This window comes from Pseudorca crassidens, chromosome X (assembly GCF_039906515.1).
Source record: "Pseudorca crassidens isolate mPseCra1 chromosome X, mPseCra1.hap1, whole genome shotgun sequence".
Lineage (NCBI taxonomy): Eukaryota > Metazoa > Chordata > Mammalia > Artiodactyla > Delphinidae > Pseudorca > Pseudorca crassidens.
In genome coordinates this window covers 52119014-52263192 of record NC_090317.1, presented here as the reverse complement: position 1 = coordinate 52263192, position 144179 = coordinate 52119014, and the positions used below count along the sequence as shown (strand labels likewise).

Sequence of the window (144179 nt, the reverse complement as noted above, 5' to 3'; positions counted from 1 at the left end):
GCATCCGACCAAAGCCGGAGCCTCAGCTCCCAGCCCCAGCCCATCCCGGCAGGTGAGCAGACAAGCCTCTCGGGCTGGTGAGTGCCAGTCGGCACCAATCCTCTGTGCGGAAATCTCTCCGCTTTGCCCTCCGCACCCCTGTGGCTGCACTCTCCTCCGTGGCTCTGAAGCTTCCCCCCTCCGCCACCCGCAGTCTCTGCCCACGAAAGGGCTTCCTAGTGTGTGGAAACCTTTCCTCCTTCATAGCTCCCTCCCTCTGGTGCAAGTCCTGTCCCTATTCTTTTGTCTCTGTTTTTTTTTTTTTTGCCCTACCCAGGTACGTGGGGAGTTTCTTGCCTTTTGGGAGGTCTGAGGTCTTCTGCCAGCGTTTGGTGGGTGTTCTATAGGAGCAGTTCCACGTGTAGATGTATTTCTGATGTATCTGTGGGGAGGAAGATGATCTCTGAGTCTTACTCTTCCACCATCTTCTCAAATCTTCCTCTTTCTTGAATATAGTCCCATTCTACTGAATCCTTAAAAGTATGCACTGTTATACCTTCATAAAGGCAGGCACTCTCAAAAAGTATATTAACAGTAACTGACATAGGTCACATGGACATCTACAGATATAGCCAAGTTTAGACTCTCTATATAAGTTTAAGCATAACAAACTTTCTAACAAAGTGATGTCACCCTTCCCATCCCTTTTTTAGATGTGTGTAAATGTGGCAGGATCCTCTATGATGGACCCCAATGTTCTCCACCTCCTGGTATTCTGGCCCTTATGTCACCATCTTCCCTTGAGTGTGATCTGGACCTAGTGATTTGCTTCCGAGGAACAGAAGTGATGGGATATCACTTATGACAAGATTAGGTTGTATACAAATCACTGATTTCCATCTTGGGTTCAATCCCAATGTATGTGTGTGTGTGAGAGAGAATTAAGAAGCTATGCTGTGAGCAGCCCTATGGAACTGATATCTTCAGCCAACAGCCAATGAGGCCCTGAGGTCTGCCAATAGCCACATGACTGAACTTGGAAGTAGATCATCTCCCAGTGAAGCCTTGAGGTAATTGCAGCTGCAGCAGCTTTCTGAGAGCCCTTGTGCCAGAACCACTCAGCTAAACTGCACCCAAATTCCTGATCTATAAAAGCTGTTAAATAAAAATATTTGTTGCTGTTTTCAGCCTTAGTTTGGGGGTAATTTGTTACTCAGTGGTATAACTAATATGGCAGGTGTGAAGCCTGAGAACCAACTTTCACAATCTGTTGGGGTGGCGGTTTAAAAAGAGGAGAAGACAGAAGAGTAAAAACGGTTGCCATATGATCCAGCAAGGTCACTCTTGGGCATATATCTGGACAAAACTATAATTCCAAAAGATACATGCACCTCTGTTCACAGCAGCACTATTCACAATAGCCAAGACATGGAAACAACCTAAATGTCCATTAACAGATGAATGGATAAAGAAGATGTGGTACGTATATACAGTGGAATATTACTCAGCCACAAAAAAGAATGAAATAATGTCATTTGCAGCAACATGGATGGAGCTAGAGATTATCATACTAAGTGAAGTAAGTCAGAAAGAGAAAGACAAATACCACATGATATCACTTATATGTGGAATCTAAAATATGACACAAATGAACATATCTACGAAACAGAAACAGACTCACAGACAGATAACAGACTTGTGGTTGCCAAGGGGATGGGGTAGGGGAGGGATTGATTGGGAGGTTGGGGTTAGCAGATACAAACTATTATATATAGAATGGATAAACAACAAGGTCCTACTGTATAGCATAGGGAACTATATTCAATATCCTGTGATAAACCATAATGGAAAAAAATATGAAAAATAATATATATATGTATAACTGAATCGCTTTGCTGTACAGCAGAAATTAACACAACATTGTAAATCAACTATACGTCAATAAAATTTTTTTTTAAAAAAAAGGGAGAGAGAAGAGAAGAAATAGAGTGGAGTAGGCATGAAGGAAATTAGGTAGGGCACTTTGCAAGCACCAGGTAAGCCCCTTTGCTTTTGAATTTTTCTAAAAGAGTAATTTATTTTATGACAGTTTCTAAATTCTACCAATTAGAAGTTAATTCACTTCTCTTTTAAAAGACGAAGTTGCTCTGAGAGAGCTCTCAGCCACTTAACCTCTTGTGAGAGAGTAATCTGATTAGATACTGAGATCAGCTCCAATATGTGGCTGGACAATGAGTAGGGACAGAGAGGAAAGAGTGGATTTTGAAGTATAAAAAGATTTAGTTTGGAGAATACCACAACTGAAAACTTTGAGCAACAAAAAGGGGATCAGGTAAATGGAGGCTAAAAGGAGATTAGCCAAGTGATGGGAGAAACTTTTTTCACTATACCCAAGCAGCCTGAACATTGTTTTGACATGTCTTATTCTCTGATTTTTCCAGAATAAGTTTTCTATTCACTTCTGTTATGAGCAACATAAGGAAGTAAGCTATTTTATGCATGCATGGCATTGGTATCCATAAGAGGCAGTTTTTAAAATTAAAGGAAAATAAAGGATTCTTGTTACACAGCCAAAAGAATTCCTAGAAGTGTCTAGGATTTCCTCCATTAAAGTTATCTTCCCTTGTGTTGGTGGAAATCCTAAATATAGCAGAACTTAAAATCTCACCCCTAGGATAAAAAAATCAGATGGGATCAAATTTTGCCTCATTTTAAAATCATATATCCAAGGTTATTCTTGGCATCATTCAAAAATATATATACAGGTTTTTTAAGGTATAGAATAAAAACATTTTCATAAGGAAATAAGCATCTTTATGATTTTTTTCAAAAGGGGATATCTTGTGCCACATCTCTATGAGTGAAAATGCTAAATAAAATTTACACTTGGATTTCCAACAAGCAACAAAAACTTTGACATTATCTGTGTTAAAATTCCTTCAAAGAAATGTTGAAATAACTTCCATTAGGAAGAATATGCTCACACCTTGTGAAGGGCTAAATATTTTGAAGCTGATCATCCAATGTATTGACAGGGGACAAACATAGTTCTGTGATGGACACATTCTTATTGACCTTGTGATGTGACTGTCACTAAGCTCCCAAATGTAAATCTGCTCTTCCTTACTCTTTTTTGCTATACAGATAGAAACTCATTTGTCAGCATGCCAGCTTTAACTAGCCGAGATGAAGCTAAGCTAATTTAATAGGAACTGTTCAATAGCTTCGACCGACCTGACACTTTCAGTTAAAGAGGTTCTATGCCCCACTGTCTTTCATTATTCCCAATTCTTTCTTCAGAATGGTTGAACATCAAGTCAAATAATATGCTTAGTAGTCAACAGGCCTGACTTTTTTCTCAAGGACATTCTTTTGGTGCCAGAAACTGTCAAGTGGAAAAACATGTACTGTGAAGGTGAGAGGACACTAATTAAATATACATAGCTCTAGCCAAAGAAGCATGAGGCACAGCTTGCTGAATGAAAACTCTACTGCCTGCTTGACTGAGGTCACAGCTGTTGACTTGCCTAAGTTCCTAAGTTGCAGTTTCTCTTTGATATGATTTAACATCCCTGTATTTACAGTAGGCACGGGCCATTCTCAAGGAATGCTGAACAGTTTCAAGTGCAAATATTTTGGTTCAATTAGGCATGCTTCATCCTTAGGTCACTGAACTTCTTTACCTCTTTAGCTACATGTACTGTTTTTAAAGTATTAAGTTACTCTGACCTGTGCTGGACATATAATGTGAGCAAGAAATAAACCTGGGTTGAGTAAACCAGAAAAAATAGTTCTTCTTTGGTGTACAATGTAATGATGCTCTGGAGCCAAACTTCTTTTGAAACCCTTAATAATATTTTAACCATGAGGCATCTCTGTGCTTCAATTTCCTCATCTTTAACACACTAATGGTAATAATTTTCCTTACCTCTCAGGCTTATTATGAGGACTAACAGAGAAAATATATGTAAAGCTTTTACACAATACTTGGAACTTAGTATATGCTCCAAAAGCTATAGCTAGTAGCATAGGTTTGAATTTAAGAAACAACACTTTGAAACAGGACATTCTAGATGGTTCTTCTTTCTTAATTAAATCTACCTTTCACCTCTAATGTAAACACTCCACCTTTGGTATAACTGATTTAAGAACTGTCACCTTGATAATCTTTAAAGCATCACAAAGTCAAATTCAAATGAACAATCTTTTGGTCTGTTGTTTTTCAAAAACTACTAATAATTGCCAACTTCTTGGATTGTCAAAGTGGTATAACTTAGGTATCTTGTTTGGCACAGAGAAAGCTGAAGAAATAGGAAAAAAAAGGACTTATGTGTTTTGTGTTAATAATACCATAAGTGAAAAAGATTCCCATGTACACTGTGCATTGAAATTCAAGTGCCATTGTTATATTTGCCTCCAAAAGATTGCAGTATACATATATTATTAATCATCACTTTCAATTTCATTAACAATTCTCCTTATTTTACTGTAGCTGAAGTACAATGACCTATTTATTGCTTCTCACACTTGATAGCTTAAGGATGGAGAGACAAGGGGAGGAAGGATTTCTATCAGATTTCAAGAAAATGCCTAAAAATCATGAGCTTAATCCTTGTATTCAATTTTTTAAACCCCACTATAAATAGACCCTCTTTTTGCTAGATGAAGTTTGATAGCCTCTACCCATTACCAGAACTTAGTAGGTGTCAGATGTAGCATGTCACTGTGATCTATGAACATCAAAAACAGGATTCAGACATAGAAATGCTAAAAAAAAAAAAAAAAACTCTTGGTAATATCTACCTTCAAAAAGACAGGAGGTATAAAATACTATAAAGAAGAAATGAAACATGATCACAATTAAAGAAGATATTAGAAAGTTATTAAAAGGTTGCCAAACATCTTATGTCAGTAAACTTGAAAAGTTAGATGAAATGGACAATTTCATGGAAATATATAAATTGCCAAACTGATTCAAGAAGAAATAAAAAGTATAAAGGTTCCAATAGTATAGAAATTAAAGAAGTAGTTTTAAAAGTAAACACCATACCCAGAGAGTTTTACAAGAAAAATCTAACAAACTTTCAAGGAAAAGATTTTTCCAATACTATGAGAATTCTTCCAAAGAATTAGAATCGGAGGAAATATTACACAGCTTAGCAGCCATAATAAATCCAAACAAAGATAGTAAGAGAAAAGACAACTATGGGTGATTTCAAATGTTACTAGAGATGCTATAGTCCTAAACAAAAAGCTAACTAAATCCTAGAGTGTGAAAAAGGAAATATACCATGACCAAGCTAGGATTATCCCAAGAATTTGAGGATGGTTTATATTAGAAAATATATACATGTCATTTACCACTTTAAAGGAGAAAAAAGTATGATCATTTCATGGTAGGAAAAGCATTTGGTAGAAATCAACACCCATTAATGAATGAAAAACAAGAGAAAAGTTTCTTAATAAACTAGAAATAAGAAGACATCTTGCTTAAATGTATTAAGAATATCTACAAGAATCTACCACATCTTCATCCTAAATGGGAAAAATTAAAAGTACTTCCTTTATAATTAAGCAAAAGACATGGATATCTAATATTACCAGATCAATTCAATATTGCACTGTAGGTCCTAAACAGTCTAATGAAATAAAGAACACAAATAGTTAAAGACATGAGGATTTGGAAAGAAGAAAATAAAGTCCACTACTTCTAGATGATATAATTTTCCACATGAATAAGCCATAAGAATCTACCAACTATTAGAAATAAGAGCTTAGAAAACTGACTGGTTACATAGATCAATTTACAACTAAAGACCAATATCACTCATGAACATACATGCAAAAATTCTCAGCAAAATATTAGTAAACTGAATGAAGCAATGTGTAAAAATGATAATACATCATGATGAGTGGGATTTATCCACGGAATTCAAAGCTAGTTTTACATCCAAAAATGAAACAATGACTAAAGAAAAAACATATGATCATCTCAATAGGTTCAGAAAAAGCATTTGTCCAAATTCTATGCTCATCCATGATAAAAAAATAAAAATAAAAATTTTAAACTCAGCAAACTGGGAATACAAGGGAATCCCAACAACCTGATAAAGGGTATCTACAAAAAACCTAGTGTTAACTTCATACTTAACAGTGAAAGATTGAATGCTTTCTCCAGATCAGGAACAAAGAAAGGATGTCAGCTCTCCACACTCTTATTTAATATTGTGCCAAAAGTCCTATCCAGTGCAATAAGAAAAGAAAATGCATATAGACTAGAAAGGAAGAAACAAAACTGTCTCTATTCAAACACACTTGTCAATTTAAAAAGTCCCAAAAATGTACAAAAAAGCGATGAGAACAAACAGGTGAATTTAGCAAGATCTCAGGATAAAAGATCAATATGAAAAAATCAATTATATTTCTATACACTATTAGTGAACTAATGGAAATTGAAATAATACATATTATGGCTTACAATAGCACCAAAACCATTAGATACTTAGGTATAAATCTAAGAAAATATATGTATGAGCTGTGTGCTGAAAACAGTGAAACACTAATGAAAGAAATCAAAAGACCTAAAATAAAGGAAAGATATAGGCATATCTCATTTTATTGCACTTCACAGAAAATGCAGGTTTTTTACAAACTGAATTTCTGTGTCAACCAAGTCTATGGGCACCATTTTTCCAACAGCATTTGCTCACTACATGCTTCTGTGTCACATTTTGGTAATTCTTGGAATATTTAAGTTTTTTCATTATTATTACATTTGCTATGGTGATCTGTGATTAGTGATTTCTGATGTTACTATTGCAAAAAGATTATGACTCACTAAAAGTGGTTAGCATTTTTTGTATCAATAAGGCATTTTAAATTAACGTATGTACATTGTTTTTAAGACATAATGTTACTGCACACAATAGACTACAGTATAGTGTAAACATAACTTTTATATGCACTAGGAAATCAAAAAAAATCACATGATTTGCTGTATTGCGATATTAACTTTATTGTGGTGGTCTGGAACCAAACCCACAATATCTCTGAGGTATACTTGTATACTGTGTTCATGGATTGTAACACTCAATATTGATAAGACGTAAAAGTGATCTATGATTTGAATGGAATTTCAATAAAAATTCCAGGAGAAATTTTTATAGAAACTGATTCTAAAATTGATATTGAAAAGCAAAGCAACTATAGGAGGAAAAACAATTTTGAAATGGACAAAGTTGGAAAACTTAAATTATCCATTTTCAAGACTTTCTACAAAGCTACAGTAATCAAGACAGTGTTGTGGGGAATTCCCTGGTGGACCAGTGGTTAAGACCTGGCACTCTGCCATGTGGCATGGCCAGAAAAAAAAAAAAGACAGTGTTGTGGACAAAGAACATTGCCTGCCATATCAGTAAACAAAGGATGTTGCAGCCATCACGCCATCAGCCACTGTGGCTATCCCGGATTGTGAACTGTGAGGGAATTCAGGATGGAGAAAAACAATACTGGCCCTAGATAGCTGAGGTGCATATCAAAGGAATGATTTCAATGAGCCCAGACCCCAGACTCTTGCATCTTCCCATACACAGAAAAGTGCTAAATTCATTAACTTTAGAAGTCTGTTTTTTTTTAATTAACAGTAATCTTTTGATGTTCCTACTACTTGGTTGGGGGCGGGGGTGTTGTTGCAAAAACTCCTATATATCCTGGCTCCTCCCTTACCTCTTCAGAACAATCCCTCAGAGCTATCTGAGAGCCTGTCTCTTTGGCTTAAGTCCCCAGTATGTCTGCAGAATAACACATAATTCTCAACTTTTAGGTTGTGCAATTTTTTTTCAGTCAACAGTGTGGTATTGGTGAAAGGATAAATACATAAACCAATGGAATAGAACAGAGATTCCAAAATTAGATCCACACATATGTGTCCAGTTGATTTTCGACCAAAGTGCAACAATTGGACAGTCATATTCGAAAACATGAACTGACTCATACATAACACCACATACAAAATTGAAGTCTAAATGGATGAAAGACCTAAATGCGAAACCTGAAACTATAAAACTCTTCAAGGAAAACATAGGAGAAAACCTTTGTGACCTTGGACTAGGCAAAGATTCCTTAGATATGACAAAAAAAGCAAAATCCATTAAAAAAGAGATACATTGTATTTCATCAAAACTCAAAACTTCTCTTTTAACGAGAATGAAAAGACAACACACAGATTAGGAGAACACATTTGAAGAGCACATATATGATCAATGACTGGTATTGAGAATATATAAAAGAAAAAACTTAATAATTAAAAAATACACAACCCATGGGCAGAAGACCTAAAAAGAAATGTCTTCAAAGAAGACATACAGGTGACCAACAGGCTCATGAAAAGATGCTCAACATCACTAATTATTGGAGAAATGCAAGTCAAAACTACATTGAGGTATCACCCCACACCAGTCAGAATGGCCATCAACAAAAAGTCTACAAATAATAAATGCTGGAGAGGGTGTGGAGAAAAGGGAGCCCTCCTACACTGTTGGTGGGAATGTAAACTGGTGCAGCCACTATGGAAAACAGTATGTTGGTTCCTTAGAAAACTAAAACTAGAGTTACCATATGATCTAGTAATTCTACTCCTGGGCATATATCCAAAAAAGATGAAAACTCTAATTCAAAAAGATACATGCAACCCAACCTTCCAAGCAACACTATGTACAGTAGCCAAGACATGCAAGCAAGCTAAGTGTCCATCAACAGATGAATGGATAAAGAAGATGTGGTGTATATATATATATATATATATATATACACACACACACACACACACACAGTGGAATATTACTCAGCCATAAAAAAGAATGAAAATTTTGCCATTTGCAAAAACATGTATGGGCCTGAAGGGTATTATGCTTAGCTAAATAAGTTAGGAAAGACAAATACTGTGTTTTCACTTATATGTGAAATCTATAAAATAAAACGAATGAATATAACAAAACAGGAACAGACACACAGATACGGAGAACAAACTAGTGGTTACCAGTGGGGAGAGGGACTGGAGGAGGAACAACATAGGGGAAGGGGATTAAGAGGTACAAACTACTAGAAGTAAATAAGATACAAGGATGTAATGTACAGCACAGGGAGTATAGCCAATATTTTATAATAACTTTATATGGAGTATAATCTATAAAAATATTGAATCACTCTGTTGTACCCCTAATAATGTAAGTCAACTATACTTCAATAAAAAACTCACACCTGCAATTTATTATTTGTAAACAACTTACTGGATAAAATACCAGCCTAAATTCTGAGTTTGAACTTGTGGGAATTTGGACATATCTGCACCTCAGCTTTCTCACTTCGAAGATGGGAACAATAATAGTATATACTTCATGAGGTTGTTGTGAGGATTAAATGAGTTTTTACATGCAAAATGCTTGGAACGGTGCGTGGGAATAATAAGCTACATATTAATGTTACCTACTGTTATTATTATCTCATTATTTTGATATATGAAAGGAAAATGATAAAAAATAAACCAGTTAAATTTGTAAGAGCAATATATAAGAATTTCATACATAATTTAAAAAATCAGTTACATATCATGCTTTTTCTTACATAATTAAGTAAATAGTGAGAAACAGAAGTACTGCATACTTAATATGATTAAAAATTATTTTAAAATATTTTTTCTTTTTCTTTTTTTTTTTGTGGTATGCGGGCTTCTCACTGTTGTGGCCTCTTCTGTTGCGAAGCACAGGCGCCAGACACACAGGCTCAGAGGCCATGGCCCATGGGCCCAGCCGCTCCGCAGCATGTGGGATCTTCCTGGACTGGGGCACGAACCCGTGTCCCCTGCATCGGCAGGCGGACTCTCAACCACTGCGCCACCAGGGAAGCCCTAAATGTATTTTATATAATAAATCTTTCCTAATTGACTCATCTAAAATAAAACATTTTAATTGAAAATCACTTTCCTACCATATATCATAGGAAAAATGACAAAATGTTTTATTCCCTAGGCAGGTTCAAGAAATTATAGATTGATAATTCACCATTTAGCAAATATTGGGTGCCTATTATGCCAGACATTCTAGGTGCTGGAGATTTGACATTGAAAAAAAAATACAAAGTCCATTTTATGGAGCTTATATTCAAGTGAGGATGAAGAATACACGATGAGAAGTGTTGAGATGAAACATAAAGCAGGCTAAAGGCATAAATTAGAGAATGACACATAGGATGGTCAGGCAAATCTTCCATATTGAGATGACACTTGAGCAGAGATCTAAATAAAGTGAGGGGACAAGCATGTGGCTACCTGGGGGTGTGATGTTCCAGGCAGAGGGAACGATCAGCACAAAGGCTCTAAGGCAAGAGCACAGTTCATGTATTAAAAGAACAGGAAGGTGGTTACAATGGTTTTAGACCAAAAAGGTTAGGAAAAAGTCTATTAGAGTTATCTAACAAATATAAACGCTTATAATTGAAAAGAACAGGAGAATGGAGACTTTGGTATCCAAAGAACAGGCACTGCTTCCTAGATGATCCTTCATGGAATGCCTCTGTCACCTACAAGCTATAATTTTCTCTAAGACAGGAATCATGTCTTACTAATTCTCCTCAGTACTTGTCAGATACCAAACACTTCATCTATATTTGATGGATTGAATCACATGAATAGCATATCTAATTGTTTCCTCTGGCCTTTTAACTTCTACAGCATAGCTGATACTAAATTCAAAAATCATGAACTTGAATTTTGAATATGGATATCAATATTAGTAGCTTAGGGTCACTGACATAGATAAATAGGATGATTTGGGCCCCACAAAAAGATAATGGACTCCAAAATCTAGGGTCAAGATAAGTGGGCCTTTCTCTGTGACACACAATATAAATGTGATAAATGTACTATGGTGACTGTCGCAAATGAAAATTATCTTTTGTCTGATTGCATATGTTACTAGATATTAAGGTTAATCTGTAGATGTGTTATGAGTTTAAAGAAACTGAAATCTAATTAAGCCACCAGAGAGAAAGTTATCTTTGAACTCCATTGATGGGGAGGAATGTTTGAGTTAAGTTAAATTTTTGGAGCCAGTGAAACTTACCTGAGATTCAGAGCATGTTCTCAGATCACTGAGAAGGTATATTCCATATTAGAAATATTTAAATGGACATTTTGGATGTGTCAGATTCATGTGAGTTTGGTTAGCAATAATTCACTAGAACCTAATCACCTCTGAATAAAAAATGATACACTCAAGTCTCTATAATTACAAAACTCTGGATAACTGTTGGAAGCACTCAACAATGAGGTTTTTAAACTGTTCTGTATAGTATCAATACATTAACAGAATTGGAGGTGGGATGCGGAGAGCAGAGGAGTGAGAAAAAGTGAAGGAGCTAGAAAAAGACAGAGAGGGCCAGACAATAATGATGAAAGGTCAAGACCTGAACTGAGACAAATGGCCAAGGGGCTTCTCAAAAACTATGGAAATATGATATTCGATTTCAAATTATATATTTAGTATAGTATAACTCCTCTCAATAATAGCCCTGAATCTTTAATAAAAGTCCACAACACAGAATCATTTCATGTGAGTGTCATTTGGGGAGCCAATACCATATAAAATTAAAGTAAGACATAAAATAGAGAGTAAGAATTCAGCAGAAGTTGGAAATCAGAGTCAGAGTTGGCTGGGAGAAATATAAGCCACCAGGAATTTACAGAAATCTTTGCAAGAGCATTAGACTTTCCACAAGACGAGCAAAGGAGATTTGAGATTATCTTACCTAGGTTTAATGGGCAGAGTGATCCCAGCTGGTATCTGGGTTACAAAAATCCAAAAGAGTAGATTTAAGTGCAACTAATAGTTATTGCATGCAAGTCCCTGTGCTGGAGCCTTCAAGTCACAAAGATGACCCTGTGCTGAGGGAACATAAAATGTTGTAGTAGTATATACTATTTTTTTTAATTATTGCACTATGGTGTGATGGGACTTGGCACAGGTAGCATTGAGAGGCTGCTAGAGGCCATAAGAAGAAAACATGTCTTGTTTGAAATCTGAGAGCCAGAATCAAAGGCAGCCAGTATTAGTCTAAAAACCAACCTTTCTTTCAATATAAACTATCCAAGTATAAACATCTCAGTCATTTACCACCTTAATCCTACTAGTTATCACTCACTTTCAAACACAAGTTACAATAAGCCTTCCCTTCTATTTGCCTAATATTTGAGCTTCTCTACATAGAACAAAGTATAATTGTATATTATTTTTTAAAGGAACTATAGTAAACTCAGTTATCTGGGATACTTAAGAAATCCAGTCTTGTGGTTTATCAAATAATCCAAAGAAAATGAAGCTAGATTTAGGGACATTTAGCAGATGGGGTTGGATATTTGCATGTAAGATTCAAAATGCAAGTTCATCTCTTTTATTGCTCCAAGTTTTTTAAAGTGCCAGAAAAAGATTTTTTAAAAAGAATAAATCCCTGAGACCACTGGAAACAAGAGAGGGGACTACAAGGTGCTAGAAACAGAACTTTCTAAAAGTTAAGAGCTTATGGCATGGCATTTTTACTGAGAAACAGGAGAAGAACAATATCAACAGCTTAAAACATGATGAGGAAAGAGCATTTTGAAGGCAAGAGAAACTCCAAATGTAGTGAGAACACACAAAGTCAAGAAGGCAGTACCCTAGGAGAATTAGAGACAATTAATAATGGCAGATATGGAGAAGTTTAAGGAGTAAATATATATATATATTTCTATACCAATTAATTTAAAATTTTAGATTAAATCAATTGTTTTCCAGGGAAATTTAAATTAGGTCATTCACGAAGAAGTAGGCAATCTGAATATTGTAATAACTATAACAGAAGTGATCAAAGTATGAACTATCTACCTGTCAAAGCAACAGCAGACTCACATGAAACACAGGAAAAGATGGGAAGCTACCTAACTCATTTTATGAGGCTTGTGCACCCTAATGGCAAATTGGTCAGCAGAACACAAAAAGAACAGAAGGGAGGAGGGTGGAAGTAAAGAAAATAATAGTTGAACCTCATTTAGAAACACAGATGACAAAACTGAAAATATATAATGAGTAACACATTATGATTAAATCAGTTTATCATAGAATGTCAAGTGTGGTACAACATTAAGAAAATGAATTTTTTTTTCTAGCATTTTGGGAGTTTTATTTTGGAAGTGAACTTTTAACTATCAATACAAATGCCAAGATACTACACAAAACATCCACAGGAACTTTTTTCATCTTTTTTTGAATTGTTCACAAACATTTCCTACATAATCCAACACACAACAGAGAAATGGTACATCTTTTTCTTTCAATTTGCATACAATGGAAAAACAAGAATATATATATATATATATTTTACAAAGTTTAACTAATAGACGCTACCAAGCTGACAATTTAAGTCTATAGGTGAGAAATTATCTAATAAAAAATAATCAGAATTTATTTAGCATCAGTCACTTCCATAACCAAGTATTATTCTGATTAATAAAACTTTCTGCCATTAGGCTTTTGGTATATACTTATACCAACTACTCCATCTGTTGTATTGCTCCCCACCTTGGTTCTTCACAATTACAAACAGAAAATCGTTGCAAAGTAGGGGCAAGCATTTGCAAAAACAAACAAAAATCCCCAGCTTATTATAAGCATGAATGTGTGGTGGAATTTCCTCCCAAGCAATGGACTTTCAAATCACTTAAGAAATCACCAGAACTGAATGTGTCAAGATACTTTGCCTAAGTCCGAGATGCATTTATTTATATCCAACAGAGGACTGAAAATTAAACTTAGTGTTTAGTTTGGGGGCAGGTTGGGGGGAATTCAGCCATTTGAAAAATGACCGTCTTAAAAAAAATGACCACCAAAAATAGGTTCACTAAATTTATTTAAAAAATCATAAAACGTTTCTTACAAAAGAGCATTACATTCTGCACACTGCTCTGAATAGATGCCAGGGACATATGGACTATTGTTACTTTCCCTCCCTGTCCCACCCGCCCCCCAAATGTTACAGTGATCACAAAGTAAAGTGTTCACAATAATTACATGGGGGGATTTTTTTTAAACCACCAACAATGAACAAAAATTAAAATTTACTCACTCTGCTGCTGTTTCAAAATTTCAATGTTAGTTTTTGCACACCCTCCCCCACCCCCACCCCTGTTTGTAAGGAACTAAAACATTCCATCTGGTGAACAGCAAAGATTTCACTACACCTCAAATGCAGAACACCTATGAAGCAGAGGAATGTTGGCTTTTTAAACAGAAGCAAATAAAAAAAAAATGATGCAGGACTCCTTCAGTTCTTCACTAGTCTTAGAAAAACTTTCCAGAATACTGCTTCACACTATAAAAAAGAAAAAATATCTTGCATTAGAATCCTTCAACATCTGCATACTGCTTCACACTGTTCTGCAGCAAGTACTGTGCATTTTGTATCTGGTCCTGTGTTCCTATAATGGTAATGATCTGGTCTTCGGACCCTTCTAAAGGCTCATCAATTTTGATCGACGCTCCTGACTCATGAGGGATTTGTTTAATCCGCTGACCACCTTTGCCAATAATAGATCCAGCCAGATCTTTGGGAATAGTTACTTGTGTAGTAATAATAGGTCCACCAAGATCACCATATGAGCCACGACCCCCTGAATAGGAATAATCATATCCAGAGCCACCCTGTGGTTCATAACCCATCTGCCACCCTGATGGGCTCCATGTATCTATTGCAGAGTCCCAGGTTTCATCAGCACTGAAACCAACCATGCCATCATAATGGTCTCCAGGTCTTCCTCTTCTGTCATAGGCCATTAGATCTCCCCCTCTAGGTGGTGGTGGAGGAAGAGGAAGATTCCGAGCTCTGCTACCACTCCGGCCACCTCGTCCGGGAGGAGGTGGAGGAGGTCCTCGACGAGGGCTCATATCATCATAATCTCTTCTGGATGGAGGCATGGGACGCCCACCCCGACCAGGAGGCATTCTGTCAAAACCACCTCTTCCCCGCATGGGAAATCCCACAGGACGTCCATGGCGGTCATCAAACATCATTGTAAAACCACCATAATCATAGGTTTCATCGTAAAAATTGGGATCATAAGGTTGAGCACGTCCTTTAATGGGAGACTCTGATATAAGATCAAGGATGATCTTTATGCACTCTACAACCCTATCAGGTTTTCCTCCAATAAGAACGACTCTGTCAGTGGATTGAGGACAACATTCCTGGAAAAGCTTGATTGTTGTCTGAGTGTTCTCTCGAAGTTCTTTGATTTTAGCACCTTTGACCCCAATAATTCCTCCTGCCAGACTCTGATGAATCAACAGTCTCAACTCGCAGTCAAAGTCGCTTCCTTTATAGTGTTGGTAATTTAAGCATTCCACAGCATCAGATTTGAGCCGGAGCTGGCTGGTTGCAGTGGGTGATGGCAACTGCAGGCCCTCTTCCAAGGTAGGGATGATTTTCTTCAGAATTTCTCCAATTGTTTCAATATCAGCACTGATACTCAATATGTGCTCGGGGCCACTGCTGTCTGGGACTGAAACACTGGCATTGTAGTCTGTACGGAGAGCCTTAATATTCTTGCCGCCTTTTCCAATCACTGCCCCAGCATTCTTGCTCTGAAGCAGAATGTGTAATTCAACCATCTCATCTGTGTTTCTAGATCTTTTAAAAGCTTGTTCCTCTTCCATATCTTCAGCAGGGCATTTACCAAATTTGCCATTGGTTTCGGTGTTGGGAAAGGTTTCCTCTGGCTGTTCAGTTTCCATTTTCTTGTATTAAAGGGACACACCAATCGGGCAAGGCTACCGTCCCTATGCCGCCGCGCCGCCTCAGCCAGTCACAGCTAGACAGAGAACTAAGAAAATGAATTTGAAGGTTAAAGCAAAACACTCGCATGAACATATCAATTGGTGCCACAATATTTAATAAAATACAACACTAATTCCTGATTTTAAAGAACCACATGAAAGAGAACAAGCAAACAACCAACAAAATATGAGTGAAAAATAAATGAACTTCCTAATGTGATTAAAGGAATCGAAAACAATACTACAGCAATGATCATATGATCATATATTAAAAGCATTCCCAGTAATATCACAAACAATACAATGATGTTTCTTGTGCTCAGTATATTCAGCATTGTAAAGGAGGTCATGGCTAATTCAATCAAACAGAAAAAGGAAGTAATACTGTATAAACATTGGAAAGTAAGACACAAAACTATGATTATTTGCAGACAGTATGATAATCTTCCAGGAAAATCCATGAAAATCAGTTGAAAAACTGAGCAGGAATTAAAACTATATAAAATTTTAAAAATATAATAAGTCAATAGCTTTCCTATATGCCAACAATAACCAAGTTGATAATATCAGGAAAACAGACTCTATTCTCAAAACCAACAAATCTAAATATAACTAGTAAAATAATCTTAAGAATAAGTATTCAATTAAAAAAATAAGTGTGTAAGATGTATAAGAAAAAAACAATAGAACTTTTCTAACAAGTAAAAATAACTCCAGAGAAGTGGAGGGATATTGCACATTCCTGAATGGGAAGATTTAGTACTATAAAGAAGTCAAGAGATATAGGGACATATGTATATTTATAACTGATTCACTTTGTTATAAAGCAGAAACTAACACACCATTGTAAAGCAATTATACTCCAATAAAGACATTAAAAAAAAGATACTAATTGGGGGTCACAGTGGGGAAAAATTCTAAGAGGAGCAATATAAGAGAGGGGAGAAAGAAATGAATTAGGAGAATCACTGTATTCATCACTAAAATCCTGAATTCTGAAAAAAAAAAGAAAAAGAAGTCAAATCTCCAAAATTATTCTATAAATTAAACCCCATTACAACCAAATGTCAATGTGAATCTTTTAACTTCACAGATTTATTCTAAAATTTATCTAGGAGAAAAAAATTAACAAAAAATACACAAGGAATTTTTTTAAAAATAAGAGGGCACTTTTGTCCTTTGTAGTGGGTTGAATGGTAGCCTCCCAAAAGATATGTCCACAGGCTAATCCCCAGAACCAGTGAAAGTTACCTTATTTGAAAAAAAAAAAGGGGGGGGCTTTGCAGATATAATTAAGTTAAGGACTGTGAGACAAGATTATTCTGGATTAACTGGGTAGGCCCAAAGACAAGTGTACTTATAAGAGTGAAGCAGAGAGGGATTACGGAGATAGAAGAGGAGAAGGTCATTTGAAGATGGAAGTAGAGATTGGAGTGATGCAGATGGAAGATTCAGGCAACAAAATGTTCCATGTGGCTCTGCCAACACCTTGATTTTGGACTTCTGGTCTCCAGAACTGAGAGAATAAATTTCTGTTTTGAAGCCACCCATTTTGTTGGAATATGTTACAATAGCCACATGAAACTAATAAACCCTTCCAAAGATCAAAACATAATAAAGGTATTAGTAATTAAGGTACTATGATTCTGGCACAAAATAGACAAAAATAGTTCAATAGAAAATAGATCCATTTTTATATAGGAATTTAGTGGTTGATAAAAGTGGTTTATTCATATAAGCAGGGAAATTAGGGTATATTTGATAAACTGTTTTGGGACAGTTGGACAACTATTTTTTAAAAATCAACCCTGAACTTAAACCAAACACAAAATAATTTCCTGATGGGGTTAAAGGCTTAAACATAAAAAACAAAAAGTATTAGAAGAAAATGAAGATATGTTTATAAACTTGATATAGGAAAGGACTTCTTATGAAGAAGCTGTAAAGGAAAAGAATGAGAGATTTTGTGGCACTTGACATGCTAAATCCAGAAAATATGTGGAAAAGCAAAGAATCAGGAAGAGTCAAGACAGTTCAGAAGAAGAATAAGTTGGAATCATGTACCCTACCAGATATCAACACTTATTTGAAAAAGTACAATTAGGCATTACATAGTAAGTTGGTTCTATGCATACCTTATAACTCAGCATTTTCCCTTGGAGGTATACCTTAAAAACTCTTTTACATATACATCAAGAGGCATGTAAAAAATGTCTATAGCTTTGCTCAAATAATAAATACATAAGACAACCTAAATGTTCATCAACAGTGAAATTTATAAATTGTGACATATTCAAAAAATTGAATTCAATAGGAAAATAAACTACCTCTACATGTGTTAATGTGGATGCATTGCAAATACATAATAATAGACAAAAAAGCAAGCCACATAGGAATAAATAGATGTGACAGTTAATTTTATGTGTCAATTTGGCTGGGCCAAAGGGTGCCAAAATATGTGGCAGTAGTAAAAAAAATGTGAGGTAGATCTGTTTATTTGTATTAACACAGAAAAAATTGTTAAGCTGAAAAACTAAGTTGCAGAACACTTATGCACACAATGTTCCCATTTGTGGAAGAGACACACATACAGATATTTGTATGTGTTCATATGTGTGCATGTGAAAGAGAGAGAGAGAGAAAGGGATAAAGGGTAGGTAGGTGGGTGAGTGGGTGGGAAAACAGACAGATAGATGTTTGATTTGCACATATATGTTTGTGTATGTATATAGGGAACGATTTGGAAGGATACACACCAAACTTAACAATGGCTACCTCTTAGAAGAAAGAGGTATTTGGGAAAGAGGGTCAGGTAGAGAAAGAAATAAGGAAAGACCTTCCTACATTACTCTATAGACTTCGGAATATTTCACACTGAGGATAAGTTACATGAATAACTTGGTAATTTAGAAAAAATTGCTCTAAAAATTATGTTTATGAAGATGTATTAAACGATGATATAATAGTAAAAGAAAGAAGCAAGACAGTAGTGTAACAAGTTGGAGGCTTTTTTTTCACAATACACAATTTATTATATTATTTGTTTACACTGTCATGAATATTCTTCACGTTTGACATATTTTACGTTATATTATCATTTTTTAAACATTTCTTTACTACAAACTTTTGCTATGCTAATATGTGTTGTGAATGATCATAAGATACATTTAGCACACAGCGTTTCCCATACTTAGTACTTGTCTAACAAATTTTTAAATGAAAATAATAAAGAGGACATGGCTTTTTTAGAATTAGACATGGAATCAAAGTGCAACAAATGCCATGGGGCTTTAATAGTGTGAAATGGCTGTCAATGAAAGCACTTTAGATGTGATTTAAAATTAAATCCGAATGATCAATCATGCCTTCTCCTATAAGCAATGAAAGCAACAAGATTACATTTTTAAAAGTGAGTTCTACTTTCCTGTCATGATTCTCTAATTTGACAGTCATCTCCTTTTCAGCCAACACAATCATTAATGGCCAGACCAATACTCTTATCAATGAAACCAATTCATCTTACCTCACACAGCATGACTGCCTTTAAAATATTCATCCTGCATTTGGAACAAAGATTCACTGCTTTCTTTGTCTCTTCAACATGAAATCATCCTCTTATTAATTTCTTGTCTCAGCGTCCAATTCAGTTTAATAACAGACAAATGAAGTCACATAACATTAATTTTATTACCCCCAATTTTTATGTGAATCATAAATTCATAGCAAACCTTACTTAAGCAAATCTCAAAAGTAAATAAGTAAAAAAAAAAAAGTAAATAAGTTTCTCTTCCTTTTTGATTTTCTGTTCCTACTCTCTGCCAGGACCTGAGTTGCTGCTAGAGATACAAAGAGGAGTAAGATATGGTCCTTAAATATTCTGCTGGGTGAGGGATATAAGGCTTTTTAAAATATATTTTCCCTATTAAAAAAGTAAAACATGATGATTGTCTAAATTTTGGAAATGGGTAAAAGATTATAAAGAAAAATAAAATTACTCAATATCAAAATTACTCAAAATTACTGAACTATCCAGACATAATCTCCTGTAACATTCTAATGTATTTTGTCTGGTCTTCTTTATACAGTTAGTGTATTATTGATACAATTCTGTATACAGCTTTTGTTGTTATTTAGCATTATAGTATAAGCAATTCTCATGTTATTATAATACTTAACAATCATAACTTTTAATAATTGCATAGTGTTCCACTATAAATATGGCAAGCAACCTGCAATAGGGGAAGGCTTTCTGGGGATGCTAGTATTTCTCCTGAATCCTAATGGAATATGTTCATGGGGTGGGATGGGTGATAGGATTCAAGAAAAGGGAAAGGCATCTGAAAAGTATTCCAGAACTATTGGAGGCAAGACAAACATAGCAGTTTCTCAGAAATCCAAAGTAGTTCAGAATTACTGGAAAACAGAGTTCAGGTGGGAGTGACAGAAAATAATACCAGAGTAATGGACAGGGGCCAGGTCATGAAGGGGAAAGGTAGCCTGTACTATGCAACTATGTGCTAAGCACTACGCACAATTTTGTATTATGTTGTGAAGGGCTTTATACTCTGTGCTGAAAGTTTGAAATTTACCATTGAGGCTATGAGTGGTGGGGATGGAGTGGAAATGAGAGATTTTAAGGTGAGAAGTTACATGAATAACTTCGTAATTTAGAAAAATTACTCCAAAAATTATGTTTATAAAGATGTATTAAACTATGATAAAATAGTAAAAGAAAGAAGGATGACAGTGTTGTAACAAGTTGGAGGCTTTTTTATTTCACAGTATACAATTTATTATATTATTTGTGTTTACATTATCATAAATATTCTTCATGTTTGACATATTTTACATGTTACATTATTACCATTATTTCAAACATTTCTTTACTACAAACGTTTACTATGCTAATATGTGTTGAAAATGATCATAAGATACATTTAACATATAGCGTTTCCCATACTTAGTTTTCCCCAGGGCTCTTCCTTTGGGAAGCATCTCCTGGAAGTACGGTTGTTCACAACACACTTTTGGAAAAGCAAAATTAATCTCGCTGTCAGGGCAGGTGTTTCAATTGATTGTTTTTACACAATGAAGGCTGCAGATTTTCCCCTGATGAGGCTACTTTGTTAGCCTTTACCAGCCTGCCATAATGATTTTTTTTTCTAAGTATATATGCCAATCCCAATCTCCCCATTCATCCCACCACCACCACCTGCCCCCACTTTCCCCCTTGGTGTCCATACGTTTGTTCTCTACATCTGTGTCTCTATTTCTGCCCTGCAAACCGGCTCATCTGTACCATTTTTCTAGATTCCACATATATGCATTAATATATTTGTTTTTCTCCTTCTGACTTACTTCACTCTGTATGACAGTCTCTAGGTCCATTGAAATCTCTACAAATGACCCAATCTCATTCCTTGTTATGGCCGAGTAACATTCCATTGTATATATGTACCACATCTTCTTTATCCATTTGTCTATCGATGGGCATTTAGGTTGCTTCCATAACCTGGCTATTGTAAATAGTGCTGCAATAAACATTGGTGTGCGTGTGTCTTTTTGAATTATGGTTCTCTCTGGGTATAGGCCCAGGAGTGGGATTGCTGGGTCATAGGGTAATTCTATTTTTAGTTTTTTAACAAACCTCTATACTGTTCTCTATAGTGGCTGTTATCAATTTATATTCCCCTCAACAGTGTAAGAGGGTTCCCTTTTCTCCACACCCTCGCCAGCATTTATTGTTTGTAGATTTTCTCTTGATGCCCATTCTAGCTGGTGTGAGGTGATACCTCATTGTAGTTTTGATTTGCATTTCTCAAATAATTAGTGATGTTGAGCAGCTTTTCAGGTGCCTCTTGGCCATCTGAATGTCTTCTTGGGAGAGATGTCTATTTAGATCTTCTGCCCATTTTCTCATTGGGTTGTTTTTTTAATATTGAGCTGCATGAGCTGTTTATATATCTTGGAGATTAATCCTTTGTCCGATGACTTATTTGCAAATATTTTCTCCCATTCAGGGTGTTGTCTTTTCGTCTTGTTTATGGTTCCCTTTGCTGTGCAAAAGTTTTTAAGTTTCATTAGGTCCCATTTGTTTATGCTTGTTTTTATTTCCATTTCTCTAGGAGGTGGGTCAAAAAGGATCTTGCTGTGATTTATATCATAGAGTGTTCTGCCTATGTTTTCCTCTAAGAGTATTATACTGCCTGGCCTTACATTTAGGTCTTTAATCCATTTTGAGTTTATTTTTGTGTATGGTGTCAGGGAGTGTTCTAATTTCATTCTTTAATATGTAGCTGTCCAGTTTTCCCAGCAGCATTTATTGAAGAGGCTGTCTTTTCTCCATTGTATATCCTTGCCTCCTTTGTCATAGATTAGTTGAGCATAGGTGTGTGGGTTTATCTCTGGGCTTTCTATATTATTCCATTGATCTATATTTCTGTTTTTGTGCCAGTACTATATTGTCTTGATTACTGTAGCTTTGTAGTATAGTCTGAAGTCAGGGAGTCTGATTCCTCCAGTTCTGTTTCTTTTTTACCTCAAGATTGCTTTGGTTATTCAGGGTCTTTTGTGTCTCCATACAAATTTTAAGATTTTTTATTCTAGTTCTGTAAAAAATGCCATTGGTTATTTGATACGGATTGCATTGAATCTGTAGATTGCTTTGGATAGTATAGTCATTTTCACAATATTGGTTCTTCCAATCCAAGAACACGGTATATCTCTCCATCTGTTTGTGTCATCTTTGATTCCTTTCATCAGTGTCTTATAGTTTTCTGAGTACAGGTCTTTTACCTCCTTAGGTAGGTTTATTCCTTGGTATTTTATTCTTTTTTTGCAATAGTGAATGGGATTGTTTCCTTAATTTCTCCTTCTCATCTTTCTTTGTTAGTGTATAGGAGTGCAATAGGTTTCTGTGCATTAATTTTGTATCCTGCAACTTTACCAAATTCATTGATTAGCTCTAGTAGTTTTCTGGTAGCATCTTTAGGATTATCTATATATTGTATCATGTCATCTGCAAACAGTGACAGCTTTATTTCTTCTTTTACAATTTATATTCTTTTTATTTATTTTTCTTCTCTGATTGTCATGGCTAGGACTTCCAAAACTATGTTGAATAATAGTGGTGAAAGTGGACATCCTTCTCTTGTTCCTGATCTTAGAGGAAATACTTTCAGTTTTTCACCATTGAGAATGAAGTTTGCTGTGGATTTGTCATATATGACCTTTATTATTTGGAGGTAGGTTCCCTCTATGCCCACATTATGGGAAGTTTTTATCATAAATGGGTGTTGAAGTTTGTCAAAAGCTTTTTCTGCATCTATTGAGATGATCATATGGTTTTTATTCTTCAATTTGTTAATATGGTGTATCACATTGATTGACTTGCGTATATTGAAGAATCCTTGCATTCCTGGGATAAATCCCACTTGATCATGGTGTATGATCCTTTTAACGTGTTGTTAGATTCTGTTTGCTAGTATTTTATTGAGGATTTTTGCATCTATATTCATGATTGATATTGGTCTTTAATTTTCTTTTCTTGTAGTATCTTTGTCTGGTTTTGGTATCAGGGTGATGGTGGCCTTGTAGAATGTGTTTGAGAGTGTTCCTTTCTCTGCAATTCTTTGGAAGAGTTTGGGAAGGATGGGTGTTAGCTCTTCTCTAAATGTTTGATAGAATTCACCTGTGAAGTCATGTGGTCCTGGACTTTTGTTTGTTGGAAGATTTTTAATTACAGTTTCAATTTCATTACTTGTGATTGGTCTGTTCATATTTTCTATTTCTTCCTGGTTCAGTCTTGGAAGGTTATACCTTTCTAAGAATTTGTCCATTTCTTCCCAGTTGTCCATTTTATTGGCATAGAGTTGGCTGTAGCAGGCTCTTAGGATGCTTTGTATTTCTGTGGTGTCCATTGTAACTTCTCCTTTTTCATTTCTAATTTTACGCATTTGAGCCCTCTCCCTCTTTTTCTTGTTGAGTCTGGCTAAGGGTTATCAATTTTGTTTATCTTCTCAAAGTATCAACTTTTAGTTTTATTGATCTTTGATATTGTTTTATTTGTTTCTATTTCATTTATTTTTGCTCTGATCTTTACGACTTCTTTCCTTCTCCTAACTTTGTTTTCCTTGTTTTTTTTCTTCTTTCTCTAGTTCCTTTAGGTGTAAGGTTAGATTGTTTTTTGAGATTTTTTTGGTTTCTTGAGGTAGGATTGTATTGCTATATACTTCCCTCTTAGAATTGCTTTTGCTGCATCACATAGGTTTTGGATTGCCATGTTTTCTCTGTCATTTGTCTCTAGGTATTTTTTGATTTCCTTGTTGATTTCTTCAGTGATCTCATGGTTATCTAGTAACGTATTGTTTAGCCTCCATGTGTTTGGGTTTTTTACATTTTTTCCCCTATAATTTATTTCTAATCTCATAGCGTTGTTCTCAGAAAAAAAATGCTTGATATGTTTTCAATCTTCTTAAACTTACCGAGGCTTGATTTGTGACCCAAGATACGGTCTATCCTAGAGAATATTCTGTGTGCATTTGAGAAGAAAGTGCATTCTGCTGCTTTCAGATGTAATGTCCTATAAATATCAATTAAGTACATCTGGTCTAATGTGTCATTTAAAGCTTGTGTTTCCTTATTGATTTTCATTTTAGATGATCTGTCCATTGGTGAAAGTGGGGTGTTAAAGTACCCTACTATGATTATGTTACTGTTGATTTCCCCTTTCATGGCTGTTAGTATTTGCCTTATGTATTGAGGTGCTCCTATGTTGGGTGCATAAATATTTACAATTGTTATATCTTCTTCTTGGATTGATCCCTTGATCACTATGTAGTGTCCTCTTTTGTCTCTTGTAAGAGTCTTTATTTTAAAGTCTATTTTGTCTGATATGAGAATTGCTACTCCAGCTTTCTTTTGATTTCCATTTGCATGGAATCTTTTTCCATTCCTTCACTTTCAGTCTGTATGTGCCCCTAGGTCTGAAGTGAGTCTCTTGTAGACAGCTTATATATGGGTCTTGTTTTTGTATCCATTCAGTAAGCCTGTATCTTTTGGTTGGAGCATTTAATCCATTCACATTCAAGGTGATTATTGATATGTATGATCCTATCACCATTTTCTTAATTGTTTTAGATTTGATTTTGTAGGTCCTTTTCTTTTCTTGTGTTTCCTGCCTAGAGAAGTTCCTTTAGCATTTGCTGTAAAGGTGGTCTGGTGGTACTGAATTCTCTTAGCTTTTGCTTGTCTGTAAAGCTTTTGATTTCTCCATCTTATCTGAATGAGATCCTTGCCGGGAAGAGTAATCTTAGTTGTAGGTTCTTCCCTTTCATCATTTTAAATATATCATGCCACTCCATTCTGGCTTGTAGAGTTTCTGCTGAGAAATCAGCTGTTAATTTTATGAGAGTTTCCTTGTATGTTATTTGTCATTTTTCCCTTGTTGCTTTTTATAATTTTTCTTTGTCTTTAATTTTTGTCAATTTGATTACTATGTGTCTCTGCTAAGTTTCTCCTTGGGTTTATCCTGGCTGGGACTCTCTGTGCTTCCTGGACTTGGGTGGCTATTTCCTTTCCATTGTTAGGGAATTTTTCGACTATATCTCTTCAAATATTTTCTAGGGTCCTTTCTCTCTTTCTTCTCCTTCTGGGACCCCTATAATGTGAATACTGTTGTGTTAAATGTTGTCCCAGAAGTCTCTTAAGCTGTCTTCATTTCTTTTCATTTTTTTTTTTCTTTATTCTGTTCTGTGGCAGTGAATTCCACCACTCTGTATTCCAGGTCCCTTATCCGTTCTTCTACCTCTGCTATTCTGCTATTGGTTCCTTCTAGTGTATTTTTGATTTCAGTTATCGTATTGTTCATCTCTGTTTATTTGTTCTTTAATTGTTCTAAATGCTTGTTCTTTAATTCTTCTAGGTCTTTGTTAAACATTTCTTGCTTCTTCTCGATCTTTGCCTCCTTTAATTTTCCGAGGTCCTGCATCCTCTTCACTATCATTATTATAAATTCCTTTTCTGGAAGGTTGCCTATCTCCACTTTGTTTAATTATTTTTCTGGAGTTTCATCTTGTTCTTTCATCTGGTACATAGTCCTCTGCCTTTTCATCTTGTCTGTCTTTCTGTGAATGTGGTTTTTGTTCCACAGGCTGCAGAACTGTAGTTCTTCTTGCTTCTGCCATCCTCCCTCTGGTGGATGAGGCTATCTAAAGGCTTGTGGAAGCTTCCTGATGGGAGGGACTGGTGGTGGGTAGAGCTAGGTGTGCTCTGGTGGGCAGAGCTCAGTAAAACTTTAATCCCCTTGTCTGCTGATGAGTCAGGCTGTGTTCCCTCCCTGTTGGTTGTTTGGCCTGAGGCAACCCAGCACTGGAGCCTACCTGGCTCTTTGGTGGGGCTAATGATGGACTACGGGAGGGCTCAAGCCAAGGAGTACTTCCCAGAACTTCTGTTGCTACTGTCCTTGTCCCCACAGTGAGCCACAGCCACCCCCCACCTCTGCAGGAGACCCTCTAACATTAGCAGCTACGTCTGGTTCAGTCTCCTATGGGGTCACTGCTCCTTCCCCTGGTACTGATGTGCACAGTACTTTGCGTGTGCTCTCCACGAATGGAGTCTCTGTTTCCCCCAGTCCTGTCGAAGTCCTGCAATCAAATCCCGCTAGCCTTCAAAGTCTGATTCTCTGGGAATTCCTCCTCCCATTGCTGGACACCCAGGTTGGGAAGCCTGACGGGGGCTCAGAACCTTCATTCCAGTGGGTGGCCTTCTGTGGTATAATTGTTCTCCAGTTTGTGAGTCACCCATGCAGCAGTTATGGGATTTGATTTTATTGTGATTGCGCCCCTCCTACCATCTCATTGCAGCTTCTCCTTTGTCTTTGGATGTGCAGTATCTCCCTGTCTCCCTGTCAATGATTGCTCAGCAGGCAGTTGTGATTCCGGCGCTCTCACAAGAGGGAGTGAGCATACATCCTTCTACTCCACTATCTTGAACCAATCTCAAGTTGGAGGATTTTATTTCCAAAACTTGGGTGGCATGATGAGAGAATTACTTATTTCTCAAGAAAACAGAAAAACATTCCAGGAGTGAGTACTGTTTTGAGAGCCTTTGGACAAAGGGCCACTTGTGAGCTGCTTGGTTCCAAAGAGGAAGAAGGGAAGGGAGAACAGTGGAGGGCACTGAGAAGAGCTCTAAAGAGGAATTTCAGAAGTTGTGCTGTGGATTGGACTGTAACACTCTTGTGACACTCCTTGAAGAAAACCTACAAATACCTAATTTTAGAGTTGGATTATGTTCATGAATGTAACCCTGTACCAGAACTTCAAGGCAAATGCAAGCTAGCCAGCTTTATACTGATTAAAACAATATGTAAACAGTATGATTTAAAACTATGTAAAAACATAGTGACAATTTTAAAAATAAAACACCAAAAAGTAACAGTGGTTATCTCTGATTGATGGGAGTATTCTATTTTTTCTCCTTTCTCTATTTCTGTATTTTCCAGATTTTTACAATGAACAAATATTTTTATAACCCTCATGAATACATAAATCTTTGAAGAAGTGTCTAGACTTGGAATCCTTAGCATTTAAGTTGCAGATTAAGGTAGATATATAGATGAGCTAGCCCAGAGAGTATATTAGATGCAAAGTGGCCTAATAACAATCTTGAGAAATAGTAATATTTAGGAGCAAAGGTGGAAAGAAAGCAAACCACAAAAAAAATTCTGATAACAAGCAGCCAGAGAGGTAGAATAAGTAGGAGTAATTCATTTTATCTAAACAAGGGAAGACATTTCAAGAAAGGAAGGATTAAGGGTTTCAATTTCCACAGACCAGCAGTCAACTAAAATAAACACAGGATATTGCCTAGGGGATTTGGTGCTTCTAGGGTTCTTGGGGACATTTCCAAGAGTAGATTTAGCAGACTAATGTTGGAAAAGGCCAGGCTGTCATGGATTGAAGAATCAATAGGAAGTAAGGTTAAAATAGTAGAAGGTTCCTTTTTCAGGAAATGTGCCTGTGTTTCCACTAGAGAGAATTTGTCACTTAACAGCTACCTCCATGGAAAACTATCAGTATAAATTTCCTTCCTTCTACTTTAAATATACAATTAATTTTTAGAATGAAATAAATTTTTGTTCAGCATGGAGATTATTAAAAGGATTACAACAATGAATCAAATAAAATATGAAAGGGCCTCACACAGGGCCTGGTACATAGGAGAGACCTAACCAGTATTAGTTTTCAGAAAGAACTAAATAAAAAAATAACAGTGGTCATGGTAGAGAAATGATAGGAAGGTGTGATTCTTTTCTGTAGCATCTAATTTTTCTAAAATATAATTTGTTAATTTTATATTTTGATGTTTCCATTCCTAAGAAGCGTTGCCATGAAAAATCACCACAGTGAAATCTCAGTTTCCAGTGTGAAATCAGTGTCTGTGAAATCCAAACACAATATAACTCAGTAAGCATTGGAAACGGATAGCCTATATTCAAGTTACAAACACAAATACAACAGATTTCTGCATTGGAATACATACAAAAATAAATCTAGTATATAATACCTTGCCAGATACATAAAAAGTGATTAATACCTAAATGAACAAGTGAAGGGACTTCCCTGGTGGCGCAGTGGTTAAGAATCTGCCTGCCAATGCAGGGGACACAAGTTTGAGTCCTGGTCCAGGAAGATCCCACATGCCACGGAGCAGCTAAGCCCGTGTGCCACAACTACTGAAGCCTGTGAACCTAGAGCCCGTGCTCCACAACAACAGAAGCCACCCCAATGAGAAGCCTGCAAACCGCAACAAAGAGCAGCCCCCACTCACCACAACTAGAGAAAGCCCATGCACAGCAACGAAGACCCAATGCAGCCAAAATAAATAAACAAATAAATAAATTTATTTTTTTAAGTGAAAATCTGTGGTGAATGAGTGAGTGAGACAGTGGGACACTGAAGGAATTACATAATTCATGAATTTGCATAAAAATATTACCCAGGATTCTGTTCCAACCCTGCCACTGAAAACATCATTCAATCTCTTTCACCTTCCAATACCTCATTTGTGAAATGGAAAAAAATAATAAATATCTTACATACCTCTCAGGGTGGTTTTAAGAATAAACTATTTAAGAAGCACCTACTCCATGCCTGGGGTAGACCCTGTGACTTGAACCCTGCCAGTGATCTGGAGTGGAGGAGTGCACAATTAAGTCAAGACCCATCAGAAAGAGCTGGAAAGGAACCCTTATTCCCAATGCCTTGTGGGTCCATAGGTGGCAGGAGGGAAACATAGAAAGCACACTCTTCACTCCCTTACTAACTCAGCCCAGAAGATGTGCAGCAACTCCCCTGATTGGTGAGTTAAAGATAAGGAACTGAGCATGCTTGGTGTTTTTCTGTGAAGGTGAGCATTGGTACACATTGTGAATACCCTCAACTGTCCCTCTGTGCTAGTGCACGGGTCAGTTAAGTTTATATTCCTCAAGAGAAAAATATTAAGAATTCCATTATGACTGCATATTTAAGCCATGGCTTGTCTTTCAGTGTTTGTTCTTAATAGACACTTAGCTCTCCACGTCTCTCACTTGTTCCTGAACTCAGGTGCAGAAGACAGGAAGACATTTCTTCCCTCTAAAATCCCCAAAAGATTCATTCCCAGTCATCCCACACAAAGACAGTCATTTGGGGAAATGTAGCAGTGTAATAAGAACTTCTTTCACTTTTTTACCTATCGGAGAATGCACTCAAACCACCTCCCAAGACTCAGAGGAATAAAAGGGAGCCAGGCTTAACTACATAAGAGAACTAGTCTTTTATTTTTTTAACCTTCTCCACTTCTAGCTCATCTCCTGTGCTCATTAAGTTCTGGTCACCAAATGTCCTACCTCAGTTTAATATTAACTTCATTTTTCCTTATTGCCATCTCATGGATAACTAGCAGGGTCTCCAAGATACGGTGGGTCAAGTCTGGGTAATAAATCTTCTTAAAACATTCAGTTGAACCCTCTTTAATTGGATATTACTATCTATGTCTACTATTGACTATTTATTCTAGGTTTAACCCCAGTTCCCTGTATCCTCCCTTCACTACTTATACATTTTGCAGGTAGACATAAATACTTATTTTTACTTTATAGTTAGATATACACTTAATAGAATAATAGAATACCAGGCCAGTACTAAGTGAATTATTTAATTAGATGCTTGATCTCATTATCATTATTTTATAAATAAGGAAGTGGAGCTTCAAGGAAATCAACTCACTTCCTCAGTCATTCAGCTTGAAAGTGACAGACCAAGAATTGAATTCAGGTCTGGCTGACTCTTGAGCTCGTGTATTTAACCACTGCTTATGGTTTTTGGTTGTGAAATGGCTTTGGAGAATTTTATTTTGTTTTTAAGCTCTATTTTAGAAGCATTTTTCTTCGATGTTTTAACAGAAATTATCAAACATAAAGAAAAGTTTAATTTTCTAGTGAATACCAACACAGCCCCCACCTAGGTTCTACAATTAACATTTTACCATACTTACTTTAACTTATATCTGTCCACCAACCTATCCTTCTATAGATCCATCATTCCATCTTATTGTTATGTATTTTAAAGTTGCAGATATCAGTACACTTTCCCCAAATACTCCAACATGTAGATCATTAACTAGAGTTCAATATTTGTTTATAGTTTTTTTCTTTTGAGTTAAAATTTACATACAGTGAAATGCACAAATCCTACGTGTACTATTCCATAATTCCCTCTGCTAAAAAATACACAAGAGAGAGAAAAAAATCCTTGAGGGGTAAGAAAGCTGGGACAGTGGTCTTCAAATCCAGTTAAGCTGTCATATGAAGAAAAGTGAATCAAGTTGATGTGCTGATTCAGTGCTCAGTCTCTGCTGTCCTACAATCTAATTGTAAAAACTTACCTTCTCTAAATATCAATTTTCTCATCTGTCAAACTGAGGTAATATTACTTTCCTTCCAGGATTGTTGTGAGCATCAAATGAGATAATGCATGTAATATGCTTCACCATTATTGTTATCATTTTCATTAAATTAGTCATTTTTACTTTAAAAGATACAGGAGAGGGACTTCCATAATGTTATGTTAGTGAACTAGCTTGATCTGGGATTGGTTATAAACTCCAAATTCCAGAGAACTTATATACAGTTATTAAGGAACTGCTTCGTGATTAAGTTCTGAGCTTTCTTAGTTTATCTAAAGTTCACTTTCATTTGTGACCACCACCTACATTCCAGGCTCTATTGTAGGATCTGGGAATGTTACAATGAGTAAAAAAAGACACCACCTCAGCCCTCATGAACTTATGGGAATGATAGGGAACAAATACTTATAAATGGGCGGAGGTAATAAAAGTTGTATAGAGGGTACTTTAGAAAGCATGTATCTGGGTGACCTAATGCTCAAGTCTCTCATAAGCATATTTTTGTTTAGAATAGCACCCCAAGGAGAACAAAAGGCTTTAATTATCTATAAAATATATTTCTTCCCATCTTCATTCCATCCCTCTTCTCTTAGCCATCCTTTCCCCATAATAATCTATTAGAGAAGTGTTAATATTTTGAATGGTTAGTAAAAGCATCTGAAAGCATGTGAATGACAAAGGATAGGACTCCTCATCATCTAACGATCCATTTATTAACAGCAGTTTACTCTTCTTTCTCTCCCTTCCCTCACTTTCAACAGCCAGAACTCAAGATATATGTTACAATAGGAAATAATAATAAATATGATTATATCTCAATTCACCTCAATGTTTAACAGTTCTTTGTCAAAGTAAATTGACTTTAACAACTAATAGTAACTTTTTTTTTTTTTACCATTTAAGCCATCAATCAGCACATTAACATACTTAACATTAGTGTTTCTAATGACAAGATTACTGTCTTTGAAATAAACTGCCAGCAAGGTACTTAGTAGTAACTGACCTCACCACTCTGGTATTCTCTTCATATGGGAATATTGCTTTAGTAAGATTTGGTTTCGATTTAGAATGTGCAGTTGAGCTAACGTGTCTTACTGGCATGCCTCTAAGCATATGGCTTCTTTGAATATGCATTAAGAAACATGTATATTCAAAGAAGGGATGAAACATAATCTTACATATAACTCTCAGAAAAGAAAATAATCCCTGGCCTGTTTTTTTGTTTTCATTACTCAGAGAGGCAAGTGCCACCCCTGCCTCCACCCCATCTCTAACCCTTAGCCTTTTTACACAACTGCACAAGTACATCTTTCTTTAATGATTTAATATTTATAGCCTCTTTCTAGCCTTTGTAAAAACATACCAGAAAGATGTACACTATATCCATTCCTCGCTTATTGATTTTATTACAGATATTCATAATCTAGTCATATTACCCTGTTAACAACTACATATTTTGTTTCAAGCATGTTAATGGAGGATAATTTCTAGCAGCCTGGTCAATCTATTAGAATTCTTCTTAAAGACCAGAGGAGCTTTGGGGACTTCCCTGGCGGTCCAGTGGTTAAGACTTCGCCTTCCAATGCAGGGGGTGTGGGTTCGATCCCTGGTGGGGGAGCTAAGATCCCACATGCCTCACAGGCAAAAAAACAAAACATAAAACAGAAGCAATATTGTAACAAATTCAATAATGACTTTAAAAATGGTCCATATCAAAAACAAAAAAAAGCCAGAGGAGTTTCAAACTTGAAAATTTTATCATCAACCACGTGGGCCTGGATCAATCAGAAGGCAAATCAAACACTGAGGTAAGAAGATCAAGTAAGGGGGCTTCCCTGGTGGCACAGTGGTTGAGAATCTGCCTGCTAATGCAGGGGACACGGGTTCCAGCCCTGGTCTGGGAAGATCCCACATGCCGTGGAGCAACTAGGGCTGTGAGTCACAACTACTGAGCCTGCGAGTCTGGAGCCTGTGCTCCGCAACAAGAGAGGCCACCGTAGTGAGAGGCCCGCAGACCGTGATGAAGAGTGGCCCCCACTTGCCACAACTAGAGAAAGCACTTGCACAGAAAAAAAGACCCAACACAGCCAAAAATAAAAATAAATTAATTAAAAAAAAAGAAGATCAAGTAATTTGTACCATCTTAAAAGCACTAATTTAAAGTAGTGTAAAAAAGGATCAGGGCCTTTAACTTATTTTCAATAGTACTTCCAGCTTGTTAGAGTCCTTCAAAGTCTTTGGTAAAATCAGACATGGTCTATTTTGTGGTCTCCAATCTTTTGAGGTGAGGTTACTTTATATTTCTTGGAATAGCTACCATTCTCTGAATACCACCTTTAACAGGCCTTTCATGTGTATGCATTATCTCATATCCTTACAACATCCCTATGAAAGAGGAATTTTTTAAATCTACAATTTAAAGATGAGGATTCAGAGAGGTAAGATAACTTGCCCCAAGTCATACAGCCAGTAAATGGTGGAGATGGGAATTTGAACTTGAACCTTATCTGATTCTGGGGCCTGAGCATCTGGCTACTATATTATACTGAACAAATGAGATTCCTGGGTTCCTCTGAAGTTTGGCCATACACATACAAACCTAGGGGGAAGAAAACCTCAATGTCTAGAGGAGGAGAGAGAAAGATGCCTGAGGTACCCTGAGTTCTGCTTCCTATCAGCACTGTCAAAGAGGTAACACATCCTAGAGAGGAATGGTAACAAGTCCTGGAGAGGAATGGCTGTGGGGTGTGTGAGACCCTTGGCACAGAAAAATCAACCTTCAGCAAAGATTCCTGTGTCCAAACAAAATCAGCTGTTTGCCTCCATACCTGACAGTCACTGAGGCTAGGATAATGGGCATCTCAGTGGTATCTGTATGATCAAATATCTGAAGACCAGAGTCTCTCAGCTAAAATATTGGTACAGTTTAAGACCCTAAAAGTATGACATAAACTCTACAGGATATAGAACCTTAAACATAAGAGTTTACATTTCCACTATCTCTATGGAATGGGGACTAAGAAGCAGAGATCATGTTATTATAGAAAATGAAGTCATACTTCTGGCACCCTGAGTCCATCCATGCCTTGTATACTTATTTCCGCCTGTAGTGTCACAATATATCCCATTTAACTAACACAGCATGTGAAGTACTAAGCGGTGAAGTGCTAAGCACTTAGCACAGAACTTGGCACATAGGAAGTGCTCCATTGTTAGATGAGCACATATTAGACAATAATAAATACCTTTTGAGTAGAACTAAATGTATGGGTCATACTAGGTATTCATTATATCTCTCATATAATTCAGTTATTTCAGTATAATATTAAAATCTTATATACATTTTTTAAGACAAAACTTTAAAGCAATGAATCTTTAAATCTGATTTCAAAGTAAGTTTTTCTTTTCTAAATTCACAAATTGATGTCACATCTAGTCTAAATATATTACTTCCTGTTATAAATAAGTTTATTAATATCTTACTCTCTTAGCAGTGGAATTTGGGCATGTGTGTGTGTGTGTAGTTTAAACATGCTAAATTCAACTTGGTCAACCTAAAATGCATATATATCTCAGGAAAATGTAAAGAAATCAAACAGTTTAATGTCATATAGTATTTAACAGGCTTGTGTTCTAGCGATATAAAAAGAATTATGGGCAACGATGTATGTGTGTGCTGTTAAGATGAGTCCAAATTATTTCAGCCCCATTCATGGTATTGGAGAAGTACTCTGCAAATGTTTTCCATATAAATAGCGAATAAAGCTCACTGCCTCTTTGGAAATGTACTTATACTCTGTGCTAAAAAATGGAATTTAACCATAAACTATATTTTATATGCCATATTTTAATACTAAATTTGATGATTTTACAGGAATTTCATTAAATATCAATAATAACAAACAGTACAGAAACAGTAATAACAATGTACGACAAAGCGTATCAACAGTAAACCCCTCCTTTCCTCACTTAAGTAATTACCACTAACAGTTTCTTATGTATCCTTCAGACATTTTTGTATTGCTATTTAACTTTTCATGCATATAGGATTTGTTTCCTGCCTCCCTAATTAGAGGCTGAACTCATTAAATACAGGGACTGCAGCATACACTTCTTCCATATTCCACATAATGTCTAACTGTACTGGACACCTTGAAAGTATGCAATAAAAATAACTACAGCTGTGATGGTTCTGTTGACTCTGTTAAAAAAGAGAAAAAAATGCAAGCCACGTAGAATATTATACCAAATCAGGGTAACATTTAAGGCCAAGTAGTAAAAAATCCTTGTTCATTAATCCCCAGGTCATGGTACTAAATTAAGATGGTTCATTTTTTAAAATTTGGATAGAGAGGCACTCATTCATTGAATAAATTTGTGCAGAGTCAACACCTGGCTATATTCTGTGGGATATACAGAAGTGTGAGCATCTCATGAAGCAAGCATCATTATTAACTCCATTTTATAGACAAAGAAACTGAGATATAGAAAGGTTAATTATTTACCCAAGGTTATGCAATTAGTAAATGCCCAAGTTGGAATTCAAATTCAGGCAGTCAGCTTCTAAAGTCTATGTGCCTTGAAGGAAAGGAATAGACTTGAGAGTTGGTATAAAGGAAATATTAGAATGTGTTTAGCAATTCATTCATTGGTTTGGGGGGGGTGGTTGTGAAAGAGAAGCAGGCAAAATGATTGTGAGGTTTCAAGCCTGGATTTCTCAGGAAATAATTTGAGACAACTTCCAGATGAGTATTCAGAAACACACATCAGTATTATATGTCCTCCCATGCAAATATGAAATCAACTGTTGTTAGTGATGACTTAAAGTTATAAAATATAATGATCACTCACTAAATAATATCACTTTATTTTCCCTGTATCATTCTACTAACTCATACAAATATACTGGGATTTTCACATCAATAATAATGTAGATAACTAGGATATTCTAGACGAAATTTCACCTTCTTAGCAGACTCATGTGAAGCAGATTAATAAAGGATGATTCTCTGTGCTCAGAGGTTAAAATCTTGCCAAGCTAACATAATCATGGCAGGATCAAGTGTCTGCCAGTCAAGTACTCTTTCCTGTAGATTCTAGGCATTCAATTCCATGTTAACTGCTAGAGTAGATAAAAACAGCAGAAAACCTCAGCAGGAGTATGGAGAACAATTTTCTTGTACCAGTATACATTATGGATCAGAGTAGGTACTCTCTATTTCCTCTTGATATTTAGGGAACCTTTATGTCTTATTAAACATTATCCAGTGTTCTTAAAAAAATTGCATGTGCAGATCCAAGGGTCAACAAGATTGAAAGAAATGTTTACAACAGAGAAATTATAAGAATACTATGACTTCCAGAGACATTGACAGATATAGAACACCATGCCAGAATGCCTGTGTATGTTCTCATAAATGTACTTGGTGACCCCTGCCATGTGAAAGAAGCCAGAACTTACTCAATTGGATAATAATTACTGCCTTGAAAGCCCTTTCCCTCCTCACTAAGTATCTCCATGAATGTTTCTCTCTAAATATCAAACTTTTCCCTTTACAAAATGCTTGTCACTTGCAGAGAGCTGGTTAAAGGGGGAAAAAAAGGCAAAGTGATATTTGACAGGACTTGTTTTTTCTGACATGCTTCTAATCTGGAAATCTGCAACTTGAACACAAATTTCTGTGCAGATTTGTACTTCAGAGACTTTTTAAAAGATCCTAAGTCCCAGCTTCTAGGAGAAGATTCGTTTCCTGCAGTATATTCCATAAAATGTAACGCTTCCATGAAATATGCTCATCATGGAAGTATTAAAGGATTTAGAGAAGACATGTTGTTGTTAATATTATTAAGCTACATCTGCACAGAGATGCACACTGGATAGTAAGACAGGAATAATATATTCAGCCATCTTGATTTGCAATGGTAGAGCCCAAACCTGAGGATGGCAAGAATCCACAGATAAAAACCACAGTGCCACCACCCTCTTAGTGAGTCACAGAAAATAAGACCTGCTGGCCACATTCTTTAGTCAGAGTTGATAGTAGATGGTAGAAAATATATTTTGACACAGAACATATCTCTCATGAAATATTCATGAAAACGTTTTGTTCAACAGGTATGTTACTTGCCTGCAGAAGATCTCCTATAACAACATTTCTGTATTTTCACGTGGGTGGCCTAAATCCTTGTTTGGGGCGGTTGTGGTCAAACTGATTTTTTTTTCAAATAACAACTGGAAATACATTTGAACCCAAAAGTCTAGAAATATTTGAGCTACTAATTCCTCATGAATACTCTAGTCTTTTTGCCAAAATGTAAATTCTCTGCCTCCAAACAAGTGCCCCACAATAGTTTCAATTTAATGATCTAAGTTATTTTCCTCTATGTATACATGTACAGTTTCACTGCAAAAGTGAATAAATAGTATAAAGAATATGGACAGAGACATGATCCATAATTCTATATATCCCCTAATTTTAAAAGTGATTCCCTTGCCCAAGGTAAAATAACTAATAACTGGAGAAGCAGTACATAATTGAATCCCAGGTCTGGGTCAATCTGGAGTGAAGAATGTAAAAAAGGTATTAACATTTTGCAAAGAGTATACATCTGTGTATGCAAAGAAAAAAAATTAAAGCTTATCCATGCATGAATTTTGACTTTTGTAAAAATACAAGCAGTGATCTACTTGAGCAACTGGAATGTAAATATCATTAATAAGTTTCTCTTTGCTTAGAAGCTCCTCAAGGACAGGGGGCTGTTTTATAACAGGTAATGATAAAGCTGTCTACTTTGGAAAAGTGCATTCACAGTTCCCTCATTATTTGATCAGAATTTTCATGTAGAAAGTCTTTTAGGCATTTACTTTGGAATAATCAATATCATTGCTTCTTCTAACACCATAAATAATTCTTTTTTTTTTTAACCTAGATTCACCACAGGTTCTAAAAGATTAACTTCATTTACTGAAACCATCCCAAACCTTGCCAATCTGTGTGCGTGTTCTCTGTAGAGGGAAACAAAATGAGCTAGTTTTCCGGAGAATCACTTCATATACAGGACTAAGAAAATATATCTTAGAGACTAGGCAGCAGCTGGAAAGAATAGGGGTAGAATTTCATTGATCTCCTTTTCCTACTGGATAGTAATACCATTAGTACTAATTATAGTTACAATTATAGTTACAATCCCCACACACATTGCCTCACACATCTTGGCCTTGAATTTACGACTACTGAACTCCAAAACCAGTCTTCTCACATATAGGTGTAGCAGAGGCACTACCAGAGAAGAAAACATGGCAATGATGAAACTTGTGGTTTATTTATCCTTTTTCAGCAAGAAAAGCTGCCAGCTAAGTTAGAGTTGACTTTCAACTGTGGTGCCAGGAGATACAAGAGGGGGCCAGAAATTGTTAAAGAGATTGGAATTGTCTGGAAAACACAAAATAAACAGTAAGTGCAGGGCTACTCCCTATGTAGTGGTACAAAGACTGGAGCCTTTATATATATATATATATATATATATATATATATATATATATATATATATATATATATATACACATATATATATATATATATATATTTAGTAAAGCCTTCCTTAGAAGGGTGTGGAATGTGGGCCCTCCAAGACTCACTGAGATTAGCCTCTATCAGAAGGGTGGTTAAAAGTTGCATAAGAGTTATAAGAGAGGGGAAAAAAAGTTCCCAAGGTGGAGGTAAGGAGAGTTACTGTGACGAAAAGTGAGGATACTACTTGTACTGGTCAGGGTTCTCCAGAGAAACAGAACCAATAGAAAGTTGTGTGTGTGTATGTGTGTGTGTGTGTGTGTGTGTGTGTGTTTACAGTTGACCCTTTAACAATGTGGGAGTTCAGGGTGCCAACCCTCCATGCCATCAAAACTCTACATATAACTTGTAGTTGGCCCTCTGTATCGGAGATTTTGCATCTGCAGATTCAGCCAACATCGGATCGTGTAGTATTGTAGTATTTACTACTGAAAAAAATCCACATATAAGTAGACCCCCACACAGGTCAAATCTGTATTGTTCAAGGTCAACTATATATACACAGAGAGAGAGAGAGAGAGAGAGAGATTGAGATTGAGTATAAGAAATTGACTTAATTTAGAGGCTGACAAGTCTCAAGATCTGTAGTCAGCAAGCTAGAGACCCAGAAAAGCCAGTGGTGTAGTTTCCGTCCAAGTCCAAAGGCCTGAGAACTGGAGAGCTGATGGTGCATTTCCAGCCCAAAGGCTAGCAGGCTTGACATCCAGGTAGAGCCAATGTTTTAGTTCTAGTTCAAAGGCAGGAAAAAACTGATGTCCCAGCTCCAAGGCAGTGAGGCAGGAGTTCCCTCTTACTTGCAGGATGGTCAGCCTTTTTGTTCTATTCAGGCCTTCAACTGATTGGATGAGGCCCACACACTTTAAGAGAGGATAGTCTGCTCTACTCAGTCTATAGATTCAAATGTGAATCTCATCCCCAAACATCTTTACTGACACAGCCAGAATAATCTTTGACCAAGATTATCTGGGCATCTCTTGACTTAGTCAAGTTGACATACAAAATTAATTTTGTATGTCAATTTGACTGGGCTGACTAGGTTAACTTAATGGTTATAAGTCATTAGAGTGGTGATTGCTAGAACTAATCCTCCTAACACAACACTTCTAGGGCAGTCAGGAAATGGTTGTTTAGAGAAATTGAGGGACTTCCCTGGCGGTCCAATGGTTAAGACTCCACACTTCCACTGCAGGGGGCACAAGTTCGATCCCTGGTTGGGGAGCTAAGATCCCACGTGCCATGCAGTGCAGCCAAAAAAAAAATTTTTTTTAAATAGAAAAATTGAAACAGTGGACTGATAGAACAGTAACATAATGGCTCAGGACATTAAGGCCCTGACATTAAATATTTCCCCACAAAGAACTGCTGCAACAGAGCTCCTTATAATAATCACCTGAGCAGCAGACCCAGTAGCGTTGCATGGGTAAATACTCCTTAAATATTGTTTCCAAGAATGAGTCTTCCCAATCCCACTCCTGGGCACATACCCAGAGAAAAACATGGTCCGAAAAAATACATACACCGTAATATTCATTGCAGTGCTGTTTACAGTAGCCAAGACATGGAAGTAATCTATATGCCCAATGACAGAAGAATGGATAAAGAAGATGCAGTACATATATACAATGGAATATTACTCAGCCATAGAAAGGAATGAAATTGGGTCATTTGCAGCAACATGGATGGCCCTAGAGATTGTCACACTGACTGAAGTAACTCAGACAGAGAAAGAGAAATATCATATGCAGAATCCATAAAAAAATGATACAAATGAACTTATTTACAAAACAGAAACAGACTCATAAACTTAGAGAATGAACTTATGGTTACCAGGATGGGCGGGGTAGAGGGATAGTTAGGGAGTTTGGGACTGACATGTACACACTGCTATATTTAAAATGGATAACCAACAAGGACCTAATATATAGCACAGGGAACTCTGCTCAATATTCTGTAACAACCTAATTGGGGAAAGAATTTGAAAAAGAATGGAAATGATTCTCCCCTAGACCCTCCAGAAAGGAACCCAGCACTACTGACACGTTGATTTTAGCCTAATGCAACCCATACTGGACTTCTGACCTACAGAACTATAAGATAATAATTTTGTGTTATTTTAAGCTGCTATATTTGTAGTAATTTGTTATGGCAGCAAGAAAAACCTGATGCACACAATTGGAGTATAAAAAGTAGAGGAAAAAAGGAGGGACATGTCATTCAGCTCCCTTCTGTCTAAGGAGATTTCCAAGCAGTAGATCCTTCAACTTAAGGAAAAATGCAAATGGTGTTCAGGAAAAGAAAATGAATGTTATTTGATTTGTCCTGAGTAAAGACTCTTATTTATGCCCAACTTTTAATTAGCTACATAAATAGTACTGAGGCAGGGATTTTAAAAATGCAGTGCAGATATATACAAACCATCTATATTTGGCTATGGAACCGATGTTTATTATCATTAAAAGGAAGCAGATCTTTTACTCTTTCCTCTTCTTCACTCTTAAAAGTCAATTAATAATCAAGAATTATGTCTTCTTTTAGATCTGGCTCAACATCGTTAGTCATCAAGGATATTCAAATCAAAACCATATTAGACGGCTTCCCTGGTGGCGCAGTGTTTGGCAGTCCACCTGCCGATGCAGGGGACGCGGGTTCGTGCCCCGGTCTGGGAGGATCCCACATGCCGCGGAGCGGCTGGGCCCGTGGACCATGGCCACTGAGCCTGTGCGTCCGGAGCCTGTGCTCCGCAACGGGAGAGGCCACAACAGTGAGAGGCCTGCGTATAGCAAAAAAAAACCATATTAGAGTCACAGATGTAGAAAACAAATTTATGGTTACCGGGGGGGGAAAGGGAGGGGGAATAAATTAGGAGATTGGGATTGACATATACACACTACTATATATAAAATTGATAACTAATAAGGACCTACTGTATAGCACAGGGAACTCTACTCAATACTCTGTAATGGCCTATATGGGAAAATAAACTAAAAAAGAGTAGATATATGTATAACTGATTCACTTGGTTGTACACCTGAAACTAACACAACATTGTAAATCAACTATACTCCAATAAAAAATTAAAAAACTTTACACTCTCTAGAATGGCTGGAATCAAGAAGAGAGATAATAACAATTGTTGGTAAAGATATAGAGAAATGGATCCCTCATATATTGCTGGTAGGAATGTAAAATGATGCATTCATTTTTGAAAACAGTCTGGCAACTCCTCAAAAGGTTAAACAGAGTTATCACGTGATCCAGCAGTTCCACTTCTAGATATATACCCAAGAGAAATGAAAACATATGTCCACATAAATGTTAATAATAGCATTATTCATAATAGCCAAAAGTGGAAACACCCAAATGTCATCTCATTATACAACAAAATGTGATATACCTATACAATGGAATATTATTTGGCCATTAAAAGGAGTGAAATATTGACACATGATACAATATGGATGAACCTTGAAAACATTATGGTATGGTGAAAGAAGCCAGTCACAAAAGGCCACATTTTACATTATTCCATTTAAATGAAATATTCAGAATAGGTAAATTCATAAAAACAGAAAGAAGAACAGAATAGGAAAACCTATAGAGACAGGTAGTAGATTAGTGGTTGCCTAGGGCTGGAGGAAGGGAGAACTGGGGGAAATAAGAAGTGACCACTGGTAGGTACAGGATTTCTTTACGTGGTGATGAAAAATGTTGATTATGGTGATAGTTACACAACTCTGTAAATATATCAAAAACCACTAAATTGTATATCGTAAAAGTAAATTGTAATGTTTGCGAATTATCTCTCAATAAAGTTATTATTTTCAAAAGAATAGAAGAGAAAATAGTAACTTCTGAGGGTTAGAGGAGGGAAAGACATTCTTGATTTTTCCTCTGTGATCTTGTATAGTGGAATAAGGGAGAGTAGAGAGGAAAAAAAGCTGGGTTCCTTTTACTTTAGTATAATTTAAAATAAAAGTCATAGACTTGTTTCACTTATTTAGCAACTATAGACAACATACCCTATCAATTACTAACAAGAGAACTTGAAGTCTTAAAGTAAAGAATGTAAAAGAAGGTATGAACTATGTTCAACATCAAAATATACTCTATTTTGATTTCTATACTGGGGATGTTTGAATTTTTTCAGGCATTGTCTGCCACTGAGGGTTCAACTGTTAGTTTATTTTGTATCTTTATGAGGACAGTTGATATCTGTTGGATAGTCACCTCCTCATCTGAGATTTCTAGAACCAGATTAATTAGTAAATTTATCATACCCAATTTAGAAGTAAAAAGAATCCCCCATCTGAGACTTCCAATTCATCTTTACAGATTATAGTATTCAATACATTAACCATAAAAAATGGGATAGAAAAGGAGCAGCCAAGCCAAAATTGACTGAATCATCTGTCTAGGAAGCCAAAAGCAAGAGAACATGTGAAAAGAGAAGAGAAGGAGGAGTGAAGATAGACGAAGTTATGGAGAAAGTAGAACACTAGAAAAAGTGAGAGACAAACTGAAATAGACAGAGAGGAAAAGAAGCAGCTGAAAAGATGGTTTAGGCCCTGCAATTAAAACTCCTTTGTTGGGTCACAGAAGGAAATTCACATACTCCACATACACATAAAGAATCCAGACTGAGAAATGTGCTATTAAAATTATTTTATCTGGAACATGGTGGCTAGACCAGTTGTGGCAAGGATGGAGTTTCTGCTGAGGGAAATGAGTTTTTCAACTTTCCCATTGGGAAAACAATAGTCCTTTGACTGGGAGAGAGGAAGATACTCCTTTTTTCTCAAATCTCCAAGAACAATGGGAACACTAGTCACCTGTAAAGAAGGAGGGGGTCAAGAGGCCCCAGTGTGGGAAAAAAGTTGGCGCTTGCAACATGTATGGTGTCAGGGAGGACTGTAATTCAGGAACCCTTGTGCAAAGGCACAGACAGTGGATCTCTGATGGCTGGTTTTAAAATTTCCTTTTTCTGTCTGATAATTTTCTTCTGCTAGTCCCAAACCGTCACTAAAGTTTTGTTAAGCATAAGAGTGAGATATGAACTGTGTTTTAAGGATTTACTTTTTACTGTGATGTCTTAATTCTTAGTGTAGTGTGGATTGGGGTAAGAGGCAGCAGCATGGAGAAGCAGTTGTAAGACAGCACAATCTGACCAGTGGAAAAGTCTGAAGCACTTGCCCTAAGAAAGAATTGATAAGTGACCAGCAGACATACTTTTGGAACATACAACCAAGCATTCTCTAGCGTTTCTTAGAAATACTTGGGAAAGGAAACTGGGCAGAGACTAGGTTACTTGGTTAGGTTAGTTAGGTGACATGAGAGAAGGAAGGCTGAGGCTAGGTTATTTGGGTATTTAAAGGGAAAAGCAGCCATTGAAGGTCAGAGAGTTTGGAAAAACTTGGTTTTATAGTAATAGTTAATTATCCAAAAAATGGAAAGGGAAAGCATCATGGTTTTGTGAACCTCCCATTACCTAGCTGTTGTGTGACCTTAGATAGTATTTAGATGCAATGAGCCCAAGATTTCTCACCTATGAAATGAGGAAGTCGATCATCTTTAACATTCTGTTAGTGTCAGCATAATTGGAATAAGTGTTTGCTCTTAAGGTGACCACTGTGAAGGAAACAACCCTTGTGCATATGCTTTTAATATATTATTTTAAAAGTTAGTTTCCAGTATTGCATAGCACAAATATGTGCCTATATAGCACCTTCACAATTCCTTATTTGTTTTCTGACTCTACAGCTCCACATAATTGTCTAAAATTCTAAAATGTTCCTGTTTCTCCTGCTCTATCTTTTCTGATCACAACAGTAAATTCTGATCATTATATAAAATTTAGAATACTAAAAATTATGAATACAAATTACCTAAAACTCCATTACATATAGATAACCAGTATCAATATTTTTGTGTACTACACATAATTTACATATATATGCATACATTTCCATAGTTTTGAGACATTTTTCATTAAACAATTTATCTTAGCTATGTTTCAATGTCAGCATAGATCTACATTATTACTTTAAATGCCTTTACATTATTCAGCTGTATGAATAAACAATAGCTTATAAATTGAATCCCCTCTTTCTGGACATTTAAATTGTTTCAAACATTTCAGTAGTATTGTAAGCAACACCGAAATGAACACTCTTACAAATGTTTTTGTTCACTATTATTTCCTTAAGATAAATTCCTTGAAGATTTGCTAGGTCAAAGAGTATGCACATTTTAAAGGCTTTTATTAAGTACTGCCAAATCACACTCCTGAAAAATGTGTACCATTATACCTTTCCACTTGCAGTACATGGTTGGGCCTTTTCTTCACATTATGAGAACAATGATGGGAATTTTTAAATTTTACTTTTGACAACAAAACAGGTAAATAGCAGTATCTTGTTATTTTAATTTTCATCTTTTTTATTAGTAGCGTAGGCGAGCATTTTTCATATATATTAGCCAAAATACTAATATACATATAAAAGTATTTTTCTGAATTGCTTATTCATTTCCTTTACAAATAGTTTTCTCCTAAGTTTGTCACTCCTTTTATACGTTGTCTTATAAATGGTGTTAGTATGGTTTTAAATAGGAACTATCAAGACAGATCCTAAAACTGGATGACAAATGTCACCTAATATTCTCTCTCTTACCTTTCCTTAGGTACAAGGTACCCTTAGGAAAATTATCACAAATCAGGTTGCTGGATAAAGAAGAGAGGCCAAGAAAGGATCTTAAACATCAACAAATTCTAGTATTTCTTTAAATCACTTAATACTTTTTTGGTGGGTGAAAATTTGCTAATCTGCCCTGAGTAACAAAACTTTGACTCAACTGCACTTTACTATACACAAACGCTGTGTTTACTAAAGAAGATGATAATATTAGGATAATACAGAGATTTAAGCCATATTTAATATGAAATCAGTGTTTCTATGTGAAATGAAACAATATTCTTTTCACATATAAATATTATGGTAGTTGAGGTATGCCAATACAATTTGTGAGCTTTTGCTTCCCCATGAAATCACTAATAATTATACTAGTGGGAATATTTAATAACACAAGCTAAACAAACCTAAATATAACATCTGAAAAGACCTAACTTATTTCCAAAACAGTTGTTCAGAAAATCAACCAGGGATATTCCTAAGCTAGAGAAATTTCCTGATACTTCCCCTCGTGCTGCTTAGAGATTGTTCATTTAGTATAGATTCAATTGGAAAAAGTCAGGATTCACTTCTGTAAAGCCTCATCATCTATACAAATTTTTTTTAAATAATTACATTCTTTCTCTAGCCCTTCAGCATAATTAACTGCAGATGTCGTCTTCGTGCAAAAGAATTTCCAACAATTAATTGGCAACCTGCTGACACAGTTATTATGTTGTGAAAATCCAACTTTTCCAATATTTAAAAGTATATTACACTTGTTAAAATGTTTTCCTAGCACCCTGAACCTACCCAAAAATAATGAAAAATTTTTAAGTTATTTATTTGTTCAGGTGCATTATTTTTTACTTGTCTTTCAATCCAGAGACTGACAAACTCTGTTAAAACTTGAATTACACCTAAATAATTGTAAGTAATGCATCTTACTCCCATAATCCTTATTTTTATTGTATTTAAAGGGACATTTTCCCTTAAAGCAAGACAAGCTGGTGCGAGTTAATACCAATTTCAGCAGCTCTAACACTGGGATATTTTACCTGAAGTTGTAAATAGTGGTGACAGTTTAAGGTAAATATTACAAGAAAGATTTTCACTTTCTTCAAATTTCATTTCCTATGGGGTGCAGTGCAAATGTTTTAAGTAGATGCCATCTGCTATGCCATTCATTGCCTTTCACCTCTTGTGTTCTCTTAAACTTCTGCAAGCAATTCTTATAAATGAATTTCCTGACCAAAAGAACATTGTTAAAAACCATGGCAAAAAAATCCCACTGATCTGACTTGTATGTCCCCAGTTAACACCCTGGCCAAAACTAGAGGAGGTTGTGAAGAAAGCATTCCACACTGGAAATAGTGTGTAAATCACTATCTTACAAACTATTTTGTATGTCTGGGGTCTGGAAATGGTCCAGTTGTATTCAGCATTACTAAAGAAAAGAGTTTATGTCATAGACTTTTGGTCAGGCAACAAACTGGTAGAGTACTGACTCCTTGAAGGAATGGATAAAAATTCAAATTGACCTTCAAAGACTGAAGATATAGGGAGGATGCAGGCAGGTAGGTGTTTACCAGGAATCAGTTCAGAGCTATTGATTTAGGGAAGGAAAATCCAAGAAAGAACAGGAGCAGTTACATGAAATCCATGAAGGAAAGAGGATTTTCTTGCTTGAAGACAAACAAACCTGGATGAGTTAATACCAACTTCAACATCTTTAGTATCATGATACTTTACCTGGAATTACCAAGTAAAACTCAGTTATCCTAATTATATCAATAAATTATTATTTGAATTATCACTGCATGCCAAACACTCTGCTAAGTGCTTGATAAATAATATCTCATTTAAGCCTTACAATAATTCTATCAAGTAGCCAGGTAACAGCCCCATTTTAGAGACAGGAAAAATGAGGATTAGAGGGGCAAAGCAACATGCATAAGGTCACACAGCCAATAAGTGACAGAAGTGGGAGTCAATACCAAGACTATTAGACTTCAAATCCGTGCTTTCATCCTCTATATTGCCCGATTCCTGTAAATGTTCCTCTGGGTTCTGCTCAAGGATGCTTAGGAGTAAACCACTTTTTCATCTTTTCCCTTGTTACACCTATTGATTTAAAGGCTCTTTATTGCTGCTAACTACAGGAAAACAGGGAATGATAAAAATATAAGAAGTTGGAAAGGTAAAAGAAATCTTTAATAGTAATGGATTGCCCTATATCTAATTGAAATAGAAATTTACTAAGCCAGTTCTCATGATACCTCTGTGTATGATGGATATGACCTAGGGGCTCAACCTTACCCAGTGGTCTCACTAAGCTATAAAGTTTGATAAGGTTTCTCAGACATGAGCTACAAAGTGGATTCAGGGGCATCACTGCTAGGTAAGTGGAGAGTCTTAGTTTTCCTCTGTAGATAGGCATCTGCTTTTCTTCCAGGTTGTACTTATTTCTTCTCTGCTGCTTCCCTTGGGCCTTATCTAGTCTTGAGTATGGACAAAGACAGTGCTTCTCTAGGTGGTATAGCATGGTAGAAAGGTGGAATAATAGAGCAGTTAAGCACATGGACTAGAGCCAGATTGCCAACTATAAAGCCTGGCTTTGTCACTTACTGGTGTGTGAGCTTGGACAAGTTACTTAACCTCTCTGTACCTCAGTCTCACCATTTGTTAAATAGAGATAATAATTGTACCTAATTAATAATACAGTAGTAAGGACTACATGAATAATAATTTGTATAGTCCTAGTGCATAGTAAGCATTGCAAAAGCATTTTCTATTGATACTATTTCACTTTCAGATTTTAGGAAGAAGGACCTTGTAATTCCTTCTTCTGTCCCTATGGGAGATTCTGGCCACTGGCAGTCCTGTTTCCTTTTCACCTGTTTTTACTCTTCTATACAAGAGTCATAGATCAGTGACTAATACACTGGAATACTACTCGGCAATAAAAAGAACAACCTACTGATACAGGTACAACTTGGATGGATCGTAAGGTTATTTTGATGAGTGAAAACAGGTCATTCTCAAAAGGTTACATGCTATATAAATCCATTTATAAAGCAATCTGTATAATTTTTTCATTTCAAGTTTGAGAACAAATTAACAGTTGTCCAAATTTAGGGACAGAAGAAACAGTTTTGAATCTTGACTTTAGTGGTAGTTCCATGAATCTATATATGTGATAAAACGACATAGAACTACACACACACACACACACACACAGGAATGCATGTAAAATCTAGCAAAACCTGAATGATGTCTGTAGATTATACCAATGTTAATTTCCTGGCTTGGGTATTGTACTATAGTCATGTAAGGTGTTAACATTAGGGGCAGCTGGATGGAGGGTACACAGGACCTTTCTGTACTATTTTTGCAACTTTCTGTACTATTTTTGCCACTTTATCTCAAAATAAATTTTTTGTACATGTTGATTAAGGATGCTTTCACCAATAGACAAAGTCGGGCTAATTTCCCTATTTGACCAAGGCCAAATTCACTAAACTGGTATTTCAGGAACACTATAAATTAGGAGAATTGTTAATAGCTGTGCTGCAGAAAGAGTTTTTCTGAGGTCAATACATTCAGAGCACAAGACACAGCCCCTCCCCTCTTGGAGATTCCTCTCTACATTGCTCTGTGATTTTCAATCCTGCCCATGTACCAGAATTATCAGAATAAAAATTAAAGGCAGAAATAATCTTCAAGTCAAAGAAATAGCCACAATCCCAAGCCACACATTGGAAATAATTTCTTCCACATACAATGAAATTTGAACAAACAAACAAAAAAAAGCAGGACTCTGAGCTAATGCTTGCTGTTCCCTTAAGTGTTCAAGCTCTGAACATCTGACTTAGAACTGTGGCAGACATCAGACGTCGAAAGCAGCAAGAAATGACCCCTTATGGAAACAGCTCCATAACACAGAACAAAAGGGGAGCTGGAGTTAAGGAGAAATTATACCAGCACATCATCTTCATTTTCTGAGAACCTTTAGAAACTGCTTCAGTATGAGGAGAGAGACAAGCAACAAGTAACTCTACAGATGTTGGCCAGTCCACTGAGCAGAAATTAACTACAAGACTGCCACAGAATACCTCTAACTCAAGGCATTTCACTGAGTCATGCTGGCCTGCTCAATCCAAAGCTGGTGCTCGTGAGGGCTGAGAAAGGAGAGAATAGCCTAAACTGAAGACCAAAATGGTCTCCAGCAGAAAATATAGCAATTCGGAAACAATGATATGAGACAAACCTGAATTGAAGCTTCTGAGATGCTCAAGCTCATTTCCTCCTACCTCTTCACACATCACACTTCAGCAAACAGTTGCCCCCATTCAAAGCTGGAAAAAAAGGGACAACACCTAAGCACAGATGATTTAAAAATAAGCAGCAGAACAGCATAAGCAAAAGGTAGACAAAGGAAGAAGAAACTGAAGAACAGGTTCTGAATATTTTTAAAAAGCCTATTTTAATAGGTAAACTTTACAATTCTACTGAAAAATATTAAAAATACTTGATTAAATGGAAAGACACAGCTTGTCCTTGGATAAGAAGACTGAATAATACGAAATTCCTGATTCTCTGTAAATGAATCTATAAAATCAAACAAACCCTAATCAAAATATCCATAGGCTTTAGGGAGGGAGACTGAAAAAGAGTGATACTGCAGTTCATCTGGGAAAATGAATAGGTGAAAATATGCCCCCAAAAAATCTTAAAAACAAGTTTTATAAGGAACTTTTCTTATCAGATAATAAAATATATATGAGAAATTTCTGTTTTAGAAGATTTATACTGGCACAAGAATAACACTTCTGAACAGAACAGTCCAGAAATAGGCCCAAACACATAAGGGAATGGATTATATAATAAAGGCAGCAATTAATTACATTGGATATTCAATATTCAATAAATGGTGTCAAAATAATTGATTAGTTGTATTGAGAGGAAAAAAAGTGGTATAGCTACCTCAATCCTTACATAAAACTTATTCCAGAAAGATTAAAACTTTAAATGAAACTATAAGAGTACTCTAAGAAAATATGAGCAATTCCAAAAAAAAAAAAAAAAAGATCTTGGTGTGGAAAGCTCTTTCTAAACTAAATACCCAAAATCTGTAATGGGGAAAAAAGGATAAATGTGACTTTATTAACATTAAAACACTTCTACAGGAAATAAAGAAAAAACAACTGAACAAAATCCAAAGGTAAAATATTTCACTATATGCAACATTTTTCCTTAATTCATAGACGGTGGTTACAATTACCAATCAGTTGGAAAAAGATGTTCCTAACCTAAATGCCCATAAGAAACTGATGAAATACATTATGGTATATTATGTTAAACAGAATGAAGTTTACATGCACTGATACAGAAAGGGTTCCAAAATATATTAAGTGAAAAGTGAAAGGAGTAGAACAGTAGTTATGTTAATAAAGATAGATATAGACATTTTCTTTTCATACGAAATGTGGTTATCTTTGAAGGCAGAATTGTTTAAAATAATTTTTATACTTTTCAGTATATTTTCCAAATTTTCTATAATGAACATATTTTATAATCAAAAGATGTAATAAAATAATAAAGTGATAACTTTCAGTGACACATACTGCAAAGAAAATATACTTAATCCCCTTAGTTTACATAACTTACGAGTAAAAGTTGAGAAGACCACTTGCAAACACTAATGTCTATTAGCAACACAGAAGGAAATAACAGCTCCATTATGTTTTTATAAATCCCTCTGTCATGCAAAATTCAAAAACATAAGTAATCTAGGAGACTTGATATTAATGTTATTAAAAATTCTTAACTCTATGCTACTTTATGCAAATGATAAAATTTTGTAATGTACCATAGCATAATAAATAATTTGTAGCACAGCAATAAGGTACACCTGGTCCAGGTTGGTTTAAACCCTTCCTACCTCTGAGGTGAGGCAAAACACACACGTGAATTGGCTCTTTAAAGTACTTTTTTCCCAAGTAAATATTAGCTTCAGTGAAGAGTTCTGATAATTTTACCAGTTACTCTCTAAAAGCTATATGATAAAAGGACATCATAAGGACTAAACCACACAGAGGCTTTAGAGAATGTGTTGTATTCCAGATCTCTTGAAAAGAAGTATATTTCTAAATGCCATGAGTTTTAATACTTAAATATTTCATTTTTAAATTTAAAAGATATACTCCACAAAAAACACAAAACATAAAATTTGAAGTAATGCATAAGTGTGTTGAAGTTATTATACTGCAGGTTGTCCTAATGCTTACGCTGGTGGGCACGAACATCTAATCAAGTGAGGATTTATCCTTTTTACAAGAGCGTGCAATTCCTTTTCAAATTCAGCTTCTATCTTATCACTTGACCCCTGAAGCCTTTTGAGGGCAAGGACACCTGTATCGTTAGACCCCGTCAGAATGGGGCATTGGCATCATTTGACTATCCGTGTGGTCCCTTTCTTCACTTAGCTCAAGTTTCTTTCCTGACCTCTTCAGCAGTCTCTGCTGTTGCTTAGGAAAACCCCTTCTTACCTGAGTTTGCCACCTTACAGGAAAAGAACAAACTTTTAGAGTGAAGACCCTGGACGCTCAGTGCCCCAATTCAGGATGGCAAAAATTCACAAAGGAGAAGGCGGGGACGACTGCAGCGCGGAGGAGGTGACGACCTCTTCGGTCGGGCTCGGGTCAGTGAAGGGAACGGCTGACCTCAGCCTTGAATCACAGCCAAAGGAAACAGCTCGCCGATTAGAAGGCACCGAGGAAGACCCCGTAAAACTCTTCTCACGCCCATGCACCCAGCCCAGGAGCTTCGCTCCCACCCAGCTCTTCTTTCTGGCATCATTCATTGGCTGAGCGAGTGTGATGGACAAACCTGCAGCCCAACGAACGTGCAAGCCCATCGGGTTTCCCGGCTCTTTTCACCTTTGACTTAGACTAGGTGGCTGAAGCACCCACCACCCACCGTTTGCATTTCCGGAATCCTAGCTTTTACTGATTCAAAAATCCGTGACACCTGCCCGTTCCCCACCCCTACCCCCGCCAGACTTAACCTGAAAAGGCAAAAATACCAATACAGGTAAACTGGGACGAAGTGAGGGAGTGGCATTGTAATGTACACACTACCAAATGTAAAATAGATAGCTAGGGGGAAGCAGCTGCATAGCACAGGGAGATCAGCTCGGTGCTTTGTGACCACCTAGAGGGGTGGGATAGGGAGGGTGGGAGGGAGACGCAAGAGGGAGGAGATATGGGGATATACGTGTATAGCTGATTCACTTTGTTATACAGCAGAAACTAACTCACCATTGTAAAGCAATTATACTCCAATAAAGATGTTAAAAAAATAAATAAGTTGTCTTTCGAATTAGCTTCTTACACCCACTCAACTTGATTTGAGACAAGAACTTGTGATAAAACCTAATCAAAGTGATGGACTGGGAGAAAATACACCAATCTATTATATATACAGGGCATATCTTCCTGTAGTATGCTTCTGACTGATTGTTATTATCTGCACTTCTCCTTCTATTTTGCAAATATTCTATAATGACATACGTTCCTTTAACATTGGAAAATACAGAGCAGGAAGGGGCTAACTACTTCGGCAAGTGTTCTAAGATGCAATAAGGATGTTGCATTCCACGTAGAAGTTTTAAGGGCTCTACTGTCTGTGATGTCTGGCAAGCACAGTATATATTCCATTTGAGAACCTCTGCATCAGTGAGCCAGGTACATGCTATTTACTATAGTCTTTGATTCGGCACAGACTTATAAGTAAATCTGCTACCACACCCCTCCTTGATGGTTGCAAAAATCTCAGAACTACAAAAAAGTGACTCTCAGAATATGACTGCTATTGCTAAAAGCAATAATTTACTTCCTGATTTTGTATAAATTGTAACCTAAATATCCAAACATGCATGATTGGTTAAATATCTATCTCATAGGTTGGAATATTTTGACATTTATAGACATGGGGGGTGACTATTGTTAAGCAGGGATAAATGCAAGATACTAAACTATATATATGGTGGGATCTGGGAAGACTAGTAGGTAATTTTATGCCTAGTGACCCAGAAATTCCCCAATCCTGTCTTCCTCTTGCCACAGCTCTTTCCTGTTAAGGTCCTGGAGGAAAGTATATGCAGTTGGGGAAATGGCAGATGTGAAATAGGATATTATTTGTTGTGCTTGTGACTTTGTGCCCAGTACAAAGCTCTTTGGTAAAGTGAGTTTAAGGGGCTTCCTCCTCACAATAAATTCAAACCAAAATCTCTGGATCAAATTACTCTGTAACCAACCACATGGTGCAGAATTGGTGAAAGCATAATGTCACCTATAAGGAAAAATAAACCACATAGGGGAATGAGACCTCTTCCCAAGTCACGGTGGAAGGTGGGCCTGGGTCACTTACCCAACCTACTCCTGGAAGTGAAGACAACAACTAATATGGATGTCCTTTCTGGGTGAGGCACTCCTGCCTATCTCCCCTCTTCTCCATCCCTACCTCCTCCCATCCTTTCCACTCCCCACCCTCCTCCCTTCCCTCCTCCCCTCTCCCTTCCTTCTCTCCCCTTTCCTTTCCTCCTCCCTCCCACCCTCTTCTCCTTCCACCCCCCTCCTCACTCTGGTACCCTCCCTCTCCCTTCTCCCTCCCCACTTTCTCTACTTCAACACTCCTCCCCATTCCTTCCTCCTCTTCTCTTCCTCTCTCCCCTATCTTAGTCCTTCTCCCCTGTCCCATTTCTCTCCAATCACTGGGATGTGTACCCACCAAAAAGAGCTAAGATCTGTGAAATGTATCAGAATGTTAATTATATTGATAATTATATATTTTTAAATGTTCCTTTTCCTAAGGATTCTCTACTTTTTCTATAATAAGCACCATATTTTTTATAATGAGGCAAAAATGGTAGATTTTTATAGCACGATACATTTTGACATTTATTTATTTTAGATTGTAATAGAAGAACATGAAAAAAATACCAATGATGTAAAGTGATCATTTCCAGTGAAAGGCAAAGTAGAACATATTACAAAGAAAATGTGGTTAGTACCTTTAGTTTACAGTTACACAGGATAAGATGAGCAAACTTTTTAAAAATGCTATGTTATATTAACACCTCAGTGGTAAACAATAACTTCATTATGCTTAAATTTATAAACCACTATGGCACATTAACAAGCTCACAGTCATATCATATATGGTCTTGATGGACATTATTAAATGTATGCTAATTTTTTTCAAGGGGTCAAATTTCACAATGCACTGTTTTAGTTAGTATAATACTGTATTTCTATAGCAAAGTAATGAAGGCACAGCTAGTACAAGCAGATTTAAACCCTTAGTCTTCTGGGCTGGAAAAAGAAAAAAAAATATTTGCATTGATGCTTCAGGAACTTTTTTTTTCAAGCAAATATTTGTCTCAGTTAAACAATTCTGACAGTTTTCACAGCTACATTCTAATAGGAATATGACAAAAGGACTTCACAAAAATCAAAACTTTGTAGCACCAAACTAACATGCTTTAGATAATTGACAACAGTTTACATATTTTGAAGAATATTACACTACAACAGGCTAGATAGAATAAACTGATACTTAGACACTTTAAGACAATATTTTAGGCTACCAGGAAAGTACGAAAACTCAAGACTGTTAGGAATACTAGTGCTGAGGTTACAGGGCAGGTTTTTTTTTTTTTTTTTCCCCAAGACTATATAAACCTACTTCACTTCTGCTTGAAATTTGAGATTCTTGAAAATTCTTTCATGCAGCCTTTTTTTTATTTTCGATATTTCCTGTTTCTACAATCTTTACCAACATCATAGGTACCATTGACTTCTCCTGTATAGTAATAGATTGATTTCAGGATGACATTATCATGTAAAATTTGACCAATTTCAAAGTCCTCATCAAGGATAGCATCTTCTCGTGGTTCAAGCTTTCCAACTGTAGGAATCTCAGGAGGGCTAAAGAAATTGAAGAATGATGCATTAGGAACCACTCTTGGCTGGGTTTCAACTTCTCCAGTAGCAGTTGTGCGACTCCGGGTGGTTGTCACTGTAACATCCTTTGCTCTTCTCCAATCTATCTTACAGCCTTTGCAATCTTGGATTTCCCAGCCCCAAGAGAAGAAGGGATCGTTGTGATCTGGCTTTGACTTTATTATATATGTCTTGGTCAGCACCTCATTTTTGAAGTATGGATTGGGTAGAAAGCAAAATTCAAATGTGTAACTTATAGGCCGGCCAGGTTTTGAGAACTTCAGGCTAACATCGGACAGGAACTTCAGAATGGGCTCATCATACTTCTGAATCATGGGCCCCAGCTTGTCAACATTCTTTAAGACAGTCAGCCAATAGTCGGGAATGCCTTTAGGATCTTCTCTTTTAGGCTTTCCCTTGCGAGCTCTTTTAAGAACTCTTTCCTTAGGCCTGACCTCAGGAACTCTTTTAGGAGCCTCTTTTCCTGGAGCCCTTGCCTTAGCCTCTGTTACTTTAGGCTGCTCTTTATCTTCTGCCTTTGCCTGGGGGGATTCTTTCGGATCTTCTTTTACTTCAGTCTTGGCCTCCAGAGCATCTTTAGACTCTTCTTCTTCTTCAGCCTTTGCCTCGGGATTTTCTTTCGGAGCTGCATTTTCTTCAGCCTTGACCTCAGGTTTTGTTTTCGGGTCATCCTCTTCTTCCTCACCCTCTAAGGCAGGCATCTCACTAGGGCCTTCTTCCTGCACCTCCTCATCACTGCTGAACACCTCATCCTCCGAATTCCATTCACATTCTTCTTTCGTAGGCTCATATTCTGCATTGATGATTCGAAATCGCCGATCATACAGAGGCCTATTGAGTTCGGCATATTTTCGTTCGAGATCGTGAATTGCCTTTAAGAACAGGGCGTCTACCTTGTCACATTCATCTTGAATATTTCTGAGCGCCTGCACACGATTTCTAACTGCCCGAGGCAGCTGATCCACGAAACTTCTACCCGACGGAGCACGCCGCGCACTTCTGGAAGGCCCAGGTACCCTCTTCTTTCTATAGAAGCGGCTGCAGCTACTGCTGCTGCTGCTGCTGCCACTACTACCGCTGCTGCTGCTGCAACTAGTGCTGCTGCTAGAGCTGCTGCTGTCAGATTCTTCCCCAGAATCGCTAGACGAGCTAGCCACCATCTCTTCATCCACCCCCTGGGCGGCAGGTTCCAAGACCCTGTTAGGATCCGCTTCTGCCATTTTGCAAGCCTGCACACCTCTTAGGGTGGTGACTACCGCGCGCCCACAGATGGGCAGAAAATGACTCACGGATGCTTGGGTGGCGGCGGCGGAGGCTCTGGCTGAGGTGTTGGCAGCGGTGAAGGCAGCAGGAGCGCGGGGCGGGGCGCGGCTGGGCCGAGGAGATCGCAACGGAGGTGGCAGCAGCAGCGGAGACCTGGACGAGAGCGGCGAAGGCAAGGCCTCTCTCAGCTACAGCTGCAGCGGACTGAGGGGTGCCGCAGCCGAATGGCGCAGTGCAAGACCCCGAGATCTCTTCACTGCTTACATCTCAAGCCCCCTCCCCTCGCAGTCAGACCTCCAGTTCATTTAGTTCCCAGTGTGCCCTCAGCTCGCACCTCATTTGCTGGGCAAGCTTGATTGACAACCTCTCAGCCCAATGAGTGACCAAACGCACCTCCCCCTCCAGGCTCCGCCCTCCTTCCCAGACGCTCCTTGGTTGCTGAGGCAGACGCCCCTGGAAGACGTTTTTTCCCCCCCTCAAAATTCTATCTTTATAGTTTTATAATTACAAAAAAAAAAAAGCTTAGATATGAGGTAAAAATACTAGTCATGATTCCTAACAAGGGAAGAGGAATATTCTTCTCCCATCCGCTCATCCTTAATTCCCGCTTGGTTTGTCAGGGGCCTCGTAACAAAAATCTGTTTTTTAAAAAATTGGGTGAAAATGCTCCAAGTGGCATCATTGGGTAGTGTGATTATTGATGATTTTTAAAATTCTTTTTCTTTTATCTAATTGTTCTATGAGCATGTATTTTTACACTGGGGGGAAAAAGGGGGAGTCGTTTATTGGTGAGGGGGGGAGGGGCTAGAAAGCAGGCATATTGCATTCCACGTAGCAGTTTTAATAAGTGCTGTCTGTGATGTTTGGCAAGCCTGGTTTATATCCATCTACAAGGTTTGCGAACCCATGTTGCCGTGAGTCAGTTACACCATTTTTACTATATTTCTCTTTTTAAGCTGGCATATAAGAGACCCCATCCTTGCTGCTGATTTGCCACGTAGTCCTTCTCAATGATTGTAACAACCTTATAGATAAAATAAAAGGGCATTCAAATGTTAAGTAGTATTATTTAAAAGCAGACGATTTGTTCTATACTTTCGTGCAGCAGTTTTCAATTCCACGAATAGCAGGACGGGAGGGGGAATCTGTGCTGATGAAACTGCATCCTCTGTCAGGGTGTTCTTTACATTGTCATCTTCCACCAGTTTCCTTCTAACACTGTAAAATTCTAGCCATACTAAAGTATGATTTACAAGTCCAGTAATATATGAATAAACTTTTGCAAAATGAAGTTTAAAAACAGGTATCTGTTATTTTTATTTACAGGATTCTTTTCTGCAACAGAACAACTCCCTTGGTACAACCAAAAAGACCAGTGTTTACTTTTCATTAAAAGGTAAGGAACATATTTAGCCCATTTTTATGAATGACAAGAATTACCTATCTGTGTTTGAATAAAAATTCACAAGATATAGTCTTTTAAAGACTTAATTGGAAGATATCTTAGTAGTTCTATGGAAGCGGAAAACTCCACAGAGGTGATTTGGAATGCTAATGTAGAAAATAACCTAATTAATCACATTCACTTTCTAAACCTGCTCATAGAATACAAGTAGCAAATTAAAATATAAAATATGATGAATTATTCATTTCAAGTGAGGAAAATATTAAAGTTAGATTAACCCTTATGTTACCTTTTTATTATAGGATTTGTGCTTAGTCATTTAGTCATATTTTTTAAAAGTTAGGAAACACTTTTATTTTCTATTCTGTAAATGAATTTACTTTTATTGTTTATTCCTGGTTGTCAAAGTATGTAAGCATTGTAAGGAAAAATACAATATAGAAAATTCCAATGATAATAAAAACACAATCTTAATCATTTGTTAACCATTGTTAGCATTTTGATGCATTTCCTTCCAGAATTTTCTTTGTACATATTCACACCTGCCTGTTTATATATGCTGTTTTATCTATGTGACATCGTATTCTCTTGTAATCTGCTCATTTATCAATTAATTGTGACTATACTTTCACAGTAAATGATCAACATCTTATTTTTAAATAGATGCATATTCCATGGAAATATTTGCCTTAATTTATTTAACCAGATTCCTATTGTAGGGCAGCTACTTCCCAAACCATCTCTCCACTAACATTCATATTTTCTCCTGTTATAAAAAAGTTACCCCTGTATACCTACTATATGCACTTGTAAAAATTAGTCATATGATGAATTCCTAGAAATGGGAGTGCTGGAATAAGTTGCATGCTTATTTTACTCTTTGATACATATTGCCAAACTTCTCTCCAGAAAAAAATTATCACAATTTACAGTCCCACCAACAATGCATGAGTTCATTTATTTAGTCATTCAACTAATATATTTTTGTGCCTGCCATGTGCCAGGCACATGTGGTAGAGGATGATGATATAATGCTGAATATAACTTACTGGGTGCATATCCTTTCATTTTATAATTTTAATTAAAACATATACTATGGAAACAATGATTTAAATCAATGAAGTTATGCTGTAAATATTGTTCTACAGATTATTATTTTCCTTTAAAATGATGGATGTATTTTGGTAATGAATGCACTTATATTTTATAGTACCTTAATGGTTTCATATACATGTTAAACTTTGTACCAACAATAATTAGTATTTTGGAGTTAGCAATGAGTTAGGGATTGAGACTTTTTTAATGTATTTTTATTAGCTAGTTAATTTTCTTAGTACCACTTATTTGATAATCTTTCTGTCTCACACTTATTTGAAATACCACCTTTACTGTATTAACTAAATTGTTTGATTCTGTTTCTGAGTTCTGATTTCTGATGCATTGTCCATAATTTATCTGCAAATAACTGAGGCAGTTTTTTAACAACTTTATCTTTTCTGAAAATAATATAGGTTGAAAAAAGTCAGTACATTGAAATCCAAATAAGAAATTTAAAATAACTCAAAATACACTGAGATAATCGCTATTCACATTTTAATAAACATCTCCAAATTAATTTCTTATTATTATGCATTTCTATTTCTTAGATTAGTGGTAAGATTGAATGTCTTTTCATATGTTTATTGTCCACTTGGGAATTGCTTATTCATATCCTTTGCTTGTTTTTCTACTGAATTGAAAAAGGAACTAATCAGTGGTGAAATCCTAAGGGTAAAATAATTTTGACCTTGATTTAAGACAACTGTGACTCCTTTAGAAAATAGCTCTCTTCTGATTTATGATATTGGACAAATGTGACTCAACTACAACTTTCATTCTAAAATTATCTACGTGGAGGCTTGTTTAGATGCTTTTCAAGAATTAATACTTAATCATTCACACCGATACAGAAAAGTTTGGAATGGAACAGGGAGAATAAAAAGAGAAAAAAAGCTTGTAAAAAAACCTCATACAAAGATAATATATTAATGAGCTATCCTGATTTTTGATTGGAAGTCTGTTGTCCCAAGCCATAGATTTTAGGTACCTTTTTCTAACAACAGTCTACTTTTGATGTGTATACAATACTTTAGGTATCTCATAACACACTTTTATTTTTGTAGCTTTTTTGGTCTGTTAGTTAACTTAATTTTATAATGGCAGGTCCCTAAAAGAAAATAAATTTTATGTTCATATAATGAATATAATTTATGTATAATGCCATATTTTTTCTATTTTTATAAGTGTGCAAGCATATAATATGCTATTTTTCTTAATAAGGCTATCTATAAATTACTTGCATAGTAATATGATCTCTGTTCCATTATTTTATAATATTCTTTTTGGAGGGTTAAATGTTCATAGTTCTACATGAGATGATGCTTAACACAGAATCTATTGGTATATTCCAAGCTGAACATGGCTCTTGGACATCTGTTTACACCTTACCTGTTATGAACATGTACACAATCCCACCCACCACCCCTGCCACACAAACACACATACATAATACACAATGAAAACTGCTGTAGCATTATCTTTTGTTGTAGATGTTTAAGAAGCCAAGCATTGCAAATTCATTTATTTTTGGACTTATTGTTTGTTGTTCTTTTTTTTTTTTTTTGGTTCATCTAGATAGATTTTATCTAAATAAACAAGTTAATTCTTTTTTAAAACAATTTTATTGAAGTACAGTTGACCCTTGAACAACAGGTTTGAACTGCATGGACCCACTTATACACAATTTTTTTTCAGTAAATACTACAGTACCACACAAGCTGCAGTTACTTGAATCCCTGAATGCAAAACCGTGGATACTGTGGCAGGCTATAAAGTTATACACAAGATTTTTGACTGTGCAGAGGATGGGTGCCCCTAACCCCCGAGTTGTTCAAGGGTCAACTGTGCAATAGATATAATCGTACATAAAGTGTACAATTTGCTAAGTTTTGATAAATCTATACAAGCTGCAGTTACTTGAATCCCTGAATGCAAAACCGTGGATACTGTGGCAGGCTATAAATTTATACACAAGATTTTCTACTGTGCAGAGGATGGGTGCCCCTAACCCCCGAGTTGTTCAAGGGTCAACTGTGCAATAAATATAATCGTACATAAAGTGTACAATTTGCTAAGTTTTGATAAATCTATACACCTGTGAAATCATCACCACAGTCAATATAATGAACATTTTTGTCACCCCCAAATGTTTCATCATGCCCTACTCCGTCCCTAGGCAACCACTGATCATCTCTCTGTTTCTATAGATTGGCTTGCATTTCTAGAATGTTATATAAATGGAGTCATGCAATATATCCCTCTTTTTGCTTATCTTCTTTCACTTAGCATAATTATTTTTATATTTTTCCGTATCGTTATGTGCATAACGAGTCATTTTCCTATTGTGTTACTGAGTAGTTACACATTGCTTGGATATATCACAATTTGTTGATGGACATTTGAGTTTTGGGCTATTATGTATAAAGCTGCTATGTTCATTTGTGTATGTCTTTGTATGGACATATAGTTTCATTTCCTTTAGAAAGATACTTAGATGTGGAATGACTGGATCACATGGTATGTGTATGTTTAGCTTTTAAGAAATTAGCTATTTTCCAAAGTGATTGTACAATTTTGCATTCCCACTAGGAGTGCCAACACTTGGTATGGTCAGTCTTTTAAAATTTAACCATTCTAATAGGTATGTAAGAGTATCTCATTGTGGTTTTACTTTGCATTTCCCTAATGACTAATGATGTTGAACATCTTTTTGTGTACTGATTTACCATCTACTTATCTTCTTTGTAGAAGTATCTATTCATATTTTACCCATTTTTCTATTAGGTTGTTGTCTTACTATTGAGTTTTGAGAATTCATTTTCTACTCTGGATACAAGTCCTTTATCAAGTATAAGCTCTGCAAATATTTTCTCCCAATCCATGATTTTTTTTCATCCTCTTAAAAAAACAGGAAAAACTGAAAAAGTGCCTTTCACAGTTTTTCAAAGAGCAAAAATTTGTAATTTTGATAGAGTCCAATATATCATCTTTTTTTATTTTATGAGCCATGCTTTTTTTTTGAACATCTTTATCGGAGTATAATTGCTTTATAATGTTGTGTTACTTTCTGCTGTATAACAAAGTGAATCAGCTATATGTATTTATGTATCCCCATATCCCCTCCCTCTTGCATCTCCCTCCCACCCTCCCTAACCGACCCCTCTAGGTGGTCACAAAGCACTGAGCTGATCTCCCTGTGTGACACGGCTGCTTCCCACTATCTATTTTACATTTGGTAGTGTATATATGTCATTGCTACTCTCTCACTTCATCCCAGCTTGCCCTTCCCCCTCCCCGTGTCCTCAAGTCCATTCTCTACGTCTGCGTCTGCATTCCTGTCCTGCCCCTAGGTTCCCATGCTTTTGGTATCACCTTTGCCTGGCCCAAGGTCACAAGGATATTCTTCTATCTTTTTTTAAAGTTTTATACTTTTAGGTTTTATATTTCAATCTGATCTATTTTTGTATGTGGTAGAAGATGTGGATTTAATTTTTTTTTCTTTTTTGCAAATGTGTAACCAACTGTTCCAGCATCATTTATTACAAAAGCTCCTTTCTCTACTGAGCTACTTTTGCACCTTTATCAAAAATTTGTTGTCCATATATGTGTGGGTGTGTGTTGTACTCTCTGTTCTGTTCACTTGTGTACTGATTTTAATCACCTATTTGGTAAATATTTGTTAGGTCTATTTGAGAGGAAAATAGAACCAAATTGTAGGATAACAGAATTTCATTGCAGTGGAGACAGTTATAGAAGGTGGATCTTCATCCTTGGCCTTTCATTTCTGCTCTCAGAAGAGAGAGAAAGAGGCAAATAACAACAGTAATAACCTAGAAAACCAATCAACACAAGAAACATCAAATGCTCTTCTAGTTTCTGGAGTTGCCAGTGTGTAGCTGTCTATAATCCAGCCACAGGAATGGTAGATAGCATTATTCAGGAGTACAAATAATGCCTCTGTTTTTCTCGCCTTGGTTAGGAGAGACCTCTTTGGTAAAATTAAATAGACAGCTTTTTCAAGCTGTTAATAAATTGTGGTTTAAAAAGGAATAGTAATAAAAATTGGTTAGTATTTCACACTACTGTTTTTCAAATCAAAATTATATCATTCCATACTCATTCCTAAAATAAGGGTACACACAAATGAATAGAATATGGTATGTAGCTATAACATTTTATTTTTTTATTTTTAAGAAACTTGATTTAATAAACATATCAAACTTTGTACCAATGAACATGCATAACCTTTTTTGACACAAATGGAATATTCCCCCATAACATTTGATTTTTAAAAGGAAATATTTGTGAATTACATTTCTGGCATTATAACCTTAACTGCATGGAATTTAAGAGAACAGTTACAATTAATGCAATAGCAGAAAAGGAAAATTAGTTACTAATTTGGATATTTATTCTAATGCTAGTTTTCAACTTAAAAATAGCATACATTGTTCAAAAATGTAAATCCACATCACAGAGAAACACTTTTATAAGGACACTCAAGAATCTTTTGCCCACAGTACTCATTTGAAGAATTCTCACATAAAAACTTAAATAAAGCAAACCTTTTTAATTGCAAGTTTGGAAGCATTTTATTTCATTCGACTAAAAAGGGAGGAAAAATTCAAAGGATTTGAATGGTGAGCAATGTCCATGCATGTATGTATAACTACCATAACTATTTCTAAATTTTGTATTATATTTGGACAATGTAGAACAAGCCCAAATGATATTTTCTGCCATTTTTCATCCAGAATACCCAAATATATTTAATTAATTTGATTAAGTGCGTCCACTGAGAAAAAGTAAGTCTTATGGAATTGCAAATATTCCTGCTGGTGGGAACAAATACCTATTCCACAGCTCTTCAGAGATGATGGTCATTTTTGTATCAAACAACATACACATAATTTTAAAAACCCTTTCTTAGAGTTTAAAAGAGTAGAATCTCAATAATAATCAAGTTTCAGCATTTGATGTACTTAGTGAGACTTTATGACCTAAGTGATTTTATTACAGGTTCTGGAGTCAGAATTGCTGGGCTTGAATCCTGATTTTTCCTCTTACTGGTTGTATTAGATATTGGGCAAGCTAACTCACTTTTATTACCTCTATTCTTCCTCTCTAAATTGGGGCTATGGACTTTCCTGGTAGCATAGTGGTTAAGAATCTGCCTGCCAATTCAGGGGACACAGGTTTGATCCCTGGTCCGAGGAGATCCCACATGCTGTGGAGCATCTAAGCCCGTGTGCCACAACTACTGAGCCTGTGCTCTAGAGCCCGTGAGCCATAACTACTGAGCCTGTGCACCACAACTACTGAGGCCCGCATGCCCTAGAGCCCTGCAGCAACTGAATCCATGGGCTGCAACTACTGAAGCCATGCGCTCTATGGCCCGTGTGCTGCAACTACTGAGCAACTGGTGAAGCCCAAACACCTACAGCCCGTGCTCTACAAGGAGAAGCCACTGCAATGAAGAGCCTATGCACCACAACGAAAAGTAGGCCCTGCTCGCCACAACTAGGGGTAGCCCGCATACAGCAGTGAAGACCCAATGCAGCCAAAAATAAAAATTAAAAATAAATTAATTAAAAATTAATTTTAAATAAATAAATAAAATAAAATGGGGCTAAAATGGCACATAGACCTCAAATTCAACATTGTTTACTATTTTTCGTAATATTATTGATCAAGATTATGTGTAAAGGAACCTTTCTTATTATATAGTCTCAAGCCACTCATAGCATTTCTTTGTGACTATAATGTGAATTCTATTTTGGAAGCAGCATGGGACTCTACAAATAGAGATTTCCAACTCAGATATGCATGAGGGTGGAAATTTCATGGATGTTGGCAACTCCTTGATATTAATAATAATATTAGGTCCTGATAGTTCTAAAGTCAAATAACCACTCATCCTGCTTGGCATTGTCTGCCTACAGAATGTCTCCTGTTATTTCAAAGAAAAAAAATCAACACAATTTTAAATAAAATTCAAACCAAGTATTGTTTTAGTGTTTTACAGCACACACAGCCCCCTTTCTTTCTTGAGAACTTTCAAACTTCCTGATAGTCCTAAATTATACATCTTCATTATCTAAACCTCAAACTCATATCTCATGTTTATTTTTGATACCTTTTATTTTTTATTCCATTATAAAGGTTAAGAGTATAAAATTTGCATACAATTAATTACATACATCTTAAAATATAATAACTCCCAATGTGTTAAATAATGATTTCTGTCCTTGATATTAATAACATATTTTTTTAACTTTTTATGTGTTGGTTAATTGTAGAGTACTGTGTACTGTGACTTAATTTTAAATACCCACCTAATACCTTAGATTTTCCTGTCTCAGTTCTATTGCTTAGCGTATTGGTGTCAAGCCTAACTAACAACTGGTGAAAATATTGTCCTTGTTGGAGGTGGAAGGGATTTTAGAAATGATCTAGTCCAATCTCCTTATACAGACTGGGAAAACTGAGGCCTTCCTTATTAGAGGGACATTCTAGGACTTTCCATGTATTTGTCACTACAAACAATTCTGCAGTTAACACACTTTTACGTATATTATTATGTATGCAAAAAGTCGTTTTCACAAATGTTAATGTTTTTGGTTTAGGGGCAAATTAAGGAGTAAATAAAGATTGTTCAGGTCCTCTAATAATGGATGATTACCCTAAGCATAAGCATTGTGTAGTAAGTATACATAGTTGTCACTGAATAATAATAACTTTATTTATCACTTTCGTGTATCAGACACTGGACTAAGTGCTTTATTTTTAGTATTTTAATGAACCCATTGAGGGGTTCATTATCATCCTTATACTATCCTTGTATGACAACTTCATCTCATCCTTAGTATTATATCCTCAATGAGGATACCGAGACTAAGTGAATAACTTGTCCAAGGTCACACAATTTATAATCAAAAAAGCCCAGATGTGAAACCAGATGGTTTGATTCCAGAAGTTGAGTTCTTAACCACTCTACTATACCATCTTTAATGAACAGAAGTGAATGAACTCTTGGACAGAGGTACTAGAACTGGAGTTAAGTGACAGCCCTGGCCACTTTTCCATTCCTCATGGTATTAACACCTATAGGGGCATCAGTACTCAAGTTCCTCTGACTTACAAGAGACTTAGCTTGAACTGGCAAGGTATACTAGAACAAGCTAGTTTAATGAAAAAGATGGTTTTCATTAAATTTAACATGCCTAATGACTTTATTTGGTTAACAGCCAAATACTGGGAGGTCAGAGCTTAAAGTAAATGCCAATGTATTCAATCCACAGTTAAATGAAAAATATCCTAGGAATTTTTCCATTTAGTATCCCCAGCAGCAAAGGAACCTGTACTTCGAGGAGCCTGAAGATATGATCTGAAGCTACCCATTGAAAGCAGGAAACTCCCTTGAAATCTATACATTTTATCTGTACGTTTCCTTTCAATATTTGACTTGTGTTCCATAATTTATTGACATAGTTTTTATATAAGATTCCTGGTCCCTGAGTAAAACTGACACCCAGGATGATGCACTATGATGATCCGCTCCATTTTCCTGTGTTTCAGGCAACAGCACAGGCTCTGGGGTCAGACTGCCTGGATTTAAATCCTTCCACTTACTGTCTGTATAACCCTAGACAAGTCACACATCTCCAACTCTCAGTTTTCTTTTAAAAAGAGGATGATGATGGGAATAGCCCTATTGGGTTGTTACATAAGCATTAAGGGGCTAATCTGTGTAAATTTTTTATTCATATGCATAAAGGTTCTATAAGTGCTGTCTGTTATTATACCATTCACAAGGCTGCATAGGGATTCCTATCCCAGTTAAGTAAGTATGATCCAGGGCCAAGGCTAATAAGTTTAATCAGCTTGAGTTGCTCTGTTTTATATGCGAACCATACCTTTCAACTTAGAAGATAAGTTAAATTTGCCTTGTGACCCAAAGTCACGTTTTGTTGTTAAAGTGAGAACTAATATCCTTGGTTTATTGTCCACTGTGGCAGGCTTTTCAGTTAAATTACATGCTTATCATGTAGTAAAGACTAATGCTTCAGCAAATCTAGTTAGTATTAATACTTTCCAGGTGAAGATAGCTAACTTCACTCTTCTGTAACTCATCAATGAAAGAGAAGAGGCGAGGAAATGACATCATGACTAACTACAGTCGAGTAAATGAACAGGATGGCTAATGAACTCATTGTTTTAGTTATCAAAAAATCTATTTAATACAGAGAAAGAAACAAAAAATGCAACCATAAACTCTCCAGATTCATAACTGTGTTTTAGTGACTCTTTTAAAACAGTTGTAACCAAAATTTCAAAATTATGATATTGACCAGTTTTGTCTGTCTTGTTTTATAACCAATGTCTTTCTGTCTAAAAGACTAATTAAGCGTTGTTTGTTTAGAAGTAACCAAATGCTCTAATTAACACAATTTCATTATCTGTCATTGTGAGAATGTGTCTAGCCTTCTTTGGAAGAAAGGTTAAAAATGGCAGAGACAGAATTACATGAATTATTAGACTACATGACCAATTTGCTTACAGTGCTCTCCATGCTGCTCCTTAGCTTCTAATATATGCTATACATAGTGTTTTGAAAAGTCTTCCTGAAAATACTTATCCTATCCCTGTTCTAATCCCAAAGTTTTGGTGATACTCCACTGTCTGGAATCAGATCTGTGCATATAAACATAAGCTGTATCTGGTGACCTTGGGCAAATTTTTCAACTCCCTTTGCCCCAGTATCCTCATCTGTGAAACGAGGGTACCTTCCTCATAGAACCATGGTGAGCTTTAAATAACATAATACATGTAAAAATGCTTTGAACACGGTTAGTGCTCTATCAGTGAATTCTAACTTCCTTACTAAACTTATGTTTTCTAGGAATGCTTGCCCAGTGGGATGTAGTTCTTCAACTCTTCATTTATTTCAGGGCTTATTTACTGAAGCTACATTAAAGTTTTGTATACTTCTTGATAAACATTATAACAGAACCACATAGCCACATTTCTTTTACAAACACACGTTCTTTCCCCAAGTATATTTTAAACTTCCCTAGGACGGGGACTGAGATATTTTCTTGTATGTAACTCTCCATCCTCACACAGAGTATTGCTCTGCACAAGAACAAACTTAGTACTAAAAAACCAACTTCTTGGGCTTCCCTGGTGGCGCAGTGGCTGGGAGTCCACCTGCCGATGCAGGGGACACGGGTTCGTGCCCCGGTCCGGGAAGATCCCACATGCCGCGGAGCGGCTGGGCCCGTGAGCCATGGCCGCTGAGCCTGCGCATCCGGAGCCTGTGCTCCGCAATGGGAGAGGCCACAACAGTGAGAGGCCCGTGTACTGCAAAAAAAAAATAATAAAAAATAAAAAAAAAAAACCAACTTCTTAAACTAATGAACTGGATTCCTGAGAGCAGGAGTGTTTTTACTTGCTGCTGAAGTAAAAAACATTTTTAACCTTTAATTACATCCTACTTTTATTTAACAATTTGTCCCATCTCCTAAATATGCCAGATTTACTGGTGCATACCTGCCATGCAGGAAATTACATTAGTACATTTTCAGTATTTAAAAAATTAGTTTTTAGCAACCAACTTCTAAATAAGAGCACCTCACATACTTTATTAATAGCTAGGAGACTATGCAGAGTGTTTAGAAGAAAAATTCTGGAATTTAATGAGGATCTATAATATTAAATTAAAATGCCTCTTAACCCTCTGTTTCATTAGTATTTTGTTTCATAAGACAAGATTTATAGAAAATAATTATCTGAAAGTTTCTTTACAAATAATCGGCATTTAAAGGAAAATATATATCAAAATATCAGGGCATCTCCTTTTAATAAATTGTACTCTGGATATCATAAAAATAGCCACAAATTAAGTTTCAGCTAAGTAAGATGAATAAGCTCTAGAGATCTGTTGTATAATATCGTACATATAGTCAACAATAATGTATTGTACACTTAAAATTTGTTAAGAGGATAGATCTCATGTTAAGAGTTCTTATCACAATAAAATAATTTTTTGAAAAGGCTACTCTGAGAAGCAGATATTGTTTGTTACCAGAGCCTTGCTGTTTGAATTAAGCATCTACATGTCACATTGAATTTTCCTTTCTTGTAGCATATTAAGAAACAAATTCCCCAATTTCTTTATTATTTAAAAGGTACTTTTCCTTGGGAAGTCAAGTTTTTTTTTAACACAAAAAGCAGTTATTGAAGCATTTAAATGATTGGGAAAATGCCAGAAAGTAGGGCTTGAGAACACATCTGCCTTGGTAACAGAACAAAAGAGCTGGTTCTCAATATGTGCAAAAGATGCCCACAGTAGAGTGTCAAATGAAAAAACCAATTTGCAAAGCAATATCTGCAGTATGATCTCATCTATGTAAAAAATACATATAAAAAGGTACATATATGGAGTGTGCGTGTGTGTATGTTTTCATACTCATAGAAAAATGTCTGAAAATATACACACCAAACTGATGTAATTAGGTAGAAGAAAAAGCTTTAAACTTTTATTTTCTATTCTGAAGTACTTTTTGAATTTTAAAATAATGAGCATATATTATTTTTGTAACTAAAAAGGAAAAAGTTAAGGCAACAATGAATAACGTTGTTTGCGCAAAGTTTGGGTTGTTGTTTAGTCATGCAAGGTTTATATGGAGAGCTTGAGTACTGTCCCAATTATTGCTTTTGCAAAGTATGAAGTATCTTTTGCTTGAGCAGCACTTATATAGCCTGATCTGTATACATTTCTTTCATTCAAATTGTTTCCTTTCCTCTTATTTCAAAACTCATATTATTTTTCCTATTGACTTGTACAGCCATTTTTAATGGAGAAAATGACTCTTGCTTCTAGAGGCTCAGGTTGCCTGGAAAATGAAGGTCATTAGTAGAATAACCATTCTTCTGAGAAGTTTATTTTTATCTTTGTGGGGAAAACTTAGGCCAATTCTTATAAATAACTATTTGGATTTTGTGATATCCTTTCTTTCCTGTGGTTTTGTGATGGTTTGAAGAAATTTAAAGCCATAAAATATTGCTTGATCATGAAATCACTAGGCAAATTGCATTTTTCTGCAAATGGTGTACATATAATTTAGCTGTAAATGATGTACATTTATAATACGCTTACTAAGAGTTTCTGATTAACTCAGTAAAAGACATAGGCTTACTGGACTGAAATTTGAAATCACTGAACCGAAGTTATTATAAAATAGTAAAAATTAATGGGATGGACATTTCAGAGAGATAGCTATGACAACTGATATTCTAGTTACTGTTCCCGTCTATACTCTCTTGCATTCTAACTGTCATTTCACTATTTCAGACCACTGTCATTTTCCACCTGGATTATTTACCTCATCCTTGTCATCTATCTCCCTACATCAAGCTCTCTTGCTTCCCTTCCAGCCTATATTCTATTGTGAAATTAACCTTTCTAAAATGCCATTTTCATCATATCATACCCTTCTTGAAGATCTACAGTGAATTCTCATTGAAAGGCAGAGTGGTGTAGGGAAAAAAATACCAGTTTCGAAGTCAGACAAACTAGAGTTTGAGTCTTGGTCATGCCATGCAGCCTCTGGTAAGTAATTTTATAGAAATTAGATTCCAGAATCAAACATACCCACATTTGTCACTTGCTAGCTGTCTGGCATTGGGAAGTTACTCACTAACCCACAGTCTCTTTATCAGTGGAATGTGGGAAATAATATATAACTATATCAATTAGGACTTTTCAGTTGCAAGCACCATAAATCAACTCTGGCTATTTTATTCAAAGTTTAATTCATTGGAAAATAACAAGGTATCACAGAATCCATGGAAAGCTGGTGAGTCAGGTCTGGAAACAGGCAGGAACTGAAGTAGCTCTGAATACCTAGGAAGCAGAAAACACAAGGGCCTCATAACCAGAATAGTCTAAACATTATGTTGAGGATGAGATAAACTGAAACTTCAGTCACTTTCAATTTAATTGCTTGCCCCTTAACTACAATAGGGTAAGGCCTCTAGTTACAGTCCCACTGGATTCTTCTCAAAAGAAAATCAGTGCTGTGAGACTGAGGGAATGGATACCCAATATCCAACATACAACAAATGCCCACTATGCATATAAACCACAAATCACATAGTAAATGCTCAGTAAATGACTATTTTAACAGAATAAAGTCTGGACAACTTAATCAGGCCTTCATGGCCATTCAATTTCTGACCTCAATCCACTTTTCTAACTTAATTTTCTCCCAAATCCTCTACATAAACCCTGAATTCTCATCTCTGCCCTTCTCAGTCCATTTTCCCTGCCTGAAATCTTCTCAACCTCTCTCACTTTTTAATATCCAACTTATCTCTTCTAAGGCTCAGTTTAGCTCTTTTTCTGATCCTGGAATCACTGGTTTTGTTTCCTCATTTTTTCTTAATCATGGATTGCTTCTTGACATCCTTTTTGAATGGTAGTCTTGTATTTGCTAACTCTTTATGTGCCCAGCTTGATTATAAACTCCTTCAGAAGAGAGATCATGTATCATATATTTCTTTGCTTCCTTGATGGCACTGAATCCAGTGTTTTACACATAGTAGGCACTCATAAACTTATGATAAACAAATGCAAGAATTGCAAATTATTAATTTAAATCAGCATTCATTTAATGATCACCTTCTGTAGACTCAGCACTGTGTTGATTGTTTTGAAGGTACAGAAAAAAAAAACTATGAAAGTTGCCTTTGATGTAGCTCACAGTCTAATTTAGGAGAGAAAAAAATAAAAGCATGCAGTATCCCAGGAGCAGTTATATTAATAAGTAAAACATATCATGTGAAAATGTTTTATATCAGTATTAAGGGTATGAGAAGATGTAAAAAGCAGGAATAACTAATAGTTATTACAAATGAGAAGGAAAGTTTATTGAGGTGGAAAAGTTAGTTAGCAGGGAGTAGTCTGAAACGTAACTGGATATATGAGGTTAGAACTGGGAAAAAGCTTCACAGTCAGGGCTGGAAATATAGGCTTGTGACTCATTGTTATGTAAGGAGTGTTAGCGTAAATGAAGAAATTATGAAAATATGGTAAGCCTGAGGAAAGCCATGTAGGTGCCATAAAGGAAGTCCACCAAATTATTCCATTTAAAATATCTCTGTGTTTTTTAAAACAGATTTATTGAAATGTAGTATACATACTATAAAATTCACTCTTATTAGTGTATAATTCAATGATTTTAGTAAATTAATAGAATCGTGCAACAATCACTGCAATTCAATTTAAAAATTTTTACATCATCCAAAAATTCTGTGATACTCATTAGCAGTTAATCTCTTCTCCCATGCCCAGGCTTAAGCAAATACTCTTCTGTTTTCTTTCTCTGTGAATTTGCCTTTTCTATACATTTCATATAAATGGAATCATATAATGTGTGGTCCATTGTGTGTAGCTTCTTTCACTGAGTATGTTTTTAAGGTGTATTCATGTTGTAGCATGTATCAATAGCTTGTTCCTTTTAAGTGATTGATAGTATTCCATTGTGTAAATATATCACATTTTGTTCATCCATTTACTAGGTGATGGACATTTGGATTTTTTCCAGTTTTTTCTTATTATGGATAATGCTACTATGAATAGTTACAACATGCCTCTGTGTGGACATATATTTTTGGACATATATCTTTATCTCTTACGGTTAAATTCCTAAAAGTAAAATGGCTATTATATGATAAATTTATGTTTAACTTGTTAAGAAACTGCAAAATATTTTCCAAAGTGTCTGTACCATATTATGTTCCCACTAACAATGCACAGGTGGTCTGCTTTCTCTGCATCCCCAACACTTAGTACCATTTGTATTTTTTATTATAGCCATTCTAGTGGATATGTAGTAGTTTCTAATTGGGATTTTGATTTACATTTCCCTAATGACTAATGATGTTGCATATCTTTTCATATCCTTTTCAGCTATTCATAACTTGTTGATGAAATGTCTAATCAAATCATTTGCCTATTTTTAATTAGGTTTTTGTCTTCCTAATAATTATTGAGTTGTAAGAGTTATTCAAATATTCTATATACAAGCTTCTTAGTTTATTATTATTTTTTTAATTTGCCTTTCTCTTTTAATCCCATCCCTGCTCCAATTCTAAAAAATGTCCCCAGAAATTAAACACAAGGAAGCTCAAAGAGCCAAGGCAAGCCAGCCCAAGAGTAGCAGGCTCCTTCCCACAGGGGCCAAAGTATGGGCGCTGGGGTGTCCACTCAGAGCCTGGTAGTTAAAGCTGGTGCAGAAAAAGGTACTTCCAGAAGCTAGCAGTAACCCTGCCCAGAGGGACTTTCTGCACAGGAGCACCCCTAGCAGGGCCAGGCTGTGTAAAAAGTGGTGTTTGTTGGTCTTGTGAAAGAGCTCCTTCCTGTAGGCATCCAGGAACTGGGCTAAGTGTGCCCCATAGGAGGCCAGGCCTAAGGCCCCCACTCCGGACAAGGCACCCAGACAGCAGAAAGCAGCCCCTGGACTGGCCATGGCTGTGGATCAACAAGCTTTTTATTAGATCTATCATTTGCAAATGCTTTCTTTTAGTTTGTGGCTTGTACTTTTATTTTCTTATTGGTGACTTTTGAGGAGCGAAAGTTGATACATTCAAATTGATCAGTTTTTTCTTCTATGTATCATGCTTTCGATATTGTATCTAAGAACTCTCTGCCCTACTCAAGGTCATGAATATTTTCTCCTATATTTTCTCCTAGAAGTTATATATTTTAGCTCTTAAATTTGGGTCTGTGATCCATTTTGTGTTAATTTCTTGTATATGGTACGAATTAAGGGTCTAATTTATTTCTCTAATTTTTTTTTTTTTTTTGGCCGCACCATGCAGCTTGCGGGATCTTGGTTCTCCAACCAGGGACTGAACCTGTGCCCTCAGCAGTGAAAGCACCGAGTCCTAACCACTGGATTGCCAAGGAATTCCCTCTCTATTTTTTTTTTAAATGTGGGTATCCAGTTGTCCCAACTCCTTTGTTGAAAAAACTATCCTTTCCCCCATTGAATTGTCTTGGTACCTTTGTTGGAAATCTACTGACCATAAATTTTAGAATTTATTTCTGAACTTTGAATTCTGTTCCACTTATCTATATGCCTATCTTTGGGCCAATACTACACTGTCTGATTAACTGTGGCTTTATCTTAAGTTTTGAAATTGGGAAATGTGAGTCCTCCAATTTTGTTCCACATTTTCAAGTTTGTTTTGGCTGTTCTGGTCCCTTGTATTTCCATATGAAATTTAAGATCAGCGCATCAATATCAGTTTCTGCAAAGAAGCCAGCTGGGACTTTGAGAGGGGTTGCATTTAGTCTATCCATCAATTGAGGATGAATTACTATCTTGATAACATTGAGTCTTTCTATATAAGAGCATGAAATATCTATTTATTCAGGTATTCTTTAATTTCTCTCAGCAATGTTTTGTGACTTTTAGTGTATAAGTCCTGACAGAAACTCTGTGCTGAATGAACTGGAGGGTGGAGGGTATGGGAGCAGCTCCAGATCCTAATGCCACAGATTCCCACAGTCTGTACTGCAAGGTCAGTGATGTTTCAGGAATAAACACTCCTCAGATGTATAGTTTTGGTCAATTTCCAGAGTGCTGAAATGGTTGCTTTTTTAATCTTCTCCAGGTTTATAGTGCTTTTCGGAAATATTTCCTAACCTCCTCACCTAGCCATAGCTGGAAGTTCTAACGTGTGTATTTTTATGAGAATTTGTGTTCCAAGCACTTCTAATTCCAAAAGCCCGGTGATAGAATATCTATTGAGTTATGCCAATTCATTCAAAAAACATGTTAAACTACCACTTGTCATGTAAAGACAAAACATATGGGTTACTGAATAATTTTTTTTGTATAGCATTGATTATGTGTTTAGAGTTGTGATGAAACAGTGACTGAAATTGACTACATAATTTAATTCAAATAAACAGATATATCGAGCATTTCTTATGTGTTTGATACCACAGGAAACAATAGATGAATTAATCATTATTGCTACCCTAAAGGAATTCTCCATGTAGCATCAGAGTCTGCAAGTATGCTTCAAGTCTATAAGTCTTCAGAGTCTGAAGTATCAATATCAGGTGGACAGCCAAGTGTGCATCCTTGGAGCCCCAGACTCATAATCAACTGCCTTTTCAGAATCTCCATTTGGATGTCTAGCAGACATCTCAAAATTAGCATGTACAGAAATGAATTTGCTCACCCACATTTTACTACTAATCTTCTTTAGTGACCTCATCTCAATAAATGGCACCTCTGTCTAATGAGTTCCAGATACTTGGTAGTTATCCTTGATTTCTTTTTCTCCCTTACCCCATATCCAATCAGTCACCAAGTCCTCTTGCTTCTACCTCCAAAATAGTATCTCATATCTGCTCATTTGTCTCCTACTCTAGTGCCAACATCCTAGTCCAGACCATCTTCATCAACTGCCACCACCCCATCCAAATTATCATACCTGGTCTCCTGCATCCCTTCTTAAACCAAAATATCATTTATTCATACGTGGGGCAAAGTGATCTTTTAAAAATGAATATATGATAACGTCACTTCCCTGCTTAAAATTTTCAGTGGTTCCACATTTGATGTACAATATGTTGCCCAGTTAAGTATGTTATTCAAGAGCCATAGCATTCTAGCCCCAACCTAGTCCAACTAACCGTCATATCTCACCTAGACTAACATTCCTTCTGTATCCAATCTTATCTCCTATCTCTTTTCCACATAGTAGAGAGAATGATTTTTCTAAAATACAAATATGAGCATGTCTCTATTTCTCCTCTATTCAGAACTTTTCCCATGAGTTTTTGGACAAAGTTCAAAATCTTTAGTATTGTCAATAAGGTCCTTCATGATCATGCTCCTGCCCATTTCCTCAGCATTTTCCCATGCCACCATCACCATTAATCATTACCCTCCAGTCATATTAGCCTATTGTTTCTTGATGGAGCCAAGCTCACTCCTGTCTCAGTACCTTCATATATGTTTTTCCTTCTGCTTTGAATTAGCCCTCATCCTCTTTACCTGGCTCATGACTATTCATCTTTCAGGTCTTATTTTAAATCCCTCTTTCAAAGAAAGGTCTTCCCTGATCCCATTTACTAAGTACTAGCTATGTGCTGTTATCAAACCCTATGCATTTTCTTTATAGCACTATCACAGTTTTAATTATATAGTTATTTGTAGGTTATTTATTTAATATGAGTGGTCCTAAAATCTATGAGTTTAGGGACCGTGATTCTATTGTAATGTCACCAGCATTTTCCAGCACAGTGCTGGGCACAGAGTAAGCACTCAATAAATATTGGCTGAATGAATTAGTGAACATGCCATGGAAACATAAAGGAGAAAGAAATTGTTTCCTGCTAGGAGGATCTGGAAAGTTGGGGATTAAAAGAAAGGTATTTTAGGCAAAGGAAACAACATGTTTGTACAAAGTCAAAGAGTTAGGAAAGATACTGGAATATCTGAGGAATAGTGAGGTATTTTATGTGGCTGAAGCATAGGGATTTCAGTGATACATGGAGGAAGAAGAGAGAATAAGAGGAAGAAAGTTAAGGAGAAATGAGCTTGGAGAAGCTCAAGATCAGGGTCATTCTGCCAAAGTAAGGAATTCAAATTTAATTAAATAAACATTAGGGAGTGACCAACTTTAAAGAAAGGTGACTAGAGTTAGCAGTGTGGAGGATGGACTGGACACAAAAAAGAGTAAAGAATAATATGTATGCAAGTGGGGTATACGTGATGCACAACATTTGCATAGCAATCTGTATTTTTTATAGCACCCTCCTAAAACCTTACCATTGTGTGTGTGTGTGTGTGTGTGTGTGTGTGTGTGTGTGTAATGTCACTCAGATATACTTTGATTTCAAAATTTGTCATAGATCCTCCCTTTATGCCCTCATGATATCATGATAATTCTTAATACTAACAATTATAAGAATATGAAATTACATCAGCCTGTAACATTTACCTTTTTGAAGTATGTTCACATATATTACCTTATTTGATTTTCAACCAAACCCATAAAATAGACAGAGACAACTTTTCTTATTTTGTCAATGTGAAGACTGGGCTCACAGAGGCTAAAAGAATAGCCTAAGGTTATATAACTAGTATAGCTAAGATGCAGCATTAGAACCCTTTTCTAAATCTAAGGTCCTTCTCAATTTACCACATATCCATGCATTTTAATACTAATTTTATTGTTTTTGCTTTTCATAACTAATGCTTTTGAATAAAAGTTTCATAATGAGCTTCCATAACTTTGAAGTAACAACAAGGTTAGCTTTCCTCAAGTTGCTCTTTTGAAATACTTCCACAATCTATGAGGCCTAAACAAAGACTGAAAAAAGAATTTCCTAGATAAATGAATTATAAATACAGTCTTCACTAAAAAATAAATGTTGATTATCAGCCAGTGAAAAACACATATTTTAGACCTTTTAAAAAATCTTCAGATAAGAATGAGTGCCCACAGAGAAGAATTGCATTGGGTTGGCAGGAAAGGAATCATCTCATTTGTTTAGAAGGTTAAGATAAGATCAAAAAAAGCAAAAACAAAACCAGACAAAGTGGAGTAGAGATGTAAAAAGATGGAAATGCCAATATGGCTGAACATCTTTTGGGAAAGATGGTACAACATGCTTATCATTTATAGTAATTTCATTTGGAATGTCTTTTTTTAAGACTTTATTTTTTAGAGCAGTTTTAGGTTTACAGCAAAATTGAGAGAAAGGTACAGAGATTTCCTATATACTCTCTGCCCTCCACACATGCATAGCTTCCCCCGTTATCAACATCACTCACCAGAATGGTATTTTTTTTTAACCAAAGATGAACCTACACTGACACATCATAATCACCCAAAGTCTACCTTAGGGTTCACTCTTGGTGTTGTACATTCTCTGGGTTTGGATAAATGTATGATGACATGTGTACACCATTATAGTATCATACAGAGTATTTTCACTGCCCTAAAAATCCTCTGTGCTCTGCCTATTCATCTCCCTCCCCCATAGCCCCATCCCTGGCAACCACTGATTTTTTTTTTATTGTCTCCATAGTTTTGCCTTTTTGCTGTGCAATGGGGTCAAAAACTCAAGGTGAAGTTGAGAAAAATTAAAAGCCATAGAAGATAAGCCACTTGCAAAATTAACCCAAGAGCCTGCTTGTGAGTAGATAATTCAATTTGGAAACACTCAGAGTTTTGGTTGAGCTTCAGGGAGGCATGAATAGAATGTGTTCATAAATTGAAAAGGTAAAATCTAATCAGTTAATGGAAGACTGAATTATTAGAAAGTAAATTACTACATTAGGGAAAATCATAGAACTAGCTGTGAGTTTACAGAAATGGCTAGGAAAGAGAGTTCCCTGATTATCAGATTGGAATACTCTAGTCTCCAACCCAATGGTGGAGATTGGTAGGTAGATCAGATTAAATCTTGAGGCAGTAATCATTAAGAATATTTACTGACTCCTTTTTTAATGATTCCAGGCTCACCATGGTAATTTATGATTGTAATTTTGTTTTGTACATGTATTATCTAATAGATTTAGGATATGCTGGTTATCAAACTGAACATTCCTGTGTTTATAATATTTCCAATTATAAACTAGTGGATGGGCATCTGATTTATACATTGATATAGTGTGACTTTAGTTAGTGTGAATTAGCCTCCCTCATCCTGGTACTACTGGCACACTGATAGAATCGTATAAAGTCTTACATAGATTAAAGCAAATATTATGCCTATATGGAAAAGCATGTGGGTGACATCATTTATCCATTTGTTATCAATTAAAGAACTAGGTGGTGATACAGAATATGCTTATGTTTCCTCTTATTTTTATTGTTTCTTGTTGAAATTTCCTCAGGGCAATGGTTTTTGTACTTTCTACCATAATAACCTGAGGAAATTATTAAAATTACAAATTCAGAGGTCTTACTCCCAGAGACTATGATAATACTTGGTCTGGGATGAAGCATAGGACTCTGCATGTTTAAAAAAATGACCTATATGATTCTGAGCTTGTGCTTCAGTGGACTATACCTTGAATAGCACTGGTCTACAGAAAATTTTTCTATATTTAAATAAGCCTGTGGTTCTTAAAGCGATTGTTCACTGCTGGGCAAAATTTCACAGATTTCTGTTAGGTTTCTGTTAACTGGGTAAACCAGTGACATCTGAAACCAGTTTCAGACCTCTGATTGTTCAGAACTGTGTATGCAAATCACAGTGAACATTGAGGAAGTGGATGACAGCTTTGTAAGGATAACCGACTTGGGGCAGGGCTAAGGAAAGACCAAATGGCTGCCATCTTCACTGTGCTATGTGCTCCAAGGTGAAAAATAGAAAATAAAATCCTCTGAGGTCTTCCCTGTTCAGCAGCAGAAGCAAATAGGTAAGTGATAATGCCGAGGTGTAGCCTAGGTGATATTACCCCCTCCAAAATCTTATCGTCTCCACATAGCTGCCCCAAATGAAACAATCTAAGTAAAAGCAATGTGCTTCCTATGGAAGTGCAACTTTTGAGTCCCTAACTTTCTCTAAGAATCAGATTGCTGCCCCTAAACACCTCTTACATAGAAATTTTCCATCTTACTCTGGAAATCAGGAACTATTTAACTGAGGATATGCAGTGGGAAGAGGATTCAGGAGATGGGGTGAGGGGAAAGTAAGAGCAGGAAATCGGTTGGTAGAGAGTGGTATAGGCTAGGGTGATAAACAGAAAGTGGCAGAATTAGAGTTTGAATCCATCAGACTCCAAAGTCTATATACTTCTTTATTAGATTTTTCTAACATTAGTGTGCATAAGAATCACCTGAAGGCCGTGGTAAAAATATAAGTTCATGACCCCAGAAGTTATGATTTAGTAGGTCTTATATGGAGTCCAGAAATCTATATTTTTATCAAGTATCCCAGATAGCTCTGATGCAGATGGTCAGTGGACATACATCAAGAAACATTTTTTCAGAGGAGTAGTTGTCAAACCATTTGGTTTAAGGATTCCTTTACACTATTAGAAATTACTGAAGACCCCAAGGAGTGTTTGTTTATGTGGGCAAGAATATCTGATATATAATAGTTATTTATATTTATGGTACTAAAATCTAAAACTGAGAAATTTTAAAAATATTTATTAATCCGTTTTAAAATACCAATAATAAGACCATTAAATTTTAACTAGATAACGTTTTGTGAAAAGTAATTATATTTTCAAAATTAAAAATATTTAATGAACAGACATGTATTAGTTTACGTTTTTAAATCTCTTTAATGCTGACTTAATTATTCTCATATCTGTTTCTACAATTTGTTTAGATATGATGTTTTGGTTGAAGTATATGAAAAAAAATTAGGCCTCACACAAATAACATAGTTGGAAAAAAGAGAAGCCTGCAGACAACTTGAAAGGTTGTTGGAGACTCCCATGGGTCCTGGGGCCACACTTTGAGTTAGTGTCTTAGAGTAATATCTATTATTGCTCTCAGAAAGGGTTATGTTGGTCAGTCTGTGTTGGTCATCAAAGTTTAGGGACACCAAAGAAAGTAGAAAATTAATTTATTCCTTAGACTGTTTTGGGTTGTTAAATTATTTCATAAAATTTACCCCAATATTGCTCTTTTATTAACTTACTTTGTAAATTTGAAAGCACTATAGAAATATAAAATAGGAGTCCAGGTGTTGGGGAAGAATTTTGTTTAAAGAAATTGGGTTTCAGAACAAAGATTCCTTTGAGGGTAGAGGAGTGTCAATTGGCAATGAGGAAGGAATACATTAGGTGACCAATTATAGGTAGGAAAAGGAAAAGTATAAAAGCAGGGAATAATCTGTAGTTACTTATAGTAGATATTTACAATTGAATAAATAACTGTAATGGTGAGAAAGTGCTAATCATAACCTTTTAAGGAGGGTTATTACTTTGCCTGAATAAAAGAACCTTTTCTTCTGGTCAGTGTACCTCTTCAAATTTGGTTACATTTTTTTTTGTACTTTAAGTTTTAGTTCTATAACCTAAAACATACTGCAAACTTATGCAAGGACTTTAACAAATATTATCTCATTTCTTATCTTTGGTCAAAATGGAAGAAGCTGGAAAGCAGATTGGAAAGAAGCAGCTGGAAAAGTGAGAGGAAAACTGAATGTTTATAATGTTGGAAGCCATTTGAGGTAAGTGTTTCCAGGAGGAGGGAGTGAGTGATCCAGTCTGTCAATTGATGCTGATTGATGAAGTTAAGATAAAAATGAGAATTCATCATTAGACTTAGTGGCATAGAGGTGATTAATGACCTGGACAACAAAAGTTCTGATGGAGTGGTTGAGGTGAAAGTCCCATGGGTGTGGGTTCAAGAAAGAATGGGAAGAGAAGAGTTGAAAACTGTATACAGTAAGTCCCCTACATATGAAACTTCAAGTTGCAAACTTTCAAAGATGCGAAAATGTGTTCACATGTACAATCACATAAGTTCACGTGTCTGGCGTACAATTGTCACATGCGTGCACCCTCTCCAAGTGGTTGTGCTTTTGTGTACTTTACTGTATAGTACTGTATAGAGTACAGTAGTACAGTATTTTTATTTCAAGCCACTATACTTTTCAAGGTACTATACTATAAGATTAAAGATGTTTTCTTTATTTTTTGTGTTTGTTTTTTTATGTACTATTTATGTGAAAAGTATTATAAACCTATTACAGTATGGTACTATATAGCCGATTGTGTTAGTTGGGTACCTAGGACTGACTTTGTTGGACTTACGAATGCGCTTTCAGAATGGAACTCGTTCGTAGGTAGGGGACTTACTGTAAACAGCTCTTTCCAGGAGTTGTAATAAAAAAGAACAACAGAGAAATGGAGCAGTAGATAAAAGGGGAAATAGGGTTAAGACAGGTGGTTTTTATTGGTTCAAATGAAACAGTAGCAGGTTTCTATGCTGTTTTTTTTTTTTAAGAGCTTCAGTAGTGAACACAATACACATAGATCTTTTCCTTATAGAACCCATAATCTAGTGAACAGAAATGGTATTAAACAAATGATTACACAGATAATTAGATAATATTCATTGCAATGAATATTAAAAGAAAAAGCACAAAGTTCTATAAGAGCATAATTGTCAGACTGAACTTTTTCCAGGACATCAGAAAAGACTTCGCTAAATAAATGTTATTCAAGTTGCACTTAGGGAGGGAGAATAGTACTTGCAGAGGCCCTGGGTAGAGTGAATATGGCACATCAGAGATACTGAAAGGCCATTGAATTTGAAGCACAGAGAGGGAGGAGGATGAGTGGGGCAGAAGATAAGGTTGAGGAAATAAGCAGTGACCAGGATTATTTAGGTTGGAGCCCATAGACTCATTTAGGATCTTTTTTATGCCAAGAGTATAGGGATCCTTGACTTTATGTGTTGGCCACAACAAAAGTAAACCAGTCAAAATTGAAATGTAAAAGGTGGAACAGATAGGAAGTAGAATGGAAAGGTGAGTTGCATGACCATTGTTTATACTGCTACAGACAGGACATTAGGCCAAGTCTATTTGTGATTTCATAATCAGTTATCTTCCAATGCAGTCAATTTATTCAGCCTTCAGCTATTGAGAGATTTCTGTCTAACTGATCAAATCATACAGCAAGTAGGTCCAATTTGTTTGTTAAGATAGACAAAAACAACAGATCATTATCATTCCTTACTTCATATCTTCCAATGGCTCTCTCTTTTTCTCTCAAAAATTAATTTATTTTCCAACTTTTTATTACGAAATTTTCAGGCACATAGAAAACTTGAAAGACTTTTGCAGTGAACACCTATACACTCATAACCTAGAGCAAAAAACTTTAATCATTTTGCTGTATTTGCTTTCTTTGTTTTGCTGTACAATTTGAAATTAAGTTTCAGAACTCATGATGCTTCATATGCAATTTCTTCAGTTTGCATCTCCTAAAAATAAGGGAATTCTCTTCCATACTCTTAATATTATAATATTTAAGGTAATTAAAAATAATTCCCTGATGTCATCTAATACCTATCAATATTAGATATCTCTAAGTGTCCCTTCAAAATCATTTTTAACAGCTTTATTTAGGTATAGTTTTCACACCGTGAAAATTATTCATTTTAAATGTAATATTCAATGACTTACTGCAAATTTACAAAAGTTGTGCAGCCATCACCACAATGTAATTTTGGAACATTTCCATCACTCTAAAAAGAAACCTCATATACCTGTTTTTTACTGAACTGGGATAAAATCAAGGTTCATGCATGGCATTTAATTATGTCTCTTTAAATCTTTTTTTCTAGAGCAGTCTTCATTTTTTCTCATGTAATTTTTAGAAAAGACCAGATGTTTGTTTTATAGAATGTCCCATATTCTGTATTTATCTGTGTTTATTTATTACATCATTTAACTTGTTCCTCTGTTTCCCCCATCCCCCAACCACCACCCAGTATTTTCTGTTAAAGTCTTGATTAGTTTCATTCTGACATATTTGGAATAAAGCCCAAATTTGTTAATTATCTCTCTCCTCTAACATGTAAACCCCATGAAGTCATGGACTTTATCTGTCTTGTTTAACACTAGTGCCTGACTCATAGTAGGTTCTCAGTAAACATATTTTGAGTGAATAAGTGAAACACCTACATTCAGATTTTATGTTTTCACCATACAGATTCAATCTTATTTTAACATATTTTTCCATTTTACATTGTATTATTGTCAAAATTAAGTTATGATTTATTTTCCAAGCCAGTAGTAATTCAGGCTGATGAAAAGCAAGTTTTCTTCCATTTCAGCATGCCATAAACATTTTAGGTATTTCTCTAATTTTTAGGATATCAAATTTATTTTCAAGATGAGGAATTTCATGTGCAAACATTTTGGAAGAGATAAGCCAAATAGATTATAAAGTTTTGATATGACTGCTTATCAGAAGATTTAAGGGATTGTATAAGTAATCTGTCTGCTCACATTCAGGGCTGTTGGGGGATTTGGGGGTAGAATTGACTTCTTCCATAGAGAAAAACAGTTATCTAGAGTTATACTGAGTTGGGAGTAAATCAAGAAAATGTACTGGGATCTTCAGTTTCCTTATTCAGGCAATAATATAGGCAGATTATTTCAGTGTCATTCAAAGGGTGAAAAAGATTCAGGGGAATCTGGGTAAAAATAGCTGACTTCCTAGTGTGGAACTTTCCTGTATTCCTGACTACTGCATGACAACTGCTGCTGGCAATGATATAACAAATAGGTAAAAATAACTGCTGTGACATGTTAAGTGTCAGGTTAGCAAATTCTGTGACTCGGAATATCTGTCAAAGCAGTGGATAGAGAGCATGGTAGTCTGGGCAATGCTATAGTCTTTACCCTTTAGAGATTTGCAATCCAGTGGTGGAAAAGGAAATTACAAGTGACACTCTACATATATAAATGGCAGGAACACATACAGCCATGTGAAGGAACAGAGATAGGTAGTAAGTAATCTGGAATATAAAGGGAAGAAACTCTTAGTAGTTTATAGATTATCCAGGCTGATTTGAATGGTTTCCATTTGCTTTTCGCTGATTCTAGTTAACACTGTTCCTTAAGCATCCCCATATTTGCAGATGTTAAGAGAGAAGGGAAAACTTGAATCAGTCCATTTTATCAGCTCTGGTAATCAGGTTGGGTAAGGAAAGAAACTGAAAATAATAAGTTACATGGTGTTTTTGAGTTTTCTGTATGTTTCCATTTTCCCAAGTTATCTTCATTATCATAAAGGTTAGTTGTATCCAGCCACATGGTTATGCAGAAAAATACATTGACTAGTTTAAGCTAGACTCCCATCTCCACTTCCACACCCGAGAGAGATTTATGCTTCATGTGTCTGAAAATTCTAGATTGATGTGATAAATTAATAGAACACCTGCTTCAGGTAGTCCCAATTTGTAGAAACTGATATTATCAACCAATTTAAATTTTGTTAACATTAGACACTTTTCTGCCCTTTCAGGGGAGCATTTGTCCTGTGACCTTCTGAACTTAAGGGATGGATGTAGAGCTACAAATAACCATCATATTTTCATTAGAGTCCTCTGCTAGAATTTGCAGCCACTTTTCATGCTATAACATTCTTTAATAATGCAGGCTTTAAATCATGCTGCTAGGGGTCCAATCTTGGCTCTACTACTATGAGACCTTGGAAAAATTACTTAAGCGTCCTGAAACTGTTTGCTCATCTGTCAAATGGGGAAAATTATAATACCTACTTCATGAAGTAGTGAGAATTAAATGAGATAATCCATGTAAACCACTTGGAATAGTACCTATTCATGGTGAATACTGAATAATTGTAATCATTATTACATGATAGATGAAAATAATCATAGGAATATCAAGTCTTTACATTTATATAGACTTAAACAGTTTTCAAACTATGGCCAAAGAATATTTCATTTGAACCTGAGGGCAGGAGATGGGATTGAAAACTGAGACAAAGAGAGGTTATATGATTTGTCTGAGAGCACTCAGCAAGTAAAAAGGGGAGCTGGTCCTTCACATCTATAATTATAATGAATTCTAATGATGATTGCTGCATTGGTGGGTGAAGTTAAACAGCCTGCCTAGTGAATTTACCTAAGATACTTTATCTGCCTTCATCAAGCCAACTCTTCCTCAGTGTCCTTCCTGGAATTTAAAACTAATTTTTCTCCCCCTGAGGATGAATACTGAGTTATCTCTTCCATATGGTTTTTCAAAACAGGCAAGTCATGGAAAGGTAGTCCCCTTTGATTCCAGCATACTAAAGTAATATTAATACAAATTTTCACACTTTATGAGGCTTCTCAGTGTACCTTATTATTGTTTCCAATAAGCATCTATATGTTAGTTATTATAACAAATAAGTCTATATGATCTGGCCTTTGAATTTTTAGGAAATTTTCATATGTAGTCATTTGTGAGAAGAGAGGTGACTCATGTAAGTGTACCTAGCTTCAATAAATAGCTGTGATGCTTTCAGTTATTTCATAGCCAGTATATTTGTATATACACATTACATCAAATTCTCTGTTCTGTTTTTAGAAATACACTTTAAAAAATTCATGTCAGGGTGGCAGAGTACAGAAGGTAGTCATTGAAGTGTTGATTCATAAGAAACCAAGTAAGGCTGTTTAAAGCCATGCATAAATAGATGTGCTCTGAACTGTGTTCCCTGGCAAAATAATAAAGAGTTCCCCTGGTTTGCTTTCTATGCTTAGGGCCTTATCTTTTATAAGTTGCTGGAAGAGGTGACCAGTATATCCTGGCACAACTAGATCCAGGGAAAAGTTGACAGATTTTAGTCTACAAATCAGTTTGGATTCACAGTGCATTGCCTCAAGAAGCATCTCATGATTCTCTTATATAAAATATATCACTTTTTAACACAAAATGTAGATAATATTATAAAGAATAAACGGAAGGTACAGTTTTGTCTCACTTTGAAAGTCTAATGTATGAATGATATTACATTTGCACCCTGATCAAATGTGAATGAAATTGATTTTAGATGTTCAGTGCTAAAAAACACAAACAAGCTTTGTGACTTGAGGGATCTTGTCAGGGATTTATACAAAATTCATTTGTGAAATAGAAGTTGGGACAATGGGGAGAAGAGAGGTGGCAAACCTTATTTGGGGGGGTGTATTTTCATAGAAGTCATGTCACACAGATGGAAAGAAACTAGTATTCAGTTAGCATTAGTTCATGTAAGGTGACCCCTTGAATAGAGGAACTGGAATTTTCAGTGCTCCTAGAACATTTTAATTACATCCTATATAGCCATGACTTACCACATCTAAACACACATAATAGGGCAAAATCTGTTGTCAAGGAAGACTCAGGAAAGTTGCTAGTGAGTATCTAAAACTTATCAAATGCACTGACAAAATAAATAGCTCCTTGGCAACTGCTTAGTTGAATTTGGTACTCATGTATATAATGGTTTTCTACAGAGCGTTTCTTAAAACATTGACACTGACACTATAAACAATACTGTTTTGTTCATGGCTTCTTGAATAGGGCAAAGTGCTAAAGAGGAAAAGCTAGTTCTTCTGAGGGCCTTTGCACTTTTCTGTATACTATACTCTTAGACTTTTCAAACAGTTTCAGAAATGTATGCAGGAGGGGAGATTGGTTCAAGATGGTGGAGTATAAGGACATGCTCTCACTCCCTCTTTGAGAACACCGGAATCACAACTAACTGCTGAACAATCACTGACAGGAAGACACTGGAACTCACCAAAAAAGATACCCCACATGCAAAGACAAAGGAGAAGCCTCGATGAGATGGTAGGAGGGGCGCTATCACAATAAAATCAAATCCCATAACTGCTGGGTGGGTGACTCACAAACTGGAGAACACTTATACCACAGAAGTCCACCCACTGGAGTGAAGGTTCTCAGCCACACGTCAGGCTTCCCAACCAGGGGGTCTGGCAACGGGAGGAGGAATTTCTAGAAAAACAGACTTTGAAGGCTAGCGGGATTTGATTACAGGACTTTGGCAGGACAGGGGGAAACAGAGACTCCACTCTTGGAGGGCACACACAAAGTAGTGTGCACATCAGGACCCAGGGGAAGGAGCAGTGACCCCATAGGAGACTGAACCAGACCTACCTGCTAGTGTTGGAGGGTCTCCTGCAGAGGCGGGGGGCAGCTGTGGATCTCCAAGGGACAAATACACTGGAAGCAGAAGTTCTGGGAAGTACTCCTTGGCATGAGCCCTCCCAGAGTCTGCCATTAGCCCCACCAAAGAGCCCAAGTAGGCTCCAGTGTTGAGTCGCCTCAGGCTGAACAACCAACAGGGAGGGAACCCAGCCCCACCCATCAGTAGACAAGCAGATTAAAGTTTGACTGAGCTCTGCCCATCAGAGCTCAGAAACAGCCAGCTCTACCCACCACCAGTCCCTCCCATTAAGAAACTTCCACAAGCCTCTTAGATAGCCTCATCCACCAGAGGGAAGACAGCAGAAGCAAGAAGAACAACAATCCTGCAGCCTATGGAACAAAAACCACATTCACAGAAAGATAGACAAGATGAAAAGGCAGAGGGCTATGTACCAGATGAAGGAACAAGACAAAACCCCAGAAAAACAACTAAATTAAATAGAGATAGGTGATCTTCCAGAAAAAGAATTCAGAATAATGATAGTGAAGATGATCCAGGACCTCGAAAAAAGAATGGAGGCAAAGATTGAGAAGATGCAAAAAATGTCTAACAAAGACCTAGAAGAATTAAAGAACAGACAAACAGAGATGAACAATACAATAACTGAAATAAAAAATACACGAGAAGGAGTCAATAGCAGAATAACTGAGACATAAGAATGGATAAGTGACCGGGGAGACAAAACGGTGGAATTCACTGCTGCAGAACAGAATAAAGGAAAAAGAATGAAAAGAAATGAAGAGAGCCTAACACACCCCTGGGATAACATTAAACGTAACAACATTTGCATTATCGGGGTCCCAGAAGGAGAACAGAGAGAGAAAGGACCCGAGAAAATATTTGAAGAGGTTATAGTCGAAAACTTCCTTAACATGGGGAACGAAATAGCAACCCAAGTCCAGGAAGCACAGAGAGTCCCATACAGGATAAACCCAAGGAGGAACACGCTGAGACACACAGTAATCAAACTGGTAAAAATTAAAGACAAAGAAAAATTATTAAAAGCAGCAAGGGAAAAACAACAAATAACATACAAGGGAACTCCCATAAGGTTAACAGCTGATTTCTCAGCAGAAACTCTACAAGTCAGAAGGGAGTGCATGATATACTTAAAATGATGAAAGGGAAGAACCTACAACCAAGACTACCCAGCAAGGATCTCATTTAGATTCGATGGAGAAATCAAAAGCTTTACAGACAAGCAAAAGCTAAGAGAATTCAGCACCACCAAACCAGCTCTACAACAAATGCTAAAGGAAACACAAGAGAAAGAAAGAACCTACAAAAACAAACCCAAAACAATTAAGAAAATGGACATAGGAACATATGTATCGATAATTACCTTAACGTGAATGCATTAAATGCTCCAACCAAAAGACACAGGCTTGCTGAATGGATACAGAAACAAGACCCATATATATGCTGTCTACAAGAGACCCACTTCAAACCTAGGGACACATAAAGACTGAAAGTGAGGGGATGGAAAAAGATATTCCATGCAAATGGAAATCAAAAGAAAGCTGGAGTAGCAATACTCATATCAGATAAAATAGACTTTAAAACAAAGACTGTTACAAGAGACAAGGAAGGACACTACATAATGATCAAGGGACCAATCCAAGAAGATGATATAACAATTGTAAATATATATGCACCCAGCATAGGAGCACCTCAATACATAAGGCAACTGCTAACAGCTCTAAAAGAGGAAATTGACAGTAACACAGTAATAGTGGGGGACTTTACCACCTCATTTACACCAATGGACAAATCATCCAAATAGAAAATTAATAAGAAAACACAAGCTTTAAATGACACAATAGACCAGATAGAGTTAATTGATATTTATAGGACATTCCATCCAAAAACAGAAGATTACAATTACTTCTCAAGTGCACACGGAACATTCTCCAGGATGGATCACATTTTGGATCACAAATCAAGCCTTAGTAAATTTAAGAAAATTGAAATCACATCAAGCGTCTTTTCTGACAACAGTGCTATGAGATTAGAAATCAATTAGAGGAAAAAAACCTTAAAAAACACAAACACATGGACGCTAAACAATACGTTACTAAATAACCAAGAGATCACTGAAGAAATCAAAGAGGAAATCAAAAAATACCTAGAGACAAATGACAATGAAAACATGACAATCCAAAGCCTATGGGATGCAGCAAAGGCAGTTCTAAGAGGGAAGTTTATAGCTATACAAGCCTACCTCAAGAAACAAGAAAGATAAACAATCTGACGTTACACCTAAAGGAACTAGAGAAAGAAGAACAAACAAAACCCAAGGTTAGCAGAAGGAAAGAAATCATAAAGATCAGAGCAGAAATAAATGAAATAGAAACAAAGAAAACAATAACAAAGATCAATAAAACTAAAAGCTGGTTCTTTGAGAAGATAAACAAAATTGATAAACCATTAGCCAGACTCATCAAGAAAAAAAGGGAGAGGACTTAAATCAATAAACTTAGAAATGAAGAAGGAAAAGTTAAAATAGACACCTCAGAAATACAAAGCATCCTAAGAGACTACTACAAGGCAACTCTATGTCAATAAGTTGGACAACCTGGAAGAAATGGACAAATTCTTAGAAAGATATAAACTTCCAAGACTAAACCGGGAAGAAATAGAAAATATGAACAGACCAATCACAAGTAATGAAATTGAAATTGTGATTAAAAGTCTTCCAACAAACAAAAGTCCAGGACCACATGGCTTCACAGGTGAATTCTATCAAACATTTAGAGAAGAGCTAACACCTATCCGTCTCAAACTCTTCCCAAAAATTGCAGAGGAAGCAACACTCCCAAACTCATTCTATGAGGCCACCATCACCCTGATACCAAAACCAGACAAAAATGCTACAAAAAAAGAAAATTACAGATCAACATCACTGATGAATATAGATGCAAAAATCCTCAACAAAATACTAGCAAACAGAATGCAACAACACAATAAAAGGATCATACACCATGATCAAATGGGATTTATCCGAATGATGCAAGGATTCTTCAATATACACAAATCAATCAGTGTGATACACCATATTAACAAATTGAAGAATAAAAACCATATGATCATCTCAATAGATGCAGAAAAAGCTTTTGACAAAATTCAACACCGATTTATGATAAAAACTCTCTAGAAAGTGGGCATAGAGGGAACCTACTTTAACATAATAAAGGCCATATACAACAAACCCACAGCAAACATCATTCTCAATGGTGAAAAACTGAAAGCATTTCCTCTGAGATCAGGAACAAGACAAGGATATCCACTCTCACAACTGTTATTCAACATAGTTTTAGAAGTCCTAGCCACGGCAATCAGAGAAGAAAAAGAAATAAAGGAATACAAATTGGAAAAGAAGAAGGAAAGCCGTCACTGTTTGCAGATGACATGATACTATACATAGAGAACCCTACTGATGCCACCAGAAAACTACTAGAGCTAATCAATGAATTTGGTAAAGTTGCAGGATACAAAATTAATGCACAGAAATCTCTTGCATTCCTATACACTAATGATGAAAAATCTGAAAGAGAAATTAAGGAAATACTCCGATTTACCATTGCAACTAAAAGAATAAAATACCTAGGAATAAACCTACCTAGGGAGAAAAAAGACCTGTATGCAGAAAACTATAAGACACTGATGAAAGAAATTAAAGACGATACCAACAGATGGAGCGATATACCATGTTCTTTGATTGGAAGAATCAATATCATGAAAACGACTATACTACCCAAAGCAATCTACAGATTCAATGCAATCCCTATCAAATTACCACTGACATTTTTTATGGAACTGGAACAAAGAATCTTAAAATTTGTGTGGAGACACAAAAGACCATGAATAGCCAAAGCAGTCTTCAGGGAAAAAAAACAGAGCTGGAGGAATCAGACTACCTGACTTCAGACTATACTACAAAGCTACATTAATCAAGACAAAATGGTACTGGCAGAAAAACAGAAATATAGATCAATGGAACAGGATAGAAAGCCCAGAGGTAAACCCACGCACCTATGGTCAACTAATCTATGACAAAGGAGGCAAGGATATACAATGGAGAAAAGACAGTCGCTTCAATAAGTGGTGCTGGGAAAACTGGACAGCTACATGTAAAAGAATGAAATTAGAACACTCCCTAACACCATACACCAAAATAAACTCAAAATGGATTAGAGACCTAAATGTAAGACCAGACACTTTAAAACTCTTAGAGGAGAACATAGGAAGAACACTCTTTGACATAAATCACAGCAAGATATTTTTTGACCCACCTCCTAGAGAAATGGAAATAAAAACAAAAATAAACAAATGGGACCTAATGAAACTTCAAAGCTTTAGCACAGCAAAGGAAACCATAAACAAGACTAAAAGACAACCCCCAGAATGGGAGAAAATATTTGCAAATGAATCATCAGACAAAGCATTAATCTCCAAAATATATAAACAGCTCATGCAGCTCAATATTAAAAAAAACAAACAACCCAATCCAAAAATGGGCAGAAGACCTAAATAGACATTTCTCCAAAGAAGACATACAGATGGCCAAGAAGCACATGGAGAGCTGCTCAACGTCACTAGTTATTAGAGAAATGCAAATCAAAACTACAATGAGGTATCACCTCACACCAGTTAGAATGGGCATCATCAGAAAATATACAAACAACACATGCTGGAGAGGGTGTAGAGGAAAGGGAACTCTCTTGCACTTTTGGTGGGAATGTAAATTGATACAGATACTGTGGAGAACATTATTGAGGTTCCTTAAAGAACTAAAAATAGAATTACCATATGACCCAGCAATCCCACTACTGGGCATATACCCAGAAAAAAACCATAATTCAAAAAGATACATGCACCCCAATGTTAATTGCAGCACTATTTTTAATAGCCAGGTCATGGAAGCAGCCTAAATACCCACTGACAGATGAATGGATAAAGATGTGGTACATATATACAGTGGAAAATACTCAGCCATAAAAGGGAACGAAATTGGTTCATTTGTAGAGATGTGGATGCATCTAGAGACTGTCATACAGAGTGAAGTAAGTCAGAAAGAGAAAAAAATGTATATTAACACATATATGTGGAACCTAGAAAATGCTACAGATGAACCGGTTTGCAGAGCAGAAATTGAGACACAGAAGTGGAGAAAAAACCGTATGTACACCAAGTGGTGGAAGCGGCGGGGGTGGGGGTGGGGTGTGATTAATTGGGAGATTGGGATTGACATGTATACACTGATGTGCATAAAATGGATGACTAATGAGAAAATAAATAAACATTAAAAAAAGAAATGTATGCAGGAGAGATCCATTCCTACTAATTGAGAAATAACCATAACATGGACTCTATAGATGATGAGTCAGTCATGTCACCTAAATGCCACATTATAGTCAACACAGTGTTCTGTATTCCATCTCTAAATAATTTATATTTGTCATCCAAGTGTCAGGTACTTAGTTCAAAATTAATATGTGATTGAATGAATTAAAATCATTTCATATACAGTAAGTCTACTACACTCGAACGAGTTCCATTCTGAGAGCATGTTCATTAAGTCCAGTGTGTTTGTACGTCCAACAAAGTTAGCCTAGGTACCCAACTAACACAATCGGCTATATAGTACTGTATTGTAATAAGTTTATAATATTTTTCACACAAATAATACATAAAAAAGCAAACACAAAAAATAAAGAAAACATTTTTAATCTTACAGTACAGTACCTTGAAAAGTATAGTAGTACCAGCTACATCGCTGCTGCTTTTACACATGATTCCAGACATCCTGGACTTGAAATTAAGAATCTGTACTACTTTACTCTATACAGTAATGTACAGTAAAGTATGCAAAAGCACAACCACTTGGAGAGGGTGCACGCATGTGGCAATGTATGCCAGACACGTGAACTAACTTACGTGATTGGACATGCGAACACATATTCACATCTTTGAAAGTTCACAACTTGAAGGTTCGTATGTAGGGGACTTACTGTATTTCCTAGCTGTCTGATGAGAGAGTCTAGAAGCAGCAATACCCCAATATGATTCTAGGGCTAATGCAGAGGATATACAAGATGATGCTAGAGTGTCTTATAGAACCAGAAAGTAAGGAAGTACTTAAGAAACAAAATCATAAGGATATGTCAAAAAGATACAGGAGCCAACTAAAAGAGCTCCTGAAGGCCAACTTTGGAACAATTTCAACAACAAAATAAGTAGTATTTAAATATTGCCCAAAGTATAAAATTAATACTCATGATCCATACTGATGCAAAGGACAAATCTCCCATACACAGGAATTTCAAATATTTTATGTAGATATTCCACCATCAAGAAGATAGAGCATAAATCTCCAAGTGTGGATTGCACATAGTGACATTCTTCCAAAGAATACAGAATGGAAATGGAGGGTACTCTTGCAGTGGATACAACTGGCAAATACTAACTACCTCAGTCATGTGATCAAGGTTAACATCAATGATAAGTCACCTTAGTATGTACCTTGGATGTAATGTAATGAAAATGGTACTTTACTTGTGTTCTTCCTTCCAAGAACTTGCAGTCTAACTCTAACCATGAGAAAAACATCAGACAAACCCAAATGGAAAGGCTTTCTAAAAAATCAGTATCTGATCAGTACTCCTCAAAACCAAGGAGATTCTGAGAAACTGCCAGTCTAGAAGATCCTGGGAGACATGATGACTAAATGTAATGTGGTATCCCGAATGGATTCCTGGAATAGAAAAAGAACATTAGGTTAAAAACTAAGGAAATTTGAATAAAGAATGGACTTTAGTTAATATGAATGTGTCAGTATTGGCTCATTAGTTGTGGCAAATGTACATGTTAATTTAAGACATTATCTATAATAAAACTGAATGCAGAAGATACTCTACTATACTTGCAATTTTTCTGTAAATCTAAAGATATCCTAAAGCAGAAAGTTTGTTTTTAAAAAAATTTCACTTCATCATCATAAAAGCTAAACAATAACAATGATTTGTTTTTCTGAATATAAAATCCTAAATGTATTACTATATTAAGAGAAATAAGAGGGTGAAGTACTCATTTCTTTAAAATAAACACTTAGCTAAAATTTATACTTAGAGCTTCTACCCTCTCATAACTATTCTTTTCTGTTTTATCTCTTGCATCTGCAATATTTTGTTGCTGCTATAAACTTTCTGGTATCATCCTTAAGATATTAGAGACTGATCCCTTGTCATTTGACAATTCTGTAGATGGAAGAAGAGGCAGTATTTCAAATTCTACACCTTTTCCCTAGAATGAGAAATGCTCCATGACACAACTATGCCAGAGGGAATTCACCAGAGATGAATGCTTTTAACCCGGCACAGCTTTCTATCATGTTGATCCCAGCTTTCTAACATGTTGATCAAAATAAGAGGGATAATTTCTCCCTCAAAACAGTCACGTTAACAGCTAGAATAGAATGTGTTATTGCTTGAGTTTTATTTAGAAGAAATGATATCATTTTATATACACTTGCTAGAGCTAGATATTTTCAGGAAATTTTCAAGTATCATTAAATGTGTTCATAAACCATCTTTGTCTCTTATTCAGCCTGTGAATTAGGTGATTCTGTGGCTGCCCTCTATATTATCAATCAATGTGAAATGGCAGAACATAGTGTGATAATTAAAGGTATTAGCAGTATATATGTACAGATTATTATTATATTATAATTTAGCAGACTCATTACTATCTTAAAGCCTTTAAGTAGCTTTATAAGAGGCATTTATTTCAGTAGCATGGTACTTAAACTTACATTAGCTAGTGGGAACAAAGAACATTAAGGTTTTTTTTTTTCTTAATAGGGGCCTCATCCAAATGTCCAGACCTTTGCAGAAGAGTAGGGTGTTTCAGATTAAGTCACAGAGCTATTGCCAATTATTTGGAAAGAATTTTCAGCTGAAGTGCATATGTCTATGAGACAGTATGATGCCTACAGTTAGACATATCACTAAAAATTGAATGAAATGATTTGTAAAATAGAGTAAGTCCTTAAAATAACTAGCCTTGGTGATAGTTACAATTGAAATTAGACTGTGAAATGTTAAAATATGCTTTTAATTAATTTAAATTCATATTGACTTTTACCTGAGCATGTTCAATAAAAAATGCTATAGATACGATCACTTTTAAGAATGAGAAGCTGATATGATGACTGGTTTACAACAGTGTAATAATGTGAATATTTGCATTGTATTTGGCTTTTCCTTTTCACCTCGGGGCCTTACCATCTGGTATTCCTTGTGCTTGGAACATGCAGTCAACTCTGGCTCTTTGATTACTCCTTTCCTGTTTAATCACTTCATCTGGCTAGCTCTGATTTATCCATCAGGTCTCAGATTACATGTTAATTATATGTTAGTATCTCAGAGTTGACCTTCCATTCTAAATTAGGTTACTCATTATACTTTTCATAGCATCCTGTGCTTTTCCTTCATCATTTTAATTATGATTATAATTATATACTCATTTTTTTGATATTTGTGTAATGACTTTTACCTTTACTAGACCATAATCTCCATGGCATATAACATAGTGTCTGGTGCATAATAGATGATCAAAAGGGAGCTGTAAGAATAAATGAACAAATAACTGTTATAACACTCAGATTACCAGCAGGGTTGTTACAATTTGTATCTAATCTTTATACAAAATTAGCATACTTCATACAAATGAATAGAGATAAAGAGAATAAAGTTTCTCTTCTAAGATAGAAACAGAAGGTAAGCCACAGCACTTTTAAAACAAAGAGTATTTGAGCAAGAGACTTTGTTGGTGTTACTTTTTCTTTTTTCTCAGTGTGCTTTATCTTCTGCAAAAAGAGCACACAGATAGTGCAGTTCTGAAGGCCTCCAACAACACTTGTCTGCTGTCAGCATTCTCTCGCATTCCCCTCTGCAGTTATTCCAAATTTTAATCATTTGTCTCAAGACTCCTATGCTACCTCAACCTGCCTTAATCTTAGCAGCTGACCTTGGCTCCTAACACTGAGTGAAAATGAAGACTATTAGGTGAGAAATATTTCAACTTTCTCCCTTTCATCATCCCCCCCCGACACACACACAACTCTACACCCATACCCTTTATTCTTTGCCTCTGCTCTTTCAAGAGAGATCTTCTAATTATGACTCTGATACCTCTGTTTCTTCTATGGTTTTGCCCTAAAGAATTATTCCCTCTCTTGCATTTCTTCTTTTACTTTTTTTTTAACATCTTTATTGGAGTATAATTGCTTTACAATGGTGTGTTAGTTTCTGCTTTATAACAAAGTGAATCAGTTATACATATACATATGTCCCCATATCTCTTCACTCTTGCATCTCCCTCCCTCCCACCCTCCCTATCCCACCCCTCTAGGTGGTCACAAAGCACCAAGCTGATCTCCCTGTGCTATGTGGCTGCTTACCACTACCTATCTATTTTACGTTTGCTAGTGTATATATGTCCATGCCACTCACTCACTTTGTCCCAGCTTACCCTTGCCCCTCCCTGTATCCTCAAGTCCATTCTGTAGTAGGTCTGCATCTTTATTGCTGTCTTGCCCCTAGGTTCTTCTGACCATTTTTTTTTTAGATTCCATATATATGTGTTAGCATATAGTATTTGCTTTTCTCTTTCTGACTTATTTCATTCTGTATAACAGTCTCTAGGTCCAACGACCTCACTAAAAATAACTCAGTTTCATTCCTTTTTATGGCTGACTAATATTCCATTATATATATGTGGCACATCTTCTTCATCCATTTATCTGTTGATGGACACTTCAGTTGCTTCCATGTCCTGACTATTGTAAATAGAGCTGCAGTGAACATTTTGGTACATGACTCTTTGAATTATGGTTTTCTCAGGGTATATGCCCAGTAGTGGGATTGCTGGGTCATATGGTAGTTCTATTTGTAGTTTTTTAAGGAACCTCCATACTGTTCTCCATAGTGGCTGTATCAATTTACATTCCCACCAACAGTGCAAGAAGGTTCCCTTTTCACCACACCCTCTCCAGCATTTATTGTTTGTAGATTTTTTGATCATGGCCATTCTGACCGCTGTGAGATGATATCTCATTGTAGTTTTGATTTGCATTTCTCTAATAATTAATCATGCTGAGCATTCTTTCATGTATTTGTTGGCAATCTGTATATCTTCTGTGGAGAAATGTCTATTTAGGTCTTCTGCCCACTTTTGGATTAGGTTGTTTGTTTTTTTGATATTGAGCTGCATGAGTTGCTTGTATGTTTTGGAGATTAATCCTTTGTCAGATGCTTCATTTGCAAATATTTTCTCCCATTCTGAAGGTTGTCTTTTCATCTTGTTTATGGTTTCCTTTGCTGTGCTAAAGCTTAGAAGTTTCATTAGGTCCCATTTGTTTATTTTTGTTTTTATTTCCATTTCTCTAGGAGGTGGGTCAAAAAGGATCTTGCTGTGATTTATGTCATAGAGTGTTCTGCCTATGTTTTCCTCTAAGAGTTTGATAGTGTCTGGCCTTATATTTAGGTCTTTAATCCATTTTGAGTTTATTTTTGTGTATGGTATCAGGGAGTATTCTAATTTCATTCTTTTACATGTAGCTGTCCAGTTTTCCCAGCACCGCTTATTGAAGAGGCTGTCATTTCTTCACTGTATATTCTTGCCTCCTTTATCAAAGATAAGGTGACCATAGGTGTGGGGCTTTATCCCTGGGCTTTCTATCCTGTTGCATTGATCTATATTTCTGTTTTTGTGTCAGTACAATACTGTGTTGATTACTGTAGCTTTGTAGTGTAGTGTGAAGTCAGGGAGCCTGATTCCTCCAACTCCGTTTTTCTTTCTCAAGATTGCTTTGGCTATTCGGGGTCTTTTGTGTTTCCATACAAATTGTGAAATATTTGTTCTAGTTCTGTGAAAAATGTCAGTGGTAATTTGATAGGGATTGCATTGAATCTGTAGATTGCTTTGGGTAGTATAGTCATTTTCACAATGTTGATTCTTCCAATCCAAGAACACGGTATCTCTCTCCATCTATTTGTATCGTCTTTAATTTCTTTCATCAGTGTATTATAATTTTCTGTATACAGGGCCTTTGGCTCCTAAGGAAGGTTTATTCCTAGATATTTTGTTCTTTTTGTTGCAATGGTAAATGGAAGTGTTTTCTTAATTTCACTTTCAGATTTTCATCATTAGTGTATAGGAATGCAAGAGATTTCTGTGCATTAATTTTGTATCCTGCTACTTTACCAAATTCATTCATTAGCTCTAGTAGTTTTCTGGTCGCATCTTTAGGATTCTCTATGTATAGAGTCATGTCATCTGCAAACAGTAACAGCTTTACATCTTCTTTTCCAATTTAGATTCCTTTTATTTCTTTTTCTTCTCTGCTTGCTGTGGCTAAAACTTCCAAAACTATGTTGAATAATAGTGGTGAGAGTGGGCAACCTTGACTTGTTCCTGATCTTAGTGGAAATGGTTTCAGTTTTTGATCATTGAGGACGATGTTGGCTGTGGGTTTGTCATATATGGCCTTTATTATGTTGAGGACAGTTCCCTCTAGGCCTACTTTCTGGAGGTTTTTATCATAAATTGGTGTTGAGTTTTGTTGAAAGCTTTCTCTGCATCTATTGAGCTGATCGTATGGTTTTTCTCCTTCAATTTGTTAATATGGTATATCACATTGATTGATTTGCATATATTGAAGAATTCTTGCATTCCTGTGATAAACCCCACTTGATCATAGCATATGATCCCTTTAACGTGCTGTTGGATTCCGTTTGCTAGTGTTTTGTTGAGGATTTTTGCATCTGTGTTCATCAGTGATATTGGCCTGTAGTTTTCTTCCTTTGTGACCTCTTTGGTTTTGGTATCAGAGTGATGGTGGCCTTGCAGAATGAGTTTGGGAGTGTTCCTCTCTCTGCCAAATTTTGGAAGAGTTTGAGAAGGATAGGTGTTAGCTCTTCTCTATGTTTGATAGATTTGCCTGTGAAGCCATTTGGTCCTGAGCTTTTGTTTGTTGGAAGATTGTTAATCACAGTTTCAATTTCAGTGCTTGTGATTGGTCTGCTTATATTGTCTATTTCTTCCTGGTTCAGTCTCAGAAGGTTGTGTTTTTCAAAGAATTTGTCCATTTCTTCCAGGTTGTCCATTTTATTGGCATATAGCTGCTTGTAGTAATCTCTTGTGATCCTTTGTATTTCTGCAGTGTCAGTTTTTACTTCTCCTTTTTCATTTCTAATTCTATTGATTTGAGTCGACTCCCTTTTTTTCTTGATAAGTCTGGCAGATGGTTTATCAATTTTATCTTCTCAAAGAACCAGCTTTTAATTTTATTGATCTTTGCTATTGTTTTCTTCATTTCTTTTTCAATTATTTCTGATCTGATCTTTATGATTCCTTTCCTTCTGCTAACTCGGGGGTTTTTTTTGTTCTTCTTTCTCTAATTACTTTAGGTGTAAGGTTAGGTTGTTTATTTGAGATGTTTCTTGTTCCTTAAGGTAGGATTGTATTGCTATAAACTTCCCTCTTAGAACTGCTTTTGCTGCATCCCATAGGTTTTTGGTCACCGTGTTTTCATTGTCATTTGTTTCTAGATATTTTTTGATTTCCTCTTTGATTTCTTCAGTGACATCTTCGTTGTTAAGTAGTGTGTTGTTTAGACTCTATGTGTTTGAATTTCTTACAGATTTTTCCTGTAATTGATATCTAGTCTCATAGCATTGTGGTCAGAAAAGATACTTGATATGATTTCAATTTTCCTAAATTTACCAAGGCTTGACTTGTGACCCAAGATATGATCTATCCTGGAGAATGTTCCATGAAGACTTGAGAAGAATGTGTATTCTGTTGTTTTTTTATGGAACGTCCTATAAATATCAATTAAGTCCATCTTGTTTAATGTATCTTTTAAAGATTGTGTTCCTTATTTATTTTCATTTTTGATGAGTTGTCCATTGGTGAAAGGGGGGTGTTAAAGTCCCCTGCTATGATTGTGTTACTGTCAATTTCCTCTTTTATGGCTGTTAGCATCTGCCTTATATATTGAGGTGCTCCTATGTTGGCTGCATAAATATTTACAATTGTTATATCTTCTTCTTGGACTGATCCCTTGATCTTTATGTAGTGTCCTTCTTTGTCTCTTGCAATAGTCTTTGTTTTAAAGTCTATTTTGTCTGATATGAGAATTGCTACTCCAGCTTTCTTTTGATTTCCATTTGCATGGAATATCTTTTTCCATCCCCTCACTTTCAGTCTGTATGTGTCCCTAGGTCTGAAGTGGGTCTCTTGTAGACAGCATATATATGGGTCTTGTTTTTGTATCCATTCAGGCAGTCTATGTCTTTTTGGTGGAGCATTTAATCCATTTACATTTAAGGTAATTATCAATATGTATGTTCCTATTCCCATTTTCTCAATTGTTTTTGGTTTATTATTGTAGGTCTTTTCCTTCTCTTGTGTTTCCTGCCTAGAGAAGTTTTTTTAGCATTTGTTGTAAAGCTGGTTTGGTGGTGCTGAATTCTCTTAGCTTTTGTTTGTCTGTAAAGGTTTTAATTTCTCTGTTGAATCTGAATGAGATCCTTGCTGGGTAGAGTAATCTTGCTTGTAGATTTTTCTCCTTCATCACTTTAAATATATCCAGCCACTCCCTTCTGGCTTGCAGAATTTATGCTGAAGGATCAGCTTTTAACTTTATGGGGATTCCCTTGTGTGTTATTTGTTGTTTTTCCCTTGCTGCTTTTAATATTTGTTCTTTGTATTTAATTTTTGATACTTTGGTTAATATGTGTCTTGGCGTATCTCTCCTTGGATTTATCCTCTATGGGACTCTGTGTGTTTCCTGGACTTGATTTACTATTTCCTTTCCCATATTAGGGAAGTTTTCAATTATAATCTCTTCAAATATTTTCTCAGTCCCTTTCTTTTTCTCTTCTTCTTCTGGGACCCCTATAATTCGAATGTTGGTGCATTTAATATTGTCCCAGAAGTCTCTGAGACTGTCCTCAATTCTTTTCTTTCATTTTTCTTTATTCTGCTTTGCAGTAGTGCTTTCCTCTATTTTATCTTCCAGGTCACTTATCCCTTCTTCTGCCTCAGTTATTCTGCTATTGATCCCTTCTAGAGAACTTTTAATTCCATATATTGTGTTGTTCATCACTGTTTGTTTGCTCTTTAGTTCTTCTAGGTCCTTGTTAAACTTTTCTTGTATTTTCTCCATTCTATTTCCAAGATTTTGGATCATCTTTACTATCATTACTCTGAATTGGTTTTCAGGTATACTGCCTATTTCCTCTTCATTTGTTAGGTCTGGTGGGTTTTTGCCTTGCTCCTTCATCTGCTGTGTGTTTCTTTGTCTTCTCATTTTGCTTAACTTACTGTGTTTGAGGTCTCCTTTTCGCAGGCTGCATGTTCATAGTTCTCGTTGTTTTTGGTGCCTGTCCCCAGTGGCTAAGGTTGGTTCAGTAGGTTGTGTAGAGTTCCTGGTGGAGCGGACTAGTGCCTGTGTTCTGGTGGATGAGGCTGGATCTTGTCTTTCTAGTGGGCAGGTCCACTTCTGGTGGTGTGTTTTGGGGTGTCTGTGGCCTTACTATGATTTCAGGCACCCTCTCTGCTAATGGATGGGTTTTTGTTCCTGTCTTGCTAGTTGTTTGGCATAGCATTTCCAGCACTGTAGCTTGCTGGTCTTTGGGTGAAGCTGGGTCTTGGTGTTGAGATGGAGATCTCTGGGAGATTTTCACCTTTTGATATTTCGTGGAGCTGGGAGGTCTTTTCTGGACCAGTGTCCTGAACTTGGCTCTCCCACCTCAGTGGCACAGCCCTGACACCTGGCTGGAGCACCAAGAGCCTGTCCTCCACATGGCTCAGAATAAAAGGGAGAAAGAAAAGAAAGAAAGAAGATAAAATAAAATAAAGTAAAATAAAATTTAAAGGTTATTAAAATAAAAGTTAAAAAGTAATTATTAAGAAAACAATTTTTTAAGTAATAATTTAAAAAATGGACAGACAGAACCCTAGGACAAATGGTAAAAGCAATGCTGTACAGACAAAATCACACAGAGCAGCATTCACATACACACTCACAAATAGAGAAAACGGAAAAAAAAAATATATATATCTTTGCTCCCAAAGTCCACCTCCTTAATTTGGGATGATTTGTTGTCTATTCAGGTATTCCACAGATGCAGGGTACATCAAGTTGATTGTGGAGCTTTAATCCGCTGCTCCTGAGGCTGCTGGGAGAAATTTCCCTTTCTCTTCTTTGTTCGCACAGCTCCCAGTGTTCAGCTTTGGATTTGGATCCACTTCTGTGTGTAGGTCACCTGAGGGCATCTGTTCTTCACTCAGACAGGCCGGGCTTAAAGGAGCCGCTGATTCGGGGTCTCTGTCTCTGTCAGGCCGTGGGGGAAGGAGGGGTACAGATGCGGGGCGAGCCTGCGGCAGCAGAGGCCAGCATGACGTTGCACCAGCCTGAGGCACGCCGTGCGTTCTCCCGGGAAGTTGTCCCTGGATCACGGGACCATGGCAGTGGCGGGCTGCACAGGCTCCTGGGAGGGGAGGTGTGGAGAGTGACCTGTGCTCACACCCAGGCTTCTTGGTGGCGGCAGCAGCAGCCTTAGTGTCTCATGCCCGTCTCTGAGGTCTGCACTGATAGCCGCGTCTCGCGCCCGTCTCTGGAGCTCCTGTAAGCGGCGCTCTTAATCCCCTCTCCTCGTTCACCAGGAAACAAAGAGGCAAGAAAAAGTCTCTTGTCTCTTCGGCTGCTCCAGACCTTTTCCCGGACTCCCTCCTGGCTAGCCGTGGTGCACTAACCCCCTGCAGGCTGTGTTCACGCCGCCAACCCCAGTCCTCTCCCTGCACTCCGACCGAAGCCCAAGCCTCAGCTCCCAGCCCCGCCTGCCCTGGCGGGTGAGCAGACAAGCCTCTCAGGCTGGTGAGTGCCGGTCGGCACCAATCCTCTGTGAGGGAATCTCTCCGCTTTGCCCTCCGCACCCCTGTGGCTGCACTCTCCTCCGTGGCTCTGAAGCTTCCCCCCTCCGCCACCCGCAGTCTCTGCCCACGAAAGGGCTTCCTAATGTGTGGAAACCTTTCCTCCTTCACAGCTCCCTCCCACTGGTGCAGGTCCCGTCCCTATTCTTTTGTGTGTGTTTTTTCTTTTTCTTTTTTTTTTTTTTTGCCCTACCCAGGTACGTGGGGAGTTTCTTGCCTTTTGGGTGGTCTGCCGTCTTCTGCCAGCGTTCAGTAGGTGTTCTGTAGGAGTTGTTCCACCTGTAGATGTACTTCTGGTGTATCTGTGGGGAGGAAGGTGATCTCCATGTCTTACTCTTCCACCATCTTGAAGCTCCTCCCTCTTTCCTGTCTTCTTAAAAGTCTTTCTATTTTACCTTGTCACCCTCTGAACATGTTCAAGTTTCTTCTTTGATAAAAACAAACAACAGTAAAAAATCATTTTTTTAAAATTCTTCATCCCTCATTATAGTTGCCCTCTTATCACTTTACTTTCCTTCTCAAGTGAGTCTATGTACCCTATGTCCCTACTTTCTCACCTCCCATTTAGTCTTTAACCCACTGTCATCTGGCTTCTGCCCTAATTAATTGAAATTGCATTAGCAATGGTTACTAATGATTTCTTTATAGCCAAATATAATAGACATTTTCAGATTTTATCTTACTTGACCTATCTGTTGCATTTAATATTGTTGTCCATAACACCTTTTATTCTGGACTTTTTTTTTTTTTTTTTTTGCAGTACGCAGGCTTCTCACTGTTGTGGCCTCTCCCGCCACGGAGCACAGGCTCTGGACATGCAGGCTCAGTGGCCATGGCTCACGGGCCCAGCCGCTCCGTGGCATGTGGGGTCTTCCCGGACTGGGGCACGAACCTGTGTCCCCTGCATCGGCAGGCGGACTCTCAACCACTGCACCACCAGGGAAGCCCTATTCTGGATTTTTTAAAGTTAAAGATAATACCTGCTCATTGTAAAAAATATAAATAGTATAGGGAAACTTACAAAAGGAAATAATGCCTCTCCACATGCAGAGATAACAAATGTTTACATTTGGTGAACTTTTCACTCAACAGTATGTTGTGGATGTAGTATTCCATTGTATACGTATACTATAATTGATATAACTTGTTTTTTATTGATGGATATTTAGGATTTTTCCTCAAATTTTAATGTTTAAAAGTTGCTCACATGAAATTCATGACCATAGTCCTTTGAGGATTATTGCCCTCACCTTGAAACTTTACTCTCCCCACTGTGTTTCTGTGACTCTAACTTTATTTTCTGATACTGGTCTAGCTCTTACCACTCTGGCTAATTTTCTGAAGCTTTACTTTCTCTGCCAGCCCCTTGTGTGTTGTTATTAAATTGGATCCAGTGCTCAAACCTTTTTTCATTTGAAATCTTCCCCAAGGTGATTTAATTTTCTCTCATGACTTTAGCCATCACTCAGTGACTGCCAATCCTATATCTCTAACTCAGGTCACATTCCAGAGTGCTAACACCCATACATCCAATTTCCTACATGTGGATTCACTCACATATTTCAAACTTTATGAATCCAATACTAAGCCCAGACCTTTTCTCAAAGTCTATGCCGTTTCCTATATTACCCAGTCACTGGCATTGCCTTGTATCTTGTCTCACAAGCCAGAACTTTAGCCTAGATTCCTTTATCTTCCTCACCCTTTGTATCTCACTGATCGTTAATTTTAGTAGCATCTCCTAAACATGTCTCTTGTATTTCCCCCTCTTTTCATTCATTATACCACTATTTTTAGTTCAGACTCATTTTATATCTGTATGAATACTTGAATGAATCTCATTGTCTTCAGCTGGTAAGAAATTGTCTCTTAAGCACTCAAGTGTGACCAAATCACTCTCTGGCTTAAAATAGTCCACACCTCCCCATTAGCTTCACTGTAAGTCCCATAGAATAAATCCCAACCTCAGCATCGCATCCAAATCCTTTGTGAATTGGTCTTTGCCTCTCTTTCTAGATGATGTCAGGACTAGGTCTCAAGGAACTGTAATTAGAATGGATTATGCTATTCTAAGTGTGCAGTAGCAGAAACAACCAGCAAGTTGAATATTAAATAAAGTCATTAAGGGCTTTTGATGATCAAGTCTGGGAAACAATGATATTTGACAACCTTTAGGGTAGCAGTAAGAATGAAAATGACAAAAATACCTAAGAGGAGCTGGGCAGAACTGAAGAGGAAGGAGAATAAGATAACACAACAAATCAAACCCAAGAAACTATTACCAAGAGTCACCGTAAAATCTGTGGCGTTGAGCTTATGATGAGTAGGTATGTTAGGGTGACTTAAAGGGTCAAAGTCAAGATGGAGACTGACAGAAAAATCTGTGATATGTCTGATTATCTTTCTCTTCAGACTTTGCTAGCTTCCTAACAAGTATAGGACAAAATCCAAGATGTTAAAATAACCTAAGAAAGGCTCTAGGATCAGGCTATTTACTTCCTATGCAGCCTTACCTCCTGCTGCTACCCTCTTGCACTTTAGGCTCCATCAACACTAAATACATGGTGCTCTTTCAGATTTCTCTGTTTTTTCACATATTGTTTCTTCTGCCTGGAGAATGTCTGTCATTTCCTCATTTCCCAGGTGAACTCCTATTTATCCTTCAAAATCCTATACTGACATCACCAACTACAGGAGGCTTCTGTGAATGCCCCTCTCTCACAGAGTTACCCCTGCATCAATCCATTCATTAGTTTGTTTATTATTGAGCAAATATTTATTGAGTACTTAGTGTGGGCCTGATGCCATGTTAGGTACTGGGAACACCATGGTGATAAGACAGATCAAACATGACCTTTACCCTTCTTAGCCTTATATTTAGCAATGAATACACACATGCATACACACACACACACACAAACACAGACATCCAAATAGTCAAATAAAAAAAATAATCCTCAATTTTCTAAGTGCTACGAATAAAAGAAACAAGGAACTGTGATGCAGAATAATGACTATAAGGGATAGATACAGAGGCAACATAATATAAGGTTGAGCCATGTGAAATTACTGGTATTTGACTTTTTTTCTGTATAATTGGTGATTTTATATAGTTCCACCTAATAATTTCCTTTCTGAGGAATTGACCTCTAAACTGAGGCATGAAGATGAGGTGGAACTGGCCATGGTGGCTAAGCTTGGAGCTTAACATGTTCCAGAAACCAAGAGAAGATTGGAAAAGATAGAATTAAGAAAAGAAGTGAATAACTCTCAATGAAGTGTAAGAGCGATAAGCAAGACAGATCATGCAGGATCTTTATAGGAGTGTGGATCTAATTCTCATTAAAATGTAAAGCCATTGGAGTATTTTAAGATCCTTCTGATTTCAGTGTGGGACTGGAATGGAAGAGAGTAAGAGTAAATATAGGGCTGTCAATTAAGAGGTTGAGGGACTTCTCTGGTGGCTCAGTGGTTAAGAATCCGCCTGCCAATGCAGGGGACACAGGTTCGATCCCTGGTCCGGGAAGATCCCACATGCCGCAGAGCAACTAAGCCCATGCACCACAACTACTGAGCCTGCGCTCTAGAGCCCGCAAGCCACAACTACTGAAGCCCACACACATAGAGCCTATGCTGTGCAAGAAGAGAAGCCACCGCAATGAGAAGCCCGCACACTGCAGCGATGAGTAGCCCTCACTCTCTGCAACTAGAGAAAGCCTGCGCACAGCAACGAAGACCCAACACAGCCATAAATAAATAAATAAATAAATAAATAAGAGGTTGATATAAGGAGGCAATATAATGTTGTGTTAGGTGTGCAGGGTTTGGCGACAGGCTGCCTTGATTTAAATCCTGGTTTTGCCATTTGCCATTTTTTATGTTACTTTATGCAAGTACTCATTACTCAAATTCTCTAAGCCTCAGTTTCTTCATCTGTGTAACAGGGATAATAATAGGATCAACTTCGTAGGGTTAGTCTGGAGGCTGAACGAGATAATCCACTGCACAACACTAAGCAGTCCCTGGCACATAATAAACAATAGATACTAGAGATTAATAGTCCAAATGAAAAATGACAGTACCTGGACTATGTTGATGACAATATATTTGGAGAAAAGTGAATGGACATGAGACGTATTGTTGTGGGGGTTTAAACAGCAGGATTTAGTATGAATTGGATGTGATAATTGAGGGAGAAGGATTTTTCAGGTATGACTCCTAGGTTTCTATCAAAGAGTAGAGTGGATTGTGCTGCACTCTACTAAAATGGAGAAGGTCTGCCTGGTATAGAATTTAGCTATAGAAATTCCTCTCTCTCTTTATACCATATAAGGCAGAAAGAAAGAAAAAAAAAGGTAATTATCATACAATATAAAAGGAAATAGTTATTAAAAAAATTTAGATAACAGAACCTTACATGAGATATAAAAAACACTTTATGTTATATTCATACCACAACATCTAAAACATGCAAAAATCTTGTGTGTATATTCTTTTTTCTCAAGGTCTAAGATTTTGGAAATTTTTCTACTGTACTATGTGATAGACAGTGACCAATTAAACTTATGTGCTTACTTTGTCTTATATTAAAGGTGTTTTGTAATCATTCCATCTGCTTCTCTCACAGAATGGAGCCCACTTGGTATACTAGCAGATGAAGAATTTAAGGAGGATGTCTATCTTTATTCTCTTTAGCAACTGAGAGTCGGCTCTGGGAACCATCAGGCACCATGGGGAAGCGGGACAATCGGGTGGCCTATATGAATCCTATAGCAATGGCCAGATGGAGGGGCCCATCTCAATCTGCAGGCCCCACAATACAAGATTATCTGAATCGACCAAGGCCCACCTGGGAAGAAGTGAAGAAACAATTAGAAAATAAAAAGAAAGGCTCCAAGGCATTAGCTGAATTTGAAGAAAAAATGAATGAGAATTGGAAGAAGGAACTAGAAAAAAGCAGAGAGAAATTATTAAGTGGAAATGAGAGCTCATCCAAAAAAAGAGAAAGAAAGAAAAAGAAAAAGAAGAAATCTTGTCAGTCTTCATCTTCTTCTACATCAAGCTCTGATTCTTCAAGCAGTTCTTCAGATTCTGAGGATGAGGAAAAGAAACAAGGAAAAAAGAGAAAGAAAAAGAAGAACCGTTCATACAAATCATCAGAAAGCTGTACATGTGAATCTGAATCAGAGAGCAAAGAATCTGTAAAAAAGAAAAAGAAATCAAAGGATGAAACAGGCAAAGAAAAGTATATTAGAAGTCTCAGCAAAAAAAGAAAGAAGACTTGTCCTGAGGGTAAACCTTTATCATCAGAGTCCTCATCAGAATCAGATTATGAAGAGGAGGTACAAGCAAAAAAGAAGAGAAGACGTGAAGAGCGAGAAAAAGCAATGGAAAAAGCAAAGAAGAAGAAGAAGAAACAGCACAAAAAACATAGTAAGAAGAAGAAAAAGAAGTCAGGTTCAAGTCACAAGTCCGGATAATATCAAGAAAAAAAGCAAGATTTCCCTATTGAAAAAAGCAAGGTGTAAAGGAAATTCAGCTGTGAATGTTAGGGCATATTTACCAAAATGCATGAGTTTCCCTGTGTTAGTAGAATTATTCCTGGACTTTGAGTTGCCAGTCAAATGCTACTGTGCCAGAAAGGGCCATAATTGTTGCCTGCAGCTTAAATGTAGGATTTTGGGTTTTTTTGTGTGTTCTTCCCTCCACTGGCTAATTCTTCTGAGAGCAAAACCGTGTTGTTATACTAGTGGTTAAAATGTTTGGAATTAAAGTAAAATGTTTTAGATGGTAAATAATTTTGACCAAACAGTGGATCTAATGTTAAAAGTATCGAATTTGGCTACATCTTTAAAATATAATCAGAAATATCCAGGTGACAATAGCTGACATTTTTGAAGCATGGACTTAACATTGTCTCAAAATACTTCCTTTTGAAGATGAAAAGTTTAGTTTAGTTTTCTTTTCTCCTTAATGAAATTTTGTTTACATGGGGAAAGGGTTTGTGGGGGAAAAAGAGTTTGCTCTCACTTTGGCGAGCTGAATAGTGTGCCTTTGATCCTTACACATCCTATTTTTGCCAGTGCAGCAGCCATTCTTTTATTACTTAGTAATGTATGCTGTTTCACATGAACAAGAAAGACAGCAATTTACAGTATATGTAAGGCCCCAGTTTTATGAAATTTACCTCCATTTTGACAGTACTGAATAGTATTTAGTGTTAGAGTGTTACACGATTTGAATTAACTTTGATACCCTTTGGAGGGGAATAATTTTAAATAGACCCTGGTATTTTTTGATTAATAAAGATTCTGAAATATTTTGCATGCTATATACTATTAAGTTTTGATTATCCAGAGATATTCTATATAACCAGTAATTCTTTTTTATATGATTTATGCTTAGGATACAAGTTTCAAGTTTGTAATTTCTTAATCTTACTATCTTAATTTCATGACTGTGTTTAATTGCACACTTGCCAAAATATTTAGCATGTAAAAAGAAGGTTTTTAAAAAATATTTAATGCCTTCATATTGAAGCTGGTTTACTGTAAGCAAGTTGAGTGCCAGACCTTTAGTACGCTGTATGTCTTGTTACATAAAACTACTGCCAAAATCTTAGCAACTATGCTGTTTAAAAATTTCTTGTCTTAAGCATTAATATTGAATTAAAATAGGAGTTAAATTTAGGAGATTATAATCTTTCTGTTTCACATTTTACTAACATTTGGAGTTCGTTGCCTTGTGTTTGTTGTTGAATCACATTTGCCACTATGCTGAAATAAGTTGAAATTTATTTTTACTCTACATTTTTTATATCAGAGTAATATGAATTATAAATTGATGTCTAACAAAAGCACCTGTTACAGAGGATGTGCTAATTGTAATGTCATATGTACAAAGTATTTTAGCATGAGGAGAGAATAAATAGCTATTTTTTTAAATAGCTGATTTCATGTCAGCTCCCTTGAATCACAAGTAAAATTATTATAAAGATAGAAAACATCTGGTAGATAAATAACATACTGGGTCCCCAAATTTTTGCAGTGCATACCCCGGAATCTCTCAGTAACATTCTTGGACCATTATAAATGTAATGCCTTGTTAGGTCACATTGAAGCTTCATAACTTTAGCTGTTTCCTAAAATATATGTCTATATGCTGATAAAAACTATTGCGTTTAAGAGATATTTTCTATCCATATAGAGTTTTTCAAAAATTGTTTTTCATTAAAATATGAAAAAAAAGCTTATATTATTTGTAGAATGTGGCAAAGACATTAACAGCTATCAAATATCTATGTGCCCCCATTCACTTCCCAGCCCCTTGTAGTTAGGCAATGCCATTACTTCTAGCAGAGGGATTACAGAGAGATTGTAAACAGAAGTGATGTGTCGTTTCAATACTGGAGCAGTAAAAAGTCCTGCGTGACCCTCCAGCTCTCTTTACCTGCCATGAGGACCTGAAAGCAGTGTCCTCCAAATAGTGTACCTACAAGATGGATGCAACCTGTATCTCTAAGTCGCTATTTGTAAGGGACCTGCCCTGGAGAGCTGATGCACTTACAGTGAATGTTCTGAGTGTGAGAAATAAACTGTTATGTGTTAAGCTACTGAGATTTTGGGTCTTTTTTATTACCACAGCAATCACCTATCCTACTCTAAATAGTAACATAGAACTCTAGAATGTCTGTTTCATTATTTACATAAAATAATTCACATATTTTCTATCACATCTTTGTGTAGTCGGCAGAATGATTCAGAGGTGATCACTTATGCCATAGCAGAAGTAAATGTTATTTAATAAAATAACATTGGTTTTTATGTAATGACTGAAGAAGAGGGTGGTCTAGCATGTTTCATACTTATCAGCAATGCTGACTGTCTAGGAAGTAAAATTACTTCATTATTCCTCTGATTATGGCCAAAACAATCTTCCAGTAAAGGTTTTAGGAAGGCAATTTTAAAAGCACTCATGGGAACTCAATAAAGAACAGGGATGCTATTCTTTAGATGTAAGTATAGACGATGGTAGAGAAAAGTGATATGGAAATATGTAAAGGACAATAGACTAAGTAGATATAGGTGAACATTTAATATGTAGCCTCCAGACTGAAAGCAAAATAACTTATCCTTTATGTGAAAAGCACTAAAGTTGTTATTAGTGATGTGCTTTATGTGATTCATAAGAATAGCTTTAGCCATAATATTCAACTAACTGTGGGAAGGGAAGCAGTGGGAAAGTCAATAAGAAAGTAGACAGGAGAGGGGGAAAATCGGTACAATCTAGATTAGGAATGTAATTGCAAGCACAAAAAGAAGAGTTTGAAAGATCTCAGGCTGAAAATAAAGGATTAGATTGGAGATAAGGAGAATGACTAGAATTGGGGGTTCTGGTTTTATATCTTGTGATAGTTTCTTTGTCTATTATAAATTTATTTTGAGAAAGTTTCACCTTTGACATTGTGATTCTGTAGTCATTTTCTGTTTGACCATATTTATTTTACCAAAAAAATAAGTATTTAATTTGTGATATAGGTTTGAAGCTACTTCATGACTCATGAAAATTGTAGTCAAATATTCAAACATACCCATGTACTTTAGAGCTGCAAGTAAGATGTGTTCTTTCTAGTCCTTCCTGAGCCGCAAATAAGATGTGTTCTTTCTTCAGGTGACTCTATCACTTTTATTTGACTCTTTCATGACACACCTCAATCTACCTTGTATTATGTATTTTGTGTATCTATAGACTCAAGTTGTTAAGAGCGCTGGCTCTTGGCTAAGCACTACGTTAAGATTCTCACCCTGCCGTTTCTTGATGTGTGACCCTATGTAAGTTAATTCACCTTTTATGTGTCTGTTTCCTCAGGTAAAAATCAGAAAAATAACAGTATCTATCTCTATGGTTGCTATGAGAATAAAACAAAATAACATTTAAAGCATTTAACACAGTTCTTGGAACATAGCAAATACTCAGTGAATGCTAACCCTTCTTTTCCCTCCTCTTCCTATCATCATCATCATCATCATCATCATCATTATTATATCATCATTTCCCTTTCTGCACTGTAACCTCCTGAAAGGTAAAGGCGGTTTCATCTTTTATCTCTTGCAATGATGGTACACAGCATTTTGCACATGATAGGTGCCTTGTGATTTTCATTAAATTGAATTACTTGGTCAGGCCCTTGGAAAAAAGAGAATCTGAATAAATCCAATGTACCAATGCTATGTATAAGCTCCTTGACTCACTTTTTAAACAGTTTATTGAGATATAATTCACATGCCATACAGCTCATGTTTTAAAAATATGTGGTTCGGTTTTTTTAGTATACTCACAGATATATGTAAGTGTAACCACAATCAATGTTAGGACATTTTAATCACCTCAAAAAAGAAACTCCGTATCTTATCCTCCCCACCACCCCCCAGCCTCCACATACTTTCTGTCTCTATAGATTTTATATAAACGGAATTACACAATATGTGGTCTTTTGTGGCCGACTTCTTTAACTTAGCATAACACTTTCAAGGTTCATGTGTTTTGTAATATGTATCAAGGACATTTATACCAAGATAAAATGAAAGAAAATCTAGTGCATCTTACCAAATTTCTGCTAGAACCAGAAGAAACACCACTTTCCATACATAGATATGCTGGGCATCATTAATATGACTTGCACTTCTTTCTTTTTTTCTTTTTTATTCTTTTCCATTATGGCTTATCATAGGACATTGAATATAGTTCTCTGTGTTATACAGTAGGACCTTGTTGTTTATCCATTCTTTATATAAAAGCTTACATCTTCTAACCCCAACCTCCCACTCCATCTCTCCCCCAGCCCCCTCCCCCTTGGCAACCACAAGTCTGTTCTCTATGTCTGTGATTCTGTTTCTGTTTCATAGATGGGTTCGTTTGTATCATACTTTAGATTCCACATATAAGTGATATCATATGATATGTGCCTTTCTCTTTCTGACTTACTTCACTTGGTGTGATAATCTCCAGGTCCATCCATGTTGCTGCAAATGGCATTATTTCATTCTTTTTTTATGGCTGAGTAATATTCCATGTATATATGTACCACATCTTTATCCATTCTTCTGTCGATGGACATTTAGGTTGTTTCCATGTCTTGGCTATTGTGAATAGTGATGATTTGCACTTCTTTAAAATCCTGATTATACAGCAAGCTACTTGAGGGATTGTATTTTCCAGATGTAAAAATGTTCAAGTAAGTATTCATAAGAAGAAATTGGATCAATTTTTATGATGGAGGCTGATAATATTGACACAACACAAGTATGATTTTGTGCTCAGAAACTTGCCAAGAGAATAACTGTTTTAAGGATAGCTTGGATATGCTAATATTCCCTCCAATAAGCTATTATGAATGGTATAATTCAGAACTCTATATATGGTATTTTCAGATGTCTTTTCTCAGAAGCTGTTTACAAAAATTAATAATATTGCCATGATAAATCATCTTATTGCTAGTTAGTTTTAACATCTTGTTTCCCATGTGGAGAAAATAAACCTTTTATTTTTTCCTTGAATTTAAGCTGAAATAAAGTTTATAGAATTATTTTATATGCTGAAAAATGATCACCCATTTTGCTATCTTACTGAGAACTCAAAATGCTATAGCTCTATGGAAACTAATGAAATATAAATAGAAACTAACTTATTAACCATTAAAATAACCAATTTGTATCACTTAAAAATGGTTATATTATCAAATATTTGTATGAACTTTATTTTTCAAAAAAATCTTGATCAAATGTTTTTAGCAATAATACTATCTAAGAATGAATGGTTAAAATATGATCTTGTAAAATCCAGGTTATTCTCCACACAAGAAGAAAAACCTGGGTGGTTTGAGAGTCTCTGCATTTGGTTTGTACATCCTGCTCTGTGACAGGCCTGCCGACTATGAGGTTAGTATTCCCACAATTCAGGCTATTCCCTGATGTTTTTAGACTCTGTGGAATTACATCAAAGAGCTTCAGATAATAATGCTGACAACTCAGGAAAGCATTCATTCATTCATTTATTATTTTACTTATGGAGTCTGACTATACGTAGTACTTTCATGAAAAGCCTGTTTCACAGAAATAATTAAAGGATATCTTCAAAAACCTTTAGTTGATAATAAAAATTAAAGATTTTGAATAAATAAAGGTTTTGAACCCTGTTCCCCATCTTGTTTCCTTTGATAGCATTGTATCAACCTCTTAACAGGATTCAAATACATAGTGTGGCCAAAGGACCCCCCCCACCCCACATTCTTTGAAAGACTACTGTAGACAATAAAGTCTCCCACCAAGGGAACTTGATTAACTCCTCCCCAACCTCATGGCAGGATTGTTGTTGCTTATGTTTAAAATAAGTACTTACGTACTTCTTTGTTTCTGGACTTGAAAACCCCTTTTCATATTAGTATTTCTAAGTCTTTTCTATACACAGACAATTGCAGCTGTCTGTTGATAGCCATGAGACTACCTTCCTCCCATCCCAGTTCAGAACCTAGGCCAGACCTCAACTGCCAATCATTTTACCTAAGCATAGTTATTATATAGTTGACATTAAATGCTATGAAACGGGGGCTTGGTATAAGTTATTTGGTTTGGATTAGTCCATGTTGCAGCTTTTATCATAGACTTTATTTGCAAATTTAGGTGCAAAAACTTAATGCCAAATTTAGAGGAGTACAGTGTGGAGATTAAGTGTGCAGGCCTTGGAGATAGACTGCTTCACAGAAGCCCTACAATTAAGTGAATTAATCCATGGAAATATTTAGGCTTTCAAACTCTCCAGCTTTTCAACCACTCCTATCATTTCCATTTCAAAAGCAAAAGATATCCCTTTGCATCCCAATATAGTACTCTGCTGCACCCCAAGTCTTAATACTCCCTTGCCTCACATGTGTGTGTATATATCTACATCAATACATCACCAAAGTGCAAATAGTAAAATAAATTCCCTGTAGTTTTTAAGATCTCATTTTTTCCTGTCTTCTCTTCATGAAACAGATTGTCTTCTTTCACAGACGTAATTGTCTTTCTGTCTTTAGTGCCCCCAAACAAAATAATTTATTTTGTTATCAGCATATCTCACTTTCAACCCATCTACCCCACATTTTAATCTTTATTCAATTAGTTTACCTAAAACTCTTTTAAAAGATGTATCCTATTTATTTCTTATACCAAACTTCACAAGATTAATTTATCTAGATCTTCTTCAGATATAATCCACAGGAAGATGTTTTGCTTTGTTATAGCCTCTTTACTCAGATAAAGATTTTACCAATACAACAAACAATAGAAAGTAAAGAACCATATGTTTTAATACCATTACATCCATCACAAACGAACAGGAGGGAAACCAGTGAATAAAATCCATGACCTAGTATAACTCAAAACAATCTCAACAATATGTCAGTACGTAAAACAAGATAAAATAGAAAAATAAATAACAACCCGCCAAATTTGAAACTTTAAAAAGACATAGTTTTGCCATTAAGCAGTCACTTAATGACTGCTTGAGCCTCATGGCCATATATTTCTAGGCATAACGAAGAATCCCATATGAATAATTTCTATAAGCCCAATAGTCCTTTGTAATATTACATAAATCTTTAACAATCAAATTCTAAAAGACAATTGCAATTAAGTAACAGGACAAAAAATGATTGCCCCCAAAATATATATCCATGTATATACATAAAAATTTTAGAAACTGCCTATAGATATCTGGCACATACCCACCCAGCCATAAATTGTAGGTTGTACCAAGATCACTGCCTAGGGGATTGTATCAGAGATTCAATCATTTAACAGAATGCACACACAAATTAGGATAATTTAAAAGGGTTTATTTATAAAAAGGTTTTTTACAAGGGTGTTGGCAGAATGTAGGAGAACCATATGAGATAGTGCAGTAACCTGGGGCTAGTAATAATGAGCTGTTACAACTTATAGACCTGAAGAGGTAAAAGTTGTGTATAGAAGACCCCCTTGAGTTGAGCATGGTCACAGTCAGCCTGAGCTGACATTTCAGAGAACAAGTACCATGATCTCACTTCTCTCTTTCTTTCTGATCTACTGTCTTTGTTCCCCATTAGCTGTACTCGACTGTAAATCAGAAGTCATGGGATCTCGTCAATATAGTCCAACATAAGTCAGCCTCCTGGGGGTTGAAAAAGGGTGGAGAGAACAGCTGCGGGGGCAAATGAAAGATAACCAGCACTGTACACTCCTTTTGCACCTCAGCATCCGTTCTTGACCTTCATCTGAGTAAAAATTTCATGTCTCCACCCAGTGGGTTGCATGAAGTCACACAAGCTACCATATCATTGCAGGGTGATGTCATTTTGATCATACTCCATGTAAAATATTAGCCACTACTGAGAATATTCATTAAAACAGTGGTGGAGTGTAGGGGAGAAGATAAAAGAACAAAAAACAGTGCTGTATTTTTCTCCTCTGTGACTATTCATGAGGCTATATTGGTAACCACAGCTGCCTTTCCTTTCCCATTCTCTGCTCCCCTTACCCTCTGTCAGCACCTGGATGAATGGGGTTCGTCACCTGGTTGGGTGTAACAGACCTTCATTCCTGAAGGATCTGAGTCCTGTGGTCCTGACTTTGTTGGGCTGTTGCAGTTTTCAGTTGATGAGGACAGTTGACAGTTGTGCCTCTTGTTACTCCCTTGCCCAGCTGTCAAGCCTCTAGATTCCAAACATAATCCTCTTTGTCCCATTGTGTAGCAACAACTCAATTTCCCCCTAAAATTAGAATCAATTACCTAATTCAATACAGTGAGTCCCTTCTTTGCATATTGGTTTAGGGGCATGAAGAGCTAAAAAAAAAAGCCCATGAAGTAGTGCCAGCTTCCCACCCATCAGACCCATGACATTGTTTCTTGATGAAAATATTCCTCCCTTATACACTAGGATTTCCAAACCCACCAAGCCCAAGATTGTGGGAATGGAAGCAAAAATTCTTCAAGTAGGGGCGTCCCTGGTGGCGCAGTGATTGAGAGTCTGCCTGCCGATGCAGGAGATGCGGGTTCGTGCCCCGGTCCGGGAAGATCCCACATGCCACGGAGCGGCTAGGCCCGTGAGCCTTGGCTGCTGGGCCTGCGCGTCTGGAGCCTGTGCTCCGCAGCGGGAGAGGCCATAACAGTGAGAGGCCTGCATACCACAAAAAAAATTCCTCAAGTATATTATGAGCTATAATTGTAGGAAGGACTACACCCACCCACCACTTAGTTCCTGGTTATGGGAGAAATTGCACTATTTACTGGCCACTGGTTTGAGGCATACACTGCATCCTTTAGGACAGCATCTTAAACTTGCATGTTGCTTTCTCCTATTTGTCATAAAAAAAATTAATCTTCAGCAGATTACATAAGGCACATAATAAAACCAGTGAATTCTGTCAGTGTGAGTCCATAGCTCTAAAGTGTATCCCTCAGCTAGAGATAATATTGTATGGGATACCATGGTAATTGATAAAGGCATTCTATAAGTCCATGAACAGTGATGCTGGCACAGTCTTTCCAGGCAGAGAAGGGAAATCCATATCCAGAATGTGTGTCTATCCCATCGAGGACAAAGTGTTGCCTCCTTCATAAGAAGAGTTGTCTACTGTAATCAATCGGACACCAGATAGCCTGCTGGTCCGTTGGAAGTGATACCATATTTGGAGCTCAACGTTAGCCTCCGCTGTGAGCAGGTTGGTCATTCAAAAGTGGTGGTAGCCAAATCAGCTCTGGCAATGGAAAGAACATATTGTTGAATCCATGCATAGCTTCTATCCCTGCCACCATGTACACTTTTACATGGGCCTATTGAATTAGCATCAAGGTGACTGCGGAAAGAGGTTGACTAACCAAAAGAGCCAGTCATCTTGTCCATTAGATTATTGAGAGCTTCCTTTGATATGGATGCCCTTTGGTCAGTATTTGCATAGGCTACAAACATCTTCACACTCTTAGCTCATTTGAAGAAGTCTATTCAAATACCTCTCTACCTACTGTGACTTCCTTATCACTGACTTCCTAATTCTGATCTTTCCAAATCCCTAACCAACCTATTAGCCTTTGCTTACGAATTGATATAGATCCATATTTCAGGCCATCTCTCCTCCCACTGATGTGCAAAGTCATATACACTGCTGAATATTCTGACCACTGGAAGGATTTCGCTACACCAGTGACTTTCACAGCCATTCCTTCTAGGTAGTATTGGCATACCTTGCAGTTCCATCTGTAAATCAGGCCCAATGCTTTTTCCTCCTCATTAACTACTCATAAGGAACTCCTCAGAAAGTAATAGATGTGTTTGAGGGAGAGGTGGTAAAGCGGTATAACCGGATGTCGTGAGAATCTGAGATATCTGCTCATAAATTTTAATAAACTTTATTTGTAGAGCACTTTTAGGTTCATAGCAAAATTGACTAGAAAGAACAAAGAGTTCACATACACCCCCTTTCTCCACACACACATAGCCTCCCCCACTATCAACATTCAGCACCAGAGAGATACATTTGTTACAATTGATGAACCTACATTGATACATTATTATTACCCATACCCATTAGAGTATGCTCTTGGTGTTGTACAGTCTTTGGGTTTGGAAAAATGTATAACATGTATCCAACATTATAACATTATTCAGAGTAATTTTACTGCCTTAAAAATTATCTGTGCTCTGCCTATTTATTCCTTCTTGCCCCCAGCCCCTGGCAACCACTGATCCTTTTACTGTCTCCATAGTTTTACCTTTTCCAGAATGTCATATTGTTGGAATCAGACAATATGTAGACATTTCAGATTGGCTTCTTTCACTTAGTAATATGCATTTTAACTTTCCTCCCTGCCTTTTTATGGTTTGACAGCTCATTTCTTTATAGTGCTGAATAATATTCCATTATCTGGATATACCACAGTTTATCCATTCACCTACTGAAGGACATCTTGATTGCTTTCAAGTTGTGGCAATTATGAATAAAGCTGCTATAAGCATTAATGTGTAAGTTTTTGTGTGGACATAAGTTTTCAATTCATTTGGTTAAATACCAAGGAGCACAATTACTGGATCATCTGCTCATAGTCTTGACATTTCCTTCCAGATCTGTTTAGGCCAGGTATATACTACTTCCATTTTATAATGAAATGAGGCTGTGACATCCAAATTCATTGTTGTGTGAATCAGATAACACCAGTTCATGATGAACAATAGTCTCTTTTAGGGCCCATTCTTAACCCAGGATTTGTTTGGTTTGGTTTGGTTTTTAAATGGAAAATTGAGTAGAGTAAGACATTTCTCCTAAATCAAAGTGTACTGTGCTATTATCTTTCCATTGGGGTTTGCCAGAGGCTCCATATAACATGTCTTTCTGCCACAGAAACTCCGCTTATCTTTGGGACCCCTGGTTCATAAAGCCTTAGTAGTAAAACATGTTGCTCTACAGCCTGGAACTGATGGAGAGCCCATTCTTTCCTAGAACCCAGTTAAAATTAGAAGATTTACAGACTACCAATGGATCTGTCAGAGAAGCACAAATGTGTTTTATGTTGCCTCCCAGATCCAAAGAGGACCGCCAAGCATTATGCTTATTTTTGTGTGTGAGTGTTAAAAGGTGAGGTAACTTGTCTCTCATTATGGAAGGAAATATCCCAATATACTCAAGACCACTGGACTCAGAAGCTTCACTAATATGGCAGACCCTGAATTTTTGCATGGTTTATCTCCTCCTCTCGGGCATTCATATGTCTTACTAAAATATATCTATGGCAGTGCTACTGAAATTGTTATATGGACTCGTGTCAGTTCCTCAACTGTTCATCATTTGTCTGCAACAAGATGAATATAGAAATTGATAGAAATATTAAAAAACTTATATAGCAAGTTGAGATACTTGCAATATCCAATCACATAAAGTTTTCTAATAATTTATATTTATTGTATTTTGCAGAAGTATCAGTCTTTGATTAAATGAAAAAATAAATTAATACAAACTTTTTTAAAAATTGGAAATTAAAAAAGAAATGATCCTTTACCAATGAAGTTTAATTAAAACTGATCTAGGGTGCTTGCTACTCCCTACTTGGTAGGTCCAATTAGCATAATGTCATCAATCTAATAGGCCAAAGTGATATTCTTCAGGATGTCAAGATGATCAAAGCTCCTCTGGACTATATTATGATTGAGAGCAGGAGAGTTCACAGCTCTGAAGCAATATAGTAAATAATATATCACTGTCCATGCCATGCAAATGTAAACTCTTTCTGATATTCCTTACTGATTAGAGGGTAAAGGAAAGCATTTTACAGGTCAGTAGCTGCATACTAGATTCCAGGGGCTGTGTTGATTTGCTCCAGTAAATATACCACATTTGAAACACAGCTGCAATTGGCAACACTCTCTGATTATTTGCAATAATCTACTGTCATTTTCCATGATCCATCTGGCTTTTTCATCAGCCAAAGTAGTGTGATAAATGGGAGTGTTATAGGAATCATTTCCCCTGCATCTCTAAAGTCTTTGATGGTGGCACTAATCTCTGCAAATTCTCCAAGGGCTTTTGGTTTGTTATCTTGGAAGAGGCCCCCACTTTACTTTTTCTAACATAATAGTCCTCCATGAAACTATTTTTCTACCATAATAGCCCTCCCACTTGACATATCACTTTACAACTCGATCAATTCTATAAAGTATTTCGACTTAACTCCATGAGACAAGGAGATATTGTGAAATTCTGCTAGTTACTTAATATATCTATTCCCACTATATACTCTGCAACAAGAGAAATAACAGAAAAGGTCTACATTCCAAATGGATGTATTGTGAACTGGATGTGAGCCAAGATTCCATCTCACCTGATTTCACTAAGTCTGTACTTTGACCAGTGGACTATGGTGGCATTTTTGTCTCTAGTAGTCATCAACCTAAATTCCAGGTAAATCGCTATTAATCCCCAGAAGGTCAGGATATTTTCCTTCCTCCAGTGAAGGAACTTGGGTTCAGGTCTCACTAGAGAAGGATTGAGGGAGGATTCATGGTGTAAGCTTGTGGCTACACTGCAGGGTCCCTCCTCAAAGGTTCAGAATTTGCACATCAGTTAAAGGGCTTTGACTCAATTATATTTGAGGATTTGGAGAAAAGGCCATGGAGTCCCATGATGGTGACACAAGTTAGGCTTCTAACTTGATTTGGAATTTTTCTAACCTTTATCATCAACTAGCAACTTAGTATCCTGCCAATATAGTTAATTCTAGGGACTCTGTGATCAACTGGTCATTGCCACAGTTTGCTTTAGGTGAAAATACTCTATCATTACATTCCTTGGTTTATTGAGAAATTGCACACGCCTTGTCTCTGATAGTTCAATATTGTTATATAACCTCTAACACACCAGGACCCCATTGTTCCCATTGATATCAGGGAACCTAAATCCACCAAAACACCCCCTATTGTTATCTCTGACTTACAGAGTTCAGCTGTGACAAAGAACAAACCTGACTCCATATTGTATCTATTCCTTTATCTGTATGTAACCTTTGTGCTCTGTAGCCTGTGCCTGGTCATGCTGACTCTGCACCTTTATGAAGAAATGCTGCCTGTACCCTGAAATATACATAATATCCCTTTCTCAAGGCTCTGCCTCCCAGGCTTGATCTTTAAGTATAACACTTTTAATTCATATAGAGATAAAAAGTTGCAGAACAGAGAATAACATTTGTCTTGTTGGAGGTTTACAGGAACTTCGTGACCAGACCTACATGGACAGCTGCAAGAAGAAAGGATTATCACATCTCCTCCGGGGTCTGACCAGCACCAAAAAGTTTACAACAACCAGCCACACCCCCTCCCCTTTTAGTATAAATGAAGCCTGAATTCTAACTCTGGTAAGATGGTTCTTTTGGACACTACTTCACCACCTTCTCCATCTGCTGGCTTTTTGAATAAAGTCACTATTCCTTGCCCCAACACCACATTTCTTGATTTATTGGCCTGTTGTGTGGTGAGCAGTACAAGTTTGGACTTGGTAACACAGCCACTACAGAGTTGAGAAGATTCATATAATGATCCATTCCAACATTCCTATTTCCCTCGGCCTTTGGCCTCTTTCCTCTAGTGCAGTGGTTCTCAAACATCAGTGAGCATCAGAGTCACTTGGAGGGTTTGTTAAATCACACATTACTGGGTCCCATGCCAAGAGTTCCTGATTAAGAAATTCTGGGGTGGTCCCCAAGAATTTGCAATAAAACAAGTTCCCAGTTTAGGCTGATGAAGCTGGTCTAGGGACTACTTTTTGAGAACTACTGCTCCAGTGTATGCCAAGAAAATACTAGCATTTCAACCTCATTAACTGTAGGCCATTGTTTAGTCCAGAATTCAATTAGCCAATCTAGCAGACTGGTAGTGCTATTCCCAGGTTCTTGAGCAAACATACTGAATGCTGAATCCTAAGTGAATATACCCATGTCAATGCATTCAGTCTTTTATGTCATAAATCTTATCTTCCTTGGTTTAACATCCTTATAATCCACTCCCATACATGCCCTCTACACTCTTTTATGATCTTAAAGAAAGACACTGATAGATGGTGAGTCATAAGGAAGAATAATTTCAGTTTGTGAGGCAACCATTCCTGGTGCTACTCCTGGAAGGGTTTTATTCAGAGATATTGCGTCTGCTGGAAAGAGAGATTAAGGGATACAGGAACCTGAACTGACCTCAAAGGGTGAGAGACAGGGGAATAAACACTAGGGACTCACTCAGCTCCCTCTCTGCTATCTCCTTCCGGGGCTCCCTTTAGGCCAAACCCACTGGGAGCTTATTGATGTAATCTGTAATGGTTAGACTCTCAGGACATAAGCAAAGGGTGGAGAAGCATGGAGAGCGGAGCTGGTAGGGCAAATAGATATTGAGCACAGGAATCCATCTGTTTATGATTAGTCTGCTCCCATGGAAATTTGAGCCCTAATTGGCCTTCTCTCCTGTCTGCTCTCAAATCTTTTATTGTCTTGTTGCCTAGGTCCTGAATCCTACTTGATATATCATCACTTCACAACTTGACTGATCCTATAAAGTATTTCAACCTACTAGTCATCTAATGGACTTTTCTTGGTGTGGTAGTCATTAGTGCTATTCAACAGATATTTATGGTTCTCCTCCCAAACACGTGATAATATTTCACTTGTTTAGCTCCTTGAAGTGCAGAGTCACTATGTCTACATACCAACACAGATGCTCCATTATGCTAAGCGTATTCAAAAATTTTCCATAAACAAAAACTAAAAATAATCTCAACTTTTACGTATAGAAAAATCATTTACATGTCTACTTTGAACACTCAATTGTCAAAAAGGCTTCATCTAAATTAGGATTAGAAAGAGCTAATAAAAACTGATTGTGACAATAGAGAGTTGGAAGAATTTACAGTTCTACACAATCAACAAACTTGAGCCTCTCAAGTTTGTCAAAAGGAAACTAGACAAATTAGGAGCATTAAAAAGACATTGGAGCTGGGAGGTTGAAATTGGAGAACTAAAAATTTTAAACTGAAATAAGAGACTGCAATATTAACAGGAAAAAGGTAAAATAAATTTTAGTATAGGCATACAATAAAATAGTATAAACAATTCCATGTTTTGTTTATGGGTAAATAGTGCTTATCCAAGTAATAAGCAAAGTAAAGCTTTTTTCAAGAGTTTTACTTGGAAAAAACTCTTTAAAAAATTAAAATCTGGTCATATTGGACTTTTGTTATGAATTATGGCTACAACTATCTTTTCATCTTGTGTATGACACACTGTAGTATCAACCAGTCAACTCATATTTATAGGTTTTTATAAAACATTCTTGTAAAACTGACTTGACATGACTGGATGATGGTTCATTTTGACAAAATCCATGTCAGAAATGAAAATTGCTGAAATAGTCATACCAAATATGTCCTTCAGGACATTCTTTATACATCATTAACCTATCCTTATCTCAAGCATTTCATTTAAGGAATTTTTTTTCAAAATGTTGTGCTCAGATTTCATGTGTCAGAATCACATGGGGTACATGTTAAAAATAGATTCCCGGGCTTCCCTGGTGGCGCAGTGGTTGAGAGTCCGCCTGCTGATGCAGGGGACACGGGTTCGTGCCCCGGTCCGAGAAGATCCCACATGCCGCGGAGCGGCTGGGCCCGTGAGCCAATGGCCGCTGAGCCTGCGCGTCCGGAGCCTGTGCTCCACAACGGGAGAGGCCACAACAGTGAGAGGCCCGCGTACTGCCAAAAAAAAAAAAAAAAAAAAATGATTCCTGAGCCTCACGCTAGACCATCTGAATCAAACTTTCTAGGTGTTGACCTGAGATTCTTCATTTTTTTTCTTAACATCTTTATTGGAGTATAATTGCTTTACAATGGTGTGTTAGTTTCTGCTTTATAACAATGTGAGTCAGCTATGCATATACATATATCCCCATATCTCCTCCCTCTTGCATTTCCCTCCCACCCTCCCTATCCCACCCCTCTAGGTGGTCACAAAGCACTGAGCTGATCTCCCTGTGTGACGGGGCTGCTTCCCACTAGCTATCTATTTTACATTTGGTAGTGTATATATGTCCATGCCACTCTCTCACTTCATCCCAGCTTACACTTCCCCCTCCCGGTGTCCTCAAGTCCATTCTCTATGTCTGCGTCTTTATTCCTGTCCTGCCCCTCGGTTCTTCAGAACCATTTTTTTTTTTTAGATTCCATATATATGTGTTAGCATATGGTATTTTTTTAAACATCTTTATTGGTGTACAATTGCTTTACAATGGTGTGTTAGTTTCTGCTTTATAACAAAGTGAATCAGTTATACATATACATATGTTCCCATATCTCTTCCCTCTTGTGTCTCCCTCCCTCCCACCCTCCCTATCCCACCCCTCTAGGTGGTCACAAAGCACCGAGCTGATCTCCCTGTGCCATGCGGCTGCTTCCCACTAGCTATCTATTTTACGTTTGGTAGCGTATATATATGCCACTCTCTCACTTTGTCACAGCTTACCCTTCCCCCTCCCCATAACCTCAAGTCCATTCTCTAGTAGGTCTATGTCTTTATTCCTGTCTTACCCCTAGGTTCTTCATGACATTTTTTTCCCCTTAGATTCCATATATATGTGTTAGCATACGGTATTTGTCTTTCTCTTTCTGACTTACTTCACTCTGTATGACTCTAGGTCCATCCACCTAAGTGTTCATCGACAGATGAATGGATAAAGAAGATGTGGCACAGATTCTTCATTTTTGACAAAGGTCTAAGCCAAAACTTCAACACTAACTTCTGAGAAGTAGTTTATGAAATAAAAAGGAAATTAGTGGTAATGTTTGCTATATATGGTGTTTTTACATGAGAGTTAGTGAAGTGAAAACAATAAATTTGAACTTGACTAGGTAGAATATTCATTCAACACATATTTAAAGAGTACTGACTTTGTGTCAGACACTGCTAGGAGCTAGGGATAGAACATTTGTTATGACATGGTCTTAGCGGAGGAGATAGACATACAGGTAGATCATTATAATTAATTGTAGTTAGTGAATTTATAGTGATATGCACAGAAGAAGGATACCTAACCCAGACTGAGGAAGCCAACAGGGTCTTTTTGGAGGTGGTGACACCTGAGCTGAATCTTAAAGAATAGGTAGAAGATGACCCAGTGAAGGGAAAGATGTTTCAGGTACAATAACCCTTTTGTTATTCCAAACCAAAGGGATGGATGGAACATATTGGGAGGTATTTGACTTGTAGAAGAGTGAACCTGAAAGCCTTATAAGTTAGATAATTTTCCTACCACTTTTGCTCTCTAATCTCTCCTTCTTTGAAGCTGCCACTTTTTGCCCACCCTTTTCCTAGACTCAGTTTTTAAAAGCTAATATCTTAGGCATTCCCCATCTCTGGGGAGGGATTTGGCACTTCGCTCACAGTTTCCCATTTATTTATCCTCTTGTCATCCTGAGTAAATATGTTCTCAGCAAATTCAAAATCATAATAATGACCCATCTAACAACCTAGCTTCACAATGCTGATATCTATCTTTTAGTCCATCAAAGATTCTCACCAACATGCCTGTAATTCCCTCTCATGGCTATACCCTAGGACTTGTAAACATCTGCAAAAGTACAAGCTCTGAATTCTTGAATTCTGAAACTCTTCTCTCTTATCACATTCTCATATCTTTCCACTTCTTCCACTTTCTCATTTCCCACATTTCAAACTTCTATACAAGCCTTTGATACTTCCCAATTCTCCCAGTCTGTCAGGCTCCTCCAGGTTTCACTACCTGCCCATTCTAGCCTAGATATCTTGTCAACTACACCTTTAGGCATACAGCTCCTCAATTTCCATTTTTATTCACCTTCGAACTTATCTATTTTCAGAGTCTTGATTTTGTCCCTTCTCATTCTTTACTCTCTATCTGAGGAATCATATCTATTTATGAATATGACACAGTCTTTATGCTGAAGGAGCTCAGAGTCTAGTTTTAATAGACATATATAGAAAGAGATTGATTTAACATAGCAAGGTAAATTGCTTCAACTGTTAACTAGAGGCTGATGTTCCCCAGCTTTACAACGTCAGCCATAAGCTCTTGCTCCTAAGCCTCAGACTATATATCCAAACCTCTGCTAGATAACTTTACTTTTATATTCACAGGCACTTCTAACTTGAGATGCTCCAGCTGAACTTGTTATATCCCTATACAATTTTTTGGAGGTCTCAACTTGATGATTTTATCTGGACAGTCAATAGTTGCCTTATCCTCACTATAAAAGAAGCCTCTAAAGTCAATTAATTTACTTCTGAGTATTTTTTGCCTGTATAATTCCCTATAAAATGAGAATTGTTATAATAATAATAACTATACACACATATATCGCATAGAGTCATGGAGAGGAACAAAAAGGTTAGTATAGATGTAAAGATCTTGGAACAATGTCTCATATATAGTAAGGGCTACATACATATGTTCTAAATATTATTAAGATAATCAGATATTTTTAATATAGTATGTGACCAAATTGTTATTTAGGAGTGCACCATATTTGTTTCTAAGCATTTGGTCTCTTTTGATATTACTAATTTTAAGTTTTGTTATCAAAGTTTAGCCTGTGATGTTTCTGCACAATTGACTTTAAATTTTCTTGGTAGCTTAATATATGATAAATTTTTATATACAAAGAGGAGCATTTTGAAAAGAATGTATAATCTCAGTGAGTTATAGACTTCCTCAATGCTATTTAATTTGTTTTGTGTTACCTGTTGTAGATTGATTAATTGAATATATCACACTACAATTTTGTTTCCCTCAATTTCTCTTTGTTTCTAGTATTTTCTAACTTTTGCTTCATATATTTTAGCTTTTCTTTATCTTTGTGTTCAAAGCAGGTCTCTTGTAAGCAACATATTATTGAGTTTTATTTTTAACTCAGTCCGAGGTGTTATATGATTGGATGGATGAATCTAGGCCACTTACATTCCTTGTGATAATTAATATACTTTGCTGCCAGGTTAGATCACAGTTTGTTTGCTTATTTATTTGCATACAGACATCCAGTTGCTGTTGTAGTACTGAGGTCCTTGTTTTCTTGCTGACTGACAGCTGAGACAGATCTTTGCTCCTAAAGGATACCTGTGTTACTTCTCATGCTTTCCATGTGTTCCCCTTCTGCAACAGTGAGTTGAGTCCCTTTCATGCTTTAAATCTTTCTGACATTCCCTTATGCCACATTTCTGACTTCAGACGAAAAAAATTTGGTGCATTTAAGAGCCCATGTAATTACACTGGGTCTACTTAGGTAATCAAGGATAATCTCTGTATCTTAATGTTGGTGACATTAATTACATCTGCAAATTCCTTTTTGCCATATAATGTAACATATTAATAAATTCCTGGCATTAAGATTGTGGACAATTTGGGGGATATTCTGTCTACCCCAATACCTCTGGCCCACTAAGATTCATGTCCATCCCAAATGAAAAATATATTCACTTCATCTAAAGGTCCTAAAAGTTCTCATCCCATTGCAACATCAACTCCAAATCCAAAACCCTCACATAGATCTCAGCAGTTCAATAATCCCAAGTCTCATCATTTAAACCAGGTGTGGATGAGGCTCTGGCTATAATCCATTAAGTTCAACTCTTAGGGCACAGTTTCATTCCATCTGGGGACCTGTGAAACTAAAGAAACAAGTTATCTGCTCCCAACATACACTTCTGGCACAGGCGTATGATAGCAGATTATAGATATTCCATTTCCAAAAGGGGATATTGTATAGTAAAATAGAATCACCTGTCCAAATGAGTTTTGAAGTCCAGCCATTCAAGTTCCCTTATCGTTTGATACCTGGAAATAATTTTCTGTAGCTCTCAGCTTTGCCCTCTATGCTCTAAGCTCTTCTCTCTCATCTCTTGGCTCTGCCCTCTGAGTCATCTTTCGTTTTTCATGAGAGGAAGTGCATGTTTGCAGCTGAGTAGTTTTATCAGCCTGCTTACTGCCAGTAGCATTTTAGAGGTTCAGCAGCCTTCATTCATTCTGTACTCTCTCTGTCCTTTTCAATCCAAGCTGGCAGTGTTTGTGCTGATATAAAATTTTAAGAACGTTGTTGGTCTCCTGTGGATGTCACAAAGATTCAGCTCATTAGACAGAAGTTAGGTCTACAAATCTTTCTGAGACAATCCCTCCTCTATTTTTGGCTTCTGCTGAGATGTCTGAGAAAATACCCTTAAAATTTCTAGAGGCTCCCTGATTTGTTTGAGGGGATCTGAATCACACTCATTCTTTTCAAAGAGCATTTTGTCTGACTGAATACTCTGACCTTTTAGCACCTGAATACTCTTAAGAATTTCTCAAATCATTAAGTCCTGATTCCTTTTTGTTTCACAGTACGTCCCTTAATTTAAATCTCTCTTCTTGCATTCTACTATATACATCAAGAAAAAAACATCTTCAACAGTTTGCTTGGAAATGCCGTCTAAATGATCGGAGTTATTTACCAATTCTGCTTTCTGTATAACTGCAGGACACAATTCCACTGAACTGTCGCCAATCATGACAAGGGTCCCTTGTCTTTCAGTTTCTAAAAACATGTTCCTTATTTCTTTCTGAGCCTTCACCAGTAGTATCCTCCAAGTTCAGATTTCATGGTGATGTAGTCTTTCTCTAAAGTGTTTAGGATTTCTTTTAAATTTCCTCTCTTCCTTCTGAGCCCTTACAAACAGCATCCACATTTCTACGACAGGGTATTCAAGGCAATATAGACTTTTTCTATCATGTTCTTCAAAATTCTTCAAACCACCACTTACTACACAATTCCAAACCCACTTGCATATTTTTTTGGTATTTGTTGTATAACCGCTCCACTTCTGATACCAAGATATGTATTCTTTTTCCACTGCTGCCTTAACAAATTACCACAAATGTAACATCTTAAAACAACACTCATTTATTATCTCACAGTTCTGTAGGTCAGAAACCCAGGCACAACATGGCTCAGCTGGGTCCTCTGTGCAAGGCCTCATAAAACCCAAGTCAAGGTGTCAGCAGAACTGCATTGCTTACTGAAGGATCTGGGAAAGAACCTGCTTCCAAGCTTATGCAGGTGTTGGCCAAATACATTTCCTTGCTGGACCACTAAAGTCCCCATTTCCTTGCTGACTGTCAGCTGGAGCCAATCTTTGCTTCTAGAAGCGGCCCTCATTCCTTCTCATGCTTTCCATGTGTCTTCCTCCAGCAATGGCACGTTGAGTCCTTGCATACTTTAAATCTCTCTGACTTCTCTTTCCTCTGATTCTGACTTCAGCCATGACTTTAATTGCACACGCACTGTCCCTTTTGCCATGTAACATACCATATTCACAGGTTCCAAGGATTAGTGCATGGACATCTTTGGTGGCCATTCTACCTACCTCAATATTTTAAAGAAGTTAACAGGAGGAAAAATAGGCTATTGTATTTGCCTTCTGGTAGTTGCTTTTTACAGTTTTCCCAGAGGTTTTAGTTGTAATCAGTGGAAGAGAGAGGCTATAGTTGACTTACTCTATCTTGACTGGCACCAGAAGTCCTAATCTTTGATTTTTAATTGATTAATTAAAGAACAAGTGTTTATTGAGTAACTTCTATGCACTTAGCACTGAGATACCAGGCATAAAAGATAGGGTGTTTTTCCTGACCCTAAAGAACTGGTAGTCTTTGTAGTGAAGAATAAAAGCTCCTTATATTCTGAGATTCAGGAAATCTAAGCTCTATTCCTTTTTTAAACAGCAATTTTTCATCAAGTTATTTGACTCTGTCCTCATATGGTTGTAATTCTTTAATAGACTTTCATTGGAATAAGAACAAGGCAGCTCTTGAAATATCAGCATAGTCATGAATAGCTAATTTAATTTTCTGATTGACCTTAAAAGGCTGTATCAGTTGCAAAAAGAAAAAAAATCAGTTATTTGAAAACTGCTGCTATAGAAACAGCCTTATTTCAGCACTTCCAAAAGGTTATTTGTGTGAGTTTGAGGGTGAAGTTTAGGGAGAGAATGAGAGCTAAAAAAGAAGCATGCACACATACAAAAGGGATTTTATAAATATATATTAGAGAAAAGAAATATGAGAGAAAGAATGAGATGGAAAGAAAAGAATGAGAAATTGAATGAACATGTGAGGAATTCTTCCAAGGCTGAGGTAGTGGCTTTAGTTGCAGAGTCAGTGCCATAAAGGAGACAGTGCTAGTTATTTGGTTAACAGTACACAGAAGGAATTAGCCATTCTATTCTCAACATTGTAAGAGGAAACTGCTACTGTTCATTATGAGTGCTTCAGGAAGATTTCTCTGGTACTGGGTTCTTAGGAAATGATCTCCTTGACATAACAAAGCAGCACCAGTGAATTGATTAAGTGCCCAGTTTCTGAAGATAGATGGTCTAGATTTGAATCCTGGTTCCAAACCATCTGTGAATACTTGGGCAAGTTACTTAACCTCCCTGTGCCTCTGTGTCCTGATCTGTAGGATGGGAACATTAAAAATAGCACCTGTCTTATTAGGTTATTGTGAGGATTAGATGAGTTTTACATGTAAAAACTTAGAATAGTACTTGGCAGAAAGTGAATACTGTGCTAGTTATTATTATTACTGCAGCCAGCAACAATAGCAAGCAAGAAGTTAGGTCTGATTTCCTCTCTTTAGGCTGTTGCAAAAGCAGACTTATCTGCTCAGGAGACAATGTACAGCCATCAGGACACATCTTCCACATCAGTCATGACCTTTTGGAGCTTTGAAGGTAACTTAAAGGAAGACAAAGACACTTGGCAAACAGAACATTAAAATATTTTCTTGATTTCATAGTGTCTTCAATGCCGTAGGCTATGAGGCAAAGTCCTAGCTCAAGTCTGACTGATAGTGAAAGAGGAGACAAAAAGAAAGACATATTTTCACCAAGTTCCACTATAAAGTAAACTTTATGAAGGTAGGGATTTTGTTTTGTTTTGGTCATTGATGTATCACAAGCTCCTAGAACAGTGCCTGGTACACAGTAGTTACCCAGTAAATATCTGTTGAATGAATGAATGTTATAAGCAGTTCCAAGTACCCTCCGAGTTTCACGCCCTCCTCCAACATAATGCTAATCATCCATATGATGTTGGGGTAGAGAGCCAGTAGGGGGAACTTACTTCCATGAGTGAAGATAATCAATGAGTAAATTTCTCCCATCATCCTAAAAGTTGTAAAATCCTATTTTATCCAAAAGCTTCCTCTTGTCCTTTGATACTCCAGATAGGCCATGACCAGACATCTAGGGGTCCCAAGCTAGCTGTTGAAAATCTTACATTTATCCACTTTTCCTAATATGTAGCCTTTTTTTTTAATAGGTGGAGGTCAATAGTGTTCTAACTTAATTAATTGTGAATTAAGGAAAAAAATAACAGTCATTATGCAGATGTCTGCCCATTCAAAGCCATCAAACTTAAATTCATTAGCTCCTTCATTTTTCTAATGCAGTGCTTTTCAAATTTTAGCATGGGTCAGAATCTCCTGGAAGGAATGTTAAAACACAGATTGTTGGCCTTCAATCACAGCATTTCTGATCAGTTGTTCTGGGATGGGGGCCCAATAATTTACATTAAAAGTATTTTTAATTGAAAAATAGTTGATTTACAATGTTTCAGGTGTATAGCAAAGTGATTCAGTTATATATATATTTTTTTCAGATTCTTTCCCACTCTAGGTTATTATAAGATATTGAATATAGTTCTCTGTGCTATACAGTAGGTCCTTGTTGTTTATTTTATATATAGTAATGTGTATAGGTTAACCCCAAACTCCTAATTTATCCCTCCCCCCCACGTCTTTCCCCTTGACCATAAGTTTGTTTTTGCAGTCTGTGAGTCTGTTTCTGTTTTGTAAATAAGTTCGTTTGTATCATGTTTTTAGATTCCTGATATAAGTGATATCATATGATATTTGTCTTTCTCTGTCTGACTCGCTTCACTTAGTATGATAATCTCTAGGTCCATCCATGTTGCTGCAAATAGCATTATTTCATTCTTTTTTATGGCTGAGTAATAGTCCATTGTATATATGTACCACATCTTCTTTATCCATTCCTCTGTTGATGGACATTTAGGTTGCTCCCATGTCTTGACTATTGTAAGCAGTACTGCAATGAACATTGGGTTGCATGTATCCTTTCGAATTAGAGTTTTCTTTGGATATATGCCCTGGAGTGGGATTGCTGGATCATATGGTGGCTCTATTTTTAGTTTTTTAAGGAACCTGTGCACTGTTCTCCATAGTGGCTGCACCAGTTTACATTCCCACCAACAGTGTAGTAGGGTTCTCTTTTCTCCACACACTCTCCAGCATTTATTTTTTGTAGACTATTTGATGATGGCCATTCTGACCGGAATTTGCATTTTTAACAAGTGCCAGGCTGATGCTGCTGAGGCTGATCCAGAGACCACACTTTGAATGACATTGATCTCACAAGAAAATTGAGTGCCAGCTATATTTCAGGCACTATCCTGGATGTTGGGGATATGGTATGTACTATCACGAAGCTTAAAATATAATGTGGGAAATAGACAAAAAATATAATATCAGGTATGAAAAGTGTCATGAAGAAAATAAAAGCCAGCATGCTAATGGGATAGAAAGTGATGGGATGCTTTTATAGACAGAGTAGTCAGGAAAGATCTCTGTGCTGAGTGGCATTTCAGAAGACATCTTAATGAATCTGAGCCAATGCGGGAGGAATGAAATTCCTTAAACCACTCTAGAATTAACATCATTTCTTCTTTTGATTTTTAATATTGTATTTCATAAATTCTATTTTCAAGATAGAGTTTTGTTGACAATCCTTTAGAATCTTCTGAGATACTTAGCAGTTGGATAAAATATTTAATATTTTATCTGTTCAGAACAAAGAAAAACACATTTCCCCCCTGTCTTTAAGATCTCGGTTGTTCCCTGCCTCTCTAGGAGGCAGTGATAATGGTCCTCATTGTGTACAAAGGAATGGACTCTAAAAGGGTCAGACATGATCTTCATTATAAAAGAAAACCGGGCTATTTAGGCAAATCTTTAATATTTTGAAGGACTCAGAAATGGCAGCCTTCTTCACTGGGTTCCTCAGCATCCTTAACAAAGACAGATTCCCAGATTTCTCCTCAGGCAAAAATGGACTCTGGTCTGGTATGTTATGTTGAAATGTAGTTTTCCTCTTGTCTCAGTGTGGATCTCTATCCCTCAGTTTTTCCTTTTTGTGCTTCAGTTTGTAACAAGGAAGAGCTAAATTTGACTCCATGTTGGATCTGTTTCTTTGACTTTAACCTTTGCTTTTCGTTGCTTTTGTTATTATAATCATACATAAAGCCCTGCCTCAGGGAGCCCTGCCCCTCTGCTGTTCAGCTCACAGGGAGACAATCTGACCCTACCCTCCTGTGAACGGCTGCAAGAAAAAAGAAGCTAACACATCCCCTCACAGAGGCTGGTCATTCCAGGAGATGTTTTGCAAGACTGACCCTTTTACTTTACTTCCTCACTGCCTCTCCCTCTCTGATTCTATAAAAGAAAGTGGCATCCAGACCCCAATAAGATGTTTTTTCAGAGACACTAGTCTGCCATCTTCTCGGTCTACTGGCTTTCTGAATAGTCGTACTCCTTGCCTCAACACCTCGTCTCTGATTCATTTTGCCTGTTGTGTGGTGAGCAGAGAGAGCTTGGAATCGGTAACAGGTTTTATCCCTTCTTTGAGTCAACCCTCAGTTATGGTTTCTCTGTTGCATACTGTACAATCCACTGCTTCAATTCTTCTTTCTTAAAATAAACATAGGAAAAAACATGAAATTTATTAAGTATGCCATTGAAAAAACATTTCTGTACTTTCCAAGAGGCAATGATGTAAACTGGGCCAAGTATATCAACTTTGAGTCAGACCTGGTGGCATCCCTGTTGTTCTTTACAAATTATATTTTCCATCTGAGCTTATTTCTTGATTTCTGAAATGAGGATGAAGAACTATAAGACATTCTCTAAAAGTATACCTTTTCTTTTGGGTAAGAAATTCCATGTGTTTACTCATCCTCCTATTATATTGTGCTTTGCTTCTGAAGCTAAACTTCTGTATGCAGGAATAACTCACATCTACACCCAGAGCAGGTAAGAGGGGGGCATTCTGAATGATTATTTTCTCCCACATCCCTTACTCAGATATTACCTTCATCTTGATGAACAATAGGGGACTTAGTGGATTATCTAATCCAGGCTCTGTTTCCCGTGTCTCCCCTCTTGGCATGCTTCTCCTTGGAGCATTTCCTCTTAGCATCAACCTATAGGATTTTCTTTAGCTTTTCTTGCTCTTGACACTGTTCACACACACACACACACACACACACACACACACACAATAAGCCTTTTGCTCTTTTGGACTCCAGGCTTTTCTAGATTTGTTTTACATACCCAGTTGCTAAGACCTTTATTCTTTTGCTCATTATGCCATACAAATATAAAAAAAAATCACCATTTTAGTTATTTATCAGTTTTCTGCTTAGCTTACCTACTATTTTCATATTTTTCTGATTGATACTTTAGGATGCAACCATCTGGAGTGTTGAGACCTATAACAAGCAGAGTTTCTTAATTCTGTATCAACAGCAAATCCTGCTTCAAAATGTAATCATTTGAAAGAGGAAATCAGTTCTGCTGCTTATGCAGCTATGTGGTCATAAAGAAAAATGTGTTTTAAAAGCAACAAGTTATGAATGGTACTTGTTAGAATCAATTACTAGCTGCAATTGAACGAGGTTTACAATCATAATTTTTCTTACTAGACATTTATTATATCAGTTCCCTGAAAGAATGGAAGTGACACTATTTAACAATTTTCAAAGGAAAAAAAAAGTTCTAAAATTTTTCCTTAATTATCTGAATTTCAGGGTTTTATTTCTTGCCTGTCTTATTTGTTTTGCCTTTGTAATAACACATTTATCTAAATTTACTCAGTGCCAAGATTCTATGCAGTTCGACAATCATTTGGGCAAGGAGGACATTATGCAGGAAGATTCTGCTGAAATGAGAGGAGCAGTTGTCAAGGAAGTTCACATAATTAGACAGTGGCAAGGTGTGCGCCAAATATGCAGGCATAAGGAGATATAGGAGTAGCCAAAAACATTTGCATTCATGCTTTCTTCGTGTTCCTCCATGTCAAGCTGCTAACTCTAAGTTGGAAAGACATTATACACAGAGATTAAATCAATTTACAGACACAAAGTGGATGACAAATGCATCTTAAAATGGTACCTGGGGAACAAATGAATATAGAAGAAAGAAAGACCTTAGTCAAGGAAGGTATTCTGCAACCTCTAATGGTGACTGATGCCAAGTTTACAGAACCCTTGGATCAAGCTCCTCTTTTTCTGAGACTGAGTTAAGGACGTTATTGAAGTATGCCATGGATACTTAAAACACTGAGGCAGACGTTAGAGGGAGTGGGGTAGGATGTGGATGCAGAACTACTCTTTGATAAGAAGGTAGCTGATATCTTACCCAAAGATGGCTCAACACGACTTGATTAAAATTTCAGTATTAGCCACATCTTTGCAAGACATTGGAAACTCTTCTTAAAATACTTGAGCTAGATAGGAGTAGAAATCATTAATTCATATTAATTAATATTTATTGAGAGCCCACTATGCACTAGATGCCATGCCTGGTGTGGTTGGTACTACAATGAACAGAACTGGGTCTCTGACTTCAAGGAATTTCTAGTCTGATAGGGGAAGTGGACAAGTAAACGTGCCATTAAATACAAGTTGAATGGTATGGGTAGGGGTGATGGGCTAAGTATATGTGGCTAAAAGATCACAGAGGAGGGCCACATTACTCAAATGGAGGTTGGGTCAGGAATGGCTTCCGAGAGGAAGTAATGTCTGAGCTGAGACAAACAGCACAGATAAGGTTGAAATAGTGAGTAGGATGTCACTTACATAAAGGGATTAGAGATAGAGGGGAATTTTCCTTTTTTTAAAAGCTATTCTTTTTAATTAAAAAATAATTTTAATTGAAGTATAGTTGATTTACAATGTTGTGTTAGTTTCAGGTGTACAGCAAAGTGATTCAGTTATACATACATATATATATATATATATATATATATACACATATATGTATGTACACATACATATATTCTTTTTCAGATTGTTTTCCATTATAGGTTATCACAAAATGTTGAGTATATTTCCCTGTGCTATACAGTAGATACTTGTTGGTTATGTATTTTATATATAGTGTGTATATGTTAATCCCAAACTCTTAATTTATCCCTCCCCCTGCAACCTTTCCCCTTTGGTAAACATAAGTTTGTTTTCTATGTCTGTGGGTCTATTTCTGTTTTGTAACTAACTTCATTTGTATCATTTTTTTTTTTTTTAGATTCTGCATATAATGATAGCATATGATATTTGTCTTTTTCTGGCTGGCTTAATTTACTTAGTATGCTCTCCAGGTCCATCCATGTTGCTGCAAATGGCATTATTTCATTCTTTTGTATGGCTGAGTAATTTTCTATTTTCTCTCTCTCTCTCTCTCTCTCTCTCTCTCTCTCTCTCTCTCTCTCTCTATATATATATATATATACACACACATATATATACACCCCATATCGTCTTTATTTTCAATAGAAGATTTTACTAAATTAATATCTATTAGGTGGGTAAAGGAAGTAACAGACAAATAAATGGAGTGCAACGCATGAGGTGGTATGCATACACACATGTGCAAACAAAAGTCATTCAATATTTTGGTTCCTTGGCATGCCATTTAAGATCAACATCATTTTGACCCTCAGCTTCTATCCCAATTTCATTTTTTATAATCCTGCTAATCCTAAACCTTCTCAATTTAGACGATATTTTCATCATAAAACAGAATTATTGAGTTCTAATTTTGCTTTTCTGTTTTGTTATTGTGGTTTTGTTTTAATTTCTTGAGATTAAGTTTGTGATCTATTCCCTCTTACATGCTTAAACTTGTCAGATATTTAAAAAACAACAAACCTCAAATTCTGAAATAGCAGATTGAAGGCTTTAATTGTACTCCTGCAAGATATTTAAGATATAACATTGCAATGTTCAAAAAAAGATGTACTGAAAATCAACGAATCTTTAGGGCTTCAGAGCCTTGTATTATAAGGAGAGAGCAATTTGGAAGGATATTTTAGCAGTATGTTCTGTCGTCTGTCTTTCTCCTGAACTGGAATGATTTACATATGACAATTGTAGTGTATATGCTTAATTAATTTTCTTTCTCAGATACTATTATGAAAGGAAGACAAAAATCCCAATGATATAGAACTATGCACAACTAGAATGGCTAAAATTAAAAAGACTGGAAATGCCAAGTTTTGGCAGGGATGTGTAGCAATTAGAACCCTCATTCTTTGCTAGTGGGAATGAAAAATGGTACATCCCCTGTGATAAACACTTTGACAGTTCCTAAATTGTTAAACATCCACCTATCATATGATCCAGCCATTGCACTCCTAGGTAATTACACAAGAGAAAAAGAAACATATGTCTATACTGAGACCTTATATGAATGTTCATAGCAGCATTATTCATAAAAGCCACAAACTGGAAACAGTTCAGCTGTCCATCAATAGGTAATGGGTAATGGATTAAAAGAATTGAGTTATCTACATACAATGTACTACCTGTCAGCAATAACATGCAATGATATAAATGAATCTTGAAAGAATTATGCTAAGTAACAAAAGCCAGACATGAAAGACTGCATACTGTATGATTCCATATATATGAGTTTCTAGAAAAAGCAAAACTATAGGGACAAAAAAATAGATGAGTAGTTTCCAGAGCCTGGGGGTTTGTAGAGCAAATTTACTACAAAGGAACACAAGGAAACTTTCTGAGATGATGGAAATAGTCTATATCTTGAGTATGATGTTGATTACATGACTTGTATACATTTTTCAAAACCCATTGAAATGTGCATTTTTAAGGGGAAAATTTTATTTTATATAAATTATACCTCAAAAGTTAAAAAGATAGACAACAGCTGTGAATTGTGTATTTTCTTACTATCTAAGATAATCTGTAAAAAATTAACCATAGTCCCTAATAATGCTATAGAATGTGGGGTGGAGTAAACCTTATAATGAACAACCCGTCTTTTGTTCTTCTCATTCCCTATTAATAAGTCAGGTAGTTAAGGAGGCACCTCTAATTTCCAGTTAGGATATTTGGTAGGCAGTGAGCAGTTCTAGATTTCATGACTCAGTATGAAAGAGAGCAAGGATATTTGTATGAGGTGGAATTACCTTATATCAGTAATAGTGTTGTTTTTTTTTAAATGTGGTTTGGGGTTACTAGTTGCTTATGAATCAGTTTAGTAGGTCATGACAATTTGTTTTTATTTTTTAAATAGAATAAAGGACAACTGAAGATATAAGATTACATCTCAAGTAATAAGTATTGCTTTGTTTAACTTTTGGTTTTTATGTGTGTGTATGTTTGTGTGTGTTTATACATGTGTGTATATATACACACACATATATAATACATGTATATATGTAACTGAGCAGGACCCTAAGAGGCCTTCCCAGAATAGACCTCCACCCACATCCTCCGCCTGCCTTCGTCTGTAGAAAAACTTTAGTCAAAGAATAAATTTAATCAGAGAAATGAGAAAATGCAGAAAGAAATGAAAACAGTCAAGCAAGAAAAAATAATAATACTTTAGCCATGAAACAAAGTCAAGGACGTTTAGTTCTTCCTCAAGGACAATAGATAATATTCTGAGCCATGTCCTTTGAGCTGTTTTGCAGATACTGAAACCCCCACCTGGTGGAAGAAGTTAACTGTCTGCTGCCCACAAGCATGTAGACCCCAGACCGGTTGGAACCAGAAGGTTGGTGATGCTGAGTCCCAATTACTCACCAACAACCAATCAGGAGAATGTCCACGAGCTGATCATACCCTACACCTTGAACACTATAAGACTCCTCACTACCCCCTCCAGGGTGGGACACACAGTCTTGAGGTCATTAGCCCACTATGGCCCCCTTTGCCTGGCAAAGCAATAAAGCTATTTCTTTCTACTTTACCCAAAACTCTGTCTTGGAGATTTAATCTGGCATCAGTGTATAGAGGCCAAAATTCAGCAACATATATATATTATATATTATATAATATATATTCCATGTATATACATACAATATACATTCCATATGTAGTGGAAATGCATACCTATGTGTGTGCATGTGTGTGTGTAATGATTCAAGATATAAAATATATTTTTTTATAATAGATTTCAATTAAAAAAAAACTTGAAAGCTTGAATGCCAGTGCCTTATATAGCAATAGATATTTGGGTGTTGATATGGTTTCTCCTAAACCTAATGGGATAAAAGGCAGAGTGTCTGTGTCTCAGACTCCTCTGACATGGCCAGGTCTGCATTCTGCATGACCATGAAATATATGGTGTGTCTCCATGAGGAACTAATAAGGCAAGGAGGACTTACATCCACCAACTCATTTGTATCTTAGTTGGGCCTAGCTAACTAGGAACCAGTATGCCTTTTTCAGCACTTCCTAAGTAGCCGTTGGTCAAAACCCAGAGCTAATGTGCTTACAAGGACTAACCTAAGGATGAATGGCCGACTGCATTATGTGGTATGAAAGGAACAGGCTAAACATTGTTCCCCCTCAAAAGTCTTCTTTTGAAATGGAATTATTTCTGAGGAGGCTACAAAAGAGTATTTGATATAGAGAACTTTATTGGTAATTATTAATATATTTGATGCTTTCTTTTTCTGGAATGGAAGAGCAGTAAGTGTAGCAGGAAGGCACTTGATATCTAAGAGATAAGAGAAATTTTAAAATCTGGCAAATATTTTAAAAGATGGGATGTATCAAAGGTCACTATCACATAATTTATTTTTTTATACAGAACCAGTTCTAGAGGCTGTTCAATTTATTTTCCTGATGACCTAGTGATCTTTGCTGTGACTCATAGTCATACCAACCAGCTATCTTTAAACAAAAATATCTGTTTTTGATTACAAGGGGAATTGGGCAAGAGTAGCGTATCCATGTACCTCTATGCAACCTCTAACCCATTCATCCAACTGGAAATACTCTGAACCATCTATAATATCTATCTCTATCTCTATCTCTATCTATCTATCTACCTACCTGTGAAAATGAACACATTTCCATTACAGGGGGAAAACAAGCTTCCTAATAATTAAACAGTGAGTTGGGTCAAAATTTTCTGATGACACCCTAATATGTATTATAACATCACTCTCTTTCACTCTTTATTTGAGATAAATGAAAATAACCATTACTGACATGGAATAAGAATTCTTTGAAATTCTAGTCAAACAAAAACTTTGGCTGTTTCTGGCTTATCTTACTGTAACAATACTGATTCAATTTGTGAAAATTGTATGATATTATTGGATCGAGTTGGTGCTTATCTCCTGAATTAAAAGTAAAGCATTCTGATGTGTTCTTCTGGGTGTCCCTCTCTCTAAATGACTTCAAGATGACCAATTTCACTGATGCCATGGTATTAAGCTACCTAAGTAATGGCAACCCATTTTCCTGAAGTATAAACTCCTTCAGGGCAGGGAGTAGATCTGATCCCTCTCTGAATGCTCAGTGCTCAGTGCAGTGTCTGGCACAGTGGAAGGGAGCAAGAAATGTTTTTGAGTTAACTGCTTCAATTGCTTTATATGAGCTTACAGATGGAGAAAGGGATAAAAGGGAATGATCATATCTAAAAAATAAGTTATGGCCAGGGAAGTAGCTTTTACTGGAAAACTGTCAGGGAAAAGAGGACTATTTTAATTCTTAAGTGTTCCCCGCCCCCACAAAAGAAAAACAAAAACAAAAAAACAAAACAGAGAAGGAGAAGTATGCATGGCTAATTTATTTCATCAGTACAAGCTGAAGTGCACTGTTTTCCAAGAGACTCTGGGACAAGATGTTGAAACGGAACATGCACTTATGGTAAAAAGCAAATGTCAGGGTCATTCAGCTGTGCTGCCTTCTCAGCAGGTGGCAGGCCAAGAGAGCACTTGGGTCCAGGGTTGCTGGCAGTGACGGAAGGGACACAGGCTGTACCATTATTTATTGTGTACACAGTCACAATGATGCTGGATGATTCGCTCATGCTGTATGGACAGAGAGTGGGCTAGGAGGAGATTGTGTGTGTGTGTTTGCCATAAAACCAATACCACCCACACACACTGGGTTAACATGGATGTGTTTTACTTTTCCCCAAACATTCATAAAGGCAGTTTGGTTCCTCCTTTACCTTTCTCCCAAAAACAAATAGATAAACAAAAAACTGCAACAATCCCTCTCCCTCATACCTACAAAATGAGTAACTATGTCTGGACCTGTGCCTTTCAAGTTGTGTTGCAAAGTGATTGCTCAAAAAGATGAGTTCTCACTGTGAGGCTGCAGGAGGATATGGTCTTGAATTCTTAATGAGAAAATACTGCAGTCCTTTTTCAGGCAAAACCTGCCTTGTATGCAAAATGAGGATCAGTACCATTTCTTATTCAAGTTCCCTACAGAAAAGCAATTGAAGGTGAGGGAAGAAGAGCAATCAATATTAAGGCGTTTAGAAAGCAATTAACACTTTCAGGTCCCAGAAAGCCTTAAAGCCTAATGTCTGATGACAGTAGCTTTTGAAACTGAGCAGGACCCTGTGGGACTCCTGGGCACAAAAGCTCTTTTGTGTTCCCCATTTTTTGTTTGCAGGATATAGGTTTCATTCAGCCTCCATGACCTCCCCTGAGTTCCAAAGGGCAGGTTCAAACAGTTGCTAATTAGGGAAGGGAGGGGATTCAGAGAGAAGGGAGGAACAGTCAAGAAACCATAGTGCAGCCTTGGGATAGGGTCCTGGTTCCCCCTCAAGGGATATACATAACAATATCTTTGAGCTGTTTTGCAGATACTGAAGCCCCCACCAGGTGGAAGAAGTTAACTGTATGCTGCCCACAAGCACATAGACCCCAGACTGGTTGGAACCAGAAGGCTGATGATGCTGACGACCATTTACCTCACCACCAACCAATCAGAAGAATGTCCATGAGCTGATCACGCCCTGCTCCTTGAACACTATAAGACTCCTCACTCCCTCCTCCCGGGACACAGTCCTAAGGGCATTAGCCCACTGTGGCCCCCTTTGCCTGGCAAAGCAATAAAGCTCTTCTTTTCTACTTCACACAAAACTGTGTCTCTAAGATTCAATTCAGTACCAGTGTACAGAGGCTGAATTCAGCTACACTTTTGGTGTACTTACCAAGTGTCAGGCACTTTTGTAACTGTTCAGCATAGATAGTTTCTCTTAATCATCATAACTCTTAGTGAGTTTCTTAATGGAGAACCAAATTTAGGGAATCTGATTCCAGAGCTCCAGGTCTAAAGCCATGTGTGGACTGCCAGATACATAAGCTTTGGGTTCAGACAGCTCTGGATTAAAATGCAGCTTCCGTCAATCACCAGCCTTGTTACTTTAGGCAGATAACCTTATCGAGCTGCATTTCCTCATCTGGAAAACAGGGAAAACAATACCTGGATCACAGCATTGTCTAAGGCTTAAGTGAAATAAATCTCACACTTAAAACATTTTGCACAGTGTCTAACACCGAGTAATTCCTCTATACATGATAACAGTTATTATAAGCAACTGAATGCAGTCCTTTATATATTTATTACATACATCTTTACTAACATCAGCATAGAGAATAGTGATAAGCTTATATAGATAGGCAATGGCCAAATCAGAAAAGATCTTGTCCACTTTGCTCCCAAAAAGGAATCTTATGAATATATTTGCCTTTTAAAAAGATAAATTGACTTCCCTGGTGGTCCAGTGGTTAAGATTCTATGCTTCCACTGCAGGGGACACAGGTTTGATCCCTGGTCAGGGAACTAAGATCTTGTATGCCACGTGGAACAGCAAAAAAAAAGAATTTTAAAAGATAATTCTGCAGCACAGTAAGTGGAGGCTGACCTTTGAGGCCAAGAAAATCAGTTAGGAT

The 144179-nt window shown here is 36.6% G+C and overlaps 3 protein-coding genes and 1 pseudogene across 7 annotated transcripts; 1 reads left to right on the top strand and 3 right to left on the bottom strand.

The window, feature by feature from the left end:
* Positions 1 to 13897: 13897 nt before the first annotated feature.
* On the bottom strand, positions 13898 to 15878 carry LOC137217621 (heterogeneous nuclear ribonucleoprotein K-like). Of its 2 annotated transcripts, XM_067724671.1 has the most exons (2): positions 15462 to 15878; positions 13898 to 15389 (listed from the first exon to the last, which is right to left on the bottom strand). In XM_067724671.1, the coding sequence occupies exons 1-2, from the start codon at positions 15792 to 15794 to the stop codon at positions 14403 to 14405; spliced, it is 1320 nt and encodes a 439-aa protein (XP_067580772.1). In that variant the 5' UTR covers positions 15795 to 15878; the 3' UTR covers positions 13898 to 14402. The 2 variants fall into 2 exon arrangements, with proteins under 2 accessions (XP_067580772.1, XP_067580771.1); XM_067724670.1 differs by having other exon boundaries at positions 13898 to 15878.
* Positions 15879 to 54402: 38524 nt separating this feature from the next.
* NAP1L3 (nucleosome assembly protein 1 like 3) lies at positions 54403 to 56632 on the bottom strand. Its single transcript, XM_067722597.1, has one exon. The coding sequence runs from the start codon at positions 56267 to 56269 to the stop codon at positions 54827 to 54829; it is 1443 nt and encodes a 480-aa protein (XP_067578698.1). The 5' UTR covers positions 56270 to 56632; the 3' UTR covers positions 54403 to 54826.
* A 121-nt stretch (positions 56633 to 56753) lies between these two features.
* On the top strand, positions 56754 to 111167 carry FAM133A (family with sequence similarity 133 member A). Of its 4 annotated transcripts, none has more exons than XM_067722962.1 (6): positions 56754 to 56845; positions 57639 to 57708; positions 73702 to 73815; positions 77939 to 78045; positions 80966 to 81046; positions 108187 to 111167. In XM_067722962.1, exon 6 carries the CDS (start codon positions 108290 to 108292, stop codon positions 109037 to 109039), a length of 750 nt encoding a protein of 249 aa, XP_067579063.1. In that variant the 5' UTR covers positions 56754 to 56845; positions 57639 to 57708; positions 73702 to 73815; positions 77939 to 78045; positions 80966 to 81046; positions 108187 to 108289; the 3' UTR covers positions 109040 to 111167. The 4 variants fall into 4 exon arrangements, with proteins under 4 accessions (XP_067579063.1, XP_067579066.1, XP_067579064.1 ...); XM_067722963.1 differs by lacking the exon at positions 56754 to 56845 and adding an exon at positions 56882 to 56997; XM_067722964.1 differs by lacking the exon at positions 56754 to 56845 and adding an exon at positions 57152 to 57226.
* Positions 72990 to 73349, bottom strand: LOC137217105 (transmembrane protein 256 pseudogene; annotated as a pseudogene).
* Positions 111168 to 144179: the final 33012 nt, after the last annotated feature.

What these genes read in the sequence shown, in the direction of transcription:
- FAM133A (XM_067722965.1), top strand. Translation starts at nt 108,290, where the DNA reads ATGGGGAAGCGGGACAATCGGGTGGCCTATATGAATCCTATAGCAATG.
- NAP1L3 (XM_067722597.1), bottom strand. Translation starts at nt 56,269, where the DNA reads ATGGCAGAAGCGGATCCTAACAGGGTCTTGGAACCTGCCGCCCAGGGG.
- LOC137217621 (XM_067724670.1), bottom strand. Translation starts at nt 15,794, where the DNA reads ATGGAAACTGAACAGCCAGAGGAAACCTTTCCCAACACCGAAACCAAT.